General features: G+C 45.7%; 1 protein-coding gene and 1 long non-coding RNA gene across 5 annotated transcripts; one reads left to right on the plus strand and one right to left on the minus strand.

The window, feature by feature from the left end:
- Positions 1-69,110: 69,110 nt before the first annotated feature.
- Thnsl2 (threonine synthase like 2) lies at positions 69,111-88,628 on the minus strand. Of its 4 annotated transcripts, none has more exons than XM_041638056.1 (9): positions 88,595-88,628; positions 84,754-84,988; positions 82,500-82,694; positions 81,366-81,518; positions 77,047-77,277; positions 74,189-74,337; positions 73,964-74,089; positions 70,488-70,639; positions 69,111-70,152 (listed from the first exon to the last, which is right to left on the minus strand). In XM_041638056.1, exons 2-9 carry the CDS (start codon positions 84,974-84,976, stop codon positions 69,924-69,926), a joined length of 1,458 nt encoding a protein of 485 aa, XP_041493990.1. In that variant the 5' UTR covers positions 84,977-84,988; positions 88,595-88,628; the 3' UTR covers positions 69,111-69,923. The 4 variants fall into 4 exon arrangements, with proteins under 4 accessions (XP_041493990.1, XP_041493973.1, XP_041493982.1 ...); XM_041638039.1 differs by lacking the exon at positions 88,595-88,628 and adding an exon at positions 87,876-87,982; XM_041638048.1 differs by lacking the exon at positions 88,595-88,628 and adding an exon at positions 86,164-86,363.
- LOC121437935 lies at positions 87,682-108,012 on the plus strand. Its single transcript, XR_005973017.1, has 3 exons — positions 87,682-87,957; positions 103,696-103,746; positions 107,720-108,012. It is a non-coding gene; the product is annotated as an uncharacterized LOC121437935 (long non-coding RNA).
- Positions 108,013-144,179: the final 36,167 nt, after the last annotated feature.

The raw sequence follows: 144,179 nt of genomic DNA on the forward strand, positions 1-144,179 counted from the left end.
AGGCTGCGAGGAAAGAAGATGACCAGTTTTCCTCAATAATTGCCAGTGATGGGTACGTGTAAGCCAACCCCTCTTCCCTTCCCAGGTTGCTTTTGATCATGGTGTTTTATCACAGCAATAGAAAGAAAGCAAACTAAGACAGCTATAGTGGACTGGAGAGATGGCTCAGTGGTTAAGAGCACTGGCTGTTCCTCTAGAGGTCCTGAGTTCAATTCCCAACAACCACATGGTGGCTCACAACCATCTATAATGAGCTCTGGTGCCCTCTTCTGGTCTGCAGAAATACATACAGGCAGAATACTGTATATACAATAAATCTTAAAAAAAAAAAAAGGCTGCGTTGTGGGGGTACACACCTTTAGCCCCAGCACTAGGAAGGAAGAAGAAGATGGATCTCTGTGAGTGTGAGGCCAGCCTGGTCTATAGAATGAGTTCCAGGACAGTTAGGGCTATTACACAGAGAAATCTTTTTTTTTAATAAATTATTATTTCTTTTTTTCTTTAAATATTTATTTATTATGTATACAATATTCTGTCTGCATGTATGCCTGAAAGCCAGAAGAGGGCACCAGACCTCATTACAGATGGTTGTGAGCCACCATGTGGTTGCTGGGAATTGAACTCAGGACCTTTGGAAGAGCAGGCGATGCTCTTAACCTCTGAGCCATCTCTCCAGCCCTACACAGAGAAATCTTATCTCAGAAAAAAAAAAAAGACAGCAGCCGGGCGGTGGTGGTACATGCCTTTAATCCCAGCACTCGGGAGGCAGAGGCAGGCGGATCTCTGTGAGTTCGAGGCCAGCCTGGACTACAAGAGCTAGTTCCAGGACAGGAACCAAAAGCTACGGAGAAATCCTGTCTCGAAAATAAAAAAAAAAAAAAAGAGAGACAGCTATAGTTTGAGAGATGATTGGACATAGTCTGAGCAGGATCAGGAGATGAGGGGTCTGGGATCTGAGGCCCTTGCCTGAGTTCCCGAGAGAAGGGTGCCATAGGAAACCAGAAAGAAGTGATTCGGAGGGAGAGATGACTAGTATGAGCTTTTGAAGTCCCTGGTAGAAGGCTATAGGAGCTCGTTACACATTGACAGACCGGGCTGGAGAGATGGCTCAGAGGTTAAGAGCATTGCCTGTTCTTCCAAAGATCCTGAGTTCAATTCCCAGCAACCACATGGTGGCTCACAACCATCTGTAATGAGGTCTGGTGCCCTCTTCTGGCCTGCAGTCATACACACAGACAGAATATTGTATACATAATAAATAAATAAATATTAAAAAAATAAAAAAAAACCACATTGACAGACCTTAGACTAAATTGATCCAACATACATAGATTTCAGATTTATTTTATGCATGTGTTTTCATTAATATGTGCGTGCATCTGTGCATTGTGTGTGTGTGTGGGGGGTCTGGGAGGTTAAAAGATATCATGAGGTTCTCTGACTCTGGAGTTACAGGTACTGTGTGCTGCCCGATGTGGGTGTAGGGAACTGGACTCCAGTTCTCTGCAGGAGCAGCAGGCATGCTTAACTGCTGAACATCTCTCCAGTTCTGACACACTGATTTTAGCTAGCAGTCCACCAAGAGTGACAAGTTCAGTTTTCAGTTGCCCTGAAACATGAGTGATTACACACAGCACCAACTTGACTGCTAGCTCTTTTGTTGTGTTTCATTTTTTGAGAAAACGTTTCTCTGTGTAGCCCTGGCTGTCCTTGGAACTCATTCTGTAAACCAGACTGGCTTTGAACCCAGAGATCCACCTGCCTCTGCTTCCTGAGTGCTGGGATTAAAGGTGTGTACCACCACACCTGGCAGGCTGCTAGCTCTTTAATTCACAAATCCTCCACATAAACAGAAGGTGTGCACCACAATCTATAGACAATCTTGGCATCAAACGAGACCTGCCAAGTAGGCCAAGACCAAAACGGGAGTATTATCCCAAGTCTTGGAAACAACTGTCTCTGGCCCTCTGTTCCCAGCTTCACTTTCCTCACCTGGAAGAGCTTCTGAGAAGAAATAACACAAGCCAAACCCTCAGTCACCACTTCCAATGTGGGAAGTGAAAGCTTCACTGGGCCAGGTTGGCAAAGCTTTTCCCATTTTGTGCAAACAATGTGATTTCTCATACACTGTACCCATGAGCTGCTCCTGAGGCCAAGCCACTGAAGAAAACAGGACTAAAGACAGATACCATTGTTTCTCTCTCTGCACCTAGCGTGTGTGCGGTGGCTCTTCTTTGACTGAGGCAAAGGGAGAAGAGAAATAGTGGAGAGGGATGAATGGTTAGGAACAACCCTGGCCCGGGAGCCTCTGCTTCTTCATCTGAAAAATGGTGTTGTCAAGCCACTCCATTGCTTGTTGCAAAACTCAGAAGAGATAATGTGTATGAAGGGTTTTTTGACTGTGGAAGACTGCTTGAAGTTGGGTGACAATGACAGGAACTGGACAAAGGACAAGGTAAAGGATGGCAGAGGTGACTTCCCACTTGCCTTGGCAACAGTCACAACACACACACATACACACACACACACACACACACACACACACAATGCCTCCTCTGCACATAAAGCATTGTTCTGTAATTACCAGCTTCTATCTGTTTTGTGTTTGAACAGGGGAGTTGAGCTTTGTAGGGTTATCTTATTCAGTTCTTCAGAGATTAGTAGTGCAAAGCCATCAGCAATTAGCACATTTGTGGGAATGAATTTATCAGGTAGAGAGGCCTTAGGTTAGAGGGAATGGGCCAAGATCTGCAGCCTGTTCTACAGAGGCAAAGCATCTGCAAGGCTGGGTGTGGCAGGAAGAGGAGAACTTTGGGATCCACCACATTTGCCTAGGAAATCACCATCGCTGATACTGGGCAGGTAAAGACTGACCTCTGTGGACCTGAATACTTTGGAACAGCAGGATATTAACTGTACCATGTCAGGGTGATTCTCTAAGTCTTCAGTTTCATTGCATGCATGTGACTTTTCCAGTTGGAAGTGCCACTAGAGTGCAGAGTCTGGGGAACTGTCTCTGGCCAATGGAGGCTTTGTGAGGTAGCATCGAGAGCCTTCGGTCCCAGCTGGGGTGTGGCAGTGCATCCTTTTTAATCCCAGTGCGGGTGGATCTCTGTGAGTTCAAGACCAACCTGGTCTACAAAGCCAGATACAGGTTAGCCAGGACTGCCTAGTGAGACCTGAGACCTTGTGTGTGTGTGTGTATGTGTGTGTGTGTATGTATGTGTGTGTGTATGCATTGATCAACTACTATTAAAAATACTAGACATCTCTAGAACTAGAATGCAGAAATAAACAAAACAAAGCCCCCCACTCCGCCTTTAAAATAGGTTTAAGTTTTATCTGGGATGTAGAGCCAGGGAAGTGAAATCCTGCGGTATATAGCTTAACTATGTATGGTACTAATGCGCTAAGCAAGGTGTTGTTAGGCCCTTTGTTACTGTGGAGACATCACAAAGTGAACTTATATATAAGAAGGCACAGGCTGATGAGCAGACACAGCAGTCAGGTGTATGAGGCTGCTTCTGGATAGCGGGCATTCTGTTTTGCAGTAAACATCTTCAAAAGCAGTTGTGCACTCTAAAATAATAATACAGATGGTATTGTAAACACACAAACAACCACGTTTATTGTTTTCATGCTTTGTGCTCTGTGTATAATTGGATGTACTACATTTTTATAGGGCAGTATGGGCAGGAGGTTCGTTGACTTCAGCATCCCCTCTCCCCTTGAGTAATGGGACGCTCTGTGGCGTTGCTGGGTAGCAGGAATTCTTCATTACAATCTTTTGGAACCACCCTCATAATGGCGGTGAGGACTTGCGTCCTGAGAAGGTCTATGAGAAAACAATTGAGGGAGTGAATAGGGAGTGAAGGTAGGGGAAGGTGACCCTGGGTTTTCTGGGAAGGACTTGCGGTAAGGTGCTGTTTACAAAGACGCCTGTGGGGTGGATTTTGTTGATGCTAGCAGCAAGATGGTAGCTGGCGACAGCTAAACACACCCATCCACTGTCTGTAGACATGCTGTTATGTGCTGTGTATACAATGTGGGAGTGTTTGTCAGCTTCTGATGTCCTGATAGGAGTGCACCCTTGGTTGTTTACCAGACAACTCGTTGCCTGGCAACGCCTCCCACTCCCACTCCAGCTCCGGTTGGTCACCACTGGGGTCTTGTGTAGTCAATTTCCTCCTTTTTCTCCTGGCCTTTCACTGACCCTGTGCTGGACTGAGAAAACGAGGGTTGTCAGGAACTAGGCAGAAGGAGAGAAAGAGGGAGAGAGAGTATCTTTGAGGTCTTTTCTCCTGCATTCCCTCACGGTACTTCACTGTCAAAGGGTCTCGATGGGCACATCCACACCCTCTTCTCATACCTTACCTTTGGGGGAACCCACCCTTTCCTTGTCTCAGGCTCTCTTCCCAGCTCCTGTATGATAGCTCTTAGGCAATGCACACAGTCTGGTTTGCTTTCCTCATAGTCATCATAATGCCTGTGACCTTTCTTCAAACACTAGGAGGGAAGACAGGAAAGGGGGGGGGGAGGAGCAAAAAGAGACAAAAGGAGATAAGGAGGAAGAGAACACGGAAGAGCTAGGGTTCTTTCTTTGTGACCCTGGAAACTCTCAAAGGATCAAATCGACACCTTCAGAAACTCAAACTTCAACACACTTTAAAGTCCCCTGCTGTCTGCTGTATAGCTGCACAGAATGACAGACAGTTTATCAGGAGACAGGTGGTAGGAAAGAGAGGGCAGGCCTGGAGCTGCTTGTGGGGTTGGGGTAGAGAGAGCGGGAGAAAGGTAGCCAGGGAGGACACAGACCTCCGCCAGCAGAAACCCTGAATCCTTTTGGTTCCAGCCTTCCTTGACACCCCCAATGCCACTTTGTGGGGAGCCAGGCAGTGAGGTAGGTGGTAAAACCTCAGAGAGGTCCACTGTCTACTCACATGGGCTAGATTGGGCTCCCAGGCTCCTTTCATTGAAGGACCCGCTATGTATAGAGAGAGGAGCAAGGGGAACTGCCAAACCAACTTCTGCTCTGAAGTCAAAGGAAACCTAGTATAAACACAGTGGGCTCTTTGAATTATCCACATGAAATACTTAACGTGTTTAGCCCGGAGCGGACTTAGTTTAACAAGGGAGTGTATCCATGGTGATTTCATTAGAAACGTTCATATTCAGCTACCACTGTATTGTATTAGCCAGTGGGCTCCAGGCAGCTGCTGAGAACTCTCCCAAAACTCCCCAGCGGGACCCCCCACCCTGCAAGTGTGTTCCTATATGCATGTACACACACACACACACACACACACACACACACACACACACATTATAGTAAGGAAATTAAGGAAATGTCTTTAGTACCTGGCTCCTGTCATGCAGCCAGCACATATTTGAGTCACAGAACCCACACCCAGGGAGCTCACACACCTAGCCCCTCTCATTGAGCTGTCTGGCTTCTGAGTATACCTTACAGACTTCCAAGGCACAGGTAAGAGGATCTCTGTGAGTTCAAGGCCAACCTGATCTACATAGTGAGTTCCAGGACAGCTAGAGCTACATACTGAGCAATAAGTAAAATAATAAAAAGGAAAATATTTCAAAAGATTTATTTTACTTTTAACTGTGATGGGTGTGTGTGTGTGTAGTGTGTGTACACAGGCGCATGCGCATGCACAAGTGCAAGCCAACTGTGCACGGAAGGAGTGGTGCCTGAGCAGGCAGAAAGCCTCAGAGACCCTGGAGCTGAGGTTTTATAGGAGGAATGCTGGGAAGGAACTTGGGTCCTCTAGAAGAGCCTGGCACCTTTGTGCTCCTAACTACTAGGTCATCTCTCCAGCTCCCAAGCAATGCTTTAACAGCTTCAAAAAAAGTTACTCTGACATATTTGCCACCCCATTTAGTGGTAAGCGTTAATGCCATACAAGAACTTTAGGTAAAAAAAATCCTGAAACACTTTATGTTTTCTTTTAAAGTTATAATTTGACTGGGCATGGTGGCTCTCACTTTTAAGTCCAGCACTTTGGAGGTGGAGGAAGGAGGACTGGGAGTTCAAGACCAACCGAGGTTACATAAAAATGTGTCTCAAAAACATCAAAAGAATTTTAACTTATGTTGTAGGAATATAACAATACTACTATAAATCAAGTTATAAGGAAGAATTTCCCTTCAATTTCATCTTTTCAATTTGTTCCTTCAAAAACTCCCTTGAAGACATAGTTCACTAGAAGTAAAATTAAAGCAAATTATTTGAGAGTTTCTTTCTCTGTCATTTATTTATTTATTCATTTATTTATTGAGATTGGGTTTCTCTGTGTCCTAGCTGTCCTGGAACTTATTTTGTAGACCAGGCTGCTCTCGAACTCACAGAGATCTGCCTGCCTCTGCCTCTAAGTGTTGAGATTAAAGGTGTGTGCCCCACCACGCAGCTATTTGAGAGTTTCTTAAGAGAACTTTTAAAATGAGTAAAAAGTTGTATTTTGAATTATTTACTTGTTCTTGTGTGTGGGCACACAACCACAACATGCATGCAGAGGTCAGAGGACAACTTCTGGGAGTCCATTTTATCCCTCCTCTCCATGAGTCCCTGTGCTCTAGCTTGCTGGGTGCTACATAGACTTTCCAAAACAAAAGGGTTTGCAGATAGGTGTCTTTCTGACCACAAAAAAAAAAAAAAAAAAAAAAAAAACAGACATGAAATCACCATGACAAAGTTAGGTACACTTTCTTAAACAGTTCCAACTTCATTGCCTCAGTCCCCCATGCTCAAGCTCCTAGTGTTCCTCTCCTATCTTGACCCGTCTCCCACTGTGTCAAACCCAGACAAGCTGCCACCTATTCTAACGTCTCTGCACACCTAAACCATGCTTTCTTTTTGTGTGTGCTCTTCCTCTCCATCATTTTTTCCTGCTCCATGGAGGACAATCTCCTAAAAACATAAATTCCCCTGTTCTTATTAAAACAGATCTCCCCTGCCCCACATTCCATTTTTTTTTGTTTTTGTTTTTTGATACAGGGTTTCTCTGTATAACCTACCTAACTGTCCTGGAACTTGCTCTGTAGATCAGGTTGGCCTCGAACTCAGAGATCCACATGCCTCTGCCTCCCGAGTGCTGGGATTAAAGGTGTGCACCACTGCCCGGTTCCTCCCATTCCTTGGCCTTAGTTTAGGCTTATTTCCAACTAGCTCTTATAATTTAAATTAACCATTTCTATTTATCTATGTTTTATCATGTACCGCCCATCCTGCTTCCTCTGTCTCCTTTGTCTCTCTGGACCACCTAGATTCTTCCTCCTACTTCCTCTCTCTGCCAAAAGTCCCGCCTATACCTCCTGCCTCGCTGTTTGATGTTCAGCTTTTTATTACAGTAATCACAGCAATATGTCTTCACACAGTGCACAGATATCCCACAACACACTAATTTTAAAAGGAGAGAAGGGACAGGGCAAGACTGCCCGTAATCTATTTAAATTTTGATAGGTTAAACCATCTATTAGAGTTCAACTGACCTAAGCTACTCTGAAAATACTGGCATGACGTATACAGAAGTGTGTGTCAATGACCTCCGGAGTGTTTCTCTACATTCAGATAGACAAACTTTTCTTATTTGTTTGCTTGTTTTGTTTGTTTTATTGGTAAATAATTAATTTATCTTTTGTTCTGTTGGGAGAGGATGTCATGTATCCAAGTTAACTTTGAACTTATATATAACTAAGACTGGCTTTGATCCTCCTGCCTCCACCACTGAAGGGCTGGGATTATAGACATCTGTCCCCTTGTCCAGCTTATTTCTTTTCTTTTTTTCTCTTTTCTTCTCTTTCTTTCTTTCTTTCTTTCTTTTTTCTTCCTTCCTTCCTTTCTTCCTTTCTTTTGCTTTATGTTGCTTTTTTCTTTGAGTCATGTGAGTCAGACCAGGAATTTACTAGTAGTTCAAGTTAGCCTTAAATACACGGCAATCTTTCTGCCTCCGCCTTTTGGGTGTAGATTGCAGGTGTGAGCTCTGCACCTGGTTGGCACCTGTTCATCTATATAGAAGGGAGTCTTGGGTTTGATTCCCAGCACCCACATGTCACAACTGTCTACAACTTGCATGCTCTCCTCTTAGTTCCTACCTTGCTTGTCCCCTAACAAATGTTTGTACTAGTATTTAAGTGTTTGACCCTTAACCACATGCTCACCTTTCTGGATAGAATTAAGGAAGAACCAGAACATCTTATAAAATATGGCTTTTAAGAAATGTCGCTCTGTAATAGAGTCCCATAGGTTTGAGTATGTTGTCCCTTTATAGAGGCCCTATCATACAACAAAAGTATATGCTCAACTATGTTCATGGCAGCATTGTTTGTAATAGCCAGAACCTGGAAACAACCTAGATGCCCTTCAACGGAAGAATGGATGAAGAAAGTATGGAATATATACATATTAGAGTATTACTCAGCAGTAAAAAACAAGGACTTCTTGAATTTTGCATACAAATGGATGGAAATAGAAAACACTATCCTGAGTGAGGTAAGCCAGACCCAAAAAGAGGAACATGGGATGTACTCACTCATATTTGGTTTCTAGCCATAAATAAAGGACATTAAGCTTATAATTCATGTTCCTAGAGAAGCTAAATAAGAAGGTGAATCCAAAGACAAACACATAGGCATCCTCAGGAATATTAACCTTCATCAGGCGATGAAAGGAGACAGAGACAGAGACCCACACGGGAGCACCGGACAGAAATCTCAAGGTCCAAATCAGGAGCAGAAGGAGACGGAGCACGAGCAAGGAACTCAGGACCACGAGGGGTGCACCCACACACTAAGACAATGGGGATGTTCTATTGGGATCTCACCAAGGCCAGCTGGCCTAGGTCTGAAAAAGCATGGGATAAATCCGGACTAGCTGAACATAGCGGACAATGAGGAATACTGAGAATTCAAGAACAATTGCAGTGGGTTTTTGATCCTACTGCACGTACTGGCTTTGTGGGAGCCTAGGCAGTTTGGATGCTCACCTTACGAGACCTGGATAGAGGTGGGCAGTCCTTGGGCTTCCCACAGGTCAGGGAACCCTGATTGCTCTTCGAGCAGATGAGGGAGGGGGAATTGATCGGGGGAGGGGGAGGGAAATGGGAAGCGGTTGTGGGGACGAGGCAGAAATCCTTAATAAATAAATAAATTTAAAAAAAAAAAAAAGAAATGTCGCAAATGGATGTAGAAATATCTGTAAAGAAGAAAACATTTTTAAAATTTTTGTTACTATACTGTATTTTCATTTAGTAAACTTTACTGTAAAAAAAACTTGCAAATAAAAATATCACACACTGTGGGCGGTGGTGGCGCACGCCTTTAATCCCAGCACTCGGGAGGCAGAGGCAGGCGGATCTCTGTGAGTTTGAGGTCAGCTTGGTCTACAGAGGGAGTTCCAGGACAGCCAGAGTCGAACAATGAAAACCGGTCATGAAAAGCCAGGAAAAAAGATCACATACCATATATCACTTTAGATTGGAAAATTTAACCTCTATAATGTATGAGCCCAGGAAATTTTTCTTGTGGATTTGTGTGCACACACACACATACATATGACAAAGTACATGTATGTGTGATGGTCAGAGGATAAGTATGGGTGTCATTCCTCAGACATTCAAGCTGTTTTGAGATGGTCACTCACAGGTCTGATACTGACAATTACACTAAACTAGGCAATCAGGGATCCCTTCCTCCCTGGCAATCATGCTAAACTAGGCAATCAGGGATCCCTTCCTCCCTGGCAATCATGCTAAACTAGGTAATCAGGGATCCCTTCCTCCCTGGCACAGGAATTATAAGAATGTGCCACTATCTCTGGCTTTTTTACATTGTTTGCTTTGTTTTGTTTGCGACAAGCTCTCACTGTGCAGCCCTGGCTGGCCTGAACTCGCTGTGTACACCATATCAGGGTTTTTCATGTAAATTCTAAGGTTGAAACTCAGGTTGTCAAAATTGCAAGGTAAGCACCTGACCTAGTGAGTCATCTCCTCAACACATGATTTTTCTTCTATTGCCATATTGTAAAGTGAAAGTCATGTCTCATAACTACAGTGTGCCCAGAACCTGCAGGAATAAGGATCCCGAAGGCAGAGATGTGAGTTAGGACCAGGGATGAGAAATAAAGAAGACAAAAGCAATAGCTGGGTCCAGGAAGTCATGCATAAGCTATTACTTATGCCAAGCAAGTTTATTAAGAAGTACCATATCAAACATAGTGCTTACAGGAAGGAAAATGGCCATGGTCAGCAGAGAGCTAAGTCAATGTTGGTAAAGAGAACACATAACTCAGAAACAGTTACCCTAGTTCGGAATGACAACCATAGTCCTGGGGGAAGAATTGGCTCCCCAGAAACCATAACCTTGACTCCTTGGTGTCACTGGCTTTAGCCCTAGACTGGCCTTGCCAAGTCCACTCGTGGAAAAAGGACACGGAACTAAAGTTCCCTTTGTCCGTTCATCAGGGACTCAGAAAGTCTGGGGTGGGTTTGGGTCCCCACAATGCTTGCGTGTTCTCTTGCTACTCTGTTAATTTTTCTGTGTGTTCTCTATAAGGTCTAAATATTTTCAGCTGTCTAAACCTGGAGATAAGACAAAAAATTCAGTTCAAGAGGGTGTGGTAGAGGAAGGCCCTACTGTACGCAAGCCCTGTGCATAGATGCCCTTTGTAGAAATGTCATTCTAATGAACAGAAGGCACCGATGTTTAGAGTCAGCCAGACTGTAGGACAGTGGTTCTCAACCTTCCTACTGCTGTGACCCTTCAATACAGTTCCTCAGGCTGTGGTACCCCCTCCCCCCAAAAAACATAAAACTATATTCATTGCTACTTCGTAACTGTAATCTTGTCATTGTTATGGATTGTAATGTTAATGTTAATATCTGATGTGCAGGGTATCTGATATGTGACCCCTGAGGAGGCGTCATTTGACCCCCACAAAGGGTCTCTACCACGTTGAGCCCTGCTGCTGTAGTACATGCCGTCTTCACTTGCTGAATGGGAACAATAAGAAATTGTCCCCACATTGGTGAGTTAACGGATATGAGCACTAAGACTGTGCTAGCTCCTCCCCTCCCTTCCCTGGGTCCCTCCCATGTCAACTAGATCAATCTAAACTTATTTAGGAGTTGGGTGATGGCACATGAGACTGAGAATAAGGGACTGGAGAGATGCCTCAGCAGTTAAAACCTCCTGCTGCTCTTGGAGAGGACCCAGATTTTGTCCCCAGCATCCACGCTCATGGCTGCCTATAGTTCCAGTTCCAGCTCATCAGAAAGCCCTCTTTCAAAACAACAACAACAACAACAACAACAACAACCAGATATCCATGTGGTACCCATACATACATGCAGACAAAAATACTCATACAAATAAAATAAAACAAATCTTTAAAAAATTAAAACAAAGAGATTGAGATCCACTGTGGCAAAATAGTAAGATTCTGTCTCAGTCCTCCACCCAAAACCCACAAAAATCAGACTTACTTAGAGTACAATTGTTTGGCATCAACAATAAATTTTTCTTTTATTTATTAACCACTCCCCCATCCCCAGTAAGAGCAAAATCCTAAGGCAGAGCCAGTAACAAAAAGCCTTCAAAGTCAAACCTCCCAGACTGGAGATAATTTTTTCTTTTTAAGCTGTCTCAGACTGTTCAAGTTAGATTCAATCCCTTGAAGCAGCAATTAATCTCACATTAATACACGAAGCTGTCTTTCTGAAGAAATAGGGCTGGAGCCCAACATGAGCTCACGGCTGCTTTTGGCTCTTAAATCTTGGCCAAGGACGGGAAAGTGGAGCTTGCCAAGGAATGTTGGGGGAAATTATCATCAGCCATGTCTGTTTGCCAGAGTGGCTTGGGGGTGCAGGGCAGATGGGGGGATGCTGGAAGAAAGGCAGGAGCCTGGGAGGTGAGAGGCCTCAAGGGAGGAACTGAAGGACAGGGGCTTCATTATGGGCTGAGGCCATAACAGGGGCTAGGGTACCTCACGCAGGAATTACTTATGGGACAGACTCAGAATACCGGAGCCCCAAAAGGCGTCAAGCTCAGGTGACTCCAGAGGACAGAGGACAGTCATGTGCACATACAGAGGTCAGGCTGGGAGGGAAGAACCTCAGTATCTGTGGTCAGCTTCCTAGAGGTCACCTTCAGAGGAAGCAAGTTTGGGACAAAATAAAATATTGAGCCCATTTTGTCTAAGTGCTAAAGCAGCGGCTAACTACTTGGCGGAGCCAAGTGCCCCTCTAGAGTTGGTTTCCTTTGGGATCTGGAGTCTGTGAGAATCAAAACCAACTGTTTACAATAAAAAAAAACAATGCAAGCAAACAACTATGGCAAAAGATATTTACTATGTTTATTAAATGAAATAGTAATGCTTCTAAGAACTAGACATCAGTTTATGGAAATGACTCAGCTTCCCTGGTTCCCTTCCTGAGGAAGGGATGTGTAATTGAACACTTGGGACGAAGCAGGGTCCCCCTTGAAAATACACCTCCCGGTCATCTCACTAGCTGGTCTCCCAGAAAGAAGATCCCTCCCTTGCCTCACTTACTGGCCTCAGTTTGGGAGACACCAAACCTCCAAGAATAGCTCCCACCCTGGCATTTCTGCATGAGCTGGCATCCCCCAGGGTGAGCTTCCTCCGGAGTACTCTCTCCCGGGGAGAGGGCTGGCGGCAGGGAGATGGCTGGTGGGTTTTGCTGGAAGAGAGGTGCCAATTATAGCCTTTATTAGGCTTGCGCCTGCCACCTCTCTACCTTGAGACTACTGGAGACCACACACACACACACGCTCTACTTTCCTGTTCTGGGACAGGAGACCTGTGTGGTCCTGCCGACTCACTTATAATAAATCTGCGAGCTTAATAAAAGGCATCACTTCTATCTTTTGATCTCTCTTGAGTTACTCATTAGCTCTAGGTAACACACTGCTTGACTGACAGGTCCTTCCCAGGGAAAACCCAGGTTTGGGGATTCTTCAAACAAAAAAGTAATGTGGAGAGTGTGTGTGTGTGTGTGTGTGTGTGTGTGTGTGTGTGCTGTGTGTGTGTGCGCACACGTGCATATGATTGTGTGTCTGTGTTGCGGTAAACCTTGGTTTCTGGGTAAGAAGTGAGAGGAGGATCTTGGGAATTTCAGGAGGGGTCTACGGCATGGTCTCCAGAGCACCTGCTGTAGAAGGTTCTAGAATCATCAAGGCTTTTTCAGGATTTCTTTTCTCTGTGAAGTTTCCATTTCCTCTCTGCCTGCTCCAAGTCTTAGCTCCAATTCAATTTGTATTTGTTTTCAATACACTGAGGCCATGTTCTTGTGTGACCTCTTGTCTGCACATACATCCGCTGGAGCATTCTTTCCTACTTTATGACACATCCCAAATCAGCCACCATTTGTGGGTGGTCGCTGTGCCCACACTGGGTCAGCTCAAGGCTAGACACTGGTTTCTATGTGTCTTTATATCAGCTATGAGGTAGGGACAGCTGAGGTACTTGAGGCTCAGAGGATGTAGGCATCTTGTCTCAGGACACACAGCTAACAGACAAGAGCCAGGTATCCTCCGGCCCCGTGGTTGTCTGAATATCCAGGATCTTCTCAAACCTCTCATGGCCCCTCCTAGCCATGTTGGACTTATCAAAGGTTTGTAATTGTATAAGGTCTGCTGGGCCATGCCCTTGGCTTTCTCCAGGACCCAAGCCTGACATGGCAGTGAAGTTTCCAGTGTTCCCTGGGACTCACACCATGCCTGCTCCCTGCCAGTGACTTCACCCTGAGCCGTAGGCTGCTCTGGGAAACCACAGCCACGTAGGGAGCTAAGGAGAGGACGCCAGACTCAATATCAACTCACTGTGTGTTGGCGTTCCAGCTGAGAAAACAAAATTACCAGCCGTGTTTGCTTCTTCTTACCAGACAAACACAGCTCTCTTTATATGCCACCTTCATGGGAAACCACAAGTGCAAGGGCCATGGGACCGCAAGCAGCTGGGGTGGCATTGCCCAGTGGTTAGGGGTGTAGCCTCGAGCCACCTGAGGTAAGGTCAGGTGCTAGCTAAGCACCTGTTTGGCCTTGAGCAGGTCACAGAGCATCTTTTCTGTCTCCTCACCGTAAAGAGTGACAACCACAGGGGCCAACTATTTCATGTACACCTTGAGTGAGAAGGCCCACACTGTTCAGCATAGACTGAAGGAAAGTCTGTCCTCTGTGTGTGTGTCTTCCTCTCCCCCACTCTCCTAAAAGTTATGTATTTTTCCCTTTTATTTTGTTTATTGTTTTGTTTTGAGACAGGGTTTCTCTGTGAAAGGAGCTCTCCCTGTCCTGGAACTCACTTTATAGACCAGGCTGGACTTGAACTCACAGAGACCTGCCTGCCTCTGCCTCCCAAGTGCTAGGATTAAAGGCATGCGCCATCACTTATGTATTTTTCTTATGTGTTAGGATATATGCCCTCCACCCCCTGTTGAATTATTATTATTATTTTGGTTTTTCGAGACAGGATTTCTCTGTAGCTTTGGAGCATGTTCTAGAACTAGCTCTTATAAACCAGGCTAGCCTCAAACTCACACAGATCCGCCTGCCTCTGCCTCCCAAGTGCTGGGATTAAAGGTGTGCACCACCACTGCCTGGCTCCCCCTGTTGACTTTTTAATCTGCAGCCTCCTGTGACTATAGCATTATTTGCATAGGGTCTTTATAGATGTCATCAAGTTAAACCGAGGTAATGTGGGTGGGTCTAACCCAAAATGACCAATGCCCTTAGAGAAAGAGGCAGTCGAGGCTGGGAGCTGGCTCAGCAGAAGTGTCTGCTGTGCAAGTGTGAGGACCTAAGTTTAGATCCCAGCATTCACACAAAAAGTTAGACAGTAGCTCACATCTGTAACCCCAATGCTAGGAAGGTAGGGACTGGAGGATCCTGGGGCTCGCGTGCCAGCCAGTCTTCTGACCTGGTGACTTCCAGGTTTAATGAGAGACCCTGACTCACAAAATGGACAGAGGAAGGTACCTGACTTCAACCTCTGGCCTCTATGGAAATTCCCACAATACACATACGCGTGTGCACACACTCACATGTGCGAGGGATGGGGAGAAGATAAAGTCTGGACACAGAGTCATAGAAAGGAGATCCTGGTAGATGTTCGTCCTCTGGTGCCCAGGTGGTCATGTGACGATGGAGGGAGAGACTTGGAGTCGACACGCTGTGGAAACCTGAGAACTGCTGGCCCACCAGATGTTGGACAAAAGGGCTGATGAGATGGCTCAACTGGTTGAGGCACTTGTTGCCAGTCCTGACAGAAAATCAGAAAACACATCGGCACCCAGGTGAAGAGACTGAAGCCTACAGAGGGGAGTGCCTGCCCCCCAAACCCAGTGAACCTCAGTTACTTCATCTACAAACAAAAGATAATTATCCCTGCCCTGTCTGCTTCCCAGAGCTGCGCTCGGGGTGTCAATAAAATCACTGAGGTAGACAGTTATTACAGGCATGCCAACACACACCACTGTTAGCTTCTTTCCTGGGATTCTGGTTGATTCGGAGGAGGAAGCCAGGTCTACAATGAGCTTGTAGAAGCAGATGAGCCCAGAGATGGCCGATTGGTTTGGGCAAATGTGCAGGAGCTGCCATCTGAGACAGACTGGACAGCACATAGACATGTCTCTCAGAGAGATGGCAGTGCAACCACAGCTGAGTTCTGCCCCTGGAACTGCTGTCCGGCTCACTGTTGATTCTCACACAAGTCCCTTACCCTCTCCGAGCTCATTCTTGCTCATGTATAAAATAGATAAAGTGCGACTCCAGCTAGGTCTCGAGTCTTGTATCCTAGCTGCCATTTTACACTGCCCCAAATACATTTATTTTATTTTACTTGCTTGTGTATTTTGCCTGCATGTATGTGTGTGTACCATGCGCATGCCTGCACCCTCAGAGGCAAGAAGAGAGCACTGGATCCCTTGCAATTGGTATTACAGATGGCTGTGAGCCAACACATGGGTGCTAGGAATCAAACCTGGGTCGCCAGGAAGGGCAGCCAGTGCTCTTAACCACTAAGCCATCTCTCTAGCCCAAAAAATTCACACACAAAAAAAACCATTGACTTTGTTTTGTGTTGGCCAGCTACTCCTGGGGTTGGGCTTGGCCTGTAGTATCCGTGCGACTACAGTGAGACCCCGTATCTTTTGCCCATCGCTTTGTGACTAGGGCTGGGATCCAATGTCTACTTTCTCCTCAGTGCTGAACTCCATCTGCCTTGAACCTGGGGGTCTTTGCATACTGCCACAATCTCAGTGATTTCATATGTGTATTCATTCTGGGTTTTTGTTTGTTTGTTTTTGCTTTCTTGAGAAGGGTTTTTCCATGTAACCATCCTGACTGTCATGGAACTCACTTTGTAGACCGGGCTGGCCTCAAACTCACAGAGATCCATCTGCCTCTGCCTCCCAAGTGCTGAGATTAAAGGCACACACCACCACCACCCAGCGCATCTGTCCTGTTTTGTCTGGAAGTCACTGTTCCCTTGGATTCATCCATCATCTCTGGCTCTTACAATCTTTCTCTTGCCTCTTCTGTAGAGATCTCTGAGCTTTGAGGGGTTGAAGGGAGGAGTTTGGCAAAGACCCCATTTAGAGCTGAGTGTTCCAAAGTCTCCCACTCTCTGCACATTGTCTATTTGTGGGCCTCTGTTAATGCCCATCCACTTCAAGAAGCTTCTCCGGTGAGGCTGTCAGGCACTGATCTGTGGGCACAGCAGTATGTAAACAGGAATTCTTTATTCTATATTCCTTTATCAGAACAGTAGTAGTAGGTTTTTTTAAGGCCCATGATCTATCTAGTTTCATGTTCACCTCTTGGAGTGGGCCTAAAATAAGTGAAAAAAAAAAGTGGTTGGTTACTCCCATGGTATCTGTTTCATTATTGTACCAGTATGACGTTTGTCTATCACTATTGTAGGTCTCAGGGTTTGTAGCTAGGTGATATGATGATGGCTTTTCTCCTCAGGAAACAGAGTACCTTTTAGGACCATGAACAGTAGTCATGAGGACTGATGCTTCTAGGTAGACACCAGCTTGACTTTTCCATGTTCAATGATACAAATATCCTCACCAATCAGCCCTACCATCAGGCTGTGGGGAGCAACCAATAGCCTTGTCAATAACCTGTGATGTTTGGATAACTCAACAAGATGCTACCCTTTCCTGGCATTGGAGGTTTTATTTGGATGTCTAGTTGGGGCTTTGTCTTTTATTATATTTTATCATATTGGCTTTGTCATTATTATGGTCAAGCAACACATTTTTGTTAATACTGGAATTCACCATGTGTCTTCATAAACGTACCATTTGATACTTCAACAACTTGATAAATTACTGTTATTTTGATTACTCTCAGAGAACCAACGGGTTCACATTCTACAAAGGCAGGACTTTGAGGTTACACGATGCAAATATCAAGAATGCCCTCAGTGGCCTCAGCTATTCTGAACTGGCTTGCTATCCAAGCAGATCAGGCTATGCAGGAATGAGCAGGAACGTACGCAAGGGTTCTTTGGTGAGAGTACGATACACTCCTTTACGGCCGTGAGCAACTGACTTTTCAAATCTCCAGGGAAGATTCTTACATTCAAGTATGTGAGCATGTGTGTACGTGAAAACGGGAAGAGCAAAGAGGAAATATACATCCTTGAAAACCTCTAGGGCTCTCCTCCTGCCGAGTAAGCTTGGGATTCAGCCTACACCTGCAAGATTTAGATGTCTTTTGTCCCTGTGCATCTCACCATGCCTGGCTAATCCATCCAGAGCTTCCTGCTGCCTCCTCACAGGACGCAGTTCAGACCAGAATGTTAATGGAGATTCCAGCCAGAAGAGGATACGTGGGCAAGGAAACACACTGCCTGGTGAAGGAGCTGGGCACACTGATGGATGGCTTCCACAGAAGACCAAGGAGCTGGGCACACGGATGGATGGCTTTCGCGGAAGACCTTGAGTGTAAGAACAAAGAGAAGGGCAGTGGGCCCAGAGGTGTTAAGGACTAGCCTGTATCCTGAGCTGTCCCCAGTCCTGTGTGTGCACATATGTGCATTCATGTGTCCATGAGTGTGTGTGTGTGTGTGTGTGTGTGTGTGTGTGTGTGTGCATGTGTAGACGCCAGAGGACAACTGGCCGCTGGGCTTTGTAGCAGGCACTTATCCCCCAGATCTACCTTGGTGGCTCAACAACATTATTTTCCTCTGTAACTGCAGATATTTTATTCTCCCCTCTGCTTGCTGAAGTCTGCCTACCACAAGTAAGGCAACCACCCAGACTAGTCTGAACCAGACAGTCAGTTGGCTTTTGTGCTGACCGCCCATTCAATTTTCCATCTGTCACATCAAAAATGTCCCTATTTGAGGGGAAGGGAATGGCTCAGTCAGTAAAGTGATTGCTTTGCATGCTGAAGGGCCTGAGTTCAGTCCCCAGAACTCTTGTAAAAACCCAAAGCCAAGCACAGTGTGCTCACACTTGTAATCCCAGCATGGAGGAGATGGATACCTGGTGAATCCCTGAGGCTTACTAGTCAGCAAGCCTTGCCTAATTGGTGAGCTCCAGGCCAGTAAGAAACCCCATCTCAAAAAACAAAGCAAAAATTGTCGGGCAGTGATGGCCACGCCTTTAATCCAGCACTCAGGAGGAACAGGGCAGTCGGATCTCTGAGTTCGAGGTCAGCCTTGTCTACAGAGTGAGTTCCAGGACAGCCAGGACTGTTACATAGAGAAACCCTGTCTCGAAAAATCAAAAACCAAAACAAACAAAAAACAAAACAAAAAACTGGCAGTGGTGGCACACACCTTTAATTCCAGCATTAGGGAGGCAGAAGCAGGCAGATCTCTGTGAGTTCAAAGCCATCCTGGTCTACAGAGCAAGTTCTACCCAGAGAAACTTGGTCTCGAACTCCCTACTACCCAAGAACAAAACCAAAACCAAGACAAAATAAAATAAAAACCAGAGGATGGCGCTGAGGAATAACACCTAGGGTTGTCTCATGGCCTCAGCACACACATGCTCACACTTGAACACGCATCTGCTTACACACACCCCATATATGCATAAGCATGCACACAAAAAATGTCTCTCTCCTTGGGTATTGACTATAGAACATTCTTCCAGAAAAAATCATCAAGGAAGGCAAAGTGATGAGGTCAAGCAAATTAAGAATTTGCTACTTGACTCAACAGGAAAAAGAGTGGACTAGGAAGCTGAGGACTAGGAAGTCATCTCGGCTGGATGACTTCCTGCCTACCTTGGGCTCACTGATGTCATCTGAAAAATATGTTCAAAGGATGATCACTTGTGGGTCCCCTCAGAGAGCTGTAGAACCGAGGTGTGTCGGGGTGAGTCTAGCCCATTGCTCAGTGCAATGGTAGCTGGAGCAGCTCTTTGGGTGGATGACTTCGGCAGATCTGAAAGAGGACAAAATTCAGTCACTTGGTGGCAGTCTAAGAAACTGCAGCTAAAAACCGGAGAAAGTGGTAGCAGAAGGTGGATTAGCTAGAGCAAAGGGCTGAATTGTTGGAGGAAGGAAGGGATTGGAGTGAGCCCTCTCCCTGGAGAACTGGGGCCAGAGCGGTCTTTCCAGTCCAGTCACTTAGCACAGCGTCTTGGTCTCCTGAGCCCTCCTGATGCTCATCCACCCACCCAGGCCTGTTGGTCATGCATCTCTGCTTCTAACCTAGAGGTCTTACCTACCCAAGCCACAGTAGGTCCAAATACAGAGCCCACCTGCCCTTGCCCAGATTGTCACTTCCTCATGACAAGCTCTGGTTCTTCCTGCCCTGAAAATGCAGCTACCTTTTCAACACAAAAAACTGTTCACTTTTCTTTTCTTTTTCTTTTTTTACTTTTAAAATCTTTTAAAAAATTTTTTTGCATTTCTTTTTTTATTACTTTATAAATAATACCAACCAAAGTTTCCACTTCCTCCCTTCCTCACACTTCCCTCCTGCTCCCCCACATACCCTCCCCTCCCTTCTCCTCCAGTCCTGAGAGAGGGCACGGTACCCTGCCCTGTGGGAAGTCCAAGGCCCTCCCCCCCTACATCCAGGCTTAGAAAGGTGTGCATCCAAATAGAATAGGATCCCCCAAAGCCAGTATATTCAGTAGAGACAAATCCCAGTGCCATTATCATTGGCTTCTCAGTCTGCCCAATTGTCAGCCACATTCAGAGTCCAGTTTGATCGCATGCTTGTTCAGTCCTGGTCCAGCTGGATTTGGTGAGCTCCCATTAGCTCAGGCACACTGTCTCAGTGGGTGGACCAACCCCTCGCGGTATAGACTTCCTTGCTCATCTTCTCCCTCCTTCTGCTCTTCAACTGGACCTTGGGAGCTCAGTCCAGTGCTCCGATGCTGGTCTCTGTCTCTATCTCCATCCATTGCCGGATGAAGGTTCTATGGTGATAGTCAAGATAGTCAGTCTGACTATGGGACAAGGCCAGCTCAGGCACCCTCTCCTCCACTGCTCAGGGTCCTAGCTCCCCGTGGACTCCTGGGAGCCCCTTCCAGAGCCAAGCCTCTTTCAAACTTTTCCTCAGCTCCACCTATTCTAGGCAGTGTGAATTACTTCATCACCATTGTTTAATCTGAGTTTAACTTTCTTTGCAATGTAGCCAGCCATACTTCCTAAGAGATTGTTTCTAGATCTGCCTCCCTGTAGCTACTGAAAGCTCAGAGAAGAGGGCATGGTGGCCTTCCATCTTTGTATCCTCAGTGCCTCTGTCAGGACTGCCTCTCTAAGTCTCTATCTGTACAGAAGATGCTCCATCACGCTAGACACCACTTAAAGGTACCCAGCAAATATTCCCACCCGTCTATGCTCTGTAGTATGTTATAGAGACTCAGAAACCTGAGAACTACGTTTCTTGGACTTGTTGGCCAGAAAGGATATGGTGACTTTCTGACAACAAATAAACTTCCAAAAAAATTTCAAGAAACGATACTGTCAACCTCTTTCTAGTTCCAAGGTCATTCTTGGTTACACAGTGAACTCAAGGCCAGCTTGGGCTCCATAAATCTCTGCCATAAACACATAAGCAAACGAGAAAGGAAACTTTCTTTTAGTGAGAGCTCAGAATGAAATTCCAGAGGGACCCAATGCCATACTGTCACTGGGTTTGAACTGCTCCCCGCAGGCGGCAAGATAGGTTAGTTGGCAGCTGTTTCGGTGGCCACTGCACCTGCTTGCGCACTGTCCTGAACCACTCCGAGGGTTGTTGTGACTGCCATCTCCACAGGAGGTGTCCTCTTGCACAGCTTTTGCTGACTTTCTCCCTTAACAGGGCTCTTTATTTTGTGGTTGTATTTCTACCCCATCTATTTTTAATAAGAGTCTATAATTTTCAGTTTTTCCAAGAAAATATAACTATTTTGTCTTTTTCTTCTTTATTTTCTTTTATATCTGAGACAGAGTAGCCCAGGCTGGCCCTGATCTTTCTCCCAACACTCAGGCTTTCACATGGCACCATCTTGTGCTCCCGCATCACCTGTGCATTCCACAGAGTAGCCCAGGCTGGCCCTGATCTTCCTCCCAACACTCACACCTTCACATGGCGCCATCTTGTGCTCCCACATCATCTGTGCATTCCACAGAGTAGCCCAGGCTGGCCCTGATCTTCCTCCCAACACTCACACCTTCACATGGTGCCATCTTGTGCTCCCACATCATCTGTGCATTCCACAGAGTAGCCCAGGCTGGCCCTGATCTTCCTCCCAACACTCACACCTTCACATGGTGCCATCTTGTGCTCCCACATCACCTGTGCATTCCACTGCTCTGCACTCCCCTGAAGTGCTGATGGGAGAAGAGTCACACGTCTGTCTCCCACTGATGGGGACTGACACCCACTGAGTACACAGCGAGGTTCTGCCTATGAGAGCAAGAAACATGGCTTCCTTTCTTTTCACATTCATTCATTTAGATACTACACTGGTTTTGAGCACGTTACCCCTTGTCTTAGCTTGGATTTTCATTTCTGTGAAGAGACGCCATGACTATGGCAACTCTTATAAAGAAAATATTTAATTGGGGTGGCTAGGTTACAGTTTCAGAGGGTCAGTCCATTCTCATCACAGCAGGGAGCCTGGCAGCACACAGGCAGATGTGGTGCTGGAGCTGAGAGTGTTACATCTTACAGGCAACAGGAAGTCAACTGACAGTCACCCTGAGGGAAGCTTGAGCAGAAGACACCTTAAAGCCTGCCCCCACAGTGACACACTTCCTTCAACAAGGCTACACCTCCTAATAGTGCCACTCCCTTTGGGAGCCATTTTCCTTCAAACCACCTCATCCATCAAGCATTGTGTTTGGTACAAAGGATCGATCAGTGAATTGGGCAAGCAGCATTTCAACTTTCAACAAGCCTGTTTCAAGAAGTGAGAGAGAGCAAAACCTTTAAACACACCAAGAAATAAGCAAGGAGCTGAGGAGTTGGCTCGAAGATTAAAATGCTTGCTGTAAAAACATGAGGGCTGGCATTCATTCCCAGAACCCATGAAAATGCCAGAAGGGCATGGGGCCATCCTGTAATCCCCACCTCGGAAGCCAGAGCAATGGATTCCCCAGTGAAAGCTGGCTAGTAAGGCTAATCATAGGGACAAGCTCTGGGGTTGATTGAGAGACCTTGTTTAAAGAATAAGGTGGAAGAGTGATTGAGGGAGGGTAATTCTTAACATCAGCCTCACATTCACACATACACACGCACACACACATGCACACACACACGCACGCATGGGAGAGTCTATTGCTTCTAGGACCATGGCAAACAAAACCACACAATATTTAATCTGGCTCAGGAGAAACTGATGTAACCAGAGACAATAACCAGCTGTGTGAGGCTTCTGCCAGGAAAACCCCACTGCTCTACAGCAAACTGTTCTGTTAGCAGGACTGGCTCTAAAATAATGATATGGAGTCGAGCACTGTAGCTCCACGAGGTAGCTCCGCAGCTGTCTGTCATCACTATTGACTGCAGCACGCTCGGCATAATTGCATGTGTTGTTCTGGCAGCAAGATGCTGGTGTTCACAGCGGCACCAGCCCAGATGTGTGAGTAATGCCTCGCTCTGCAGTGCCGTGGAGGTGATGATGTCATTAGAGGGTAGGATTTGTTTCCAGTTCCATCATAATCTTACAGAACCACCCTCATATGTGCAGATGACACCAACTGCAGTGTTGGCGTGCACAATCGCATACACTGTGTGGATCTGGGATGGTGCTTGTGGCACTTGCCCTGTCGTTACCAACTTCTCTGATTTATCTGAAATAGTTGTGGAACCCCCCTCCCAACACACACACACACACACACACACACACACACACACACACACACAAATATTCTGGAGCAGGTACTCCAAATACTACTGCCATTAATAGCGAAAGTTCTAGAAGTGGCAAAAACATATTGCTGGCTAGTAAAGTATCATGAAGTTAGAGGTCAGAAGCCCTATAGGCAAACTTCTCCAACATCCTGATGTGGTATTTAATTATTCTTGTTTATAAAACAAAGCAATAAACAAAATAAAACAAACCAAAACAAAAGAAAAACAGAGACGAGCCTATTTCCTTCCAGGTAATCCCTGGTGAAAGGCAGATGAGCTGGTCTTTAAACCTAGGTCAAAGGCAATGTCTCCATGATGCTAAGTCAGTGAACAGTGCATGCTGGGGGATCTGGTACTGATGTGAATGGCTTCCTCCCACTTTTATCCACAGTGGCCCACAACCCATGTGCTGCTTCCCATAATTCAGGGCTTTACAAGTCAACAGGTTCCCCAAGAGGAAGACTTCCACAGGACACAAAACAAAGAAGATCCCACAGAATAGAAGTTGAGATTCACCTGGTCAAATTGGCGTTTCAGTTGAGCTAACCGATAGGGCAAAGAGGTCACAGTGCTGTGATGGAATCCTTCTCTCACAGAAAAACAGGGTCTGGATTAGACACTGGCGTCAAGAAGTGTGAGACTTCTCTGGGTCACCTTTTGAGATTCCTATACCCCGTGGAAAAATTCAATAAAAACCACAACAACCCAATTCAGGAGCAACTGCTATAGCCTGGGCCCCTCAAGGAGAAAGTCCCCCTCTCCAAAAATGGAATAGCCCATAGAGGAAGATAGTTTAAAACCTCAGCTACCATCACAAGACCAGGTGCAAAAACAAACATGATATTTGTATTACGCATGTTTGTTTATATATTAACTAATTTTCACCCGTCTTCTATTCCCTTGCCATCCAAAGTGAGATGTGTTAACAGTGGTTAGCCTTGTGTGTTGGTATTTATAGTATTTATGGTACAGGATACTGAGGAGCTCTGAATTGGCTAGAAGAAGAAAGACTGCCCTCCTGAGGAGGGAAAGAGACTGTATCCTCTGGGGGAGAGAACTCAGTATGCTAACAGCTCTGTATGAAATAGCTGTGTTGTGAATTCAGTCCTGTGCTCCAATGTGGGTCTCTGTCTCTGTCTCCTTTCATCGCTTGCTGAAGGTTAATATTCAGGAGGATGCCTATATGTTTTTCTTTGGGTTCTCCTTATTTAGCTTCTCTAGGATCACTAATTATAGGCTCAATGTCCTTGGTTTATGGCTAGAAACCAAATATGAGTGAGTACATCCCATGTTCCTCTTTTTGGGTCTGGCTTACCTCACTCAGGATAGTGTTTTCTATTTCCATCCATTTGTATGCAAAATTCAAGAAGTCCTTGTTTCTTACTGCTGAGTAATACTCTAATATGTATATATTCCATACTTTCTTCATCCATTCTTCCATTGAAGGGCATCTAGGTTGTTTCCAGGTTCTGGCTATGACAAACAATGCTGCAAATCAGGAGCAGAAGGAGAGAGAGCACGAGCAAGGAACTCAGGACCGCGAGGGGTACACCCACACACTGAGACAATGGGGATGTTCTACTGGGAACTCACCAAGACCAGCTGGCCTGGGTCTGGAAAAGCCTGGGATAAAACTGGACTCTCTGAACATAACGGACAATGAGGACTACTGAGAACTCAAGAACAATGGCAATGGGTTTTTGATCCTACTGCGCGTACTGGCTTTGTGGGAGCCTAGGCAGTTTGGATGCTCAACTTACTAGACCTGGATGGAGGTGGGGGGTTCCTTGGACTTCCCACAGGACAGGGAACCCTGATTGCTTTTCGGACTGAGGGGGGGGGACTTAATTAGGGGAGGGGGAGGGAAATGGGAGGCGGTGGCTGGGAAGAGACAGAAATCTTTAATAAATAAATAAATTTAAAAAAATAAAAATTAAAAAAAAGAAAGAAATAGCTGTGTTGTATATCAGGTTGTGTATCACAGTATCACAGTTGTGGGTCACGTTGTGTGTGGTTGTTGTGCATCAGACGAACATTTGACACTGTTACTGCCTCTGTTTGCTAGGTGTGTGGTGTGATGTTTTTCTCTTTTGGTTTTTTTGAAGGGCCCACCACCCAGCTCCCAAATAAATTGTTCACAGAGGCTTATTCTTGGTTATGAATACCCAACCTTAGCTTGGCTTGCTTCTTGCCAGCTTTTCTTAACTTAAATTATCCCGGCTACCTTTTGCCTCTGGGTTTTTATCTTTCTCTGTTTCTGAATACCTTTCTTACCTTCTTACTCCATGACCAGGTTGGTGACTAGCTCCTGATGTCCTCTTCTCCTTGTTCCCTAGCTCTTCTTTCTTCTCCCAGAGTTTCTCCTTCTATTTATACTCTCTGCCTGCTGCCCTCGCCTATGCTTGCTACTGCCTCGCTATTGGTCATTCAGCTTTTTATTAGGACGATCAGATATTTTAGACAGGCACAGTAACACAACTTCACAGAGTTAAACAACTGCAGTGCAAACAAAAGCCACACACCTGAAAATAAAATTCTCCAACAGAGTATCCCAAGGTTTCAAATTGACAAGGACACATCCCAGAGGCTTTGTAATGTGCCAGCAATTCCCTTTCCTGTAGGGTTTTGCTTAGAGTGACTCACAGGACAGAATTTTCACACCCTACGGGAAGCGGAGAGGAAGAACCAACTGTTGTGTGTGAGCTGTGGGGGCCCTGGGCACTGTCCCTCCCATGCTCTGTCACTCATCAGCCAGCAGACCTGGAGCTGCTCACACTCTCCCCCACTTCTCCATCTCCAGGGAAGAGCATGGTCAGTCTCACTGTGGAATGTTTGCTGCTTCTGTAGGACATCCTCACTGTGGCCACAGAAGGCAATGAGGCTGATGTTGGACTGAAAACTTGTACCACGGTCCCAATTTCCAATATAATGCACACAGGGATTTTGCTATGGTTTGAATCTGAAGTGCTCCCTGTTAAATTGGGAGTGTAGACCTCAGCCCCTGGCATCCATCCCAGCCCCCAGGCCTGAGAGTTGTATTGGTCTGGACTCCAAATCCCAGTATGCCAGGTCCTGACCCCTCCCACAGGGTATTAAGTGAGCTCCCAAAAGAGGAGCATGTGGTCCCCCCTCCCCCCCGTGGTGGTCTCATTGCCACCCGGTTCCCCCTCCAGGCCATCTGAGAGTGGATATTTCTTAATTTGGCTTGTGATTTGGCTTGATTGGGATTTTTGTGTTGGCAGAGAGCTCGCATTAGGAAAAATTCCTAACACTCCCTACCTTGAAAGAGGCAAAGATCAATGAGGTTTTAAGGCTAGGTCCTCATTGCCTAGGAGTGTGATGGAGGTGGGTCTTGTATTTATCTGTTGCTTTCATTGGTTAATTAATAAAGAAAACTGCTTGGCCCTGATAGGACAGAAAATTAGGTAGGCAGAGTAGACAGAACAGAATGCTGGGAGAAAGAAACCTAGTCAGTCAGTTGCCATGATTCTCCCACCGGACACAGACACAGGTTAAGATCTTTCCTGGTAAGCCAGCTCGTGGGCTACACAGAATATTAGAAATGGGTTAGATCAATATGTAAGAGCTAGCCAAATAAGAGGCTGGAACTAATGGGCCAAGCAGTGTTTAAAAGAATACAGTTTCCGTGTAATTGTTTTGCGTAAAGCTAGCCGGGTGGCTGGACGCAGCCCGCTGCTCCTCACAACAGGAGTGGTGTCTTGAAAAGGCCATGTGAAGACACAGTGGGAAGTCATTCAAAGGGAGAGACCTTAGAGAAAATCAGACTGGCCAACACATTGATCTTGGGCTTCTGGCTCCAAAACTATGAGAAGTCAAGTTGTGTTGTTAAAGTCTATGATGCTTTGTTATGGTGGCCAGAGAATCCTAACACAGGGCTTGACGTGAGTTCCAGCATGCAGAGCCCAGACTGTGTGAGCACCCTCTCTCTGGTTCTCCTCCACTCTGCCTCAAACTCCAGCGGTGAGAGGACAAACTTGTTAGAGCCCGTTGACCTGCTCTGTCCAGGACATCAGGTCAGATCTGGCAGCAGACCCCACGAATCTGCTTCCCTGATGGAGCTTGGTGGATGAGAATAGGCTTGATGACTTTGCGGATTAAAACTTTGAGCTGTGTCTATGTGTTGGCCATATTGCCAACGTATCCTGAATGCCCCTCTTCCATCCTAGGAAGGAGGAGGTCAGCCTGCCACTAAGACCTGTTTCAGCCCCTTCCAGGAGAGAGGGTATGCAGGTAGAATGGAGAGAGTGGATGGGACAGCCATGTGCCACCAAGCAGATTCTTACATGACCTCCCTCAGCAACACACTTAGCTGTATCTTATTTCTCTGAACCTCTCTCCTAATGCCTGTTCTTAAAACTATGCTAAAATCTCTTCTCAATAAATTCCAGCCATGCTTCATACTGTGTTGTCCTAAAATTCATCTGTTCCAAAATCATAAATCTTGGATTCACCCGAGTGGGGTCTATGAAAAGAATTCTTCAGGAAGGAGGCAGGGAGGAATTGAGTCTGCAAATGGTAGAGGGACCACCACAAATGAACCCATCAGTTGTAACATGCCAAGGATGTTAAAAGTGAGTTTCTTACCTAGCAAGTGCAAACATCTGGGTTAAATCTCCCAGAATCCTCTACCTCTCTCTACATGCCCGGTTTTGCTTCTGCAGCCCTTCTGAGAGGCTGTAGGAAGTACCCACTCCCTAATCACTTCCCAGGAAGCCAACCTCCTACCCAGAGGGTTCTAGCTTCAGCAAGAGGCAGACACACTGTTAGTGGATGTGTGTGGTCTCTACTTTCATGTTGTTTTTGACTAAATCTCAATTGTTTGATTTTACCAGTGAAGACTCAGGAGCCAGATGCTGGAGTAAAAACCTGCTCGCTCAGAGAGGCAGAGAAAGCACCCAGCTGACTTTCCTCTTTAGCCAATGTCCCAGAAGCCTCCTCTTTCTACACTGTCTCAAACAAGACTCCTCAAACTGGATGTCACTCCCTTCTACTTCCTGTGTGTCTCCGTTTGTCCTCCTGACTCCCTCTTACTTCCTATGTTTTTTCCTATGTTCACTTTCTGTCAACTGGTTGCTTGCTCTGCCTTTTGACCTAAGATTGACTTTAGTTAATCCTGTTTACAATATTCAAGCAGAAAGGTCTTGGATTAAAGGTGTGTGCTAGGGCTGACCCACACCACAACTAGAAACAGGGTTTTCCAGTAAATAATGCAGTCTTGGGGTTCACAGTGTAATCAAATATCCTGCAGTGCCTTTGTACGGGCTGTTCATACTCCATCACAAGATGAAACTCTTATTAAATAACTGCAAAGTGCATTTGGTCACATCTGTGTTTTCATTTGCTCCGTGGTGCTTCTCTGACAGCACCGTGTTAAGGTCCACATTTTCTTGAAGAAGACAGAATGCAGTGGATTTGGTATTCAAACTGCTGTCCCTTAATGATAGTAGCAGTGTCTAAGAGTCTCTAAAAGGGGGGGGGGGGTCTATGGCACTATTATTGTTGAATAAAGGCCATTACAGGATTCTCCCAAGGGATCTCTGCTGGGGAATGTAGGTCTTGATGACCTGGGTTTCAGTAGTGGGAAGCTAAGCACCTCCCCAGCCATGTGCCCAGTAAGTCAACTACCCTCCCAGTAAATTAACCACCCTCTGGAGTAAGGCTCACTCTTGGAGACTGTAAGCATAAATGAAGGTAGCAACCTTGGTTGCTTTATGTGGAGAGAAAGCTCTGGTGCTCTGATTTGGTAAATGCAATGAATATCATTTTATTACTTCATAATGAAAAGGGGTTTATGAGTTGAGGATGTGCTCAGTCCTGGAGCCTGTCCTTAGCACTGGACTAACTAATTAACTAAGGTTACTTCATAGGACTAGAGCTCATCAAGAGTGGGGCAAATAATAGCATGGCTGCAGGTGGTGAAAAGCTTGGGCATGACCCTTGCCCACAGGTGCCAGCCAGAGCCTCTAGCTCACCCTGGGCTGAGAATGGTTAACTCTCAGAGCAAACATGGGGTGATCTGAAGACTCCACGTGACAGGTATCTCTGAGGGAATTTCATCATTTTTTCAGAGGCTCCCTTCTGCCTAGCCATGTACTTCCAGGCACTGAAGTGCCTGTCTCTGGGTCAAGTCTCACAGGCTGGATGACACAAACTGCTAGAAATCCCTCTGCAGAAAAGTCAGGGTCAGCCTCCTGGACCTTGCACCTTTGGTCTTGCTCTAGTCACATGCTAAGCCCAGGCCAATAAATAACCCTTTAGGTATTTGCACGCAAGCACTGGAGTTCGGCCAGAGAAATCTCACGTTTGTTGTGAGCCCATGGCTCTGGCACCCATCACTGCCCTCCCCCAACTATGCTGGCAGGGTCTAAAAATTAAAGTTAATTAAATCATGGAGGGAATTTCATAATCACAACCATACTTAAATACCTAAGCTGCAATACCAACACCGATTCCTAACCTGAATAATATTTCACATTCTTCAACACGTTTTCCTGTTGTTTAGTCCATGTATTCTCCCGACACTCAGAGAGGCAGCCCATGAGGGACCATTATCCTCATGGTGCAGATGAGGAAACAGGCTGGCACAGACAAATTGTCCAGAGTCACCTGCGAGAGGCCGGCTGAGCTCATTAACTCGGGGACTCCTGAGTTCGCATTATCAGAACCAACACCATGCTTTTCCTTTAAAAGGAAAAATGTTTCTAGGCCAGGGACCGTAGCTCAGTTGTTAGAGTGTTTGCCTAGCATACACGAATCCCTGGGTTCTATTCCCAGCACTGCATAGTTCTTCAATCCCGTAACCCCAGCACTCAGCAAAGGCAGGGGGATCAGAAGTTCAAGGTTATCCTCAACGAAGTAAATTGGATGCCAGTTTGTGCTACACAAGGCACCATCTTACGCAAACCAATCCATTTGTAAGACTGTATGCTGTGGGAACATTTATAAAACAATGCGCAGGTTTGTGTATAGGGCAATTATCACACCATTGCTTGTGCCTAAATGCCTTGTCCATGGTTGCTTATATCTGACAGTCCATCAAAGGAGAACTGGTTAAAATGATGGCTCAACCATTAATAGGATTCTGCAGAGCTTTGAAAACAGGGTAGGTGTTTCCCTGTGAACTGACTGGAGAAATGTGCGTGCTGTCTGGCTTTTCCAGGCAGTGGTAGAAGGATCCACTCCCTGGCTCCTGTGGTGGCTGGCAGCATCCAGGTCCTGGCAGGCTGTCAGACAAAGGGTTTTCATTTTTGGCTGGCTGTCCTCTCAAGCTGCGTTCAGTCTCTTGCCACCTGGGCCTCTCCCTAGGCCAGCTTGCAACACAGTGGCTGGCTTTGTCAATGCTGCAATAAAGAAAATCAATTATCAAAATAGAAAGTGCAATCCTATATAAAATTATCACTAGAGTCTATGGGTTAGAAATCACAGTTTTCTCTACTCAAGGATGGGGATGAATATTAGGGATCATGGAGGCCATCTTGAATTTGTCCCTGTGGGACTCAGTTAGTTTTTCCCACAAAAGACTAGAACATAAACAATGGGGTCTTACAGATCTGGCGGCGTTTGTTGGGATTACTCAGTTCTGCTTTTGTGATGCAAAAGCAACTGTGAACAGCTTGTTAAAAAAAAAAAAGAGCAAGTAAGTAAGGTCCTGTGTGCACCATGACCGTGGTGTCCTCCTGGAGGACAGAGAACAGCTTTGGAGCTGGGTTCTCTTCTACCAGGTGGGCATGTGTCTTTATCCACTGAGCCATCTCACTGGCCCTTGATTGTTTTGTTTCTTTTTTAAGCTAACCATTTAAAGTTGTGGAATATTATTTTAAGATGTGTTACATTTGTTCATGCTGTGGAGCATTTGTTTTAGTGATGCAAAGATGTGTTGCACTCTTTTATGTTGCATTTGTTTAACTCTGTGAAGCTGTGCTACTTCGCCTGTCTAAAACACCTCATGGTCTAATAAAGAGCTGAAAGGCCAATAGTAAGGCAGGAGAAAGGATAGGCGGGGCTGCCAGGGAGAGAGACTAAATGGAAGAGGGAGAAGGAGCAAGGTAGACCTAGGCGTTGGACATCAGGGACTAGCCACCCAGCTGCACAGCAAGCCACAGAGGTAGAAGGAGAGAAAGGTATACAGGACAATGATAAAAGCCCAGAGGCAAAAGATAGATGGGATAATTTAAGAAAAGCTGGCTAGAATTAAGCCAAGCTAAGGCAAGGCATTTATTAGTAATAATAAGCCTCCGTGTGTCATTTATTTGGGTGTTGGGTGGTGGGCCCTCTAAGAGCTAAGGACTCCCCAAAAGCCAAAAGAGTAAAACAAACAACAACAATTTAAAACCGCAGAAACCATTTGTAGCTGGCAGTCATATAGAAACAGTGAGCCATATTTGCTTAACAGCCAGAGTTTGCCAACCCCCACTCAGTTTCAACTCTCTGCATAGTGAGCACTCTTAGTAGTAGTTATAGTGAAATCAGGGGACTTGCGGAGCTCCGCTCTCAGGGATTGTCTTCTACTGTGATTGCTCAGTTGGCCAACACCATGTTTACATTAAAGGTTTCCTTTGCGCTTGAGGAGCCTCGTTTCTCTCCTCATTTCAACATGGTATGTGGAACATGGAGAAAGATATGTTCTTAACTAACTCATCCTCGGAAAGAAAGTGCCTTCTGGGAGGCTGGGCAGATGGTTCAGTCAGTAAAGTGCCTACCATGCAAGCACAGGGACCTGAGTTCAATCCCAGAACTCACCTTGAAAAAGAAAAAGGCAGGTAGAGTGTACCATGCCTATAATTGTGACACTGGGATCAGAGACAGGAAGGCCAGCTGAATCAATGAGTCCCAGGTCACAAGAGATCCTGTCTCAAAAACAAGGTGAGGCCAGAAAGATGGTTTACTGACTAAAGGCACTTGCCTGCAAGCCTATAACCGGAGTTCTATCCCAGGGACCCACATGGAAGATGGAGAGAATCAATTCCCACAAGTTACCAACATGCCTGGCCATAAATATTGTTTAAAGTGCCCATAAATGATTATTTCTATTTTATAAAAATCTTTCTTTTCTTTTGTTTTAGATATGTGTGTGTATGCCTCTGGGTGTGGTGTTGTATGTGTGGTATATACACAGGTGTGTGTGTGTGTGTGTGTGTGTGTGCACATGAAGAGGTCAAAGGAAGATACCCAATGTTTCTCTGCTTTATTCCATTGAGACCGGGTCTCTCACCAAACCTGCAGCTTGCCATTTTTTGGCTAGGCTGGTGGCCAGTGAGCTCCATGAATCATCACAGCTCCCTGTATCTCAGAAATGGGTTATAGATACATGTGACCATACCCTGCTTTTTCCCTGGGTGTTGGAGATCCAAACTCAGGTCTGCAGGTGTTCACAGTGATACAGAGGCATTGTGTGTGGTGGTACATAGATTCTGGGCACTCACAGTCATCAAAAGCTGACCCCACACAGTGACCTTATCCATTGCCTCATGCTAAGGGGACTTAATGACACCAACTCTTCTGGGAGTTTTCAAAGCAGAACAGGCTCCATTAAAAATTCTAGAAGAGTGTGAAATTGTGGGAAAGAGTAACACGTAGGAAAGGTGAAACTCCCATGAATGGAGAGGCTTCCAAGAGAGTGGAAACACTGTTGAATTTCCCTTGTCTAGAGTTTTATAGGGCCAAGGCAGAAACAGGACGCAGGCTGAGGTTATCTCTGTTGAGATGGCTAATTCTCTGCTTATCATAGTCTAAGCTATTGGAGGGCCCACACACTCTGTCCTATTCCCTCCACCCAACCAGATGTGACTGTGTGCTTTTCACACAAGGTTTGCTGAGATAGGGGGTGGTAGAAGGCCCTCTGGGCTCATTTCTGATTCTGGTTTGTTAGTGGTTGATCTTGACTAGCTGTTGGTGATTAGTTACTAACTAGTGTTGTTACCTTCACCCTTGCAAGTGTCCCATGTGCTATTAATTACATTAAGCTCTTTTTGTTTGTACAGCTACCGAATATCCATGGGATGATGGTCTGGGGTCTCTTTCCCAAACTGAAGACAGGCTTGTTAGAAAGTATCCTTAGTCCATTATAGTTAGCTACATCAGAAACAGTTCATTAAAAGCAGGAATATGAACAATCAGTAGTGCCTCGCATGCCCTTCCCTAAGGGGAAAAGTTCTCATGGAAGCTGGCCAGTCAGCCTGCTCTCACTGGCCTTGCTTCTTAGATCCTGTTTGTCTCTTTTCAGGTCTGCTTGGCTGCCTCACACCCAGCTGGCTACCAGAGTCTTCGTTTGTCATCCTTAGTGCTCCTGGCTTCAGTGTTCTGATCTTACATTCTCCTTTTACCTTGCGACCTATTCCCATTGTAGTGCACACAGGAAACGTAGCTTTACCATGGGGGTCTTTCCCCTTACTGCCCACTCAGAGCTAACTTAACTCCTGCCTTAACTCACGCTCCTTTTTTTCTTTTCTATTCTTTTGAGCAAGGTCTCATGTAGTCCAGGCAGGTCTCAAATTCACTACACATCAGAGGATGACTGAACGTCTGATCCTCCTGCCTCTACCTCTTAAAGGCCAAGATTACAGGTGTGCGCTATTAGAGACTGAATCAGATCTTTGTGCATAGAGGAAACACTCTACCAGCCCTGAATGTTTTTTTATTCTAGAAAGAATAGTTGCAGCCCAAGTGTCCCACAATGAGTGAACGACTAGATCAACTGTGCTGCCTCCACTAGGTCAGTCCTCCTGAACGGTGAAAAGGTGCAGCACGCAGGGGCATGCCATCGCAAGGAAATGCAGACCAGTGGGAAAAACACCCAAACGCTTACACATTAGTCCATTTGTGTACCAGTCTTGTTGCCAAGGGCCGTGGATGGCGCTTTGCTCTAGACCTTGGCTGCAGCACAGCCACACGTGTGGTTAAATTGTGTGCCTCTATGTCCACAAATGAGTGCTTGTGACACATGAAAGCCTAATGCACCCTGTAGATGGTGTCTAAGTCCATGTCTGGCTTTGACAGCGTACTGCAGGGAAGCAAGATGGTAATCGTGGGGAGGCTGAGTGAAGGGAAACCGAAACTTCATTGTACATCTGCCCAATTTGCTGAAAGTTATACACATTTTTCCTAAATAAACAGTCTAAATATTCTGCACATCCCCCAACACAAATGTTTTGTTTTTGTTATTTATGTGTCTGCACATGCATGTTTATGTATGGTGTGTGATAAATGCACATGCGTGTGTGTGTGTACACATGCCTTTGAGCAACTGAAGTCCAGAGGAGAATCCCAGGTATCCTGTTCTATCAGTTTCTATTTTAGTCTAGTTTTTGGTGAATTTTTTTTTTTTTGATCTTCTCTGGTTTTGCATTGCTGGGAACCAAACCTAGAGCCTTGTTCATGCTAGGCAAGCACTTTACGAATTGAGAAATAGCCCCTCTTTGTATTCTTCTGGGACAAGATCTCTAACTGAACCTGGAACTGGGCTGGCAGCCAGTAAGGGATCCTCCCCAGTAAGGGATCCTCCCCAGTAAGGGATCCTCCTGTTCTGTCCTCACCCCCCCCCCCCCCCCATGGCTAGGGTTACAGACCTGTGTGTGGCCATACCAAGGTTTTCTACATTTGCACTAGGATCTGAGCTCATCTCCACGTTTGCACAAGCAAGCACTTTTACCCACTAAGTGCCTCCCCATTCTCTTTATTTTGTTTTTTGTTTCATTATTTTTCTGTAACAGGAGCCCAAATAGACTAAGATAATGGTTTTTAATTTTTGGGCCCCTTTCTTTTCTTTTTCTTTTTTAGTCTAAAGTCTGGGGCCTACAATAAAATGTTAAGTCAAAAGCCTAAGGTTAGACATCACTGCCTTATACCAACAACCAAAGTGCCAGAGTTTTGGACGTGAATTTTTTTCCAAAATTATTTCTAATATTTCAAGTATTTTTTTAAAGATTTATTTAGTTATTATGCAATCAACATTCTGTCTCCATGTATGCTCGCATGCCAGAAGAGAGTGCCAGATCTCATTACAGATGGTTGTGAGCCACCATGTGGTTGCTGGGAATTGAACTCAGGACCTCTGGGAGAGAAGCCAGTGCTCTTAACCTCTGAGCCATCTCTCCAGCCCCTATTTCAAGTATTTTTATAGGCAGTATTGTTATTACCACTGTGGGGTAAAGCATGTATGTTCATTTTAAAGTTTGTTTCAAAAACAGTTGGGCTAGGTATGAGAGCACATTCTTATAATCCCAGCTCTAGGAGGCTGGTCAAGGAGGGTTTTAAGATTGAGACCAAGGGGATGTGGTTCAGAGTTAAGAGTCCTTGCTGTTCTGGCAGAGGACCTGGGTTCAGTTCCCAGCACCCACATCAGACTGCTCACAAACACGTGCAACTCCAGGGCATTCAACACCTTCTACCTGCCTCCAAGGACATCTGCACTTGGTGCCTATGGTGCAATACACACATATATAAAACAAACAAATATTTTTAAAAACTGAAAGAGACCAGCCTAGGCTACATAGCAAAATTCAGCCTCAAAAAACCAGAACAATAAAAGCAAACAAACAAACAAAAATCCTTCAAGTAATACGGCTTGCTTCCAATATCAATGAGCCACTCCTTAGTCTTATTTTGGAACCGATCTTTCTTCCTGACTAGTTGTTGGCATGGACAGGGCTTTATAGATTCCGCAGGTCGCCACAGGCATCGTTTTACGGGAGACTGTTAGTACCGAGGCGGGGCTCCGCTTGACACGTGTTGAGCTTGGTAGAGCATGAATGGTTTCCTGCTTCCAAATTCCTCACCTTCTTCTTTGGCACCCGTGCCGCATGCTTGGAGTAGTTCTTCAGAAATCCTAAATTAAGTTAAATGTACTTCCACGTTCAGATCCGAGTCCCTTACACATTCTCCCGGTGCTGCGGGACTCAGCCAACCCTAAGACTAATTAGCACCGCTTTGAAAAAACTCAAGGTGGGCTAAAAGAGAAAAGAGGCTCTGTTGGTTGTTGCTCCTTTGCGGATGTTTTTCCTGCGAAACCACATCAAAGCAGGGAAGCCCACCATGGACTTGGCTGGAAACCAAAAGCTCCCTGGCCAATCTGGGCAGCAGCAAGCCCCATCAGGCAGGAAACTGTGTTATCTTCTGGGCCCAGATTTCCCGTGAAACACCGGTGGAGGTAAGCATCCTACCAGCCACACAGCTCTTCCTGAGTCTCCCACCCCCACCCCGGGCTGCTCAGTGGGGTCCACTCCAGGACTCACTTTCGGAAGAGGCCTTGCTCCCGAGAAAGAGGAGGCCCAGACTATAGTCCTCAGTAGGAGCAGGACATGGTCAAGGTGACTTCAGGAGATTAACCCACTATATCTGGTCCAGGAAATATTAAACTGTGTTGCCATCTTTGCCATCTTGCCAAAAGGTGTCTGTCCTGGTTTACCAAAACCAGCTTGAGAAGGAAAGGGTTTACTTCATCCTAAGATTCATCCTGAAGATAAGTCGGGGCAAGACCTGAAGGTGGGCTTTCTTACACCTCCCAAGACCACCCTGAAGAGGAGTGGTATCTCCCTCAGTAGGCAGCCCCTGCCCCAAACAATCATTATGGGATTGTTTATCATTCCAATCTGATGGAATCAATTTCTCAGTAGAGGTTCTCTCTTTTCCCAGATGACCCTGGCTTGTGTCCAGCTGACCAAAAGAAAGAAAGAAAAAGCTGTAACCACCACAATGCTGTCAAACCTGCTTTATTTATAAAGACACTAGTAGGGTCACCCCACCCACTCGAGCTCAGCAGGACAGCAGAGGAGATAAAGCGCTGAAGTCACCGTGGCCCTTTCTCCCCTCAGGTCTCAGCTTCTTAGGGGATTCCAGCACTGGGTACTCACAGAGGAATATCTGAGTTCTCTTGGTCCAGGATTCTAAATTAGGTTTAAAGGAAGCATAAGAGACAGGAAGAGAGTGGGGAAGGTGGGGTTGCAGTGCAATGGGGAGCCCTTCAACAAGAGGGACCAGGAACACCCAGCTACACCTGTTGACGCTAGATGGGATTGTGATCGTGGCCATCACACCCAGAGTCCCTTGGAGGTAAGGCTCATGGCCTGTTTTCTTTACGGCCTGATGTGCAGTAGGCAACGACTCACAGCGTGAGTGAACTGATGAATAGTTGGGTGATGGATGATGGCTTGTTCTGATGGTAGTGGAGCCTTCTCAGTGATTTCTGAACTATGGAGATGGCACAATTTTATATTTTGTAGAAACACTACCTTGGCTGCCTCAAGTAAGCCTCTGTAGCAAGACACATCTGGGTTTCTTCTGGGTCTTTTAACTCTCAAGGGTAAGGTGAGACCCAATCCTTCCCCAGACCCCATCAGACCCCAATCCTGTAAATACAGAACCCACTCATTACGGAGTAGGGGTCTTGTTTCTCACACCACCACCCCCAGTTTTATGTGGCGCTGAGGATCAAACCTCAGCCTTTGTGCTAGGCAATCACTGCACCAGTTGAGCTACGTACCCAGCCCCCTTTCTGGATGTAAACTTTAAAACTTACTTTTGTGTATTCATACTGCACGCTAGAGCTGGTGTGTGGAAGTCATAGGACAATTTCAGGAGTCCGTTCTCATCTTTCACTGGTTAGATCCCAATACCATGGGACAAACTGGACAAAGACTGAAGAAATTTCTGTAGAGACTGGTTAGTTCTCTGGGCTAGCATGGACCAAGTCATGGAGTCCCTACCACAACTCCATGCAGACCCCCTGATCCCACCATGGAGAGGGCCATGCACCGTTTGCAGGGACTCCAGCCAAGCGTGGCTGGGCAGGCCTTGCTCTTCTCCCCCAGTTCTTTTACCTTTTTATAAACCGTTAGATGACATTTCTAAAGCCAGCCCTCGAGGCCTATTCCCTTATTTGGCCACTTTTTCTTCTGACGCTGACTACCAAGGTCCAGCTATCAAAGTACTGAAATCAAAAAAAAAAAAAAGTGCTTAAGTCCAGCAATCAAAAGCCCCATTTGGCTCACCTAATTAACAAGTCCAATTAAAATTAAACACCTCATCCTTACACAGGGTTTCCCTTTACCTTTATAAATCTCCATTTCCCTATGGGCCATGTCTGTCTGCTCTCTATCCAGAGGCAGTCCTCTGTCCCACTCCTGGACAAATACTCCTGCCCCCTCTCCTTCATCCTTGGTCTCCTGTATTTGCCTCTTATTCCCTGCCCTCTGTCCCTCTGAGGCAAAGAAGTCTTCTTTGTGCTGAGAACTTGTCCTGGACCGAGACAGGCCTTTCACTGTTCATGTGCTGAGCACCCAGCTAGGGGTGGTGAAAGCCCCTCTCTGTCCATCTCTCACTCTGGCGCTGTTACAGGCTGGTGTCTGCAGCTGTCAATCATTCGGCTAGTGTTGCATCTGGTGACCTCTCAGGGGTCTCAAGTCCACAGAATTACACCAAGCTTTCTTCTTTCTCACACTTCCACTTTGGCTTGTAGCTTTACTAGGTGGCAGCATCTTAACTCTATCACAGCCACCAAGATGTAGCCACCCGTCTTTCTCGGTTACCTTGTATTCAGCTCCTCATCCCTCTGAAGGGTTGTCTGAGACCATCTCTTAAGCAGAAGCTTCCTGTTTGAAGTCATTGTTACTTACAATTTAATCTGTTACAATTAGCTGCATTCCAAGTAAGACTGGAAGAAAGGACAGTAATGCCTTTCACATGTCCTGCAGGAGCGCTCTCTCTCTCTCTCTCTCTCTCTCTCTCTCTCTCTCTCTCTCTGTGTGTGTGTGTGGTGCGCATGGTGGGAGGGGGCAGGGTTAGTGATTCAGCCACCACTGTAGAGCCCTGTCCCTCCTGTTCTTTGTCTAGCCTGCATATACAACACGAGCCCTCTTATTCATCTTCCTTAGTGTTCCAGACCTTGTTGTATTAACCGGAACCTCCTTTAAACCCCAGCCTGTTTTAACTGTGTGAGCAACTTGTAGCTTTTATGATGGGCTCTTTCCCCTTACTACTTAGAGTGAGCCCCCCCTCACCACAGCCATAGGTCACAGTAGCCATAGCTGTGCCCAATCAGGAGACAGGCCTTCTTAAAGGAGAAGCAGAGTTGAGGCACAGCCTTTGACTGACAAGCACAAGACTTGATTCAGATTTCTGGCTCTGGATGATGCCAGAGTGTAGTGGAGAGGCTACCCCCACCTTCGCTTTACCAGCTGTCCCTCATGATCTCATCGGCTCTTTGCGGCAGTTTTTTTTTAATTAATTAATTTATTTATTTAAGATTTCTGCCTCCTCCCCGCCACTGCCTCCCATTTCCCTCCCCCTCCCCCAGCCAACTCCCCCTCCCTCATCAGCCCAAAGAGCAATCAGGGTTCCCTGCCCTGTGGGAAGTCCAAGGACCAACCACCTCCTTCCAGGACTAGTTAGGTAAGCATCCAAACTGCCTAGTTTTATCTAAGATGAGAGGTTAAAAATCATAACTCAGAAACTAGAAACAGGAACCCCAGAATTGATGGAGGAAGGTCATGGGCTAATTAATAAAGAAACTGCTTGGCCCTGATAGGTTAGAACATAGATGGGTGGAGTAAACAGAACAGAATACTGGGAGAAAGAGGAAGTGAGGTAAGACGCCTCAGACAGATGCCATGCTCCCCTCTCCTGGGCAGATGCGATGAAGCTCTGAGCCAAGATGGACATAGGCTAGAATCTTCCCGGTAAGCGCACCTCGGTGCTACACACATTAATAGAAATGGGCCAGGCAGTGTTTAAATGAATATAGTTTGTGTGTTGTTATTTCGGGGCATAAGCTAGCCAGGTGGCCGGGAGCTGGGTGGAAGGAATGCAGCCTGCAGCTCCTACAACACAGAATCTGACATGTCAAGTTAGTTTTGGTTTTAAGGTCCACTAAGTTGTGCGACTTTGGCACTTGGCACACAGTAAAGTCTGTCCATGGAGGCTGCTAGTGCTGTCACTAGCTCTTGAGAAACAGGGACAGGAGAAAAGCCATGGGGACAGGTTCACTCCGGAACTGCCTCTGCCTGCTGAGCTGGCCAAATGCAGGGAAGGAATTAAATTTAACTCACAGGGCCCCTGGGGGCAGAAGAAGCAATGGAAGCTTGAAGGTGACATGTTTGGCCTCATCTGAGACTTTCTAATAATAATCTGAAGGCATGCCAGGGTTGCTCAGCAGAGAATAAATCACCCATAAAGGAGGTGTTTAAGCCAAGGCTGGAGAAATGTGTGGCGAGCTGTTAGAGGCGGGGTCAGACAGATTTAAATGCAAACAACAAAATCTCCACTTCACATGCAATACTCTGTCAACCCCCAGTCAGTGTTGAGATGCCTCAAAGGCATGCTATGCGCAAGCTCAGAACACCAGCAAAATGGGGAAAGTGAAAGAGTACACCGTAATAATTGCCTGGAGGGGGAAGAGAGTACACCATGAACAAATGCCTGCAACAGTTTTCAGTCCTAAACCTGAAAAGTCATTTAAGAGAATATAAGTGGTCAAGGACTCAAGCACAAAGTCAAGAATCACAGTCGGAAGACAAAAATGATGACGAGTTTTATCACACGCTGATATGAGGGCACAGTGCTCTCCCCAAGCGAAGAAGGGGTGGGGACTTTATTAGGGAGGCCTATACATATTTATACGTGGGAGGCACTTTAAAGTGGCTATGCTCCTGCTCATGTTCAATTTAAGAAACATCCTTTTAGGCCAGGCAGTGGTGGCGCACGCCTTTAATCCCAACACTCGGGGGGAGGCAGAGGCAGGCGGATCTCTGTGAGTTTGAGGCCAGCCTGGTCTACAAGAGCTAGTTCCAGGACAGGAACCAAAATAAATAAATAAAGAAAGAAACTATGGAGAAACCCTGTCTCGAAAAACCAAAAATAAAGAAACATCCTTTTGAACAGTTTCACTTAGGGTCGTGTTGTGGTTTGAGCTAGAATGACTCTAGCAGGCTCATGTGTTTGAATGTTTGATTCGCAGAATCAAACTGATTAGAAAGAATTAGGAGGATGTGGCTTGTGATGGCTAAAGTGTAGTGGCATTTCATTTGTAGTTTAATAAATACAACTTTCCTGAGGATTGAAAAGTAAAATAGCCACACTGGCCAGCCTTACAGACTAGGCAGCAATAACACACACCTTTAATCCCAGCAGCCACACTAGCTTGCCAGAGAAACTAGGCGGTAGTAGTGCACACCGTTAATCCCAGAACTAGAGAGGAATATAAAACGGGAGGAGACAGCTCTCAGGCTCAGTCTCATCCCAAGGTTTCCTGGAGCGAGGATCACCATTTTCAGACTGAGGTCGAGGTAAGAGCCAGTGCCTGGCTGCTTTGCTTTACTGGTCTTCAGATCGAATCCCAGTATCTGTCTCTGAGTTTTTATTAATCGTGCTTCACTAAAGAAACACCATTTTATGCTAGACATCCATCTTGGTACCCAGTAGCTGTTTGTCTCTGATCCCAGTCCATGGAAGATGAGTTCCCAGGAACCTGACTTAGTGACCCCCACCCAGAAATGTACACCAGTGACTATCTACTTGTTATGAAACGACTAACAGCTTTTTTTGGCTTCTGTAACTTGCTTATGCAGATACCCAAAGACTGTTTTGAGTTGCCTTAACCACTTAGTGTGGCGGAAGAGACCAATTTTTTCTTGATTGCATAGAAGATCTTCTTGTGCTTTTTGCCTTGAAAAGACCTTCCCCATACCCCCACCCCTTTCCCAAAATGCCTGTGATTTGGCTTTAAGACTGTCATGCTGCTAGCAGCCAATCAATAAACCTTTTAAAACTCTCTCCTATTCATTGGGGCTATCCTGTAGAGAGAGGGAGGAGATAGACGTCCAGTGGGAATGGGAACTGGCTGGCTACTTTCAGCTTCCTCCATCAGTTCTCAATAATCCCCAGCCACAGTGGGCTAGGTCAGAGAAAGCAAAGTCAGACTCTTGAAAACGACAAAACAAAAGCTGCAGCTGACGCTCCCTTCGCCTTAGGCCCTTCCCCAGCACTCTCAACCTGTGCTCCCCACAGTGGAAACAGTCCTCCACCTTATTTATGAACTTATGAAAAGAGTGTCTTTTAGGAAGAGTTAACATAGATTGCCCGGACTCCCCACACTTCCATGGCTAACAGCATGCAAAGGAGCTCTGTGCAGGAAGCAGACCATAGGCAAGCCTCAGGATGTAGGCTTTGGAGGCCCTTCATTTGGCTTGACTCAAGAAAGATTTTTACTTTTTTGAGAAAGCAGAAATGAGACCCAGGAGTCCTTCCCTACCCTCATTGACTTCAAAGCCCCAGGAAGCCACAGAGCTCTACCTGAAGAGCTCCAGAGCTGATTCCATGAGGGTGAGATATTTTCCACCTTTACGCATTGGTACAAATCACGTCCAAGTTTTGATGTTATTTCAGTTTAATTTGCTTAGCAATTTTAGTGTTTTGATTTTTCTTCCATATCTGTTGTATGCTTTACTCTCATGATGCCCTGGGAGTTGGGAGGGGCTTGGTGTGTGAGGTCCTTCTGTCTATGTGTTGCTTTTATTGGTTAATGAATAAATCTGTTTCAGCCAGTGGCTTAGCAGAATTGGGCAAAGTGGGAGTTCCAAACAGATAGAGGAGGAGAGAGTAGGCAGAGTCAGAGAGAAGCCATGTGACCACTGCCAGGACAGACACCTCCACTGGAGCCTGCTGAAACTTTGCCAGTAGGCCACAGCCTTGTGGTAATGCACAGATTAATGGAGATGAGTTAGTTTAGGATATAAGAGCTATCTAGAAATATGCTTAAGCTATTGGCCAAATAGTACTGCTAATAATATAGTTTCTGAGTGGTTATTTTAGATCTGGGCAGCTGGAAACAAACAAGCAGCCTCTCCCAACAAATTGGCGTGCCAATGTGTGCCAGCTAAATCCACATAAAACTCGAGAACGTTTGGAAAGGAATTCTAGACACAAAAGAACAGAGTTAAGCATAGATTGATGCTGTGGCTCCTTTAAGAGAGGTTTTCCTGATTCAGTGGTAGTGGAAAAAAACACACAGTTTCAAAACCTGGGCTGTGCTGCCAGCACAAACAACTCTGACTATTTCAGGAGGTCTGGCTACAGAGCATTTAAATGGGGTTTGTGAGCAGCGTGTTACAACTTGCTTAATGATATGACATAGACCTGCTGTAGATCTTGAGCTGAGGTGGTGAGCATGGCTCACAGAGGCAGTGAACAGACCTCTGCCCTGTTGGACTGGGCAGAACCAAAAGGGAAAGCAACCTTAACCCTCGCCGTGTCTGCTTAGCATCAAAAAAAAAAAAAAAAAAAGCATTTCTGGTCATAAAATAATCACAGATACACAATAAAGAAAGATTCAGATTTTAAAAAAGGCCTCTAAATGGGTTACAGTGTTGGATAAATGTATGTAGGCTTGGGAGAGAGCAGAAAAAGAGTATAGAGTTATATAAAAAAAAGTAAATCACTAAAAAAAAAAAACAAAGTCTTTAAAGAGACAGAGTACAGACAGTCATCGATTAAAGGAGTAAAGAAAAAAGTGACTGACAAACTGCCAATATAAGTGAAACTGTCTTTGAAATTTCCTGCTTCATGGAAAAGTCTGCTGGATACTATGGGCCAGTAGGCTGAAGATGGATGCTTCAACAGTACAGAACTTTGGGTGACTGTCCAGGCAGCAGGATGTCTCTGTCAATTCTAGAGTTTTGAAAGTTGCCTACAATGCACTTCCTGTTAACTTAGCTAATATTATATCATTCTGCAGTCTCTGATGGAGTTGAAGAATAGATAGTTATAATTATAGTTTTCCTTAGTTATAATAAAAGATAAAGTAGATATAAATATTGTAAGTGTAATTTTTGCTTGATACCTGTTTTGTTGTATGTAATTTTTACTATGTTAAAGTCAAAACCTTCCTTTTTCTTTTTAAACAGAAAAGAGGAAATGGTGTGGGAAGTCCTCCTGTCTATGTGTTGCTTTTATTGGCTAATGAATAAATCTATTTCGGCCAGTGGCTTGGCAGAATAGGACAAGGAGGGAGTTCCAAGCATCATATAGAGGAGGAGAGAGTAGGCAGAGTCAGAGAGAAGCCATGTAGCCACTGCCTACTGCCAGGACAGATGCCTCTGCTGGAGCCTGCTGAAACTTTGCCGGCAGGCCACAACCTTGTGGTAATGCACAGATTAATGGAGATGGGTTAGTTTAGGATATATGAGCTATCTAGAAATATGCTTAAGCTATTGGCCAAACAGTATTGCAAATAATATAGCTTCTGAGTGATTATTTTAGGTCTGAGCATATGGGAATGAACAAGCAGCCTCCTACTACAGGGGCTGTTGAAGAATGAACCCTTTATTCCTAAGTGATAGACAAGGAAATATTATATATACAATTTATAAAAATTTCTATGAAGATCAAAGTTTACTTATTTTATAGTTTGCATATTCAGTTCCCAAATCAGGTGTCCCATTGTTTTGGACTTCAGTGAGGGTAGGAGGTGGCCATGTCCATAACACATTAGGAAAAGAGATCAAAGGATCACACCATGATCCAGAAAGCAAAGTGGAGAGGGTAGAGGGTCACACAAGCTTTTTTTCCCTTTTCTTTTTTTTTTAAAATATGACAAGTGCACAAAGCAATATGACAGGCCTAGTGAGATGGCTTCTCAGGTAATGGTACCCCCTGCCAGGCCTGAACACCTGAACTCTATTCTGGGGACCCACATGGTGGAAGAAGAAAACCAAATCCTACAAGTTATCTTCTGACCATGCATGTGCCCCCACAAGTAAATAAATGTATAAGTAAGTAAGTAAATAAATAAATATAAATTTATATTAAAAAAAACTCATGATCCCAGTGAGGGTAACATGCCACCAAGAAACCAGCAAAGCCACCCTATACAAACCATTAGTTTACATTTACTCTTCTATTGGATCAGTTTTTCTCTAGCAAGATTAATTAGATATAGGAGATATAGTGGGAAAATGTGTCACACAGGCTTCACCTGTGTGGCAGGTCACCAAAATGTGTTCAGATGTTACTTTCCCAACACACTAGCCAAGCAATTTTCTTACAGATACACTAGCTGTCTTATGATTCAGTTCAGTCCAATTCTGACAGTATCTACTTAGAGGTCAAATCAGATCAACTGCCCAGTCTCATGACTACTCCCACCTTGGGGTGCTAATCACAAGACCTGGATTCTTTTATTCATGTTTCTGACAGGAAGTGTTGGGGCTCCACACCTTTTTCCTCCTCACATTCAATTAATTTGCTAGAAGGTGACTCACATATTTCAGAGAAACACTTTCTTCAGTAGCTTGCTGTTTGGTTTTGTTTTATAAAAGATACATGCTGCTTTAGTCAGGGTTCTATTGCTATGAACAGACACCATGACTATGGCTTGGGGCTGGCTTACACTTTCAGAGGTTTAGTCCATTACCCTCATGGCAGGGAGCATGGAGGCAGGTAGACAGACATGGTGCTGGAGAGGTTTCTGAGAGTTCTGTATCTGGATCCAAAGGCAGCAGGAAGAGAGAACCATTAAATTTGGTTTGCCTGGCTTGGGTTTTTGCAAACCAAAGCCTATCTCCAGTGACACATTTCCTCCAACAAGGCCACACCTATTCCAACAAGACCACACCTACTCCAAGAGGGCTGCACATCCTAATTCTTTCAAATAGTGCCACTTCCTATGAGACAATGGGGCCATTTTCATACAACCACTACACATGTAAACAGCCAAATGCAAGAGGTATGTAATACAAGGTATCACGGGAGAGAAATTTCCATGTCCTTCCTGGCATGCCACCATCTAAGCACACCCATATCTTCAGCTAGCAAGAGTTCTCTAAGTCCTGATCTTTTGAGTTTTCATGTAAGTACGTGCATCTTGGATGGCCCTTGAAGGCCCATGTGTTGAAGGTTTGCTCTGTAATACTTTGGCAGAAGCAATAAGCCTTCTGAATGTGGTTCTTAATATAGAAAGGCACCTTTCTAAAGAAGCCTATGGGGACACACACTTGAAGGATTTATTGGGACTTTGGCCCCTATTCTTCTTCCACTATTGTTTCCTGGTCACCATGAGATAAGCAGCTTGTTCATGACATGTTCCCTCCATGATATACTGCCCCACCCAAGGCCCAAGAAAAATGGAGCCAAGTGCCTGTGGATTGAAACTATCAGTCAAAAATGAACCAATCTTCCCTGTTAGTTGATGTGTTCATGTAGTCACTAAAGAAACAGTTGAGTAAATACATATATGAGATTGATGTGTACTATGCAATGAGGCACCTCAGTAATGTGGGATGCCCTTCTGTATATGTGTTACTTTTATTGGTAAATGAATAAAGCTGCTTTGGCCTATGGCAGGGCAGAATATATCCAGACTGGAAGGGATATAGAGAGAGTAGGCAGAGTCAGGGAGATGCCATGTAGCTGCTGAAGGAGGCAGGTACTATGTAGCTGTCCAAGAAGTAAATGGTAACAAACCACAAACCTTGTGGAAACTATAAAATAATAGAAATGGGTTAACTTAATATGTAAGAAATACACCTAAGCTTATTGACCAAATGGTGTTGTAATTAATATAGTTTCTATGTGATTAATTCAGGTCTGGGTGGCTGAGAAATGTACAAGCAGTCTTCAGTTACAGATGGCACCAATGTGGGCCAACTTCATCCACACAAAACCTGAGAGAGTTTGGAAAGGAATTCTAGACACAAAAGAATAGAGTGAAGGACAGCTTCTTGGTAGCAGCGTTGTTTTTTTTTTTTTTTTTCAGATAAGTTATTTTTTGCTGGCAGTGAGCAGAGGTGTAACTCCTCAAAGAGAAGACTTCCTGACTCAGCATTAGCAGCAAAAAACATGCAACTTCTTTTTTTTTTTTTTCTTTTTTGGTTTTTCGAGACAGGGTTTCTCTGTGGTTTTGGAGCCTGTCCTGGAACTAGCTCTTGTAGACCAGGCTGGTCTCGAACTCACAGAGATCCGCCTGCCTCTGCCTCCCGAGTGCTGGGATTAAAGGCGTGCGCCACCACTGCCCGGCATGCAACTTCTTTAAAAAAAAAAAAAAAAACACCAGCAGCTTCCTGGTCTTTCAGGTGGTCCTGCACTTAAATGGTGTTTGTGAGCAAAGTACTACAAATTCGTTAATGACAACATAGACCCACTGTATCCCTGGAGCTGGGGCAGTGAGCGTGGCTGGCAGAAGCAGTGAACAGACCTCCACCATATTAAAAGGCCAAGAGAGGCAGCTCCAGCATCCAGGGCTGCTAGGACCAAGTGCTTACTATTTTAAAAGCACTCCTGGTCATAAAATGATTACAAATGCACAATAAGACAGATTCAGACAAAAAAGACCTCTGAATTGGTCACAGTGTTGGAAATGGGCTTATGGGCTTTTGAGAGAGAAGGAAGAGTACAGAAAGTCATAAATTAAAGGAGTAAATCTAATTAAATATTAAAAATAAAATAGAGTAAAAATAAATAAGCCATGTAAAGATAGAATATACACAGAGAATCTAGATTATATATATTATTATGTTTTCTTTGAATTTTTTGACTGTGGATGAACTAAGTACTCAGAGACATTTCATTGTATGGACTGCTAAACTAAATCAACATATATACTGTAAAGGTATCTTGACTTCAAAATTTGAGTCCAAGGATGTTACTTTGGAAAGGTTCTGATTTTGTTTCCACAGAAGATGAGAACCTGTGAATTCCTTCCAGTCTAATGCAGTTTGATGGAGTAAGACCCCCAAAAGGTCTCTGAAATCCTAAAAATACTTTGCCCAACAAACAGCAGGAAGCGGTTTGGAGAGAACAAAGCACAAATTCCCAAAATGAATTTATAAATGTTTATTTTCATTTAAAGGGGGTTGATTATAAGTGATTAATGGTCACAGACAACTTATAAAAAAATAAGGGGGCTATGATACATAGAGATGAATATTTTACATTGATATGGACTTTGGTCTATTGATAAAAATTTAAGGTCAGTTTGCTACACTATGTATATGTATTTCTGCTCTTTTTTAAGGTATTGTGTTTGTGTAGCTCATTTAAAAATGTAATGTATAATTAAGAAATAAAGATTAATAGTCATCTATAATAATCAAAATTTTAATCATGTTAGTTAGGTTTTCTAGATATATAGAGACATATTTCCATTAGATAGATAATCTTCAACACTTCAAAGAACTACTGAATATGGCATTTAAAAGGTTTTAAGAACTTAGACTTTTCTCAATAATGAGAGGAGACATGCCTGTTTCTAGTAGCACCAATTACTTCAGAGAGGATGATGGGCATTGAAGAAACTTATTATGGAATTTGCCTTTAATATGACAAGACTAGCCATTTGGGCAAGAAACTGCTCTTGTCTAGACTGCTTTATGGTACACTGTATGAACTGAACATGCAGGACCCATAGAAAACTGCTGAACATTCCAAAAGACAGGATGATCCTTCAGAGTTCCTGCTTCACAGAAGAAACTGCCAGACATTCTGCAGGACACAATAGAAGCAACTGATGGACTTTGCCAGTACCAGGTAGAACAGCCTTTCAAATTTCCTGCTTCATGGAAAAGTCTGCCAGATATGATGAGCCTATCAGCTGAAGATGGATGCCCCAATATTACAGAAGCACTTTGGGTGACTGTCCAGGCAGCAATTCTAGAACTTTGGAAGTTGCTTACAATGTACTTCTTGTTTACTTAGGTGATATTATATCCTTCTCAAGTCTTTGAAGAGTTGAAGACAGATATTCATAGTTTTCCTTATTTATGATAAATGATTTAAAACTTTAGACTCACAAAGATAGGATGATAGAGTATTTTCCTTAATTTACCAAATATAAATGGATAAATATTGAAACTTTAATTCTTGCTTTCTGACTGTTTTGTATCTGTAATTTTAATTAATTATATTTAATTAAACAGAAAAGGGGAGATGATGTGGGATATCCTTCTGTATATGTGTTGTTTTTATTGGTTAATAAATAAAGCTGATTTGGCCTATGGCAGGGCAGAATATAGCCAGGCTGGAAGGAGTATATAGAGAGAGTAGACAGAGTCAAGGGGATACCGTGAAGCTGCCGAAGGAGGTAGATGCCATGTAGTGTCTAAGAAGTAAGAGGTAACAAACCACAAGCCTCATGGTAAGATATAAAAGAATAGAAATGGGTAAATTAATATGCAAGAGCTAGCTAGAAATACACCTAAGCTTATTGGCCAAACAGTGTTGTAATTAATATAGTTTCTATGTGATTATTTGGGTCTGGGTGTCCTGGAAATGAACAAGCAGTCTCCAGTTACACCTCAGTATTATCAATTATATCATAAGCCATTGGTGGTCAACCCAACATTCAGCCCCCCTCATTCTCTCAGACTCGAGAGGAAGGGAGGACTGAAAAATCATCTCGGGAATGATGAGTCCTCATTCTGAAGCCACAGGGCAGCCCTGGAGCTCGGGGATGATGGCTCAGTCAATAAAGCGTGTGTCACACAAGCATGAGGACCTGAGTGTGATCACCAGAGCACATGAAAATCACTGGGCATTGTGGCACATGCTTGCAATCCCAGTGCTGGACAGCTGAGCCTACCTGGTAAGTCTCCAGGAAGTGAGAGCCGTTATGGAAAACTAAGATGAATGCTACTTGAGAGGAATACCTGAGCGGTTCTCTGGCCTGCACATGCACATATGTGTGCACCACTCCCCACACAAACTTGCCAAAGGGAATGGTATAGGAAAGAAGCAGAAATAACTTAGGAGCCAGGGGCTGGGGAGGAGAACCTTGACTCGCTGCCGTCCAGGTCTGAGGGGGCCGCTGCAGTGACGAACACACAGCAGCTATGAACACCTGCCAAGACTGAGCCCGCCAACATTCATTTCTCCATGAGTAGAAGAGACGCTCATGAGGCCTCTTCCTTCCTGGGCTGCTGTTTTAACTGCTAAGGGGGCGGTGCCAGTTTTTAAAAAATGATGTAGTTGCTGGTGGACAAGTTAGAAAGGACAAAGGGTTGAGAAGGAAAGGAAGGGGGAAACAGAGAGCAATGAGGTAAATACAATCACAGTTTTAAACATGTGTATGAAACTATCTGAGGTAAATAAAATCACAATATTATATATGTATATCTCAAAATATACATATATGTATATATCAAAGTGTCAAAAATTTAAAAAGACATCTTCTTACTCCAGATCTGGAAGGTTTAGGAGTTTGTATGCTGGATATCAAGGACAGAGACCCACCATATCCCCATGTGGCATAGGTGTCCTCTGGGAGACACCCTCACTGCTGCCTTCCAAGGCCAACCTCAGAGGCCGTAGGGCAGCCGCAGCCCATGTTAGTCTCACAGTCGACAGATCCGTACTGGAAGGTCAGATTCTTTTGTCTCTGCAGCCCCAGATCACACACAGCACTTTCCTCCTCATAAAGAGACCCTCGTGTGACCTGGGAAAGCTTCTGAAAGAGTGGTCAGCCTGCCTTCTGCTACCCCAACCCCCAAACCCCAGTCTCTAATTTTTGACAGAGGCCTGTCCCCCTCCTCACACTTGTGACTACACAGATCTGACAGGACCTACAGAGTCTCCAAGATCTTAGTGACACATCCGAGTCAAGCTTCAGACCAACAGGTGTACAATTCTTTTGTAGTACATCTCTCCAGAGATGGATTTGATGCCATGTGATCGATGCTATTGGCTGAACCTGATGTAGGGCCTGGTTTTGTTCTGGGCCTTGCTTACCGCCAGCAGCCTTCCCTATCATCGGGTGGATGACCTATAACCCCATTCCAAAGCTTAAAAATAACCAAGAGCAACATTTCCTAATCCTTACGAGGTTTTGGGTTTTTGTCTGTTCTCTTGGAAACAGATTCTTTCCTAGCCAAACTGGTTTCAAACTCCTTATGTAGCTGAACATGATCATGAACTCCTGATCCTCCTGCTGACACCTCCCAAGCACTGGGATTACAGGTGTGAGCTGCCATGCCTGGTTTATGCTGTGCTGGGGGTCAAACCCCAGGCTTCCTGCACACTAGGTAAGCACTTCTACCAACTGAGCTACGTCTCCATTCGCAAGGTATGAGTTTTAAGGTAAAGTTATTAGATATTGTGTCCCCAAACCAGTAGACCAGTGGTTGTCAACCTTCCTAATGCTGTGGCCCTTTAACAGAGTTCCTCACGTTGTGGTGATTCCAACCATAAAATTATTTCATTGCTACTTCATAGCTACAATTTTGCTACCGTTATGAATCGTAATGTAAATGTCTGATATGTGACCCCCGTGACCCCCAGGTTGAGAACCACTGCAGTCTACCCTTAAAATTTTCATCAGTGTGTCAGGTTCTTGGTTCTTTTATGTTTTTCCTCCTGGTCTCTAGATGATATGTTTTTTTTATTTTTAGATTCATTTAATTTTGTTTTAAAGTATGCATATAAGAGTATGTGCATGTGAATGTATGTGCCCGAAGAGGCAAGAGGCATCAGATTCCCCCTGGAGCTAGAGTTACAGGCAGTTGGGAGCCACTTGACAGCTATTGGGTCCTCTGCAAGAGAAGTAGGTGTTCTTAGCTGCTGAGCCACCACTCGAGCCTGTTTTGATTTTTAACCAAGGTATCCAAAATGTTTTCTACATTTCTGCATATCAGGTCAAATCATAATTACTTTACCAATTTATCATGAGGACTAAGTGTAAGTCCCTAGAGGTATAGGAGTAGCCAGATCCTACCCCTGAGGACCTCCAATCACCAGCCTCTGCACACAAAACACTCTAAGGGCCCAAGCTCTGCCCTACAGAGTGAAATGCCCAAGTTCAGTTCTGGGGCTTGAAATCCCATCAATCCCTGAGCTCTCCCCAAGCTCAGGACTTGAAATCCCACCAATCTAAACCCTGGAAAGTTCCACCCCAAAGAAACCCCATATAAAGCCTAGCGCTGTCTCAATTCCTTGCTGTTTCTCTCCTGGGCAGAGGCAGGCACCCTCTTGTGTCTTTCCCAATACATCTCTTATGTGAAGTTTGTTGTGTGGTGTGACTTTGTGATATTACTTGGCTCCTGACAGCCAGGATACTTTCCCCCTCCGAGTTGTAAAGTTTACACTAAGATGGTTCTATAGTGTGATAATAAATAATCCCCCCCAGTCTCTCATAGATATATTAGACAAATTTCTGATCTTAAATTATCTTACTAGAAATTTTGGTGGGTATAGATCAAGAGTCAACTTGTTGGAGCTGAGTTGTTTCCTTCCATCCTTCATGTATTCCTGGGGACTGAACTCACACACAGAGAGCTTGCCTAGTGCCTATGAAGCCCTGGGCTCAGGCCACAGAACCACAGGAACAAGGAATGGTGGTGAACGCCTGTTAAGCCCAGACTCGGTAAGTGCAGGCAGAAGGATCAGAAGTTTAGGGTTATCTTCAGCTGCATATTGAGCTTGATGCTGGCCTGAGTGTTGTGTGACAAAGCTTTCCCTGGGGAGATGCAACCCGTATCTACTCACTCCAGATAGGAGCCCCACAACATACCAAAGAATGAATGCCACCCAAGTTCAAGGTGGTGAACCAACAGGAGTATGGGTGAGGAGTAGAAATGACCCAAAGATAGCTGCATTCAAAAGGCCCACCCCAGCATGGGTGACAAAGCTGAGAACAAGGAGCACACTGCCCAGCAGGCAGGAAGCTCAACAGGTTGGAGTGTCCTTTCTGACTCTGGTCTAAGCCTCTTGTAGGCAGCGGGGCTGGTTTCTGTTCTCCCAGGCTTCTCATCTGGTCTCAGACTCATCTTTCCAGCTCAGCTGGTCTGAGAGTCTTCTTGGCAGCTTTGCTTCATCTGAGAGGGACTCTCAGCTTTGATTGCTTTCTCTGGTAGAAAGGGGCCTAGTGAATCTAGTCAGTTTCAGGGCTTCCTAAAGATATTTTGAGCTCTTTGCCTTCCTACTTAAGCACCTTTCCTACAGAGTAAATGCTTCAATATTTGAGGAAACTGTTACACAACATTGGGATACATAAAATTCTGTCTCAAAAGAAAATAAAAAGTGGGAAGAAGGGGATAGCAATGTAGGTTGTGGTAGAAGGCTTACCTAGAAAGCTCAAAGTCTTTGTCTCTGTCTCTTTTCGGTACCAATAAATATATTCAAGAGAGAGAGAGGGAGAGAGAGAGAGAGAGAGAGAGAGAGAGAGAGAGAGAGAGAGAGAGGTGGGAAGAACTGCCTGCGATGAAACAAGTGGCTATGGCCACACTAAAGCTCTCCCAAGTGCTGTGGACCAGCTGTTGCTCTTCCTCTGTTTCAGCGTATTGGAGACTTAAATAAAACACAAAAACAGTCTTGATGTTGAACCTGACAACAAAGATTAAACCTTCCTCCTATTAGGCAAAGAGATAGATTTAAAATAATGTTGAAATAATTACTTCAAAGAACTGGGGGGGATGGCTTAGTCAAAAAAGTTCTCACCCCACGAAGATGAGGGCTGGAGTTCAAGCTCCAGCACCCACGTCAAGAAGCCAGGTGCTGGCAGAGGTGCCTGTGATACCAGAGCAGAGAAAGTGGAGAAAGGGGGCTTTCTGGAACCGACGGCCAGCCGAGCTTGCAGAACTGGTGGATGCTAGGTCAAAGTCTATCTCAGAAAACAGTGTGGGCAGGGTTTCAACCCTAGACAATGAACTACTGGCAACGGGGTAATGCTGAGAACAGAAGAAACTGTCTTTCCCAGGGAAGAGCTCCCTAACACATAAACAGTTGGCTGGCCATGACATCATATACATACAGGTGACATTATAAACTGAGCAGATTGTATTTCTATTTATAGATACATAGATATGTGACAACAATTGAGGAAAAAGAGGCCATGAATTTGAAGGAGAGCAAGAAGGGCGCATGGGAGGGCTTAGAACAGGAAAGGGAAGAGGAAATATGATATGATCATCATTTCAAAGAATAAAATTATTATGAAAAATACATTATCAGTATGTATGGAATTCTCAAATGATTAAAAATGTTCATAACATGAAAAAAATAAGGTGGAGGGGTTGGGGAGATGACTCAGGGGTTAAGAGTTCTGACTTCTCATACAGAGGAGCCAAGTTTAATTCCCAGAACCTACATGGCTGCTTAGAACCATCTGTAACTCTAGTTCTAAGTGGTCCAACACCTTTTTTGGCCTCCTCGGGCACCAGGCACATGTGTTCATAGATATACACACAGGGAAATTGCTCATACACATAAAGTTAAAATTAAAAACTGTAGTATAGAGAATTACTGAAGAAGAGACCCAATGTTGACCTCCACATGCAGGAACACACACATATGTATACATATACAAAAAATAAATAAAACTTTAATTAAAACGATTATTAAATTATTTATTAGTATTTAATTAAAATGATTATTATTGCAGGAAGTATATGTAGAAGTCAGAAGACTAAGTTAATCTTTTGTCAAAATTACTTCAAGATGGGCCCATGGCCATAATCCCAACACTAGGAGGCGAAAGCTCTTGGGTCTGAGGCCAGTTTGGGGTACACAGCAAGAATAGATGACTTTTGTTACGATTTGAACGTAGAGTGGCTCTCACAGGCTAGTGCTTGGAACACGGATCCCCAAGTACTGGGCTTGTTTTAAGAGGTTCTGGACATTTTAGGAGGCAGAGCCTAGTTAGGGTAAGTGGGTCACTGGGGATGGTCCTTGGCCATATCATTCTCTGGTCCCTTCTAGTCTTGGTTTCCCACATTCTTGGTGAACACTATAAATTGCTCTTGTACGTGCCCCTGCCCCCATATGGATTGCCATTTCTGAAACTGCAAGACAAAATAAATAGTAAGATAAAATCCATCCTTCTTTCTGATGTTATTTTATGTATTGGACCACAGCACCAAAGCAGGTCATTGATACAGTTTCCCTCACACCAGCAGGCAGGACAGGCCCTTTATCTCATTTTCTTTTCTTTTCTTTTCTTTTTTTCTTTTTTTTAAAGATTTATTTGTTTATTATGTATACAGCATTCTGTCTGTCTGTATGCCTGTTGGCCAGAAGAGGGCACCAGATCTCATTACAGATGGCTGTGAGCCACCATGTGGTTGCTGTGAACCAAACTCAGGACCTCAGGAAGAGCAGTCAGTGATCTGAGCCATCTCTCCAGCCCTTTATGTCATTTTCTTAGCAGGTGGAGGTGGGTTCAAGGGAGTGGAAAACATGTGAGTTCAAAAGCAGCCTGGGGAACTCAAATCAAAAAGTAAAAAGAGGGCTGGGGGTTTAAGGAAAGTGCTATAGTATGTGGTGGCTTGAAAATGGTCCCCAGAGGCCCATAGGCTGTGATACTATTAGCAGGTGTGGCCTTGTTGAAGTAGGTGTGGAGGAAGTGTGTCACTGGGGGGTGTAGAGGCTTTGATGTTTCAGAAGCTCAAGCCAGGCCTCACTGTCCCTTCCTGCTGCCTATGGATCCAGATGTAGAACTCTCAGCTCCCTCTCCTGCACCATGTCTGCCTGCATGCCATCATGCTTCCCATCATGACGATAACCCTCTGAACTGGAAGCCAGCCCCAATTAAATGCTTTCCTTTGTTAGAGTTGCCATGGTCATAGTGTATATTTACAGCAATAAAACCCCAACTAAGACACGGCATTTACCTCGCTTGAAGCCCTAGGGTCAATTCCCAGTACTACACAAAGCCCCTCAGACTGAGGCCACCGTAGGCCTTCCACTGTTGGGAATTCTGCCATAGACTTCTCCCTCATCCCTGTTTGAACTCACCGAGCAAAGTCAGCTCACCAGGGTCCCTTGCCTGGGGCCAGCAAAGGTCCCTGGCCAGGTCATCTTCTTCCCACTCCTTTCCATGGTGCTGATTACATTCAGTTGCCTTTTCCCATGCTCACTCCACACACACGCAGGAGTCTTCCTCAGAGCACCTCCCCCAGGCCGCTCTTCACCAACACTGAACCTCTACTCAGACCTCTGTGTCATTTCCCTCCATGTGGTGAAAGAAGAGGCTCCCAGAAGAGAGAAGGAAAAGTCGAGAGGGCTGAGAATAATAAAACTGTGAATGCATGCACGAGTGCGTGCGTGCGTGTGTGTGTGCACGCATGCATATGTGCGCGTGTGTGTGTGCGCATGTCTGTTTATGCATGTGTGTATGTGTATGCGTGAGTGTGTGTATGTCTGTGTGTGTGTCTATGTGTGTCTGTGTGTGTATGTCTGGGAGTGTTTGTGTGTCTGTGTGTGCATGTGCATGTATGTGTGTGCGTGTGTGTGTCTGTGTGTGTGTAAGTACATGTACTTGATAGCACACCCACTGTAGTGGCATTTCATTTGTATTTTAATAAATAAAGCTTGCCTGAAGATCAGAAAAGTACAACAGCCACACTGGCCAGCCTTACAGACCAGGCAGCAAAGACACACACCTTTAATCCCAGTAGTCACAATGACACACACCTTAATCTCAGTGGCCACATTAGCTTGCCATAGAAACCAGGTGGTAGCAGTGCACCTTAATGCCAGAACTAGAGAAGATTATAAAATGGGAGGCATCAGCTCTCAGCCACAGTCTCATTCTGGGGACTCCTGAAGGCAGGATCACTGCTTTCAGACTGAGGTCGAGATAAGAGCCAGTGGCTGACTGCTTTGATTTTCTGGTCTTCAGGTTGAGCCCCAATATCTGTCTCTGATATTTTATGAATCGTGCTTTACACACGGAGGTCAGAGGCCAAATAGGATTTCCTGTCACCACGTGGGTTCTGAGACTAGAACTCAAGTCTTCGGGTTTGGTAGCAAGCACCTTGCCCACTGAGCCAGCTCACTGCCCCATGCATCTGTTGGGCTGTTATCTTTTTTTAAAAAAAAATTTACATTTCTTTATTTATTCTACGTGTATGTATTTCCAGCACTTTCAAACTTAAAAAATTCATTGCAAAAGACAAGTAATAGGCAGGGGAGATAAAGCTATTTTTCAAAAGGAAGTGGGTTTCCAGGGCCAGAGAGCTCAACTATGTTCCTAACCTGCATGCTCTCCCACCCCTTCAATCAAGAGTGCCACCCCACCCCCACCCCAGCAGCCAGATCCCAGGGTAGCTGCAGGCAGAGGAAGTGAGGCCAGGGAGCTCTAAGGGAGCTCAAAGCCGGATTTCTGGCCAAACAGATCCTTCCATTCTTTTCTTCCAGCCCCAAATCCCACGCTTACTCACTTCACAGCCCCTACTTTTAACCTGCCAAATGCCGCTAAATCTGCAAATTAAACCTCTGATTGCAGAATTCCTTTTGATGTTTTGAAAAAAAGTGGGGATTTTTAAAACGTAATTATTCATACACTAAGATTTTAATTGTACTGCTTTCTCTCTCTCTTGCCTAGTTTTTTTCAGGCAGGGTGATTCCCCTCTGCTGGGCTTGCCCGGGCAGTGCTGGCCCTGGCTACAGGAAGGAGCCTGCTGGAGTCTGCTGCTACAGATCTAGGTGCTCCATCCTGGGAGGAGCAAGGGTCTGGGCAGCAGCTGGTGGCCTGCAGCTCTCCCAGCAACAAGTGACTGAGAACAAGGTCATGGAGGGAGCCTGTTAGCAGTGGTCTTTGATCTGAAACTCTGGGCCAGCCAGATGTGACAGAACAGCTGGAAATACAGATCAGCTGCCCACTCTGTCCCCCTGCCCTCTCCAAGGCACACTAGGACTGGGCCTTTTGGCATCAAGGCTGTGGTAAAATAAACATAATATAAAATCTGGGGCCAGGGATATGACTTGGTTGATGGAGTACGTCTTAGACAGTGTTCTATTGCTGTGAAGAGACACCATGATCACAGCAACTCTTAGGAAGGAAAGTATTTAATTGGGGACTTAGTCCATTATCATGGAGGAGAGCCTGGCTACAGACATGGTGCTGGAGAAGTAGTTCAGAGCTACATCCTGATCTGCAGGCAGAGGCGGGGGAGAGGGAGAGAGAGAGGGAGGGAGGGAGGGAGGGAGGGAAGGAGGGAAGGAGGGAGAGACTGGGCCTAGCATGGACTTTTGAACCCAAAGCCCACCCCAGTGGCACTCTTCCTCCAATAAGGCCTCAACTCCCAATCCTTCTAATCCTATCCTAGAGTTCCATTCCCTGGTGACTGAGCATTCCAACATTAACTAAGCCATTCTTTCTCAAATCACCATAGAGTACTTGCCTAGATATTGGAGGCCCTGGGTTCCATCCCAGACCTGAATGAAACAGGGCAAGATGGAAGATGTCTGTAACCCTTGTAGAACTGATTGTTATAAATGAATAAATAAATAAGTGGTACTTTCTATGTCATTGTTTGAGACAGGGTCTTTCACTGTATAGTTCTGTTGGCCTGGCTCTCTACATGTAACCCAGACTGGCCTCAAACTCATCCTCCTCCAGACTCTATTACTCATGTGCCACCACACCCAGATAAAATATATTTTCCTATTGACGTGGTTATGTAGTTCAGGGTCTAGTCAACTCCCTACATAGCTGAGAATGACCTTGAACTCTCTTTCTTTCTCTTTTTTTTTTTCTTTTTGCTTTTCGAGACAGAGTTTCTCTGTATAGCTCTAGTTGTCCTGAAACTTCTCTGTAGACCAGGCTGGCCTTGAACTCACAGAGCTCTACCTGCCTCTGCCTTCTGAGTGTTGGGATTAAAGGCATGCATCACCATCACCTGGCCTACCTTGAACTTTTGGTCCTCCTGCCTCACATCCAGAGTGTAGGGACATAGCCCATGCCACTGTGCCTGACTTCTGTGGTGCTGTAGTTTGAACCAGGCAGGGAAACAGAGAGAATGGGGCCTCCCCACCACTTCACAGACAAGTGCACTGCAATGCCGAGAAGGGATGGGCTGTGCCCAGGGAGACAGAGATAGATCAGGAGCAGGAAGGGGGCTCCCTGACCTTCAGAACATGGCCGCCATAGGTCCCATCTCTATCCTCAGAACAGGCCTCCAATTCTAGAGCTTTTTGCTAGTCCCAGACTGATGACAGCCCAGACCCATGAGCCACAGAACAGCAAGCTTTGTTCTTTATTTCTTCCTAAAAAGATCTGTTTACTTATTTTTGTATTGATTTTTATTGAGCTCTACATTTTCCTCTGCTCCCCTCCCTGCTTCAACCCTCCCCCAAGGTCCCCATGCTCCCACTTTACTCAGGAGATCTTGTCTTTTTATACTTTGTACTCCCATGTAGGTTAGATCTATGTGAGTCTCTCTTAGTGTCCTCATTGTTGTCTAAATTCTCTGGGATTGTGGTTTGTAGGCTGGTTTTTGTTGCTTTATATTTAAAAACCACCTATGAGTGAGTACATGTAATAATTGTCTTTCTGTGTCTGGATTACCTCATTCAAAATAATGTTTTCTAGCTCCATCCATTTTCCTGTAAAATTCAAGATGTTATTTTTTTATGCTGTGTAGTACTCCATTGTGTAAATGTACCACATTTTCCTTATCTATCCTTCGGTCAAGGGGCATTTAGGTTGTTTCCAGGTTCTGGCTATGACATCTGTTTATTTATTTTATGCATGCCTGAGTGTATACATGTGCACCATGTGTGCAGGTACCCAAGGAGGCCAGACGAGGGCACTGGGTCCTCTGGAACTGGAATTACAGGTGGTTGTGAGCCACCTAATGTAGGTGCTGGGAACTGATTCTGGGTCCTCTGTAAGAATATAACTTACTCTTAACTTATTACTTTAACTGCTGCCATCTCTCCAGCCCAGAAAACTTTATTTATTTTGGAAAAAAAATCCAGGGTTTTGTTTTAACTTTTATTATTATTATTACATCTATTTGCACCGTGGAGGGATGTGGGTGTATATGTGTGTAGTTACAGGTGATCATACGGGAGCAATAACACCCATGAGGAAGTCAGAGGACAACTTTGTAGAACTGAATTCCTCCTTCTCCTTCTACCTTGTGGATCTTGGGGTGCGAACTCAGGTCATTAGTCTCGGCACTGAGCAACTTCACCTCCTAAACCATCTTCCTGACCTCTAAAAATAGGGCTTTAGAGAAACAAGTTCGAGAGATCTACCGTGCGGCACGAGGACCATGACTGAGAACTTGAAAGCTGCCGAGCAACCACTTAAACCCGGAAGGGTTTCCAATGGGGAAAAGCAGCAGGGACAGAGAGCAGATTCCTGGCACTAGGATGGCTCCCAGAAGGCCGCAGTTCTTCCTAGAGATGAAGGACCTGAGCAGCGTTCGCTTGTTTCCTGGGAAACCTGTGAAGTCGGATCTGCTCCAAGGGGGCCCCTGGAAGTCAAATTCTACAGTAAGTGTGCAAGTTTTCATTCCTCCCCACTAGCCGAGGCCCACATAAGGCTCCGTCCCAATATGTTCACTCACCACGTGTCCTCAATTGCTTCCTATTGCTATAACCAACACCATGACCAAAAGCAACCCGGGGAGGAAAGGGTTCATTTCATTTTACAGTTCATCACGAAGGGAAGCTGAAGCAGGACCAGAAGCAGAGGCCAGGGAGGAACATCAATTACTAGCTTGCTTATAGCAATCAGGACCCGCTGCCAAGGGGTGACCCCTCCCACATCAATGATTAATCAAGAAAATGCCCCACAGACCTTCCCAGAGGCCAATCTGATAGGGGCAATTCCTCAGTTGTGGTTCTGTCTTCCAAGCTGACTCTTCCTTGTGTCATCCCGTGTCTTTCCCATTTTGCACTATCCAACCTCCAAGTTACTTGGGAGAATCTTTCTAGAGTTCAGAGCATGCTTTCCAGTCTCTTCAGCCATCACTTAATCCCTTGCTCCACCCACCTAGGCTCACAGGGCTAACCCTAAGCTTAGAATGATGTCAGGGTGTTTTCTGATATGACCCTGCCCCCCTCTTTTAGACCTCTATCTGTTCGTCTGTCTCTCTGTCTCTTTCGCGTGCGCGTGTGTACATGTGTGCGTGTGCGTGCATGTGTGTGTGTGTGCAGTACTCACAGAGCACGTGTGGGGTCAGAGGACCCCTTGCAGGAGTTGGTTCTTTCCCCGCATCATGTGGGTTCTGGGGATTGAACTCAGGTTGTCTGGGTCGGCAGCGGCAAGCATCTTTGCGCACTTAACTCTCTCATCAACACTCCCTCCTGACCTCCCTCTCCAAATGCAACTAAATGGGGCTTAAATACAACAAGACTTGTCATCTGCTTGGACAAGAATTCTAGTGATGGGCCCCGCAGGAGTGCTGGGCTCAGGGGACAAGGTATTTACATCTGTTCCATGTCTCTCCATCTCTTGCCCCTATGTTATGAGACAGAGCCAATCAGGGTGAGCTTCCTCTGGCCAGAGCCAGGTGACAGAGCTCTCTGGAACTGCCATAGAAATGGAAGGCCATGCAGTTCCGACAGCTGCACTTAAGGAATGTGGGGTTTAGGCTCTTGAGCTTTCTCCACCCGGGGCAGGGGCTGGGCACCTCGGCATTCCCTCATCTCCCCAGACTGGAAGATGGTGAGCAGACACCTCCTGGGAAGTCCCCACACCGACGTGACTGTCCCCTCAAACAACCCATGCCAGGCTCCTTCGCCAGGGCCAAGTCTGTTCTGACTGACCCAGGGTGTTGCCAGGAGAGATGGCTGTGCAAAGTTGGACTTCTCAGTTGCCCTGCCCTGATCATCTATGTACCATGGCCAAGGCAGAGGGACTGGCCAAGCCTCAGTTTGCTAACCTATAAGAACAGGGATTGAGAGAGAGATTTCTCAAAAGGTAATCCAGGACTTGATGACCTACCCAGTTTAGAAAGCTCCAGGCCAACAAAAGGCTGTACACACACACATATGAACCAGAGATTGTCCTCTGGCCTACCCACACACACACAATTCTCCAGCATCAGGGTGTTTTATGTGTGATTCTAACTTAACACTATTTTTTCAAATAATCTGAATGACTTAAAATTCAGTTATTGTATAATTTCAGCCCCTGCATTTGTATCCGAATCCACAATCCCCAGTCATAAACAACATCACAGTAAGGGGAGGCAGCTGGGATTAGCTGGCTCTGAGGAAAGGGTATATGACTTCCCAGCTGCGGTGACCAGGGTGTCTGTGCACTTCAAACGGGAAAAGCTTGGAAGAGCAAAGTTACCGCAGCAGCACAAATGGGAGAGAAACAAGTCAGCAAGCAGCAGCAGCGATCATGTCCAGGAAGACGGGACTGGAGTCGGCTTTCACCCGAGTCTTGGTGCCAGCGCGTGCGCATGCGTACCACACAGAAACAAGGTTAGTTTGATCTCCTTGAGTCTGTGTGTACATTTGCTCACCGTTAATCTGCATGTTTGCCTCTGTTTTTCCTAGTTGAAGCAGTATATGTGTTTGCCAGTATAAGGAGTTCCTAGGAAGCTTTACATTCATACATATTTAAAAAACAAAGCTAAAAACCATTTAAGGCGATATTGAGGGGCCGAGGAGGTGGCTCCGTGGGAAGAGCTCTTACTACTCAGGTACAAGGAATCCCCAGCATCCACATGAGAAGTTCCACGTGGCTGTGCTGGAACATCTGAAAACCCAAATCTATGGAGGGGGAGGGGATGAGGATGACTGTGGCTGCTGCCTGCCTGCCTAGTCCCAGGCTCACTGAGAGACGCTGCCTCAAGGGAATAAAGCGGGATGTGACAGGGCAGGACACTGACTCCTCCTCTGGCCTTTGCCCATCAAACACACACACACACACACACACACACACACACACACACACAAAGGTATATATGAACTTTTTAAAAGCAGGAAGGCATCAATAGTAATTTAAGATGTAATAAATTTAAAATTTCTTTTAAAAATCCTCATTGGAATCCAGGACGTGTTGACCAACCAATTTAGCTACTCAAAGAGCTCCAGGGCAATGAACGACGCTAAAAGGAAAAGCAGGAAAAGGGCAGCACCCCAGGAACAACACCTGAGGTCGTGCTCTGGGCCAAGCCTGAGGTGCGGCTCAGTAGTAGAGCACCTGCCTAGCGTGTGCAAAGTTCTAAGTTTAGTCCCCCAACCTTCAGGGCTCCGACTTCTCAGAAAACCAAGTCAGACAGGAAGGAGGCTTGCCTGTGTTAGGAGGAGCACGGTTTGAAACGGCCAGGCTCACCTTCAGAGGGAGAACTTGGGGTGTATTGTGCTGCCCTCTGCTGGCTGTGGGAATTATTGTATGACTTTGAAGCGCCTGTTTTCTCTGAGGGAGGCAGTAACAGATCACCTTAGCTTGCAGGACCATTATATGGAGCTGGTTGGGCCTCACCCCATCTAAACACTCATTTCTAAACCGAGTCAGTTTTACAAGTAAACACGATCCCTGATTAGGGGAGAGCCTTGGATCAGAGACAGTAGCAAGACAGGAGATGAGGCTGACCCCAATAGGAGATGAGGGGAGAGGTGACCCCAAGATAGGAGGGGAGAGGTGACCCCAAGACAGGAGATGAGGGGACAGGTGACCCTCCATAGGTGTCCCTAGCAGCCAGGCCAAGAAGGGACTCCTGCAGTTTCACCTTGATCCGAAGGACCCAAGTCCCGCCTTAAATCTCAACTCTGTACCTGTCACAGGGCCCTGTCCTTGCCTAACTAGCGTCCAGCATCCATTCAGGAGGAAGGTGACGTACTTCTTCACTGCAAACGGGCTTCTCCTGTCTGTAACAGTTTCTGCAGGTGCCTGCTGGAGTTTGCACTTGTAACAAAGTCACTGCAATGACCAAGTCATTGGGGAGGAGAAGAAAACAGACTTGTATGAGGACGGTCTCCTTGGTACGGTATCCTGTAAGATTCAGCTTGGTCTTCAGCACACATGCCTAGTCTCCGGCACAGCTGTCTCTCTTTGCCCTGCAACTCCTCCTACCAGAATGGCTCCAGTCACACATTCTCAGAGAAGGCCATGCTTGGAGCCAGGTCCTTGTCTTATGGTATATTCTATGGCAGCCTTTGAAAATGCATAGGGAGTGGAGAGCAGGCCCATGAACCAATTGCTGCTGCATCTGGCAGTGGTTGAGTACGGAGAACCAAGGGTGGCTGCCTGGGCATCTTCACTGGAGAACCATTACTGACAGCCTAAGGCAGCTCCTGGACCTTGGCTGATACAGCTTTTATGCTGCTACATAAGTTGGGGATAGAATGTAGTTCTGTTGGCAGAGTCAGCAGAATGCTTTCCTAGTGTGCACAGAGCCCATTTGAACCCCAGCACCGCACAAACCAGACTGCAATCCTTAAAAGATAGTGGCAAAAAAATTAGGAGCTCAAGATCATCCTTGGCCACATTATCAAGTTCAAGGTCATCCTGAGCTACGTGAGATCCTCTCTCTCTCCCTCCCTCCCCTCCTTGCCCCCCCCCCCTCTCTCTCTCTCTCTCACACACACACACACACACACACACACACACACACACACCTCCAGTTAAATCTTTTCCTGCTTCCCCTGGGTACTCAGTGCTGCCTGGTATATGATTAAAAAGTCATCTTCCTGTCCCTGAGCATCGGCTGAGCCCTGGAAGAACACAGGCTGCAGAAGGACTGATGGGTCAGTCCAAAAGACAGGTCTGGGAGGAAGGAAGATGCTTCTTGGGGTAGGAGCAGCAAGCTCTAGGCACAGGATCTGGCTCTGTCGTCTTTCCAGCAGGCAAGTGACCCACCCCATCCTCCCTGGGTTGCTCACCCCATTTATTTTCGGTGGGAAAATTCAACAAAGGTTCCCAAGGCCTCACTTATCTCTTCCTTAAACCAATAGCTAGCCTTTCAGGTGGGACCCACCAGGTGGACCTCCCTCCCTGCCCCTGAAAAATCTCACAGAACCGCTGTCACCCCCTTCTCATGGCAACACCCATTTCATCGAGCACACACTCACTCCCAGCCATCTCCGCCATGGGGAGACCGACCAGCTCCGCATGGAGCCCAAGTCATGAGAAAGACTCCTGCACTATGGCTCCTTCCCAGGGCAGATCCACTGACAGCAAGGAGAGAAAGAGCCACTGGGCCTGACTTGGGCCCTTAAAACCTCAAAGCCCACCCCCCAGTGACATGCTTCCTCCAACATGGCCACACCTCCTAATACTTTTAAATAGTGTCACTACCTGGTGACCAAGTATTCAAATTGATGAGCCTATGGGGCCATTCTCATTCAACCACCATACATTCCCTGGACCCATGGGGTGGAAGGTGAAAACCAATCCCCACAAGTTGTCCTTCGAGCTCCCCATGTGGCTTGCACTCCCTCACGTGCACAGATACACACACAATAAATAAATAAACACAATGTCACAAAATGAGGTCCCTAATATCCCTGCAATGACCAGAGAAATCATGCCTGGAAGGTACTTTTGTAAAGGACACAGCTCATCATTACAAACTAGCAGGGTTTGGTGTGCTAGCAATCCCACTACTGACTAATCTGTGTGAGTCAGCCCAAACTACCTGAGCAGGGTTGGCGAATAGGCACATCAGCTGGGTCAGGTCACCTTCTAACCTTGGCTCTAGGTGTACTAGTATTGGGCTAGAGCAGAGCCTCGGGAGACTTTATCTTCAGGGACAACCTCTCAGCAAGACTAATTGACAAAGCAAGAAGTCAAATGAGAAGGTAATTTAAAAGTACCGGGCTGAGTTGGGCTATGGTGGCACATACCTTTAATCCCAGCACTCAGGAGGCAGTGGCAGGCAGATCTCTGTGAGTTTGAGGCCAGCCTGGTCTACAAGAACTAGTGTCTGCAAATATTCTGATCAGCAAGCAGAAGGGGAAACTGAGGCCCGCACAGATGAAATGGTTGCTTCAGACTCACAGCTGAGGAAGTTTTCAGCCTGCTCCTAACTTCACTTGAAACAGGCTCCCTGGTGCGGGAGAATTGTCTGTATTCTGTCAATCATGTTTTAAATAAATGCTGACTGGCCATGCAGGAAGTATAGGTGGGACAACAAGACAGGAAGTAAAGGTGGGGCAATGAGAACAGGAGAATGCTGGGAAGGAGGAAGCCCATTCCTCCCCAGTCCTGCCCAGACCACCAAAGAAGCAGGATGTGACCTACCCTGCTGAATAAGGTACTGAGCCATGTGGCTAATATAGATAAGAATAATGGGTTAATATAAGTTACAAGAGCTAATAAGAAGCCTGAGCTTATGGACCAATCAGTTTATAATTAATATAGACCTCTGCATAATTTTTCTTTGGGGACTTACTGGCTGTGGGAACTGGGCAGGACATAAACCCCAACAAGCGGCCCTCATGCTACAGGCATCCACACAAGAGCTTTGCTTGCTGAGCCATCTTACTGGCACCCCCCCCCCCCCCATGGTGCTCTTACTCTGCAAAAGTATTTGAAAACTATTGAACAATCATTCAGTAGCCCAAGCTGGACTGTGTTGAGAACTGGACTGGTCCAAAGCTTTTTCAGAGGCTTTAATGAAAGAACAGAAGCAACCTAGTTTCGTGTCCTTGCTTGGGAGTGAACTTGGCAAGGCCAGTCGGGGGCTGAGACCTGGGTCTCAAGGAGTTCATTTCAGTTCCTGGAAACTTGGCTTTCCCCCTGGAAAGACTTGGAGTTATCAGTTCTGAGACTGCTGTGTGTCAATGCTCATGAGATACAGTGTATTCTTCTTGTTCAACATTGCTAGATTAGTCTCTGGCTGATTTTGCCCATTGCTGACTCTGTCTCATTCTTCCCTGGAAATAGTATGTAAGTATTCAAGCTTGCTTGGCTTAAGACAAGGCTTGTGCAAGACGTCCTGATCACAAACTTTATTATCTTCTTTATCTTCTGTCTTTACCTTCTGATGAGGGCAGAGCAACTGCAAGGGTAGGGCACAGCATCCTCTGGTGCCAAGAAGTTTCCTCTACTCACCACCATCCCTGTCTTTCTAGAGGGAAGTCCACCCTCCAAGGCGTGAGTACTGCCACTGCCACGGTGGACTTGGGTATGTCTGAAGTTTCTCCTCCTGCCCATGAGATCTGAATCCAGTAACATAAGTAACCAAAAAGCTGGACCACTTGGTTGGTACACTGATTCCACGTGGCTTTCTGTCCCACACAGCCTTCAATTCTGTGACAGCTCCTATCCTCACCACCAACCCAGTTTTCCCTGCCCCCGCCTGCTCTGCTGAGCCAATCTGGTGCAGCAGGTGGAGACGGCACGTGCCTCAGTATCCCCTCTCAGGCCAGTGAGACTGCCCCAACCCTTCAGCTCTGCTCTGTCCGACAACCACTCACAGCCCCATCCAACTAACAGAGCTTCTGTTCCAGGGATCTCCCAATGTTTCAGCAGGTTGAAAGCAAGTGGTGAGGAGGGCCAAGGCTCTGAATTTGGTTTGGTGGCTGAATAAAAGGAGAGCCAGAGACCATAAGAGCCAGGTTAATATATAGGTGAGTAGCCTTGCATCAGAGGTCTGGATCCTGACCTCTTTGAGCTGAAGCTGACTGCTGCAAGCTGCAATATTATACAGTAATTGCTCAGCCATCTTTTCACAAGTGACTTATCAGAACCAAGGGATCTGGTAAAGGCTAAACCCAAAAGCAAGGCTGTTTTTGCATTATTGCTTTGTGAACGAGTGGTTGTCCTTTGCTGTGGATTCTTCGCTGTAGCAAACTCCCTTTCTGTTACATATTTGGGGATTAATTCCCACAGTTCAGAACTGTGTTTCCCACTGCCAGGCCTTGTTCCTCTCTCCTAGGTAAGCACAGAGATCTGCCTTCCTGCAATTATCTTTATCAGTAGGCCCGGTTTTAGGGTCCAGGCAAAGAGCATCCCATCTAAGATATCCACAGACCTCCAAGGACATAGAATTACTCCCTGCCCAAGCTGCTGCTCTGGTTTTACCCCACAACACCCACGATCAGAACGGCTGATGACAGCACAGCCCAGAACGGATCATTTAGAGGACTGGGTCTCTTCGTCGCTTAGAGCAGTAAGTCTAACTCAGACCTAGGTCCATAGAAATTACAGTGTCCAGTGCACGTACTCTCTGATCAAGAGCCATCAGCTTCCCCTAGGTTGCCTAGTTACCTCACAACCTCTGTGCACGCTGGGAGAAAAGAAGTGGCATGCTGAGTTAAACAATCCATGCCCTATTCATAATTCTACAGAAAATAAACTCCTTAGCTCTTTACTAACCACCTAAAGATGAAGGGTAGCACACTAACCTTCCCCTCTAGAATTCCCTGATGACTCAATTCCTTTCTTAACTAACTTCTAACTTCCTCCATTAAGGAGTTCACTGGACATGGACTAGCTACTCATACTGCTCTCTCTCCGTGTGTGTGTGTGTGTGTGTGTGTGTGTGTGTGTGTGTGAAAATTCTTATCTGATTTTCTATGGGGCAAAAGAATACTGGCCCTGGAACCTGCTAGGGCTGGGGAATTGCTGGTTTTAAGGGTATATATGACTGGGAGCACTAGTAACGGGTAGAACTAAGGACAAGGAGGAACGATGTAGAATTAAGGAACAATGAGGAACTAAGAACAATGTAGAACAAGGAGAACAAGTAGCGGGTGGAACCGTGAGAAACGGATTGAAGAGAGAAGAATAAAGAAACATGGACAGACGGTTGAATCCTGTTGTGAGTAGATTTCTTTCCCCTCAAATCTTTACCCTTAGATTTTTAGCCCCCTTTTAGCTATTCATGGTATCTTTAATTGAACCCTGAAAGGGAGTCTTAAAGGCAAAGACTTTTTTTTTTGTAATTATGATCAATAGGGTGGTATTTATTTAAAGGGGAAAAAACTTATAGATCACTGTCCCAGACAACAGCCCTCTGCGCAATCAGGAAGGAGTCTAGTCGCCGGAAGCAGAGCAGGAAGCAAAGAGAGACTTTTTTTTAAATATTTATTTATTTATTATGCATACAATATTCTGTCTGTGTGTATGTCTGCAGGCCAGAAGAGGGCACCAGACCTCATTACAGATGGTTGTGAGCCACCATGTGGTTGCCGGGAATTGAACTCAGGACCTTTGGAAGAGCAGGCAATGCTCTTAACTACTGAGCCATCTCTCCAGCCCAAGGCAAAGACCTTTTAAGGCTCCCTAAAGCTGACCCTAATCCAAGGCCCATCAGGTGCAGTTCCAGAAACTTGCATATGAAGAATGATCCTGCTGAGCCTTTCCAGATCTGCCACCCTCCACTCCAGCCGCCACTCTTTCCAGATCCGCCACCCTCCATCCCAGCTGCCACTCTTCCCTCACAGAATAAAGCCAAGGGAGCAGATTCCCAGGAAACACCTGCTGCAGCTTTCCCCAGAAGCCAGGACATGAGCTGTTCAAGGGCAAAGCTCCCTGGGACAGGAACATATTCTTAAAAGCACAAACTTGCCATATAGATCTGGCTGCCCTAGAACTTTCCATGTAGACCAGGCTGATTTAGAACTCACAGAGACCTGTCTGTCTCTTCCTAAATGCTGGAATTAAAGGCATGTGCTGCCACATTCAGCTGGGACAAGGAACTTTTTAAAAATATTTATTTTCATTATTCTATATTATAGGTAGGCATGTGTGTCTGTATGTGTATACTGCCCACAGAGGCTAGAGGTGTCAGAACCCCTACAGCTAGAGTCATACATGGTTGTGAGCCACCTGACTTGGGTACTTGGAACTAATCTTGGGTCCTCTGGAAGACCCAAGAGCAAGAGTTCTTAATTACTGTGCCATCTTGTCCCAGCCGGTCCCAGGACGAGAGTCTTCAAGCCAGCCGCAGCCTGGCTATTGTGAGGGGTTCACAGCACAACCTTCCCACCGCTGGGACAGGCCCTCAATTGTGTTCCGCAGCATCTGCATCCAGTCATCCCCTCTCCGCATCGGGATGCAGCGCGTCTCCTTGTGCTCCAAGGCTAGGATCTCTGCAGGAGTCTGCGGAGTCAGTCCAGCAGCCTTGACTGCTTCTGGGAATTTAGCTGCAGAGGCAGAGGCCAGGCAGCACCGGGAGATGGTACTGAAGATGGGACAGGACAGGAGAGAACAGGTAGAATGATGGGGAAGGAGAAGATGGAGGAAGGAGGACCAGGGGAATGGTTAGGGGCGGGGGACAAGACAGAGACATGATTAGTACCTTGAACTTACCTGGATAAGCCTGCAAAGTTTCCTGATGAAGACCCAGCTCAGGCATCACCTCCCCTCATGACCTTGGATATAGTTCACACCTCTTCTAAGTGCAGTTGTAGTTTGGGGCACAGAACCCAATGCTCACCAATATCACTATCCTTAGTTTTGCCAAGCCCTGCTTAGAGAAGAGCTATGTCCCAGTGCCCCAGATCTCACTGCTGGTACCTGGACTGCCTATTGTTAGTCTGCTGGTAATGGTAGTTCACCGCTGTGGCTGAGTGGGGGCACAGCAGGTACTGGTTCTCCTTCCAGCAGCGGCCCATGGTCTGGGTGATGGCTTCATCAGACACCGACCCAGATGTCACTGCCTGGGAAAGCTGAAAGGTCAGAAGACAGGGGTGAATGTCAGGACTGGTGAATCACAGAAGGACTAAAAACCTCACTGTATCCACAGCCAGCACCAGGACTCAGACCAAACCCTGCTGTATCCACAGCCAGCACCAGGACTCAGACCAAACCCTGCTGTATCCACAGCCACACCGGCACCAGGACTCAGATGAATGCTACAGACTCAATACTGACCCGCCTCAGAGTAGAATCAGTTTCCGAGTTTTGAGCCAATTACAATTCGTTTGGTTTTTTTTTTTTTGAGACTGGGTTTCTCTGTAGCTTTGGAGACTGTCCTGGAACTAACTCTTGTAGACCATGCTGGCCCTGAACTGACAGATTTGCCTGCCTCTGCCTCCCAAATGCTGGGATTAAAGGACTGAGCAACCATCACCAGGCTCAATTATAGTTTTGAGCTTCTTAGCAGAAGGATTTGTAGAAGTTCTGGGTACACTTCAATGTTTTTAGATCATAAATCAAACTAGCACATAGTCTTGTTCTACAGCCGAATACAACGCAAGTCACGGGTGTTCAAATTGCCCATGGTGTGAGAGCTACCCGGTCAGTTCCCACCCTGCTTAGGAGCCCTTCCCTAGAAATCCTCCTAGTACTTACAGGCAGAGGAAAGGTTCCTTCTCAGCCTCCCTGAGCATTCAGAATGCCAGATAATTTCCTGAAGATGCTCTGTATTCTTACAACATAGCAAACACTATATGCGTACTCAGTGTCATCAGAGACCAAGTGGTCCATAGATTGTTTATATAGATATTTCCTGATTAGGGTCAGAAATGGCAACCAATATTTTTTTCCTCCTCATCCTCCTCCTCATCTTCTTCCTTTTTCTACTTCTGAGGATTGAATGCAGGACCTAATGCATACTAAGTATGTGCTCTACCACTTACATACATCACTTAGTGTGACAGCTGCATTTTCTCTTCATATTCCCAGCACCTAACCTAGTTCTTGAACCATAGCAGACAGATTGGATGGATGGATGGATGGGTGGGTGGGTGGATGGGTGGATGGATGGGTGGATGGATGGATGGATGGATGGGTGGGTGGATGTATGGGTGGATGGATGGATGGATGGATGGATGGGTGGGTGGATGGATGGATGGATAAATGCCCTTCCAGCAAATACAGTGTCCTCTGAGTACAGCCAGGGAGAAAATGAAGAAACAGAGGATATGATGATCAGTGTTAATGGAGGATCTCACTTACATAAGGAGAAGGAATATTGATTCCATGGCACAAACCATGGGCCAAACAAACTAATGTTTGGCTAAGCCAAAAGCAGCATAGGGCTGGAGAGATGGCTTAGTTATCTCTTGCAGAGAACCCAAATTTGGTTCTCAGCACCCACATGGTGGCTCACAACCATCCTGTTCCAGGGGATCTGATGCCCTCTTCTGGCCTCCACAGGCACTACATGCATAAGGTACACATACAATACACACAGGTAAACATTCATAAACATTAAATAAAAATAATGGAAAGTTTTTAAAGCAGTATAGATTCTAAAAGAGGGAAGTCCCACTTTAGTCTTCAAGGGCACAACTCAGGCCAGAAAACTATACCCAGTTTTGAGAAGAACCCTTCAGGAGGGACACTAACAAGAACAACTATGTCATGTAAAGGACTAAGTTAAAGGGAACTGGGAAGATCAAGTTGGCGAATGAGGATTCTCTTAAAGTAGAGGGCACTGAAGTAAAATCAGACTGTGCAATCTAGATGGAGCACATCCTAGAGCTTTGTGATGATGAGAGCTGCAGCGAGGTAGCTGTCCCAGTCACCTGGGGTGGGGGGTGCAGAGCCAGCAGGGCCACCCAGTGGGAATGAGGTACAGAAGTTTAAGGCATCACAGGCTGCATTCAAATAAAAGCAATGCTTTCTAACTAGTTCCCTAAAATAAATAAAACGTATTTATTAACTAAACAGAGTCTCTCCTCCTGCAGCAGAGAGACAGAGACAAAGTGATGAAGGAGAATCATCTGTCTATGTGTTACTTTCATTGGTTAATAAAGAAACTGCCTTGGCCCTTTGATAGGATAGAAAATTAGGTAGGCGGGGAAGACAGAACAGAATGCTGGGAGGAAGAAGGCAGTGAGGCAGACGCAATGAACCTCCGGCCCAAGATGGATGTAGGTTAGAATCTTCTCAGTAAGCCACCACCTCGTGGTGCCACACACATTAATAGAAATGGGTTAATCAAGATGTGAGAGTTAGCCAGTAAGAGGCTAGAGCTAATGGGCCAGGCAGTGTTTAAATGAATACAATTTGTGGGTTGTTATTATGGGTGTAAAGCTAGCCATGCAGGAGCCAGGCGGGACAAAAAGCAGGCCTGCCCGAAGCGCCTCACTACAACAAAGGAGAGAGACAAGGGCCAGAAAGAGCTATAGTCTCTGTCCATACCTGAAGGGCAGAATGACTTTGTCCTTGTTGTACAGGTATTGCTATTATTGCAAATTAACAACACTAATAAATAAAAATGGAACTAGTAACTGCATGGAGTTATGTATTCCCAGCAGTCTGGAAAGTGCCTCCCTTGTATCTAATCACCCAAGCTCACAGCAATCTTAGGAGACAGGCTTTCTTATTATCCCTGCTCTCCAGATGAGGAAACTGAGGGGCCACATTTATAAAGCTGGCTTAGTGTTCACAACTCTCCTCATCCAATCAGTGCCAGCTGTGAAGTTCCTGGATCCCCCTCCCTTGTGCAGACTTCCAACCCCAAATCTACCCAGTGGCTGCATCCTTCCCTTTCTCCGTGGGATGTCATAGGAGGAACAGCGTCTCCGTGCTTACAGATAAGCACTCGGGGAACCTAGGAGGTTTAGCACACAGGGTTTCTCTTTTGAGGGAAGAAATGTAATAACCACTATCTGTCCACCTAGAAGGCTGGATGTGGATGTGTTTACTAGCCTGGTGACCTTTGCTCTGTGCACCGGATTATCCCCCAGGCCCTTATCAGTAAATCTATAGAATCAATCTTTACAGACCTTACAAAGAGTTGCGATGTAGTAGTGCCTGATCTGTATTTAGCTTATTTGGTTCTCCAAGGAGATCTATGTATACTTTATTGTGTACACAGGACTGAATTAATCATCAAAAGAAAAGAATAATGTTCACCACATTGTGCTGTGCTTACGCATGCCTGAAATAAACCACTAGAGGCCAGACACCAGACATTTGAATCAACACTGTCTACCGAGTCTTGTTGAACTCAGCTGCCATCTTGCTTTGGTCAGATTGTTACTCTGCTGGCTATGGAAGTTGCAGAGACCCACCCCCACCGCATATGGCCAGTGACCAACCTTGCTATGTAGCTCCTTGGGTAGGTGCACACTTTGGGTTCTTTCAAACTGCACCATGAGGGCTCTTGTTGCCTGGCTGTCAAAGCCAGAGAGCAGCCAGAAGATTCTCTCCATGTTGTACGGCACCTGAGTGGAGAGACAGCGTCCCAGCACCCTCGTTTCAACCCTATCCAAGTCCCGCCCACCCCCACCCCCCAGCAGCTGCTCTTCTCCCCACAGGCCCACCTGAATGTCCATGGCGGATGCCAGGGTTGGCTTGACAACCTCACCCAGAGAGAAGTCTCCCTTCTGGACAGTCCTGTGGATGATGTCATTGCTGTTTACTGCCACAACCAGGCGGATAGGCAGGCCCATCTTCTGAGCAATGCACCCAGCTTGGGACAAGACAGGAAGACAAAAGGATTTTAGGACAAAAGTAAAGAATTTTTACTTTAAACCAAGCTTAATAAAAGCAGACAAACTCTTGTGCTGTTTGAAGATGAGAACAGAGAGAGACGGGAAGAGCCACAGGAGCAGAGAGAGAGATAAGGAGGAGGGCAACTGTGCCCTGCCCACTGCGGAAGAGGAGACAAATCCTACCAAACTGCAGAGCCCAGGTCTTTGCCTTCCACCTTGCTTTAGGGAGGGTAGCTAACTGTTCACTGCTGACACGCCAGGCTAGTGACACAGCTTCTGGGGCTTCTGTCTCTGTCATCTTGCTGTGGGAGCACAGAGATTACAGATATGTGCTACCACGTCCAGTTTTATGTCTAAAGATCCAAACTCAGACTTGTGTGGCAAACACTTCACCTACTGATTCCTGATGTGGGAGTGATTTCTTTCTAATCTGTTGCTTTCATTGGTTAATTAATAAAGAAACTGCCTAGGCCCATTTGATAGGCCAACCCTTAGATAGGTGGAGTAAACAGAACAGAATGCTGGGAGAAAGAAGCTGAATCAGGTGGTCGCCATGATTCTCCCATTCCAGACAGACGCAGGTTAAGATCTTCCCTGGTAAGCCACCTCGTGGGCTACACAGATTATTAGAAATGGGTTAGATCAATATGTAAGAGCTAGCCAATAAGAGGCTGGAACTAATGGGCCAGGCAGTGTTTAAAAGAATACAGTTTAGCAGGGCGGTGGTGGCGCACGCCTTTAATCCCAGCACTCGGGAGGCAGAGGCAGGTGGATCTCTGTGAGTTTGAGACCAGCCTGGTCTATAAGAGCTAGTTCCAGGACAGGCTCCAAAACCACAGAGAAACCCTGTCTCGAAAAAACCAAAAAAAAAAAAAAAAAAAAGAATACAGTTTCTGTGTAATTATTTCGGGTAAAGCTAGCCAGGTGGCGGGACACAGCCTGCCGCTCCTATTTCAACAAATTCCATCTCCAGGCCCTTACTTTTTGGAGGGCAGTGGGAATATTCATCACTATCACCCTAAATTGTGTAAAGCCCATTCATACTCTTGTGTCACTTGATCCTCACGGAAACTTTACAGTGCCCTTCAATGATGAGGGAAAAAGGATGCTCAGGAGCGCCCAAAGACTTGATCAAATGGGTCCTTAGGAAAAATGCCATATGGGAATGTCCTCTCTGGGTATTGCCCATGCTTTAGTTTGTGCCAAGTGCTATGAAGGGCACAGCTATAGGTGGCATCACTAGCTTGAAGCGAAGCACGCTGGGTAGTGGGGAAGCCAGCCGTCCTTGCCAGCTGCCGGCCCACTATCATCTCTGTCTTCCTTTAAGAAGCCAAGGAGTCTCCTAACCACCATGATGCTTTTGTTATTTCACCTAATTTACCCTGATGCCTAGAGAAGCAATGCAATAGACAGAGCTAACACCACCGACTTCTCAAGAGAAGGCAAGGATGTGGACTCCAGTCTACCTGGGCTGTCAGCCTAGCTCCACTACCAACCAGCTGTGTAAATGGGAAGCTAACGTCTGTGTCCAGTTCCTCATTCTAAAACGGTAAGAATAATGCAGATGGAAGTTGAGTGCAGACTCAACTGACCAGGAATCAAAACTATCCAAAGTAGGCTGTGGTGATACATCCTATAATCCCAACATTTGGGAAGCTGAGGCAGGAGGATGGAGACTTCCCAGGCCAGCCCGGGCTATACTGAGTTCAAAGGCAGCCTGAGTTACATAGTGAGAACCTATCTCAAGAAAAAATAATTGCACCTGTATTAAACATGTTCAGACTCTGTCTTGCAAATACTCCTTACAGCGCAATGGCCATTTAGGGTAAATTAGATGAAATAACAAAAGCATCATGGTGGTTAGATAGCGCCTGCATACTGTATGCCATTTTACATCATCCAGAGGTGGTTTAAAGTACTCAGCTGCACATATGTGCATGTAGGTCATATGCAAACACCATGCCATTTTACAGAAGGGATTTTGGTACCCGCAGGGTCCTAGAACCTACTGTCCACGCACATCAGGAGACAGCCATGGTTTCTAGTCCCATGAAAAGCAGTTAGTACAGCAGCACCTGTTGCACAGTTAATGCTTGAGAATGTTCCTTAGTGTTCGGTGCCAGGCAGCTGGACAGCACTGTCTCTGGACAAAGTTCACACGCGCCCAACAGCCATGCTCGCTCCTCACAGGTGGCTCTGAGCACGTGATCAGCCAGCCTTTCACAGCTGAGTAACTCTCTAATGCTCAGCTAGTAAAGGGCAGAGCCAAGGCCAGACCTCCTGATGCCATGGCCCCAGGGTAATGAGAACACACTGTGCTATGGCCCAAAGCAGGTGTGCCTCAACATGCAGTGGGCAGAGTAAGAAGTGAAGTGCAAATTTGGGGAAAGGACACCGAGCTGTTTGTGGCTGAGCCGTGACTTGTCTACTATCTACTGTGTAAGTAAGCACAGGTTAGGCTGCTGAAATTCCCCAGGTTGAATCCTCAATCTCCTCCCACTGCAGTACCCTAGACTGTTCTGTTCCCATCCTCTGGAGCTGGAAGAAACCTAGGGCATCCCATGTGGTTTTCTGTCCTCTTTAGAATAAAAACACAACCTTCTTTTGCTCCACATTTGTAGGCAAAAGACAGCTTGAAAGGCTAGGTGCTTTCTAGAAAGTCTGTTTGCATCCCTGGGTCTCCTTACCTGCAAGGTTACCCCCAGCTCCTGTTGGCACAACCACCTCCACAGGGGGTAGGGGGTGCGTGTCCAAGGAGGGCGCACACTGGAAATAAGCAAAGAAGTGGTGTGCCATCTGCACCAGGACCCGAGACCAGTTGATGGAGTTCAAGCTCATCAGGTTGTGCCTCTGGACAAAAGGCACATCAGCAAACACGGCCTTGATGGGTTCATCGAGTTCATCACTGTTTCCTTCCACTGCCAGGGAGAGAGAAGAAGGCAGCTCTCAGGAGCAGCAGGAGGCCTGGGCAGTCACACTGGGCTCCACCAAGGCCTTCCCGGGCTGGGCCCATCCTCTCCCTTCTGACCCAGACTTTGCTTCCTTCACTTTCACTTGGCTTGGCCTGGCTTCCCAGGCTCTGTATAAGCTCCTCGGGGATAGAATCCAGGCCACTTTTTCTAGTGACTCTGAGCATTTGTCCTCACTTGAGAGAAGAGAAAATGTGGCCAGAACTATTTCCAATGGTCTTGCATTCTATAAAATAAGATATTCTAAAATCAGCCTTCTGGGATATTGGGAAAAGAATTCCCCTTGTATTCCAAGCCTTTACTATTCCATGAAGAGTATGTCCTTCACTCTTCTGGAAAGGAGGAGGGGGTTTACTCAACAGAAAGATGTGAACCCTACTGGGGCTGGGGGGAAATGGTTACGTCTCTCCTGTGGGTGAAGTGTGGGTGGCCTGATCCCTGCTGCTATGTGCTAGGTAAGCTTGCTTGGGCAGAACTTCCCTGAAGCTGTGCACATTGGTTTAATTTATGGGGTGAATTATTGGGCAAATTTTCCACCAGTCTAACATATCAATACCCCAATCAAGCTGCCTCAGTAATTGCACCAGGGTCAACCCTTACCTGATATCTGTATCTAATTCTCCACTTGGATCCATATCTCAAGGTGGGGTGTATATATGTGTACATGTAAGGGTTACTGGGGACAGTACCAGGACAGCCACTTGGGCTGTAAACCCTTCTCTCAACATCACTGTAGAGCAGCAATGAAGATGGGGACTTCTGTAAGTCCACACGTACACACCAAGCAGCCCAGTCCAGTAGTGGTGGCCCATTGCTTTGCTAAAGCCGAGCCAATTTGATCCCATGGGGTCAGGAGTCGGATCCAAGATGGACATGTGAGATGTTCAGGTCACTGAGACTCAGAAGGACATTTACTGGGGAGCTAGAGAAACCACCCCTGCTTTTAAGGAAGATCCAGAGGAAAAGGGAGACTTGGTTACCTCAAGTCTCCATTCTGTGACCTCAAGAGGAAGGAACCTAGGATTGGGGAGGGCAGAGCAGAGACTGGGAAGTACTGGGTTCCTGATGGTAATGCTGAGTCTGAGAATCAACCAAGTGAGAGCCTACTTCACCCCTGGGCATTGCAGTTACAGAAGCTGGGAACTGTTCTTCCAGACAGACTGAGTTGGATTTTCTGTTACTTCCAGTTTAAAAAAATATATACTATAATCCATGAACATCTACTGTCTACTAAGTACTTGGTGCTTAGGAATCACACAATGCACATGGAAATTATCACCTTTGTAAACCCAGGGTTGGGTAACAGACTTGCTGTGTGTCTTTGTTACTCTTCTATTGCTGTTACAAGATACTATGACCAATGCAACTTGTAGAAGAAAGACATTTGGGGTCTTACAGTTTTAGAGGGCTAGAGTCCATTACCACTATGGCTATAGCACTGGGGGCAGGCATGGCACTGGAGCGGTAGCTGAGAGCTTACATCCTTGTCCATAAGCACGAGGCAGAGAGAGAGAGAGAGAGAGAGAGAGAGAGAGAGAGAGAGAGAGAGACTGCTAATTGGGAATGGCTGTGGGCTTTGCCCACTCCAGTGACAACTCTATCAAGGTCACACCTAATCCTCCCAAGCAATTTTACCAACCAAGGACCAAGCGCTCAAATATACAGGGGCCATTCTCATTCAAACCACCACATTCCACTCCCTGGCCCCCATGGGCTTGTGGCCATATCATAAAGCAAAAGGCATTTAGTGAAACTTCAAAAGTCCCCACAATCTATCAGTCTCAAGACTGTTGAAAAATCCAAAGCCCAACTCTCTTCTGAGACTCAGGCACTCTCTTCATTGTAAGACTCTGTAAACTAAAAAAAAAAAAAAAAAAAAAAAAATATGTATTTCCAAAATACTATATACCACATAAGCATGACAGACTGAGTTTGATCTCAGGTGTGCATTCAAAGGCAGAAGAAAAGAAATGACTCCACAAAGCTGTCTTCTGACCTTCATGTGGCCCCTGTGTTGTGTACATCCAGTCATGATGACAATGAATTAGTAAAGTTTAAACTGGGTGTCCATGAATCCATCCCCACTCCTTGAGTTCACAAAGGGAAAACACGTCTTTCTCGTTACCCCTGAATCTACACACATCCTCTTAACAGCCAAGCCAGACGCCTCAAAGAAGGAGAGAACATGGGCAGCATTGCTTATGAACGAGCTTGATGTCTTTAAAGCCTGCAGAACTATCTCCTCGACACACAGAACAGAAATACCTGAGCTCTGATAATCATGGCATGCTCCGCTTATTATCAACCACACAGCTGCCACTATTTCACAGGTGGGCAATGCTCTCCACTTCCCACGTGAAGATTTCATCTGTGGCAGTTCTCTGCTTTCATGCTAGGAAAAGGCAGTCCTAGACCTATGACTAGCAAACTTGGCATGTGGAAAACAACAGGGGCCCTCAGGAGCCCAAACATTCTTCATCAAAGTCTCACAATGACCATAGGAAAAATTCAGCCAGGTATGGGCAATCACCAAGGCCAGTGTGCAGGAGTTTGCCAACAATGGATTAGCCAAACCATGGACTTTACACTGGAACGCACATGTGCTTGCCAAAGAAAAGAGCAGAGGGCCTTTTCCTCTGCGCTGCTGCAGCTAGACAGAGCACTCGTGCTTCTCTCATGGGAGGACTTCTTCCCAGGGTCTGGGCTCCTTGTCAACATTGCTATATTAACGTCAGATCATCCTCTATGGGGTTTGTCTTAGTTACTACTCTATTGCTGTGAAGAGACACCATGGCCAAGGCAATTACAAAAGGAAGTCTTTAATTGGGGACTTGTTTATATTTCAGAGGATTAGTTCTAGATCATCATGGCAGGAAACAGCAGCAAGCAAGCAGGCATGGGGTTGGAGCAATGACTGAGTTTACATTTGATTCACTGGCAGAAGTGAGAGAGAGAGAGAGAGAGAGAGAGAGAGAGAGAGAGAGAGAGAGATTGGGCACCCACCTGACCTAAACTTTTGAAACCTCAAAACCTATCCCCAGTGACGCACCTCCAACAAAGGGAACCCTCCTCCAACAGAACTACAGCTCCTAATCCTTCCCAAACAGCTCTACTAACTGGGGACCAAGCATTCAAACATATGAGCTTATGGGGGCCATTTTCACTGAGAACACCACAGGACTATACCAGGACCCAGGCAAGCTGTAGAAGGAATTCTATTTTTATTTATTTTTTTTAAATTTATTTTATCTTATGTGCTTGGGTGTTTTGCCTGCATGTATGTCTGTGTACCATATGCATACAGTGCCCACGCAGGTTCTAGGGGGCATCAGATCCCACTGGAACTGCTGTTATAGATAGTGGTGAGCTGCATGTGGGTGCTGGGACTTGAACCCTGTCCTCTAGAAGAGTAGCCAGTGCTCTTAACCCCTCAGCCATCTCTGTCATTAATGTCATTATTGATTGATTGATTATTACAACATTTCCTGTGTATCAAGTGTATCAAGTTCCAGGCTGCATGCATGGTCAGAGTGTGTAAAACCCCAACCAAGACCTCTAAAGCTACCATTCCCATGAAAGTTAAGCTCTTCATCATATGACCAACTATAGCAGAACTGGTAGCAGGTAGCACCGAGCAGCTTCATATTTTAATATTTGGCTCTGTTTACATGCATGACCTAGGAGTCTGTCCCCTAAGGAAGGGTATGAACTGCCAAAATGCACTGACATGGTCTCTCAACTATGAAATATGTTTGTGCCCACAACACTTTAGTGCCCAAAACTAAGCAAGTGCTTGGCTTAAGTTATGGTTCTACATGGCTGCCTACATGTAGACCTGCACAGAGGCAGCCCTGACAGATACCTGAACCAGCAGCAACCGTTCAACACAGTGCAAGTTTAAAGCCATGTGCCAGCTAGTGTGGAAAACTGTGAAGCCCAGAACCTTCCCAAAGCTAAGCCAAGGCACCTCCATACACAGCTAATCCCACCTATGAAAACAGCCAGTAAAGCCAGGACCGCTCAACCCCTGCACCTACCTCCAAACACATGGACATTCTCCATCAGCACTGTTGTCATCTGGAGCTCCTGAATCTTTGTGCAAAGGCCTTTGGGCAATAGAACAATGATGTCCATATTCTTGCATCCCTGAACACTCTCAATGGAAGCACTTCCCGTGTCCCCAGAAGTTCCTAGAAAGGAGACCGACCCCTCCCTTTAGAACAAGGGGAATGGATAAAGAATGAAATTGACCTTTAAATATTGGTGCCCAATGCAGCAACAAATGGTTTTCAAATACTTGAAAGACAGGTGCTTAGTACTTAGCCCAGGGTCCTTAAATATGCTAATAAAATTCAGGACATTAACAAGTATTCTGTATACCTAAAATTATTATGAGAAGTATCCACATCCTTTAGCAGACTGACAAAGGGAACTATGATACCTAATCTTGTCGACTTGATGGTGTTTAGAATCACCATGGAAACATACATGTGGTCGTGTCTATAAGGGCATTTCCAGAAAGGTTAGACTGAAAAGGGAAGGCCAACCCTGAACGTAGGCAGAACCACTCTATGAGCTATGGTCCTGGACAAAATAAAGCCAAGAAAGAAAGATGAGCACCAGCATCCATACTACTTGCTGCTAGACTGCTGAGACAATGTAACAGATGCCTCAAGCCCCTGCCACCACGCCTTCCCTGCCATGTGAACCACACTCTCAAACCCAACTGTGAGCAGCAAACCTTCCTCCCTTAAGTGGCTTCTGTCAGGTATGTTGTCACAGCAATGAGAAAATTAACCAATGCAGAATCTGTGGCATAAAAATAGGCTAGAAACCCTCTAAAAGCTGGCTCTCAACCTTCCGAAGGTTGAGACCCTTTAATACAGTTCCTCATATTGTGGTGACCCTCAACCATAAAATTATTTTCATTGCTACTTTATAACTATAATTTTGCTACTGTTATGAATCACAATGTAAATATCTGTGTTTTCTGAGGGTCCTAGGGAACCCCTGTGAAAGGGTCGTCATCCAACCCCAAAAGGAACATGGCCACACAGGCTGAGAACTGCTGATCCACAAGAACTGATAGCATAAGCCTTAAGAGGCTCAATCCTGTGCATGGGCATACTTCAGCTGGGGTGCTAAAGGACCCTGCCCCTCCCCACACCCACCTACAACAATGGTGACATGCTTCTTCCTCTTCTGCAGGAAGTACTGCAGGAACTGAGCTGTGCAGGATAGGGACAGGTCCTTAAAGGCATATGTGGCCCCATGCCACAGCTCCAATATGTTCAGCCCATTCTTCAGCCTGCACAGATGGACCACATCTTTGTGGCGGAATCGGTTGAAAGCTTGGTCAATCAGATCTGTGAGAGTAGAGATTGGACAGCAGGTGAAGGCATTATCTCTTCAAGTTATCTTTCTGCCTCTATAAATTTTTTAACTCTCATTGCCAGCTAAAAAGTCCAGAAAATCTGATCTTAAATGACATTTTTAGGAACAATTGTAAAGGTCTAGAAAAATCTGGGGGACATGTATTAAGCTGCCCATATATTCCTCAAATACCCCAGAGACTAGAACTGGCTCTAGAAAACATCTAGTTTTCATTTTGCATACTTTTTAATTTAATCTTTGCTGTGGAAGCACATTCTGCTCCTTCAGCCAATAGCCTTTAAGATACCAGCCCACTTAGGCGTGGTCTCATACTGTAAAAGCAGCAGTAACTGTGTGCCTGCTCCCTTGCTTCCAGCTCCCTCTTCCGGCTGATAGACTCTGTTCCTGTTCGTGCTGTTCATGCAGAGGACTGTTGTCTAGGACAGTGATCTGTAAGTTTAACCCTTTTATTATTCATAATTCTGAACTGGTGTGGGATTGTTTTGTGAGTTACACCATCAAATCTTTTTATTGTATTTTTATTTATCTTATATGAATGGGTAAAAACCTGCATGTATGTACCATGTGTGTGCAGTGCCTGAAGAGGCCAGAAGAGGGAGTCAGATTCCCTGGAGCTAGAGTCACAGATGGTTATGAGCCAGCATGTGGATCATGGGAACTGAATCCAGGTTCTCTGGAAGAGCAGCCAGTGCCTTTAACTATTGAGCCGTCTTCCCAGCTTATTTGAGTCTTTATAAGCATGTACTTTAATAGAAGATCAAATCGTAGATCAAATAAGCAGTTTCAGCCTCCTAATTTTCTTCCCTAAAGATAGAAGTGTTGTTAGCTTGTTCTCTGCACTAAATCTCATGTCTGTGGTGCCAGGACTTGGGCATAGCTGATATACAAACTTAGTCACAGTCTAGAACATCTGTTGTGGACCACACCTGAGATCTTATTAAAATGTGGACTCTAGGTGAACGTGTCTGAGCTGACTTTGAAATGTCTAACCCTGCCCAGGGGACATCATCACTGTTGGTTATGTGCAGTCCTTCCTCCTCCCAAACTACAAGACCTACCATGACTTTTGTCAACTTGACACAAGCCTAGACACATCTGGGAAAAGAGAATATCAACTGTGGTATTGCCTCTGTCAGACCGGCTGGTAGGAAAGTCTGAGGGGATTTTCTTGTTTCATGACTGATGTGGGAGGTGCTCAGCTCTCTGGAGGTGGTGTCACCCCTGCGCAGGTGGTTCAGGCGTGTATAAGAAGGAAGGATAAACAAGCCATGGAGAACAAGCAGTATTTTTCCACGTCTTCTACTTCAGTTCCTGCCCTTGACTTCCCTCAGTAATAGGGCATGACCAGAGAGTTGTATGTTGAAAGAAACCTTTTCCTCCCCAAATTGCTTTGGTCATGATGTTTTACCACATCAACAGAAATGCTGACTAAAATATTACCCCATGGATTTTCATCTTGTCAAGTGTCACCTGAGAACCAACAGCTGTAGTCAGACATAGGCACTTAATAGAAAGGCAGGATCCTTACACCCAACCCTGTGATTTCTGAATGGCTTCTGTGGACTCATTTGTTTGAATGCTTGGTCCACACAAGGTGGAACTGTTTGGGAAGGATTAGTTCACTGGGGTGAACTGGGTGGACTTTGAGGTTCCAAAAGCCCATATCATCCTCAGTTAGCTCTCTCTGCCTCATGCTTGTAGATCAAGATGAGCTACTGAGCTACTGCTTCGGCACCATGCCTGCAGCCATGCTCCCTACCATGATGATCATGAACTCTAACCATCCCAAGCTGTAAGTCCCAAATAAACTCTTTTTTCTCTAAGTTGCCTTGATGGTGACTCATCACAGCATAGCAAAATAACTAAGACATATCCAAATCTACTGAATTAGAGTCTGCTTTTAAAATAGAGCTCCTTGAGGGAAATTAATTGCACATTCCAGCTTGAGACAACCTGTTCCAGGTCACTCAACAAGACAAAATAGTCATCTAGGCGTCTGGATGAACGAGAGAGACATTCATCAACACTCACCGTTTAGGTCATCTCTTGGAATGAGCTCTAGGCCAATGAAGAGGGCACACAGCTCCTTCACCAGGCTGCGATAGGAAAGCGTGCTCCAGCGACGCAGGGTCTCTCTGTCCAGCTGTGGGAGCTCCTCTGGCACATAGAGGCCCCCATCTGGTGCATAGCCAGAGAAGAGGGCTCCCTCAAAGTTGACCCGTGGGGCCATTCCCCGGGTGCTGGTGTACCACATGATCCTGGAAGCCTGCAGAGGAAGAGTCCCAGAGGTGGCTGGTATTCAAGCTCCTGGCACCCCACAGGATGAACCTGAGTATACACAGCCCTCTGGCCTAATGTATGAGCCATCACTCACTGGGATATGCATCGCAGACATAGCTTTGGCAGCCTTAATCTGAATCTCATCTCAGTTTTGTCAAGTCTTGTGTAAATTATGATCCTTCTGATCAAAACAGGCAACTCCACTGAGCCCACTACCTCCAGGTGTAAGTACTGAAGCATGCTGGGAAAAAGAGAACCACAACCCTTACCAGTGACCAAGGAAACCTTGGAATGGAGAAAGATCATAGCAATAGCAGGTAGCTGCCATTTTCGACAGGCTTCTTAGTAGGGAAAAGACCAGAATATCTGATTGGCAAAGCTGGTGTGGATGTGGGGAAAGGGTGACAGTTATTCACTGCTGGTGGAAGTGCAAGCCTTTGCCACCACTATAGAAGCTGGTATGGCAATTCCTCAAAAAGCTAGAAATGAATCTACCATATGAGTGTCCCAAAGGAGGCTCGATCCATTACAAAGATACTGGCTCATCCGTGATCATTGCTACTCTATTTACAACCTACATGAATGGGTAATTGGGAGTCAGTTTTCGTCAGGGATGCAGGTTCTGAGAGGCTACCCATGCTCCAGTAGATGCTCCCAGACCTACGTACTAAATGGACCTGTGGGGCTTTTGTTTGTTTTTGTTTTTTAAAGGAGGGAGAGCACGTGAAATTGGAAGGGAAAAGTGGTGGGGAGGAACCAGAGGGGGAAGGAATGGGACAGATATTTGATCAAAACATGTTATAAGCATGTATGAATACTAAACAAAATACATGTTTTTTTTTAAAATTGCAAGTCCCATGTCCCAGGAGACCCTCAATCCTAGGCAAATTAGGAAAGTTAGGCATTATTACCAATAACCTGTGGCCTACCTCAGAGCCTAATTCTAGAAGGCTGCAGCATAGCTTGAATACTGCCTTTGAAACTCTCTAGCCATGGCTAATTGGCTCTGGCTCCTGGCATGGATTCAGGGCCTTCTGTTCCTTAGAATGGGACAGAGATCACAACAGAATTTAGGGGTTCCCATGTTAAAGCCCCACAGTAACTAGGGTGATCAGTTTGACTACACATAACTCCCAATACCACTTCAGCATGTCCACCCACCTGTCACGAGAAGGGGAGATCTGGTATTGACCTGGAAGAATTCCGTTTTTCTCTTCCTGACCCTGGAGATGGACCCCCTGGTTTTCTGCCATTTCTCTGCCACTGAGCTCCACCTCTAGCCCCGAAGTTGTGGTTTTCTGCTTCAGGTCTCTGACACCTGTGGGTCCACCGTGAGTTCTACATCAGCTGCCATGTGCCACTCTCGCTGCCTACGAATGCATGTGCATTCAGGTGTGCTAATTATCTACTAGGCAAGTCCGACCTTCAGACATTGCAACACGACTTGGCTATCTACAAAGTTCAAGCCTCAGAATGGTGCCATCAGATTAGAAGGGTAAGGGAATAAATAAAATCATGTAAGATTTTAAAATAACCGCACAATTCCGTTTTGGGGCTTATTCATCACTATCTGCCATCCTGTGCATTAGGCATGCCTGAAATATTACTACCTAGAACTGGGATGGATACTGTCATGCTGGGTCAATGTGTGTAAACAGAAATGACTTTAGGAATCTGGGGTATACAATCACCCCACACAGGAGCCCATGACAAAGAACAAAAGCAGCAGGGCAGGCACAGCATCTCAGAAGGCAGAAGCAGGGTCAGGAGGTTAGAGGCTCAGCAGTGCCTGCAGTTATCACAGGGAATTCCAAAACGCTGTGGACAGTGTTTGCGCTTATGCAAAATGGCCTGAAATCCTCGCTGCATAACTTTACCGGACCAGACTAAAGGAAACGCCACGAGTGAGCTACTGAATCCCCAGCCAAAATGATGCAGGTGCTGGGACAGGGCAGAAGCAGGTTGGGGTACAAGGAACTGCTAAAAGGACCATTTCCCCAAAGCCCCGTTCTCAGTGGAATGGACCATATGGTACCTGGCGCAGAGGGGGGCTCGGGATTCTGCAACCCAAGAAAGACTGAACAAGGAACAGAGGAAGGAAAGAGCCTGGCTTGAACTCAGCTCGTGCCAGAGAGTTCTGTGTGAGCAATAAGAAGCTGGCCTGGTTAAGCATAGGGGCCCAAGCTCCTTACAGTTCTGACCTATGACTTCAAGGGACAGAGTTCCCAGTCTATAACTACAGGAAACACACCTGAAGGTTTTTGTTGTTGTTTTGTTTTTTTTAGCAAAGCTCAAAAAGGAATCAGTTACACTTTCATTCGACTGTTATGTGAGGACTCTGGATTCAAACGTCTGCAGTACATTATCGTGATAATTACTTTCTGGGACTTCTCTGGATTTTAATTCCAGAATGGAGACGGCAATAAACACGATAAGTAATAATAACAGGGATATCTGCCTTTGCGCCGGGATTCTGGATTCTGCGTCTGGAAAGTCTTGGAGACTCGGCCCCAGCAGCAGTCGGGTTGGAGTATAAGGCAGGCTCGATGGGGTGGGGGATGGGAGGCGGCGCTAGACCCGCTGGCGAGCTCGCAGAGGCCTAAGGCTCCATCCTCCCCCCCGCCTCCCCCCCCGCCTCTGAACACAGCGCACTGCCCAGAGTTTCAGGGTTCTCCCCGCACAGCAGAACCCCAACTGCAGGTGTAAAACGCGAATTCTCCACCCGCACTGATTGCTGCCATCCCAATGCCCCAACTGGCGTTAAGACGCTGGCCGGGAAACCAAAATGAGCCGCTGGGGCGGGACAGCAGCCAGGACTCGGACAAGTCACCGCGGAGAAAGCGGGGGACGCAGCGGGGCCGCGACGACGTTACCGTGGGGAAGCGGAGCTGCCTGGCTACTCGAGTTCAGTAAGCGACAAGCACGGATTTGCAGTCCCGTAGCCCGAAGTCCTGAGTGAGTTTAATTCCAAAGGTGGGGAGGAGCTCCACCCAAGGGGGCGTGGAGGGTGGTGGAGGAGGGGCGTGGGGGGCGTGGCAGCGTCGAAGAGGCACGTGAGGGGGCGTAGAGGAGGGGCGTGGCGGAAGGATGGAGAAGGGGGCTGGAAGAGAGGGGAGAGCTTTCCTGCTCATTGAGCCTCTCAGGCCTTGGATTTTCTTTTATTCACGATCCTCGCTGCCACTCAATAGAATAAAAGCTGGTAAAGTTATGTTTTGTTTTATTTTTATTAAATATCTATCTGTTTTTGAGACAGGGTCTCTCTATATAGCTCTGACCCCCTAGAACTTTCTACGCCCCCCCCCCCCACTACCCACCGAATGCTGGGATTAAAAACTTAGTTTTGTTTTTAAATGAGAAAACAGAGGACAATATGGGAAGAAGGAAGGCCCTTCTGTCCTTTGACTTTCATGGATCTGGCCTGTGCTAAAATCCACCAGATGGGTGCATCGACTTAGCTCAAAAAAAAAATCTTACTAGGATAATACTTTTTCTATCAAACATAAATCTACTCTAGGGCAAAATCCGACTCAGTTTCTCCCTCTCCTCTCCTTGTCTCTACCTCCCCGGCCTCTTCTTCATGGAACTCAATTACCTTGAAGTTCTGATCTTTGATGTTGTTCCTCCTCCTGAGGCCTCTGTTTCCTCGGGTTATCTGCTGCCTAAGCTTTCAGAACACAAACCATCCCCTTGTCACCCACCCAGCTGCCGCTGACTAGACTGGGTCAGTCTCCTCAATAGGAGACTTGTCTGTGCTCACGGTATGGGATAGGTCTTCCAAACACAAGATGGCGCCAGAGGCTTGCCATGGAGTTGACACAGGCGTCCAAGGGGCCAGCACACCGTGGGGTAAAAGTCAGTTAGGGACCGTCTCCAAAGTGTTTCTGTGCATCCCATGAGATGCACCTAACCATTCAGAGGCCAAAGAAACTGGTGCTCACGAAATGCCACGACAGTCAGCAGTGTTTGTCACAGTGTTCCCAAAGACGTCTTCATGAGCATCCAAGGACAGCAGCACCGTCCACGGGGCTGGCTCTTCCACAGTGCCTGGCTCTATCAGACCTATAGGACAGCACCATCCTGGGGCCAGAGGGCAGCCAGAATATTGTGTGAAGCTTACTTTGATCCCTCACCAGGGAGAGGACCTAAGGCTGGAGGATCAGCTGAATTGCTCTTTAGGAGCTGCTTCCTGGGGTGTTCAGCACAGGAACTACCATATAAGAGCTTCTTCCATCTTCTTAACAGGATTTTATTTTAAAATATATGTAGATTTTAAAACTATACGGCAATTAGTTCTATAAATAATCAGACCAGAGCTACAGATGTGAGTTACCTGTTCAAAGCATGGACTGTTCTTCCGGAGCTCAGTTTCCAGCACGCACATGGCAGCTCATAACCATCTGGAATTCTAGATGAGGAGGGGTGAGGGAAGACCTGACTCCCTCTTTTGACCTCCGCTGATACCAGGCATGCAAGTGGTACACAGGCGTACATGCAGACAAAACACTCATACACAAAAAATAATACAAAATAAAAATAAACAGACCAAGGCAATTTTATAGGCAATCTTGCCCCAAACAGATTGGGTAAAATTCACTTCTCACGCTGTCAAAGTTGATTTCAGTTCGGAGGCCATGCATGTAATTAAAACATACGCTAATTGCATTAAGATGACAAAAGAGAGCTGAAAGAAACCACAGGATTAAGATAATTAATTAATCAGTGTATTTTGCATGCATCCACAGTGTTCATGGCAAATCTGTGCAGAATGCAGGGTACAAGGAGGCTGGACATCCAAGTGGATGCAGTGGGGACAAGAAGCAGCTGTGATCAGCCAGAGCTTTGACTAGGGCTTCTCTGCCTCTCCTTCCTTGGACTCTCGTTTCAGTTTGTAATCAACCATGGTGGCCTTGACTGTCCTCCTTGAGGACATCTTGAGGACAGATCCTTGGGGGCATCTGTGAATTTGAAAGTCAAGGCTAACTCCTCCACACAAAGAGTGGCTGGAAGCCACTGCAGGAATGCAGCCTAAAGCTTTAAGCACATGTGGCCTCAACCTTATCCTGCTAGTCCACTCGAATCTGTAACTTAATAACATCATGAGGTGCCCCATCCACCAGTCAAGTTCCAACCCCAAGTTTCTGTGATTCTCATAAGGATCCATACCTTCTTCTGATAGAGCCAGGCTAGAACTGACTGCTCCTGGGAGGGCAGCACAGACTCCACCAGCCTCAGAAGGTCTCCTCCAAGCTGGCGGCCAACTCACTATGTCCTCCTCAGGGAGGATGACCCTGAATTTTTGGTTCTTCTCCCCCACCTCCCACGTGTTAATGAGTTTCTTTTTGGGGGAAAACCTTCTGGAGTTAGATAGTGATAATGGTTGCACAGAGTTGTAAATTTATGAAAGACTATGAAGTTATGCGTGCTAAGGAAGTGAAGCTTATGCTATATAAATTGTAATTAAAGTTGAGCTATACAACAGTTGTATTGCTGGGGCAGTCTGTGGGGCCACTGGCACTGGGACTGTGATTTATCCCTACTGCTTTAATTGGCTTGTTGGAGCCCATTCTCTCTAGAGGGAGACCTTGCTTAGCCTAGATATAGCAGGGAGGGCCCTGGTCCCGCCTCAAGTGATGTGACAGACTTTGTAGACTCCCCATGAGAAGCCTTACCCTCTCTGAGGAGTAGATGGGGGGGTTGGAGTGGGGAGAAGGGTGGAGCAGGAGGAAGGAGGGGGAGGGAACTGGGATTAGTATATAAAATGAAAAATACTGTTTTTTAAAGAAAATAAAATTTAAAAAGTTGTAATATACATACACACACACACACATTTGTTTCTCAGATAGGAAAAGTGTCCAGGGCCCCAAGTGATAGACTGAGTCCCAGGGAGAATGTTGTTACTGTAACCAGAATCCAGGATTTACTGTTATCTACTATTTTCAGATGATTCTCAAAACTACCCTTTATTCAGAGAGCTGGCGGTCTGAGAAGACAGTGGGTTAATTAAACTGGATGATTATTTAGTGTTAACATCTTCAGAATCTGCCTTTGACTTCATTTCTAGTTGACAGACTACATGGGGCCGTGGTTCTCAACCTGTGGGCCTCCACCCTCACAGGGTTTGCATATTAGATATTTACATTACGATTCATAACAGTAGCAAATTTACAGTCGTCATGGAGTAGCAATTAAATAATTTTATGATTGGGGGTCACTGATGATTCCTTACGATAGAGGACTGTAGTATAGGGTCAGCCTTAGGAAGGTTGGGAACCACTGACATAGAAAGGGTAGGGAGACAAAGGCAGTGGATCTTTCCTTCAGGTTGGGGGTCAGCTGAGACTAGTGATGTCTGAATCTTTCTCCCTATCGTCCCTTCACTCCTGGCTCCTTCTGTGGATGTGTGGGCCGAGACACTTCTCAAAGTGCAGAGCCAATTAATTCTGCTGGTATCAACCCTGTACCCTTCCGGGCATGTGGGCTGGCAGGAGAAAACAAACCATCAACAGTGTGCACAGTACTACGCCAGTGTGATAACAAGCACATGCCGATTCCTTTTAAAAGAGAAGTGTGTCTCTTTAATGCAGCATATGGTAATGGCCCCAGTCCTTCCCTTTGTCCCTTAACACTGTCACTGAGAGAACAAAATGTCGAAGAAGGATTTTGACTGCATCATGGTCTAATTCACCAACAGCCATTTCTAAATCCCTGGAGATAAACAAAACCTCTTCCCCTGCTATTTTTTAACCTCTTCATTTAAAAAATATTTTATTTTAGATTATATGTCTGTGTGTGTCTTTGTGGAGGTATGTTCACATGAGTGCAGGTGCCCATGGAAGCCAGAAGAAGGTGTTAGATTCCCCTGTAGCTGCAAGTACAGATGGTTGTGAGCCAGTGAGTGTAGGTGTTAGGAAGTGAAGTCTCCTGGGAGAGCAGCCAGTGCTCTTAACCACTGAGTCATCTCTCAGCCCCAGAACATTTTCTTTCTTTCTTTTTTTGGTTTTTTGAGAAAGGGTTTCTTTGTAATTTTGGAGCCTGTCCTGGAACTAGCTCTTGTAGACCAGGCTGGCCTCGAAACCACAGAGATCCGCCTGCCTCTGCCTCCCGAGTGCTGGGATTAAAGGCGTGCGCCACCACTGCCCGACTCCCAGAACATTTCGTATACATATTAAGTCTGTGCTCTTCCCTACTACCCCAAATAATTTCCATCAATGTTGAATTTAATTAGGATAGCATTTTTACAAGTCAGGAGATGCCTTTAATATTTTGATACCTGGTTTTACTCAATAACTTTGAGATGGCAACAGAGTATATTTGAGAATGACACAACTAGTTTTGTTCTTATTTCTGTCTCCTTGTTTTTCCATTACCATCTGAAGAGGCTGTGTGTCTGTGTGTGTGTGTGCGCGCGCGCACGCATCAGTGTTTGCTTGCCTGTGTGTCTGTGCACCATGTGCATGCGCGGTGTCCATGGAGGCCATAGAGGATTTCAGATCCTGCTGGTGACCACAAGCATTGTACAGTGAGAGACGAGCTGGCAAAATCACTAGGCTACACCCAATTTGCAAAGCTTTGGAAACCTGCATTTTGAATAGCCTCTGTCATTCTGTAAACCTTGTGAAACCATAGTGTCCCTCTCTTTTCATAGTGGGATTCATCCCATAATATCGCAGCAGTGTATTAATTGTTGGGTATAGCTGTCAGATGCACTGTTATACTGGATGACTTTTCCTTTGGCCATATAATCTTGATATGTAGAATATATATACAGGGTGCCTTGAATTCTGGAAAAGGCCCTGGAGAAGGAAAATGCTTCTCACTTAGGCATCAGTGGGAACAAAGCCGCCACTTGGGAAGCTGGAAAAAGCCAGGCTCCTGATCCTACACTACCTGCACTACTGGAGTTTCCTTTTGGTCCAGCCACCTTAGATGTTATCTCTAGGGCTAGGAGATTCCATTCCCTTTCTTTTAGCTAGCAAGACTCCTGACTTGGTCTAACTGACCACACAAATGTAGTCAGCACCCAACCCCTCTTTTTCTTATTCTTAGAATTCTGCACTGATACAAAGCCCCATACTAAACCTCCAAGTATCTACAGGGGAGTTTCACAGCCACGCCCCCTCTGAGGCAGTAATAAGACAACCAGCGCCTACTTTACCCATCCTGTTAGCCCTAAGAGATGCACACGTGATATTACTGTTATTTACCAGAGAGTTGTTAACTATGTCTGTGTGGGTCTATAAACTGGAAACCTTGTGGGATGGGAAGAACAGTGAGGAACATCAAAAAGGGCACATCAAGAGCACGTTAGAGAGAGCATTATAAGAAGACTTATGTCAGATATCTTTAGCCAGTTTTCGCCTGCTATAGTGGCCCTTCCAAATCCTGAGAGGCTTATGGGGGTTAACTCCCCAACATAAACCTCAATAAGATCCCCTGGAACTGGAGTTATGGATATTTATGAGCCAACACGTGCATGCTCGGAAACAGACCTGGGTTCTCTGCAAGCACAACCAAGGTCTTAACTGCTAAGGTGGTACTCTTTAACCCAATGTGTGTTGTGTGTTTAGAGACGTTTGCTCGGTCACATCTCTTTTTCCTGGTCCACTTTGTATGCATGAGAGTGAGTCAGATTCAAAGAGATTCAAAGGTGTGTTTGTTCATACGAACAGGAAAACTGTTCTTGCCCGGTCTTCCCCACTGATGCAGAATTAAGTCACTACTCAAATTAGGTGCTTTATGTGCTGCCTTTTTTTTCTTGTATCCTGAGATCATTCATGAAGCAAATCCTTCGGGGAGGGGGCAGGCCAGGCTAATTTCCCTGGAGTGTTAGAAACGTCTTGGCCTTGAAGGAGAGGCTCTCTCCAGTTTCTAAGGACTTGCAAGTCAGACCTTCCCTCTGTTCAGAAACCTTGAATTGTATAGAACCTTGGGATCTGCTGGGGAAATGGCGCTTACCATGTGAGCATGAGGATGTGAGTTCCAGTCCACCCCGAGAGCCCAAGATGGATGCCTGAGGTATTGGGGCTTCCTTGAACTAGACCTATTCTCACCTGCTTAAACAAATGTGTGCAACCATAGCACTTTCTACCTCTAGAAGGAAACACTAAACTCATCAACACATAGAAAGGGGGGGGGCAGGAGGGCCAGAAATTCAGGGTCATCTTCTCTGCGGATATGGTGAGTTGGTGGTCAGCTTGGGTGAGACCTGAGGCTGGTGGGGGCTCTTTGGAGTCTGTGCCTCCCTCCTAGAGCTGTTCTCTCTTCCAAAATTTCAAACAAAATCCTAACTACCTCATTTTTTTGTGTTGTCATTGCTGTGGTTGTTATTCTTATTTGTGTATGTGTGTGCACGTGTACAGCTTGTACAGGTCAGGAGACCACACTTGGAAGTCCACTCTTCTTCTCCTATGTGACCACAGCGACCCAACATCAGGCAAGTGCGCTTACTGTCAGAATCGTATTGCTGGCCCCAACCACTCAATTTCTGTTCCTAGGAAACTGACAGACACCTCCTCACTGCCTCTTCATCCTGTCCATCCCAAATCCCCGTATCCTCTCTATTGGACCGGCTCCAGCACTCGGTGATCAAAGGCTTAGCGATAACACCCACTGCTGTTAGAGTTTGTTTCTGAGCCCACGTGGCCCCGAGTCCTTTCTCCAGTCTCAGTTTGAAACACTACATCCTCACCTGCTGTGGTGAAGGAGCAGCCCCAACCTTTTTCCTTTTCAGAATAAGCCATGCTTTTTCTTTTTGGGACAAGGTTCCACGAACTGAGGCTGGCCTTCACCCAGTACACAGTCAAGGGCTTGGACTCCGATTCTCCTCCTTGCACCTCCCAAGTTCTGGAATTAAAAGTGTTTGCCATTACACCTGGCTTATGCAGTGCCATGAAGCGTACCTAGGCTGCTTGTCTTTCCTAGGAGACAATAGGTGTTCCGTTGCTACACACCCTAGAAGTCCTTACTTTGTCACCCTATGTTATGTGACACTAAGACTAGAAGACATGAGCAAACTTTGTTTTAGTTTTTATTGCATTTATTTATTTGCGTGGTTGTGTACACGTGTGCCCACATGTGTGCCTAGCACACAGGTGCAGCTCAGAGGACAACGCTTAGAAGTTGTCTTCCTTCTACCAAATGGGTTCTGGGGATCAAACATCAGATCAACACCCCAGGCATCTTCTACCTTCTCTTCCTCCATCACTTTATGCTGGTCACAGTGGCCTCCCTTACTTGACCACTTTCTTCCTGTTGGCGGCCGCTCTACCTTCAGGTATTGGGAAGGGCTGAGGGGGTAGGGGCAGCTCTGCAACAAGATTGCATCACGGAGCAATCCCGCCAGCCCCTAACTACCCTGTGCACTGGAAACTGATAAATAGAATGAGAGGCCAGAGGAAGCGAGAAACGCGAGAAACGCGTGAGTAGGACAAACAGTCATACCTGACTGCTGCTCCTGCATATTGGTATTGACTGTGCCCACATGGATGAAGGCAGTTACATTAACTCCCACTAGGTGGCAGTATTTGGTCAGGTGTTTATGTTATACATGGGACAGGTGTTTACGGTCAGCTCATTTTGGTTTCTATGTGTGTTGGGGAATGGGGTGCGATCCTTAGACGATGGAGATAGATTTTTTTTTACATTAAAAGGAAAATCTAATTAATCTTCCAAAAGGGCTTAAGAATCGAGGAAATCCTAGTTTTCCAAGAAGCGGAAAGAGAATTGGCAACAGTGGAATTTTCCCATGAGCGCTCTCTTCTTCCTGGCCTCTCTCCTAGTCAGGTCCCAGGTGTACACTCATGTCGGTCACAAGGCACCTCGCGTTTTTCTTGCTCTCCAAGTGCAGCGTCCTTTATCGCTTTTTCTCACGGCTCTACTGTTTGCTGTTAAGCAGCTATTGTAAAGGAGCAACAGTCTGAAGCGTTTGGACTTTCCACATTGGACTGACGTAACAAGCCGAGCTTGGGGTCTCCTCCCCAGGGCTAGGGCACCCACTCCGTGCATCTCCTTCTGATGAGACTAACACAACCATTTCCCATGGAGCAGAAATTTCCCTCACTTCATCCTCGGGAAAACCCTGTTATAGGAGACCAGCGGAGCTGCCTGGGATGCGCAGCAGGAGACTGTAATATTCCTATAGTAGTGGGGGGAAGAGTATGCAACTAAAATACATTACATACGTGCATAAAATGATTCAAGAATTTAAACTACTTTAAAAGGAAATGAAACAGATATGCGCCAAAGCAAAGACCGCGAGTGAAGAAGATGTGATGGAAAGGGGGTTAAAGCCGCGGGTGGCAGTGGACTTAGGGCTGATGTCTGCGCTGCCCACTTGTCACCAACCAGATAAGTGACACGAAGAGCTCTGTCCACAGGCTTGCAAGACTTCTGGACTTGACTAATCCAAACCCAGGCGTTTGTCTAGAATGGATGTGACCCAGGGGTGGGGGTGTTAAAACAGAGTCCTTGCCAGGGCTGTTAGTGTCCTGTGCCCCTCTGCTTTGGAGGTCAGTGAGGGTGCTGGTTTCACAAAAGAAGCCCTAGAGACTAAAATAGCCGGAGGAAATGGGGTGCATTTGAGGAAGAAGTAATCTGGTTCAGAAGATGAGGGGCTATGGAATTCATGTAAACTTATGAAGCTGACCCCCAAACATACCTGAGATTCATTCCTTAAAGAAGACACCAAAAAGAAAATGGTTTCCAGAGCATATTAGGAATCCCACTGGCGGTGGCATCCCAAATACCCAGGTTATTTAAAATAGGAAAGGACAGTAAGATGAAGAAAGGACCAACTGTCTCCGCTCCAAAATAGCACAGTTGTTTATGCCAAGTGACCAGACGGGCAACCTACAAAACTGCAAGCATTCATTTATTTGCTTATTTATTTATTCAGGATCTAGCTTGGTGGCTTAGGCTGGCCAGATTTACTCGGTGGGTCCCTCTGGCCTCAGACCCGATGCATCCATCCTGCCTCCGTCTCCCAAATGCCGAGATTACAGTTATGTGCTACCATGCCCTGTGAGCATTTGCTGGCTGTGCAGCCCTTCACAGAGGGCTCTTTCTTTTGTAATTCAGTAAGTGAAGTTGTCCACTGAAGATTGGTCCATTGCTGCCCAACGAGGTTGAAACAGAAAAAAAAAGAAGAAACTGTTTAAGAAGCTGAATTATGAAATGATTTTCAGTGAATCAAAAAGCCACGGGAAAAATTATAAATCTGCATAATCTCAAAAAAATCAGTGGCAATTTTGTAAGGTAAAGTTTTTTTCACCAGAAATGGAGAAATCATTTGCTGCCTAGGGTGAGGCGTTGGAGCTGGACATGGTGGTGTCTGCCTTGCAGATGCCTGCCCTATGTCCCTTAGCACCTTTTTAAGTGAACACAAATGAGGAAGTATGGGCAATTTAAGCAACATCAAGAGATGGAAAAACCATAGAATGAAAAAAGAATGAGCAGGGTTGAGAATAGATGCTGGGGTATGGGAAAGGAGCTGGGGTAGCAGATGACCAGACTGGTAGAGAGGAAACAAGCACCTCCCACACCCACAAGTGAGGTTGCAAAGGCTTCCAGAAGATCCTAGGTATCCCGTGGGCTCAGAGCAGAGGGTCCTGGTACCCGTGGACTCAGAGCAGAGGGCCCTAGGTATCCCATGGACTCAGAGCGGCTGTTGGCGGCACACAGAACTGGAACCATGAGCCGGCTCTCTAATGCTGCCCTCTTACTGCCCTGATGTGACGGATCCGGTGAGACATATCGAGTCCATCTAAGGTGCGTCCTTGACAACGGGGGTGACAGGTGCACTCAGGACATCACCTGAAAAACCTCAAATACATCTCAGGACCCCGATTTCCATGATAACAAATAAGCTGCTAATGACTTCTCGTCAGGCATGGCAGAGTGTGGGAGTTTGAATGTAACTGGCCCCCATAATCTCATAGGGAGTCACAGTATTAGGAGGTGTGGCTTTGTTAGAGTGTGTATGGCCTTGTTGGAGGAAGTGTGTCACTGTGGGGGTGGGCTTAGAGGTTTCCTATACTCAGAATACCACCTAGTGTCTCAGTTGACTTCCTGTTGCCTGCAAGATGTAAGACTCTCGCTATTTCTCCAGTACCACATCTGCCTGCCTGCCACCATGCTCCCCACCACAGTGACAATGGACTGAATCACTGAAACTGTAAGTGAGCCACCCCAATTAAATGCTGTGTTCATGGTGTCTTTTCACAGCAATAGAAACCCTAGCTAAAACATGGAGCATGTACGCCATCCCAGAACTCAGGAGGTTGAGGGAGGAGAATCCCAAATCTGGAAAGAACTCTGGCTGTTCAGTGAGTACCAGACAAGGCAGGACTGCAGGGCAAGATTCTGTCTCAAAAATGAAATTAATTCACACATACCACACACACACACACCTACACACATATGGTGTGGGATATTTGTTCGCACCGACACTCCAGGACTTTACAACTTGAATCAGAGGGTGTAACCAGTAACTGGCTGACTGGAATTAGCCATAGATATGTTGGAGAACCAAGAAAGTCAGATAGAGAGGTACAGGAAGAGATGAGAAGGGACTTGGAGAGATTGTGTGGGCTTTTTCATCTGGGAAACGAGGAGAGTAGGGCAAATGATCATTCCTCTGCTCTTCTTTGGATTTATCAGGTTTTTGTCTCAACTTCTGACTCCCAAGTTTTTATTAATACTAGAACAATTAAGGTAAACGAATCACAGGCACACACACGCGCTCACGCACACACACCTATACTCATACACACCTATAGCTGCCTGGGGACCAGCCTTCAGCAGTGCAGAACTCAGGAATCTACAGTGTTGGTGTGTACTAGACTTTTCTATCAGAGGGGGTTAAGGAAAAAGACAACCATACTCTTGATGGTTTCCTTTATTCTCTATTCTTCTGTATTCTTTCCATGTTCTTTCATTGTCGGTTGAAGAAAAAAGGCACTCCAAGGTGAAATTTTAAGGCCCATGTCTAGTTTCTTCTGATGAACTGAACTGGACCCCAAACAGCCATACAAAGGTGTATTCACTGATTGCTACATAAAGTATTTCTGCATACCAACGTTCCTAATCTTAACTTACATGTCTTACTGGAGTATCACATGCCTCCATGACTCTAGACCTTTATTATGCATTGTGTGTAATACACAATACTACAAGAGCCTCAGGTGTGCCTTGTAGGGCCCATATTATACAGGCCCATATTTCCATAATGTATGGTGGCCAGAATTTCAGGGTACAATTTGCGCCTGCCACTCAGAAGGTGGTCACCTAGCCTTTCCAGACAAACTGCCACCATCCTAAACAAAGGGTCAGGACATACTAATGTCACTCCGCTGCTTCTTTGTAATTTGGGAGATCGCCTGGGAAAGAGGTGTCAATTCAGTCTATGTGTCCGAGTAGCCATAGTTGCAGGCATGACCTAAGACCTGTGACCCAGGAAACAGAATGCTAATGAACTTCCCCCTCAGTTTACCTTTTGATATAAAAGCTGTTTGGACAATAAACGCTTCAGATATTGCTGTGTGAATTGTGCCTCAATTATTCCCACACCTCCACACTGGTCTGAGATATAATTTATGTTGGGGCTGGACCTCAACAGTGCCTGAGGTGTCTTGTGACCAAGGCCATAGAATGGCTGCAATGCTCCTTCAGCAAAACAATCATCGTTTTCTACAAGGAGTCTTCAAAGTCAAGACACTGCCAAAAAACAGCTGTTCATTTTAATATGTACCCCATACAGTGATGCTGCTGAATTCCTACAGAGCACACATAAAATAAACATATTGTTCATCTCCCTTACATACTCAAACACGAAGTCACTCCAATAATCCGTATACATTTATATCTAAGTAACTTGTTGCAGATGAACAGAACATGAGCAAGTAGATAGTATTTTTTCATAACCAACTCTTTTGTTGGCAGGCTGCATGTTATGGTTACAAAGAAAGAATCGGTCTTTTACTATTTATCTTGAAAGTTAATCTTATAAGAAATCTTAAAGGAATCACAAACTCAACTTTTATACATAAAAACAATCAGCTATACTTAGATCTTTAGGATGTATACCCATTCATTAATATTTTTTTTATCTCAGGAGATTGAGAGCAGGGATAGGAACAATTAATCATCACCTTTGATCATCAATCAACCCTGGCAAGAAAATATGTCAGTTAGTAACACTTGGTCTGCTTTTTTTTTTTAAATTTTTACCTCAGCTATGTGTTGTAGGAGGCTGCTTGTTTGTTCCTGGCTGCCCAGACCCAAAATAACCACACAGAAACTGTATTAATTAAATCACTGTTTGGCCTATTAGCTCTGGCTTCTTATTGGCTAACTCTTACATCCTAAACTAGCTCATCTCCATTAATCTGTGTATCACCACATGGCTGTGGCTCACCGGGTAAAGTTCCATCTCCAGTGTCTGTCTCCAGTGGGGCTACATGGCTTCTCTCTGACTCTGCCTTCTTTCTCTCTATATATCTCTTTCAGCCTGGCTATATTATGTTAAGCCATTGGTCAGAAGCAGCTTCTTTATTCATTACCCAATAAAAGCAACACATGTATAGAAGGACGTTCCATACCAGCTATAAGTCCTTGTGAACTTTAAATTGCTTTTTGGGGTTTTTCATGTTAAAGCTGTGATCAAAACATCTGATCTAACCTGAAGTTATTTTAAAGTTTTGTTTCAGCTAATCGTACACACTGAAACCTGTGACTACATCTTTCAGCATTAAGATTAAAGGAATTTGAGCCAGCCTGGCTCCTGGGACTCAACTGTTTTTCTTAATAATTAACTTGAGCTATAGTCTATGCAGCTCCATAGATGAAACTCATAATCCCTGGCTATGTAGCATTTCCTTGTGTTTATTTTTATTCATCAAAGATATTCAAAAATATTAAAAAATATTTAAACTAACATTATTATCAATTAGACAGTACAGCTTAGGAAGTAATCATCTTCATAATAATCCACAGATAAAAATGCCCAGTAGAGTGGGATATTTCCATAAGATAAACACTCTGCATTACAGGCAGTGGGATCTCCACACATCCATTCACACCATGCCAGATACCAGAGAAAGGTAGCAGCAACAAATATGCAAAGGCAAAGCAGAAGCAAGACATTCCTGGGTCTGTGGTCTCGGGGTCTTGCCTAACCAGTTTCCTCCTGGTGGGCTAAAACCTTGAACTTCAATTGCCACCTGCTGCTCCTCTAATATGAGTACCAGCACACAAACCTACACACATGCACACACACACACACACACACACACACACACACACACACACACACGTGATGTAGGAAGGTGATCTGTCTATGTGTTACTTTCATTGGTCAATAAAGAAACTGCCTTGGCCTTTTGATAGGTGGGTGGAGTAGACAGAACAGAATTCTGGGAGGAAGAAAGCAGAGTCAGGCAGATGCCATGAAGCTCCGGCCCGAGATGGACGTGGGTTAGAATCTTCCTGGTTAAGCCACGACCCTGTGGTGATACACAGATTACTAGATATGGGTTAATCAAGATGTGAGAGTTAGCCAGTAAGAAGCTAGAGCTAATGGACCAGGCAGTGTTTAAATGAATACAATTTGTGTGTTGTTATTTCAGGTGTAAAGCTAGCCAGCTGGGGCGAAAAGTAGGCCTGCTTGTTCCTATCACTACACACATGCCTCTCCATTCCCTAGGCTTTCTCTTCATTAGGGCAATGGCTTTCCTTTGCTTGCTAAGGCTTTTCAATTCCATGAAGTGTCATTTGCTCTTCTACCCTGAGCGACAGAGGGATGCTCAGAATGTTATAGCCTCTGCCTATAAGTGAAGCTTTTTTTACACAATGTTTTCCTCTAGCAGCTTCCCAGTTTGGAGTCTTACAGGAAGATCTTTGATCCTTTCTGAGATGAAAGTAAGTTTGGGTCGCTCGATCTGTTTGGTTGATCTTACACTTCGACATTAAGGCTGTACATTCTGAGGCCTACTTTTCCTCCATCTTCACCTTCTGCATGGCAACAACCCTGCAGGCAAAGGAGCTGCTTGTAGCCTTTAGAAGCCATGTGATTGGTCTTCATGAACCCCCTCGGAACTATAGAGAGCACACAGGATTGACTCAGCATTGTAGCTCTGTAAATTTCCCCAGGATGACAGCTTACTAAAAACCCTGGATAGTAAAAAGGGTGAGCAAAGCGCTGGCTGGAATCAATTTAATGCTTAATAAATATTTGTAGTATGGGTAGAAAAACAAATATATTCTTATGTAACTGGGAAGATTATGGTGAAGGAGACTGAGCCATGCACCCCAGGACTACATATGGAGAAACCCATGATATATACATGTAACTGCAAACCTTGACTTGGCCGATTATCACCGTGCCTGTTTCTTAAGTGTATTAAGGAAAGTGCAGACGAGGGTAAAGAATGGAGGCTGTGCTGGCTAGTGGCATGTCAGCTTGACACAAGCTAGGGTCATTTTAGAACAGGGTACCTTAATTGAGAAAATGTCAAGCTAGGTGCATTTTCTTGATTGATGATTGGCGTGGGAGAGCCTATCTCACTGTGGGTGATGCCTCCCCTGGGATGGTGCTGCTGGGTTCTATAAGAAATAAGGCAGACAGGAGCAGAAGGAGAGAGAGCACGAGCAAGGAACTCAGGACCATGAGGGGTGCACCCACACACTGAGACAATGGGGATGTTCTACTGGGAACTCACCAAGACCAGCTGGCCTGGGTCTGGAAAAGCCTGGGATAAAACCGGACTCTCTGAACATAACGGACAATGAGGACTACTGAGAACTCAAGAACAATGGCACTGGGTTTCTGATCCTACTGCACGTACTGGCTTTGTGGGAGCCTAGGCAGTTTGGATGCTCAACTTACTAGACCTGGATGGAGGTGGGGGGTTCCTTGGACTTCCCACAGGACAGGGAACCCTGATTGCTTTTCGGGCTGAGGGGGGGGGACTTAATTAGGGGAGGGGGAGGGAAATGGGAGGCAGTGGCTGGGAAGAGACAGAAATCTTTAATAAGTAAATAAATTTAAAAAAAAAAGAAAAGAAATAAGGCAGAACAAGCCATTGGGAGCAAGCCAGTAAGCAGCACTCGTCCATGGCCTCTGCTTTAGTTCCTGCCTCCAGGTTCCTGCCCTGCATGAGTACCTGCCCTGACTTCCTTCGATTATGAACTGGGATATAGACGTGTAAACCAAAATAAATCCTTTCCTCCCCAGGTTGCGTTTGGCAATGGTGTTTCAACACAGTATCAGAGAATCCAACTAAGGAAAGTGGACTGAAGTCCTTAAGGGCCTCCTTAAGAGTCACTGAAGACATCAGATCACAAAGTGATATTCCGTATGTGGCAGCTTGAGTCTGGGAATAGAAGACATAATGAGAGGCAGTCTTGATATGCTCACTTGAGTGGCAGAGGAGTCTCCTAAGCCAGGATGCTGAGGACTGATGGAAACCTGCCTGGAGAAGACAGTGGTCAACTAGCCAGACAAGTGGGTGCTTTCCAAGAGGGCTGAAGGAGGGGAAGGAAGTTCTCTGGAGAGATTGCAGGTGTTCATGACATTTCTCCATCAGCCATTCCCAATCTCTTTAGCAGACTGATCCGGGAATGGCTTGGGCCATGCTGTCTGATGAAGTACAGAAGCTTGCTGATGGTTCCCTGTTTGTTTTCATTTTCCCTTCTAAGGTGGATTCAGATCCTCTTCTATGACTGTGTGACACCGCTCAGTAGATCCTGGTAAGTATCCATTGGGGTCAGAGGAAAGGGGTGTGTGCGCTGCAAATAGCAGGGAGATGTGCCTCACTTCCACATGGAGGCTGAGCTGGTGTCAAAACGCACTTACTTGCTACCTTACAGTCTCAATTCTGGGGGCCCTGGATTTAGAGCCCCGGGAATAAAGGAGCCTGGCCCTCCTCTGGGGCTTCCTGGACTTAGTCTGGGCCAAAGGTAGTTGATTAGAAAGGTCAGGGGCACCTCTGCTGCCCAAGGTGATAGGGAACCTCATCCATCCATCCATCCATCCATCCATCCATCCTTCAGCAAATACTCATGTCAATCTAACCAATGAGCAGGGAGGAATGGAGAAAGGAAGGGAGAGAAAGAAAGGGGAGGGGGGAGAGGGAGAGACTGGGATTCTCTAATGCACAATTCACTAAAAGTGAATGTATGTGCAGACAGGAAGAAAGGGCAAGACTTTACAGGCAGAACAGGAGAGATTTAAGCAAGCTGTTCAGATGCAGGGTTCAATGGTCTTGAAGCTCTGTAGAGGCTGCCATCAGCACTCCAGAGCAGCTGCAACTGCACGCGGGCTCTGTGCAGACTTGCTGTCTGCATTGCTGCGTTCTTCAAGAATGTCAGTGATTAGCATCTCACAGCACCGCGGTCACAATGTGTGTGAAGCCTGAGAGCACTCTCTTTTGGACCTTCAGAAATTTTGTGAGAGGGTGCTATCAGATAGGCAGGTGTGAGCTCCATCCCTCCTAGCTTTGTTGAGTCTAACAAGAAAGACTGTGTTGGACTAACTGGCCTTCATATTGATAACCATTTGTTTAACTTGCTTTCCCTGGGTAGATATGAACAAAAGTCTATTTGATCCACTGACACCAACAACAGACCAAAGCAAGGCTTTCACTGAAGTACCACTTTTGAGCCAATGGTTGGCAGGTTCCTTACAGATGCCTGGATGAACCCCACAGAGTTGCATCGCCACAAACTCTCACCCCATCCTGGATAGTGACCTCATGGAAGATACATCATGGAGTTCTTTTTTAAATTCACCTTCTACTTCCTGTACACTCTAGCATGTCGCTTAGGGGTGGCTGGCAGAAGGAAATAATGGCTACCTCCCCAGCATGCTTCTGGGAGAACGGCCTCAGCTCCATTGCATTCGTTAGAAACAGAAGCTCGTCTTTGGTCATTTTCTGCTTGGACGTACAAAGATTCACAGATACCAAGCCCCCTCCTCCTTTAGAGACACTCTCGTGTAGTCTGGGCTATCCTTTAACTCACTATGAGGCAAAGAATGACCTTAGCCTTCGGATCCTCCTAACTCCACCTGTTGTGTTACAGGCCTGGGCTACCACACCCTTTTATGACTAATAGGGAAAGAATTTTGGGATCTGTGCGTGCTAGGCAAGCACTCAACCAACTGACCCATGCCCTTTGTTCCCACAGCTACGTCTTCCCAAGACTGTTGACCCTGTTAGCAAAGGGCAGAGCAGGGAAGGCACAGAGTGGCCGTCTGTGCTGGGGTCAGGTCCCTCATTCCCACACGTGCTGCTAATTCTGTTACCATTGCTCTGAAGGATGCCCTCTCCCACAGCGAGTGCACTGAAAGAGAAGAGCCCTGAGTGGGCACAGGTGTGCACAGGTGTGCAGAAAAGGACTTCTAAACTATTTTTCTATAAACTCCAGAGACCACAGTCTGTGTTGGGGTCTTAGGGCACACCCTGCCGTAGACTGCTGTAGCTGTTAGTCTGAAGCTTCTCACGCTATCTTCTGGAACATCAATGCCCACCCTCGACACAAGCCCTCATATGCGTGTGTCTAACCAGAACCTTCCAGATTAGTGGTTCTTGACCTGGGGCCAAACGCTGTAGTCCTTTCTTGACCTCTCCCACTGGCCTCAGAGCCCAGCTGCATTTGTAGAGACACTTGCGACTAGCGGCCTGCCAGGCTTCTAGCTGCCTGGCCCTGATGGTTCACTGGTCACAGGGTATTTGCGCTGACTTAACTCTCCACGTCATTTATTGCCCCCTAGCCGGGAAAGCCCTGACTGCCTTATCTTTTTCTTTGCTGGAGGTTTTAGTTCCACTTCTGTTGTTGTAATCAAATACTGAAACTGAAAGCAATGTGGGTGGGAAGGGGCTTATTTCAGCTCAGAGTACCAGGTTCAAGTCCTCCACGGTGGGGAAGTCACATCGGCACGACCTTGAAGTAGCTATTCAGCTCTATAGTCAAGAGCAGAGAGAAATGAATGCGTCTCCACTCGCACAATTCAGAATCTAAGGAATGGTGGTGCTCACTTTTAGGTTGGGACTTCCCACCTCAGTTAACATCCCTCATTGACACGCCCATAGGCCATCCTAACTTAGAAGAGCCCTCACTGAGACTCTCACACCGGGTCAAACTGTTCCAGGGTAGAGACCCAAAGACCATACTCTCAACCACAGAATGAATTCGGAGTCTGTATTAAGCTGCAAGCAACTGCCTGGAAAGAAACATTTCTCACAGAGCAGTCCTGAATGCATTTTATGGGGAGTTTTTAAAGGCAAAGAACAGAAAAGCTACATCCTGGTTGGCAGCTTTAGGAGGAAATAAAGCAAGCAAGCAGTTGAAACTACACACTTAGATGGGGCATTTGAACCCTGAATTTCTAGAATGGGGTTAGCAAACAGTGGCTTAAGAACAATGCCTAAAATATCAACCAGGGAGACAGACTGTGATGAACCACAACTATAAGAGCACGGTCTAGAGATGGAAGTGTCCCCTAACATGGACGATTTTATACCAGACACTGCTTACTTTGACGCCTCTTTTAATCACCAGGATAACACTCTGATTTGATCACTGTTATTTTCCCATTTTATAATAGAGGTAACAGAAGCCAAAAAAAGGGGAAATAGCTGTGACCAAGGTCACAAGGTAGGGAGTGTTTGCATTTGGGGTGGAAGCAGACGCTGGATCCCAGGGACCCCATTTTAACTTCTTACACCTCCCCAGGTAGAGAAGGCTGTGGAAGAATCAGTGGCTATGAAGGCTGAGCCCGGGACCCAAGCAGTCCCAAGTAGTAGGTGGTGATGTGTTCAAGAAAGAGGGACCCCTATGAGCAGAGGGTGCAATGTGACTGGGAGGGTGACAGGAGGGAAAAGAATTGGAAGAGCAACCACAGGGAAAGGAGGATCTCTGGGGCCATCCCAGGACTCAGCCTCTTCTGCAGGCTAACCACTTACTGCTTTCAGCATCTCGGCTATGAAAAGACTCTGGATCCTGCTATCAACCTGGTGCTTTCCATGAATCCTCATTCATGTAAAAGCACAGATGTGTTCTGAAGTCTGCAATGCCCTATGGGGAAGGGAGAAGATTCAGTAGTATCTTTCTGAGAGCCTTGCCCCAGAGGACACAGGATGCCTGGGTGAACTCAGGCCCTGTTTCATACATGCTGTCCTGGCCCAACTACTAATACCTCCGTCGTTACTTCAGGGATAATTTGATTCTGAAGATAAGCTTTCTGGCCCTCTGCTATGGAGGCCATAATCTTCTTATTCCAAGATCCAAGCCACTGAAGTAGGAGGGGATGGGGAGGAGAGCGAGTGAGAAGCAGAGAGTTGTGGAGGCGGGGGTGGTCTGGCCAGAGGATGGTCCTTACATAAAGTGGCTTGGTGGCTGGGGATGCAGCTCAGTTATAGAGTATAAACTCTAGCACCACATAAACCGGGCAGAGTGACACCGGCCGGAACTCCCAGCACTGGGAGGTACAGATGGGAGGATTAGAATTTTAAGGTCAATGTCAGCTATCTAGTGAGCTTGGGGCCTGCATGAGAACCTGTGTTTTTAAAAAATTACTTGGGAAGATATCGACAGGCCTTGCCGCTGACCTTCTCTGTCAGAAGCCAACGGCCTTGCTTACCCATAGATTTGCAATGAGTGTGTGAGGCCCCTGGGTTGCCTGCTTTTCCAACTGTTTCTTTTATGTGCTGTGACCTTGCAGAGACAGAAATTTTGCAGGGGCCATCCACTAAGAATAAACCAGCCATCCTCTAAGCATCTGCCAGCTATCCAAAACCCGTCCTCTAAGCATGAACCAGCAACCAAAAGCCTGTCAGTGGGACGAAGGTATGTGGCATCTCTTGCAGGTACTCACTGCTTCCAGAACAGTTGCTAGAGCCAGGTGCCACGGCTCACTGTCTCAGCGCTGTACTTCACAGTTCTCTAACAATCCCCACCATGTCTCAGCTCTGGAAGAAGATGCTCTCACTGTCTCACAGCTGATCAGCCACCATCTAAGCCTGACCTCTACTGAGTGGAGGATGTGGGGGAAATGGGACACAAGGCAAGATCTTCAGTCACAGCGTCTCCCAGGCACTGTGCTCCTTGCTCTCAGAGTCCTCCAAGGAGAGCCTGGAACTGGGGCAAATCGGTACCAGGGAAAACCTTTAGCTAAGTCAGAGTAACTTCACCTCCTCAGGGCAGTGAGGTGTGTGGCCCTAGCCAGCAGTGTCAGCTAGCTGTGGGCTGTGGGAGCAGTGGACAGATGATAGCAGAGATCCGGGGCTGTGGGTCCTCTCACCTGCTCCTCCCTCTGAAGCCTGCGCAGCCCAGGGTAGCCAGTGGACGGTGCGTCTGCTCTGTCTGTTCCTGCCGTTCCTGGCAGCCTTGTGCCTCAGGCTCAGCAGGAGTCTCTGCCTCTTCTGACTGCTGCTTATTTCCACCTCTCCATATACAGCATTCCTCATGAAAATGAGGAATGGAACAGGCATCTCGTGATCTGCCCATGAGAGAGGTGAGTTGTCATGTGTTTTTTCTATATAGGGCTTTCCCAATGGCCCATTGTGGAAGCAGATGTTTACCTTGGCCAATGTCTCTGCCATTGCTTGGGTGACTTCTTTAATTATTCTTTCGCTCATTCGCTTACCCATTCATTCGTTTTGAGCCTGCATCTTGCCAGGTATCCCCCAAGTGGCCTTAAACTCAGCATCTTTCTGCTTCTGCCTCCTAAGGGCTGAGATTACAGGTCTGTATCACTGTGCCCAGGCCAGAGAGCTGGGATTTTCCTGGATCTTAGCATTGTTTGGGGGCCACTTAAGTATTCTCTGCGCATTTCTAGATCACATCCCACGAGTTTGAATGCTAGCAAAAGAAGCCCTGACATTTTCTTCCATCCATAATTTCACCCCACGTCCACTGAATGCCAGAACATTGTGGGTTAGGAGATTATTGGTTCAGAATATGGAGACAAGACATGTTGTTATCCGATGTCATGTATGGCAATCAAATTCATAGCAGGGCCTTCCTTCCCACCTGGACCCCTCTTTACAGGACAGTAAAGATTTACACTCAGTACATCTGCAGCCATCTTCTTCTGACCGAACCAGGGCCGAATGTCAGGGTGATTTTCTGACAGAAGAGCAGTGTCTTGAGGAAGGGTCACCCTTTTCTAATTCACCTGCTGTCTCCCTTCCGTTCAGAGTCAACCTCTTCTCCTTGCCCACTCCCTGCCACTTTCCCCATCCCAACAGCAGCCAAACAAGATGGGCTGAGAAATATTCGGTGTGCTGAGGTACGGGTCAGGATGCACAGAACACAGCTTGTCTTTTCCTGTCTCCGCTGCGATAGGGCCACAAACCTCCCTAAAGGACAGAAGCCCATTCAATTCAGCGATGTCCCCAGACTTCACTCTGCAGATCTGCTGTCCAGGAGACCTCAGTGGCTTCTGCAGCAGTGCCTGCCATCAGTGCCAAACCTATACAAAAGCGACGCTCTTCGGTTGTTGTTCCTATTTGATGATGTCAGAGCGACTAATAGCCACAGCCTTTTCTTCCACCTCAGCACTAAGCAAGTGACAGAGGCGGCCACCTTCTACAGCTAAGGTGCCTACAAATGCCTCTCTACCCACCTAACATTGATGTGGAGTCCCACGACTGTCAAGTTCATTGCAGCTACCAATCTCTGGGGATCCAATATTAAACAGTCAGGCTCCATGCCAGCTGTCAGCCGTATCCTGCCCCCAGTTTGCAGGATTATGCAGTCTTCCTCCCATAGCTGTATCTCCCAGCTCTTCTTTGGCCCAGAATGTGCCTTAGGGAGTCACAGAAGGCAGAACCCTGTCTGTGGAGGCTGTCATGACTTGCCCAAATGGACCCCCCTCACTTGGGAGAGGAGGACGTCAACTATGGAACAATTATTCAGTCCCAACTCTCATCCCTCACTTACACAGCAGTGCAGGGCAGCAGAGAGGAGTCATCTTGCATTAGGTCTTAGCCTATTACCTGATCCAACACATCACCCAAATCCTTCCGGAAGAGAGGTAGACAATGAATTTCATAATCAGGTCATCCAAAATCATCCAGCTGATACAGGGTAGAACCAGAGGGCTGGAGAGATGGCTCCGCGGTTAAGAGCACATGAGCTATTAGTGATGAAGATAATGATTCATGACTGCCAGGGCAGCCCTCTACATGAGAAAGGGAGATGACAAAGATCTAGTATGGTATTTTAGAAAGAAAATCAAAGAAATTGAGGATTTGGGGGAGGGTTGTTTTGTGTGCTAACACATTTGGGGCCACTTAGGGAAACAACTTTATTTGTTCTTTATTCAACATCAGGTAACCATTTCATGATTTCTTTTCTCACTTTCAGGACATGTCTTCAAAAGAATCAGCAGAAGACTTTAAATAAATAACTCTTCACTCCGTATTTAACTGTTCAAAATTAATAAAGAGAGCTTTATGTTGAAACATTTCTTCTTGATGTCTTCCCATCAATGATGCTGGTTTTAAGCGTGTGTGTGTGTGTGTGTGTGTGTGTGTGTGTGTGTGTGTGTGTAGGTTCCCTAGAGGTCAGATGTTAGCAGATCCCCTGACTGGAATTTCAGACAGCTGTGAGCTGCCCAATCTGGGTGCTCAGGGTTCAGACTCTGGTACTCTGGAAAAGCAGCAGCGTCTGTAACCACTGAACCATCTATCAAGCTTATGAGAAGGCTTAGTGGTGGATGCCAGATAAAAGAGAAGTGAATCAGATGGGAGTTCCCTCCATGTTACAGGCAGAGCAGAAATCAGAAAAGGGAAGGAGTTGTCTGAATGCTAATTTGTTCCAGGAAGCGAGGGGCTTATAAGGGTTGATTTGAATTGCATCTCTCTGAAAGTCTCCCCTGAAGTCCTGACTCCTCACTCACACCCCACTAACTTAGAAACAAGATTACTACAGATACAAATGCCTAAAATGAGGTCACAATGAAGTGGGGTGCTGTTGGATAGTGCTCTTGTACACTGTAAAGATTTGTCACTCACATTGGTTACTAAGACACTGAATGGCCAGTAGCCATGAAGGAAGAGTAGGCAGGGTGATCAGACTAGGAGAATTCTGGTAAGAGGAAAGGCAGAGACACAGTCACAAGCAAGATGCAGAGGAAGCAAAATGAGAATGCCACACTGAGAAAAATTACCAAGCCACATGCCTAAACATAGATAAGAATTATGGGTTAAATTGTAAGAGCTAGTTACAATAAGCCTGAACAACGGGTCAAAGAGTTTATAATTAATATAAACCTCTACATGTTTACTTGAGACTGAACAGCTGCTGGATCAGGTGGGACAGAAACTTCTGTGTACAGTGGAGAGGGTGTGCCTTAAGCGAGATAATAAAAACTCAGAGACAAAAATTGGGGTTCATCCTGAAGACCAGAAAAGCAAAGCAGTCAGCCACTGACTCTTACCTTGACCTCAGTCTGAAATGATGTTTCTGCCTCTAGGAATCTCAGAATGAGACTGAACCTGAGAGCTGTTTCCTCCCATTTTATAATTCTCTCTATGGCTGAGATTAAAGGCATGCACCACTGTGATTAAAGGTGTGTGTTCCCACTGCCTGGTCTGTAAGGCTGTTTTACTCTCTGATCTTCAGGCAAGTTTTATTTATTAAAATAAAAATGAAATGCCACTACAGGTGTCTTAATTCAGAATGACTGTTGTCATTCTCTAATGGGGAAATTTGGAAACAGAGACATACCCAGCTAGTATGCAAGTGATGACTGAAGTCACCCAACTCAGTTGCTGGAGGCCAGGAGAGCAACCTGGAACAGGTACCTCCCTCAGAGGGCCCTGGGCCCTGCTCACACTGCATTGCATGCTTCTAGCCTCCAGAACTGTGGGTGCATTGAGGTCTATTGCTTAAGGATGTAGTGTGGAACAATGGCAGCTACAACAAACGAACCCAGCTCTCAGACACCATAGCTGCCAAAATGTGCCATTTCTGCCTGCACAGTGTCTTTCAGTACTGAAAGTGGAGCGGGCCCAGAGTAATGCGATAAAGGACTGCCCTCTTCACATTAGAAGAGACAATGTCACTGGTGCCTTGCATTATTTCACACACACTGTGTAGCACATGTTTGCCCCAACTCTCAACAAAATTTCATCCTTCATGGAGTGGTCTTCTCCCCACCCCCAGTATTCGATTCTCCTTTCACAGTGCAAAAACAACCACAGACATGTCAAAATGGATGACTGAGTTTTAAGAAAGTTTATTTATGGACACTGAAATTTGAATTTATGTATTTCACATGCCATAACATATTGTTTATTTTGATATTTCCTTTTAAAACAGAGGCTCAACTACATAACCAAGACTAACCCTGAACTTCTTGTTGATGTGGGATTCTCCTCTGTATGCTGTGATTACCATTGGTTAATAAAGGAACTGCTTTGGGCCTATTGCAGAGCTATAGGGGAACAGAGCTAGGCAGGGAAAACTTAATTGAATGCTGGGAAAAAGAGGAAAAAGAAGGGAAGAGTCAGAGAGAAGCCATGTAGCCCTGCTGGAGCCAGGCAGAACTTAAGCAGGTAAGCCACAGTCACGTAGCAATACACAGATTAATAGAAATGGGTTAAATTAATATGTAAGAGTCAGTCAATAAGTTAGAGCTAATGAGTCAAGTAGCGATTTAATTAATACAGTTTCTGTGGTGTTGTTTCAGTTCTGGGTGACTGGGATGAACAAACAGCCTCCTTCAACATCTTGTCTGTCTGATACTACACTCTGAGTCTGCTGAACATTACACAGGTTCTACTACTGCAGAAACAAGGGGCAAGGTGATTCAGACCTTACAAGGGCAGTCTCAGCTTTGGCAGCCTCTCCACGTTTATTTAGTTTGTGCTAACCATTCTAATCAGTACGCTCAGCGTCTGCTTCCCCCGACAGTTTTACACACCCCTTCCTCCCTGTTTGATAGCTGCAAGTATCCTCTCCATCTGCCTCCGTAAGTATCCTCTCCATCTGCCTCCGTAAGTATCCTCTCCATCTGCCTCCGTAAGTATCCTCTCCATCTGCCTCCGTACGTATCCTCTCCATCTGCCTCCATTTGACCTGCACCAGTCCTTGGAGATGATTTCTCTCCTGCCTTAGAAATGGGTTTCTTCTTGGGTTTACTCTCATTCCTGGAGCTGGAATGGAGTTTTGGGGGACAGAGAGATCCATTATTTGTGGGTCTTCAGAAGACAGGTAGAAATAGTGTCTGTATTTTTGTAAGAACTTGAAGCTTACAGAAAATAAAGATAGTATACCAGTCACAAATTCCAGACTACTGAAGAGCTAAATAACAAAATAAGAAATATTAGAAATAGATCTGACGTCCAGGCATGATCCTGTCTGCTTTCAGAGGCTCAGTTCAAGGTCATCCTCAGCTACACAGGAAGTTAAAGGCTAGCCTAAGTTACACGAGACCCTGTCACAAAAGAAAACAATGAAACGAAGAAAGAAAAAAAAAATAGACGGATCTCTGTGAGTTCGAGACCAGCCTGGTCTACAGAGCTAGTTCCAGGACAGGCTCCAAAGCCACAGAGAAACCCTGTCTCGAAAAACCAAAAGAAAAAAAAAGAAATATGTAAAATAGTTAATCATTTCAAATATAGAAAACTTTTTATATAAAACACAAAGATCATAAGAACACATTTAGTGGATTGGACTTTGTAAAAATTTTAAATTTGTAGATGAAAAAAGAAAGTAAATATAATTTCCGCACAAAAGAACACTGCAGGAGAACCAATATGGCTTGTGTAATGAAAGCTACAAGAATATAAAACTCACCCAATATCAATAATGAAAAAAAAAATCCAAGTCGGAGCTGGAGAGATGGCTCAGAGGTTAAGATGGCTGTTCATCCAGAGGTTGTGAATTCAATTCCCAGCAACCGCAAGGTGGCTCACAACCATCTGTAATGAGATCAGGTGCCCTCTTCTGGCCTGCAGGCAGAACACTGTAAATCTATTTAAGCTAAAAAAAAAAAAAAAAAATCCAACTCATTGAAAAGATAGATCAAGAACCTAAACAAACAACTCACAATATGTGCATATTTTCACTGAAAGCTTAAGGAGAAGAAGTGTTCAAATACAAAGGAGCTCACCAGAGTAACAGTGACTATGCCCAAGGCTGTAAAGATGTGACAAAAGGCTCCAGCTTTGGTGGTGGACGTACATAAACTAGTGAAGTCCACGAAGGACACCACTAGACAACATCCCTTAACATGTGTGAAGTCCCTAGCACCTAGCAACACCACTGGGTATCTCCTGAAGGAGCACTATTTATGTGTACAGAAAGCTTAAAGGGTGTGGCCAGCATAGCCTGGGCATGGTACCTCTGTAATGCCAGCTCTTGGCAGGCAGAGGCAGGAGGATGGCCTACCCTGTCTTAATAAGCAAACAGGGCTTGGCGATGCAGCTCAGAGGCAGTATCTCTGGTTAGCGGACTCTAGGGTTGGGTGTATCCAGGTTCCCGGTCCTCTCATCCACCTAGTTAAAGTAAGTCTCACAGACTTTATTCAGAGCTAAGGGATAATATAGGCTATAGAGAGGTACATCATCAAGATTAATTGTGGTCCACGTGAGTATTCGAGGGTCCCAGGCTACAGCCTATCTCACTGTACTGGGTTTAAAAGATGGAGGATTGGCTACTAAGGGCCATAGTTTGAGTCCTTCTCTATTTTGATTGATAGATTAAGTCATACATTCCTTTTTTTAATGCCCGTGACCCTTCCCACAATGTATTTAATTTTTCTCATATATATGACCAATTATATATACATAAGTACAAGATAGTTATCACAGAATTTCCCCCAAAATTCAATTTGCCTTTCTGTGCCTATACCTGAAACCAGTTCAGGCTGGGTCCACCCTTTCACCATTCCTATGAAGATATACTGAGAATGTACTTGAATAAAAGATATCTAAATTTAACCCTTAGGATTAGAGAAATTTACATTATTGTTAATGTGAGGTATAGTCTGATGCAGATGTCCTGAGGGAGTCCTGAGGTTGTGAGGTACATTTTTCATGGGGCACAAAAGTAAAGGAAGTAGGCTTCCATGGGCATCCTTCCAAAAACAGGGTTTGTGCATACCCCCAGCTATGTGGAGTCCTGGTTGCTAGGTTACTCCCTGTGCTTGTCAGCCTCAGGAGAGAACTTGCCTGACATGCACAGAGAAAGAAAATAATAACATAAAAGTGGAGACATATTTTTTCAGTTAAAAGAGGAAGAACCAGGCGATGATGGAATATGCTTTTAATCCCAGGACTTGGGAGGCAGAGGCAGGCAGAACTCTGTGAGTTCAAGAGCAGCCTTGTCTGCAAAGTGAGTTTCAGGACAGCTAGGGCTGCACAGAGAAACCTGTAAACAGAGACTATGAATTAGTTTCCCTACCGCCCAGACCCAAATAATCATACAGAATCTATATTAATTACAACACTGTTTGTCCAATGGCTCAAGCATATTCCTAGCTAGCTCTTATATCTTAAATTAACCCATTTCTCTTAATCTATGTATCACCACACAAAGTTGAGGCCTACCGGTAAGGTTCCAGCATCTTTCTCCTTTGGCAGCTACATGGTGTCTCCCTGACTCTGCTTTCTTTCTCCCCCACATTCAGTTTTATTTTCCCTGCCTAGCTCTGTTCTACCCTTCCATAGGCCAAAGCAGCTTGTGTGTTCATGTATGTGAGTATGGGCACATGAACACACACTTATACATACGCAACAATAATTTTGACTTGGGAGGCAGAGGCAAGTGGATCTTTGTCAGTTTGAAGATAGCCTGGTCTACATCTAGAGTGCTAAGCTAGTTAGAGATACATAGAGAGACCCTGTCTCCTAATCGTCTTCATTGTTTTAAAGATTGGATAAGCTATAGTGCAGACATACTCTTTGAAATAGCAGTCTATAGATTAATGAGGTAAAACTAAATGTACTGGCATGGAAATGTTTCTAAGATAATATACATTATTGGAAAAGCAAGTGTCAAAACTACATACATCTATGCACACACAAGTGTATATTTTCTGGGTTTTGTGTCCTATTGCTGTGATTAAACACCCAACAGTGGCCAGGACTGACCAGCTCAGCTACTATCTAGGCCCACAACCGGGCCTTGGAGTGGCCGACTCTAGCATCTACCCCATCCAGTGTGGGAATCCACAGAAGTGGTCAGTTCCACCTTGACCAAAGGTCGGAGTATTCAAGCCTATTCCTGCTCCTTCAAGGATATGACAGGGGGTTTGACCCAGGGAATAGCTGCCCACAGGATACTTGGTCTAAGGTGTGGTTGTTGCCTAAATAACAGAATACTTAACTGGGGATATAGCTGCTTGATGCTTCAGGTATTGAAGCATGTAATCGCTCTGTTTGTCCTTTGTATCATGTTAAAGCAGTCTTTTGTCCCCCTCCCCCCCACCCGCCTCCTTTTGGATTGAGGTATATAAGCATATGGTGAATAAACACTGTCGAATTCAGGATTCACTGGATTGCCCTCCCCTTTCTATTCTGCATCTCTGTTCTTTTCTTTTTGTATCTCTGTTCCTCCTGCCTATTATTACTAATCCTCACACTCCTACCCTGAAACGTGCAAAGCCCATTGAGGCTGGATCCCAACAGATGTCACCCCAACGTGGGACCCTAACAATCTAGGACCTGCAAGAGCTCCTTAAGGGACTTGTCTTGCGGAAAGATACCTGGACGATCTCCATGACTCAGGCAGCCTCAGGATATCCCAGAGGAGTTTCGGTGAGGATCCAGTGAGGATGGTGGACCAGAAACCAGAGGCCTTGAACCAGACCAGTGACTCATTGCAACGAACATTTGCTAGAAACGACGATTGGACCAAAGGGTGTACTATGTGACACACTGCTCCCAATGCCACTAGGACAAATGAAGGGGTGCTGGAGACGCAGGAAAGATGGAGGAACAAAGAGGTTTTTGTTTTGCTTTGTTTTTGTTTGTTTGCTTGTTTTGCTTTTTAAAATTTTTTACTTTGGAGAAGGTGCTGCGGGGCTGAGGAGAAGATATGCGGGGACCGGTAAGTGAGCAGAATTAGGATGCATGATGTCAAATTTCCAAAGAACCAATCAAGAAATCATGTCAAATTAAAAGTGAATAAAAGAAGAATTGGCAAAGATGGAGTTCTCTGCACTGTGTCCTCCGATCCCTCTTAACCTGATTCCAAGTGCACAGTCATCAAGCTGTACTTAAAATTTTCTTAATTTTTAAAATCATTTTTTGCCCGTTCTCCTGGTTTGCATTGTTAAATAGACTTTAAGCAGTGACTGCCCAAAGTGTTTATAAAATGTTGGAATATGTTAGAATCACTTGATAGGTTGGACTCTCCCCAACACACACAATCTACTGATATAAAAATATAATTGGGGTCTCATTTCCAAGTGTGCTCAGCTCCTTTCCGTCCTTCTTGAGGGAGTAATGTGCTCATTTTTGATTATCAGGCCATTTCTTCATTCCTTCCCCAGGGAAACCTACAGCAAGGTACCAGTGTGACCGTCTGGAATGGCCCTCATGGCTATGGCTGGGAGATGCCTTGGTAGAGGTTAGCAAAGAAACCAAAAGAGATGGACAAGCAAGGACTTCAGGTGAAAACAACAGATGAGATGTGGAAGGCAGACTGCAGGCTGGTGTCTTGCCGACCAGTTACAGCCAAGGCAGGCTTGGGAGGTGAGGAAGACTGTGGCTTAGGAAGTCTCAATTCTGAATGTGGCTAACCCAAAGCAAGGTGTTAATCTTGCTCTGGTTCTGGATACAGCATTGGGGAAGATAAAAGAAAAAGTGGAGTCGTTTGCCAGAGCCGTTAGTGCGCCCCTTGCTTCAGAAATCAGTAAAGTTGCTGGACTGACAGTGCATCAGAGACTAAAACAGCAGAAGAGTTGTCGCTCAGAAGGTAGAGTTCTTGTCTAGCAAACACAAATGGTGTGCACTGGGGCACACCTATGATGCACACCCTAGGGAGTCAGAAGTTCAAGATCACCCTTGGCTACACAGAAGAGTTCGAAGCAGCTTGGGACACACGAAACCCTGACTTAGCTCCTAGTATAAACATAAAAAAATATGATGTCGCATATGCTCTTTTCTATAGCTTGGTACAGGAGAATTTACCTTCTTGTTCTGTATTCTGAAATAAATAAATAAAGGTGGTTATATGTCATACCACTAGATGGCAGCACTTGGCCAGCAATGCTTTGCAACAGGTGTTTTACAGACAGCCTGGGAATTGCTTTTGATAATTTGGACTGGAGAAGATAGAATTCATATAGAATTGTGTAGCTGTTCCAAAAATAGTTCCTGAGATGAAACAAAAAGTATTTCAAAGCCTACTAGAAATTTTGTTAGTTGTGATATCCCCAAACACCTGCAGACCTGAGTTTAGATCCCCAGCATCCCATAAAAGCTGAACATAGCAGCCTATTCCTGTAACCTTAGTGATGGAGGGGCAGACTGAGGATGGTCCCGGGAGCTCACAGCCAGACCGTCTATCCAAAACTGGGAGTTTCAGATTCAATGAGAGAGACGCTGTCTCAAAAGAAGTAAGGTGGAGAGCAATGGAGGAAGACACTTGTCTCCAGCCTCTGGCCTACACACATACACACACACACGCACGCACACACACACTTACTCACACACACGTACACACACATGCACACAACACAGACCCACACACACACATATGCGCACGCACACACACACATAGACACACACACAGACACATACGTGCACACACACACAGACATAGGCATGCACATATCTGTGCACAGACATGCATAAACACAAATTAAAGATAAATAAATATTGAACTGTAAAAGTATTTTCAGTGGAATGGGAAGCACTAGAGAAATCATGAAAGTGCATGATTCTGAGGAGGGAAGCCCCGCCAGTGGTTGTTTTGTAAAGCGAGTCTCTCAGCAGCAGCACAAGAAGTATTTGCTGCATGCCGCACAGAAGGGCAAGGAGGAGACGCTAAATATGGCAGTCTCTACCTGCAGATGCTTGCATGCAAGGAAGCAGAGGAGAAAACAGAGCTGAGTCTCTGGATCTCTCTCTCTCTCTCTCTCTCTCTCTCTCTCTTCTAAGCTGGAAAGATGATACAGGATGAAGAAAGGATGCACAGGGGATGGAAGCAAATGCCTGGGCAAAGGAGAATGGCACAGAGACATGCCCGGCTGACCTCACGGCGGAGAGAATGTACAGAGCCTTCCCCCATTCTCAGCATCCTATAGCAATGTTTCTAGTTTCCTAGGTTCATGTGTGTAGTAATGAGCTTCGGGCAGGCCTGCTTTTCATACCGCCTGGCTCCCTGCACAGCTAGCTTTACACCCGAAATAAGAACACACAAATTTTATTCATTTAAACACTGCCTGGCCCATTAGTTTCAGCCTCTTATTGGCTAATTCTCACATCTTGCTTTAACCCATATTTAGTAATCTGTGTAGCACCATGAGGTGGTGGCTTACCAGGAAAGATTCAGCATGTCTGACCTGGCAGCTGGTTTCATTGGGTCTGATTCACTTCCCTTCTTCCCAGCATTCTGTTCTGTTTACTCCACCCACCTATGTTCTGACCTATCAGGCCAAGCAGTTTCTTTATTAACCAATGAAATCAACACAAAACAGAAGACCCTCCCACATCACATGTGCACTTAGAGGAGCCCTGGAAGGGACAGGACCAGAGACCATGAGCCATCTCTAATGCCAGCCCTTCCAGCCCCCAATCCTGTGATCAGAGGCTTCTACACGTGGCAGGTGAGGTGAGACACATCAGGTCCACCTCTGGAGCACCGCTGGCAAATATGCCAGGTGTGCCTAGGCCAGATATGTCTTGGGATCCTAATTTCCATGCTAATAAATTAGCTGATGATAGCAACTAGACAGACATTATGGTTCATTAGGGAGGCTGAGGCAGGAGGACCACCCGTTTGAGGATACTCAAGGCTTATTGGATTCAGGTGGAAGAAAAGGTTGAGAACGTGATGGAAGACTTAGAGAAGTCCAGTCTGAAAGTTTTCGTACAATTCAGTTGTTCCTGGAACCTTCAGAGTCTTGCGGACTCAGTGATGGTCTCTTACAGAAAGTACTTTCAAGGGATGTGTCCTTACCAGAACATGTCCTGAATCTAGGCAGCAGTTTTAGGATCCCAAGTGGGGTGCTAGGTTCTGGGAAGGTGGTAGAGGTTTTGAAGGAGCTCTGAGTTTAATTGGGAAGGCAGGAAACAGAGAGAACTCATCCAAGTGAAATTCCAGTCCCACTGAGCAGGAGACGACCTGGGGTGATGTGGGCACAGAGAGGAGGGGGCCAAGGGGGACATTCACATGGGAGTAAAGAGTCTATTAGAAAAATGACCACTGCCACGGACAGACAGAGAGAGGCAGCAGCATGACAGAGGTGTTCAGGCCCCAGCCCCAGGGCAGACACAGGGCAGAAGTGGGGTTTCTTTGTACACCTTCCTGGGGATGGGGTGGTTTCACAGGGTAAGGGAAAGGAACGAGGAATGGGATGTATGGCCACCAATGCCCCCTTGGATAGAACTCACTTTTCAGAGGAGATTTCCTGGCACCAGGAAGTCTGTTTGCTAGGGACTCACGGTGACCCAGAAGGTGCCTGTGGTTGGAAAAGTATCAGGGCTGAGCAGCAGCTGGATGGTGACACTGTTGTCTTCAACATGTGACCTGTTCAATGTAAAGGCAGGCGAGACATCATGAAGGCCTGCAGAGGCAGTGGTCCCCAGGCCTAATCTGGAAGGATAAATTAGGGTTCACCATGTGGCCAAAGGGAAATTCAGTAGGGTTTGCAAAAGGAATGCAAAACAGAGAGATATGGAGGCCACGGAGATGTGATGTGGAGGTTCAGGGCATGGTGGAGGGAGGCTGGAAAAGCAAACGTGGGTGAGGATGTGGCAGAGCTGAGGACCACTCTGTTTCGTGCAGAAGGCCTCCTGCTCTGAGTCAAGTGGAGCAGATCCGCAGGTACCGCCATCCTGGCCTCCGCCTGTTGCCTATGCCCTTAGCTTACTGGTCTCTGTGGTCTCCAGGGAAGTGATGGCAAAGATCTAGAGGAATAAGGAGAGCTGGGCAGGCTGGGGAGAGGACCACTTTAGCAGCCTGATGTACCCTCCCTTGCAGGTTTTCAATTTCATGAATCATTATCTTCCAAAGGATTCAAGTAGTAAAATAAACATAACAGCCAGGAGTGTAGATGATCATGGTACCCTATAAACAGCACCAGAACAGACAGAGCCTCAGAGCAGGAGGGAAGCCAGTTATGATGTGCTGTGTAGCCCAGCTCCTGGGTAAGGTTTTTTTCAGCCTGGGAACCACACACACACACAGCCGTTTCCTCCACGCTGGAGCAGTGATGAACTGTGGCCAGGAGCTCTGGGCTGGGTTGTGTGTCTGCCCTGTGTCTGCCCAGTGGCTCTGTGACCATTGGCCATCTGGCTAGGAGCCTCAGATCATTAATTAATCTCCCCGCGATTAGAGGAGCAGAGGAGCAATGATTAGGTCTGGACTAGCCTGAAATCAGCACTTAACCAGAAGCCTCTAGTGACCCTAGGGCCGAGCCGCCACTTCCGTCGGTCCGCTCAGGTTTGACAAAGACCTTCAGACCTGCAGGCTGTCCTGCCCCTTCCCAGAAAACCTGTGCCCTCCCATAAGACTTAGGTTATCTTGGAGAAGGCCATGGATATTTACAGCACAGATGTACATGGCGTGCAAACAGATCTCTACAAAGGTGAGGAAAGTTGAAATTAAGAATAAAACAAAGGACCGCATCGCTAACTGTTGCTTCTCCTGTGGCTCTGCGGATTATAATGCAAGAAAGAAAATGACAGCTAGGAAGACAGGGAAGGAAGTGATAAAACTGTCAGAGATGATTTAAAGATAATATGAAGAGGGGCAAAAGGATAGGAAACACTGTCGCTACCATACCAAAGTCACTGCCGCCACCATCACCACTGTGCCTTGACCACCATCACCACTGTGCCTTGACCACCATCACCACTGTGCCTTGACCACCACCACCATCACCACTGTGCCTTGACCACCATCACCACTGTGCCTTGACCACCACCACCATCACCACTGTGCCTTGACCACCACCACCATCACCACTGTGCCGTGACCACCGCCATCACCACTGTGCCTTGACCACCACCACCATCACCACTGTGCCGTGACCACTGCCATCACCACTGTGCCTTGACCACCACCACCATCACCACTGTGCCTTGACCACCATCACCACTGTGCCTTGACCACCACCACCACTGTGCCTTGACCACCACCACCATCACCACTGTGTCGTCACCGCCACCACCATCACCACTGTGCCGTGACCACCACCATCACCACTGTGCCGTGACCACCGCCATCACCACTGTGCCGTGACCACCACCGCCATCACCACTGTGCCGTGACCACCGCCATCACCACTGTGCCGTGACCACCGCCATCACCACTGTGCCGTGACCACCACCACCATCACCACTGTGTCGTCACCGCCACCACCATCACCACTGTGCCATGACCGCCACCATCACCACTGTGTTATTGCTGTTATCCATTATTGCAACCACTGCTACTATTACTACTGTTCTAGACAAGATAGCCTCCTGCCCCCCGAATAAGACCAAAGAGCTAACAAAATATTTGAGTCAGCAATTTCCAAGCCACTAGACATCATATCACACAGGACACTGGCCTCTGAGAGCTTCAGAACGAGTGATGTGAGCTTTAGACTTAGCTCAGCTCGTTGTCTCAAGGGAGCTCCTAGGCCATGGCACAGCTGAAGGAGTCGTGTCCAGACTATGATGAATTCAAAGTTGAAACAAAATGAAGAGTCCAGGAAGACTTGAGTCAGAGTGTGTGGGCATGTCCTGGGAAACTGAATGGTAGAAGCCTCCAGAAGGTGCCCTTCGAATACTCAGAAGACCAGCCAAAGAAACCAGAGAGTAATAGTTCATGGTGAGCACACAAGATCAGGGACAGTGTCTCTCTAACAGGACGGAGCACAGCATGGGTGGGAAGAGCAGTAGCCATGGCCAGTACCCTGAGAAGTGCTGTCTCCGGTACACTGTCATCACTGGTGAGTAGTTAGTACCCATGGCCAGTACCCTGAGAAGTGCTGTCTCGGGTACACTGTCATCACTGGTGAGTAGTTAGTACCCATGGCTAGTACCCTGAGAAGTGCTGTCTGCAGTACACTGTCATCACTGGTGAATAGTTAGCCCTAGTCAAACCACTTCCCCAGTCTGCCTGTCAAGTTAAAAGCAAGATACAAAGAAGTCCGAGTGTTTCATAGTAACTGCACTGTATCCACAATAAAAGCCAAGAATATTTATGGGAATAAAAAATACACCCACTGCTCAATATTGCTACTTATATGCATCCAGTCAGAGATTACCAGAAAAATGCACATAATAAGGATAATAATAAGGAAATGCAACTGATTCTACCTTCCCACAACTGCCATAGAAAAGACAAAGATATTGACACATTGCTCATATCCCGTGCCCACCATGTTACACAGAGGTAACAAAATTCTGAGAGACAAGTGAAATTGTATTGAACTTCCAGAGATGAAAACTACAATACCTCGATGCCTGAGCCCAACCCCGCCCCCCCCCCAAAAAAAAAATGGAAGGGAGCTGCAGAGATGCCTTGGGAGTTAAGAGCACACATGGCTCTTCCAGAGGGCCCAACTTCAGCTCCTAGAACCCACATGGGGTGTTTCACGACTGCCTGTGACTCCAGTTTCACAGCCACTGACGCCCCCACTTGGCCTCTGTGGGCACACGTACACATATGCATACACACAAAAATATTTTATTGATCTGTATGGGACTAAAAGACTGGATATTGCAAAAACAAAAACAAGCAACCAAAGGAAAAACAGTGAACCCAAAGAGGCAAATAAATACAAACCCAGACACAGAGAAGATTCTAATTAGAAAATACAGCATGGGGGAGCTGAACTTTGAGCTGGGCAAGGCAGGAGTAGAACAGTTTGGAAAACAATAGGCTAGCGATTTTGCATGTACTTATTTATGTCTCGCTTATTTGTGTACTTACATATTCATGCATGCGCACATGAATGGCAGTTAAAGGAGAACCGCAGGAGTCACCTTTCCCCTTCTGTTATGTGGGTTCCAGGTATTGAACTCAGGGCATCAGGCTCGGCAGCAAGCACTTTCACTCAATGAGCCATCTCAACAGGCTCTCCAAATTTTGTTAAAACTGTTGACAGGCAGAGGCTCAACCAATCCCAAACACAAGTAAGAGGAAGAAAATTGTACCACAGTCCACCATCAACCAAATGGTCCAAAGCGAATGATAAAGAGAAAAAGATGTAAAGATGTTGAAGCCCGTGTGGGTCCAACACAGGTTCCCTAACTAATCAGACGCAGCTTACATGGTCAACGTGGAAGGGCAAGATCCCTCGCTTATTTTTTAAGTAGTTTATATATCCTCACATAAATTGAGCGGGAAAACACATTAGGCTGTCTCCTAGGCAACCAGGTGAGTGGGCTCTAGTCATGTCCACATCTACCTGTATGCTAGCAGTCATGTAGGCCATGGATTAGCATCTCTATAAGACATCCTCCAAATTACAAAGGAAGGAAGCACCAAACCTCCTAACTCTTAAGTCATCAGCTTTAGCCAACATCTCTTTTTAGATGATCTACATTTATAACAAAAAAATTAAAAACAGCACATCCTGGCTATTGTTAAACAGAGACAGCTTGTCTACAGAGTTTGTGACACCTCAGACCAGGCTTATGGCTCTTGTGCCCTACAAAAATATGGGCCTACATAAAGAAACCAGGAAAATTCCCGTTGCATGGAAAGAACAGCAGTAGAGACACCATCAGACTTCCCGTGGGAAACAGCACAAGCGTAAGGAGCGTTGTGCTTTAAAGAGATGAGAGATAAACAGACCTGACAACCTAGAATTCGACAGTCGCAAAAAGATCTCCCAAGAATGAAGGGAAAGACAAATTGTATCAGGCAAACAAAAGATGAATAAACTCATATATTGCAGTTCCAAGCTACAAGAAGTAAAAAGTTTGTTAGTGTATTTTTATCCTGAGTATGTTCCTTTAACAAAAAAAGGGTGTGTATTTGTGTGCCTGCTATCCCTATGTGTATCATGTGCCTGCAGCTACTCTGAGAGGCCAGAAGAGGGCGTTGAATGCCTTCCAACAACAGTTACAGGTTGTGAGCTGCCGGACATGGGTGCTGGGAACTGAACTAAGTCCTCTGCAAGAGCTACGCTTGCTCTTAACTATTGAGCCACCTTTCCAGCTCCATATATATTTAAACATACATGAAAGAGAGAGAGCGTGAAAGAGAGAGAGAGAGCGTGCTTTGCTCATGTTCATCTCCCAGCCCCTCTCTTGGGTTCCCATCTTGCCTCTTTCTTTTTCTCAAAAAGCTCTCTTTGTACTCTCCCTTAAAAATATCTGTGTTCCGTCTATGAGAGAAGACAGGGGCCTTGGTCTTCTTCAGTCTAGCTTACTTTACTTAACGTGATGATCTTCGTCCATCTACTTTTCTGCAGATTCCAGTCCCATTGTTTTTTACAGCTAGCACAGCTCCACTGTGTATATGTATCTTCTTTACTTTCCTTTTTAAGGGGGCCAGGAAGCTGAATTCACTATGTAGCCCTGCATGGTACTGAACTTTCGATCCTCCTGCCTCCACCTCCCAGGTTCCTGCCTATTTTCTTTATCCATTCATCTGTTGCTGGACATTTAGGTTCAGTTCATATCTTTTGAAACAATACTTTGTTTATTTATTTATTTATTGTGTGTGTGTGTGTGTTTGTGTGTGTGTGTGTGTGCATATGAGAGCAGTGCTTGTAGAGGCCAGAAGAGGGTGTCACTGACGATTGTAAGCCACCACACATGGGTGCAGGGAACTAAATTCAGGTCCCCTGAAATACCAGGAAATGCTCTTAGTGGCTGAGCCATCTCCCCAGCACCAAGCATATACCCAGGAATAGATACCTGAGTGATAATGGTGGCTCTATTTTTCTGAGGAGTCTCCATACTAATTTCCATAGTGGCTGCAAAATTTCTATTCCCATTAGCAGCGCAGGTTCCTTTTCTCCTGACCCCGACTAGCATGTGCCTAGCTTTCTTTGCCCTGTTCTTACTAAGGTAAGATCTCAATAAAGTTTGAGTTTGCATTTTCCAGAGAGTGATCATTTTTCCATAAATTGTCACTATTGGTGTTTTGAAAAACTCCTTTATCAGTCATTTGTGTTTTTACTTTTTTAAAAAATAACCTTTAAGTAAGTTGCCCGCTTATTGACTGAGCTGTTTGTTCTTTGGGTTTTGTGTTGTCGTCGTTGTTGTTGTTGTTGTCATTGTCGTTGTTGTTGTGCTAGCTCTTTGTTTCAGCTAACAGCTCCTGTCAGTCTTCCCCGTTCTGGGGACTGTCTTCACTGGGCAGTGCTTTCTTTTGCTGTCTTGGAGCTTTTAGATTTTCTGTCGTCCCATTTGCCAATTCTCACTATTGCTGTCTGGGCCACTGAGTGTTAGGCTTGAAAAGTTCTTGAGTGTTTCCTCTCATTTTCCTGCAATTTCAATGTTTCGGGCCATACATTCAGATCTCTGACCCATTTTGAAAGGCGTGTTGAACAAGGAGAGAGGCTGGCTTCTTCTATGTGAGGATGTCTGGATTTCCCAACACCACTTGTTGACGAGGCCAATGTGTCCAGCTTTCACGTAGGCACTAGAGATTTACCTCAGGTCCTCAGGCTTGGGCGGCACAAGCTGTACCTTCCGAGCCAACGCTCCAGTTCCCTTGTTTCTTTCTCTAGACTTGCCGCTCTGGCTAAGAACCCCAGCACTGAATCGGATAGGAATGCAGACAGCGAACACCCTTGTCTCACTCTTTTTGTGTTTTGTAAAACATCAAATCTATATTCACACCCACATATAACATAACTTAAAGCTAAAATATGTCAGAAATAAGGCAGTCAACAATTAAAATAAATCAAACTAGAATGAAATAAACACATTAACAAAAATCCAACGATTTGTTATTCTGTCACATGTACTGTTGCCTCAAAGGGAAAGATACAGGAAGGCACTAGTGTTTGGTCAAGACATCACCTCAGCTCCCTAACACCCCTTTATACAAAAAAGTCGGGATTGTTTGCCTGAGGGCTTCATCCCAGCTCCTGGCATAAGCTTCCTCCCCTGGGAGTTGCCTCCACCTCCAAGCAAGCCCACCAGCCCCTCCCCAGGGAAGGTCAAGACCACTTCCACAGGCTACTTAAACTGCCCCCCAGAGAATGAACACGTGGTCTCTGGGTTTCAAGTGATCTTCCCCTCTCCATGATTTCCCAGGACCACCTGGGAGTAAGGCCATCTATTAAACATGGGCATTTTTAATTTGGTTTGATTTGATCTGATTGGGATTATTAGCACCGGCAGAGAGGCTCATCTAAGAGAAAATACCTAACAAGTAGTATCCAGAATTAATACCGCTGACAAAAACTCCCTGTGAAATACAAATACCGTTTAAACACAAACAAACAAAACCTGGCATTATCATGCATTTGGAAAATGTAGGTAGAGAAATCTGAACGCTCCCCAAATTTCAGTCTTACACATGTTAACTGGTTTTCTAATAGATTTGGTGATATTTTTCTTAAATGCAGGTTTAATTCTTTTGCCCCCTGTTATACCCCCCATACACACCTCAATATTTACATCATTGTCTCCTCAAGCTTCCTGTGCACTCCCTGGATTTAGGCCAAGATGGAGTTGGTCCTCTTGCAAATTTATCACTCTTCAAAATAGTCTATAAAAGTGCAGAATCTGAGGGGGGTGGTGGCGGCGCAGGCCTTTAATCCCAGCACTCAGGAGGCTGAGACAGGCAGATCTCTGAGTTCAAGGTCAGCCTGTTCTACAGAATGAGTCCCAAAACAGCCAAAGATACACAGAGAAACACTGTCTTGAAAAGAAACCAAAAAGAAAAAAAGTAGAGGATCTAATAAAACAGTCTGGATTACATACATATGGCTCAGTTGTGGGTGGGAACAGGGCCTAGTGTACATGCTCCTGATACAAAGCACTTCCTTCAAGAGCAGACACATCTCACTGTTCAGCCCAGGAGGTAAGACATCTCCCAAGGTCCTTGTCTCATTCTCAAGAGGACATTCTTTCAGTTTTCCCTTTACTCTGTTATGTTGATGATTCAGAGTTGGGGTCTATAGCCTTTGATATGCAGTCTTATATCCCTGTATCTTTCAGGGTGGGATCCTAGGGGCTGCTGTGCTTCATTGAAGACCTTTTAAGAATCTCTTGAGATTATCATGCAATCTTCTTCCCTGATTCTTACATACTACTTAAGAGGATGTAAGTAAGTCATGAAATTACATTGACTGAATTGCCTGTGTTTAAGCACCATGGTATTGCTGGGATGAAATTAATTTTATCAGTGTGTGTTAGCTTTTCAAAAAGTTGTTGAATCCAGTTTGCAAATATTTTACTAGGGACTTTTTCATCTATATCCATCAAAGAAGGTATCTATAGATTTCTGTTTTGCTATGTCCTTGAAAGTTTTCATATCAGGGTAATATCAGCTTTATGGGATGAGCTTAGAAGCAGTCCTTCCATTTCTAATGTGTGGAATGGTTTGAGGGGCAAAGGGTAGTCAGTCAGTCCTTTAATAAGAAAAATGACAGCAGGTGGAAGGCCAGGGAGGGCCAGCAGAGGAAATGGCTATTATGTGATAAGATTTTAATTATTATTTAAATCTCTTTAAAAGATAATTAGCCATTTAAACATTAATCACAGTGCAGCGTGTACCTAAGGGTAAAATGTGACCACCAGTCCATCAAGGTCTACACGTAGGAAATAGAAGTATACAGCTTCAAAGCTTTCCTGCTGCATCTCAGGTCCACTATGATTCAAAGGGAGTGTTGATAAGTTAAGGTATGTACTCTAAACTCAACGCAATCACAAGAACAATAAAGACTCATAATTGATACACAAGCAAAGCAGATAAAAAGGAAATAAAGTATATCATCAATCCAAGAGGAAAAGGGACACATGAGGGGAGAAAGGGGGGAAGGATGGAAAATAAAGGAGGAAATAACAAATAACTAGAAAGACAGAACATAGAAAAACAATGTGTCAATGAACCCTTTAAAATAAATGATCTAGAACTGGCAAAATGGCTCAGTGAGCAGAGCTGTTTGCCACCAACATTGATGGCCTGAGTTTGACCTCAGAGCCACATAGTGGAAGGAAAGAACCAGTTCCTACAAGTTGTCCTCTGACTTCCATGAATAAGCCATGGAATAATTTTACACACACACACTAAACATGCTATGGACTCTTGATGGTCCAGATTGAGCCAAGGAAGGGAGTGATGGAATCTGCTCTCCCTGAGGTCCCTTCCTTGGCTCAATCTGGACCATCAAGAGTTCAGAGACAATCAGGGAAGGGGTGCTTGTGCAGGACAGGGGTTTCCAAGGCAACACAGAAACGATCTCATGCACCCTTCCATTCATTCATCCATTCTTCAATAAAAACTTATGCCAATTGAAATAATAATCACAGAGAGGCTCTAAAAACCAATGAGACTTACTTGGGAACAGCGGAGTACCGCAATGGACCACTCTGTCGTAGTGAATGATGTGCATATGAGAGAGAGAGAGGCAAGGCAAGATTTTACTTTACATCTTAAGTCTGTTCTTACTATTAGTGTGTAGATGTGATGTGTGTGGGAGTGTGGGCACACATGTGCCACGCACCTGTGTGAAGGGCAGAAGACAATGTACAGAGGCTGGTTCTCCTTCACTGTGTTCTTGAGGTAGAGTCTCTCTTGTTCCTTCTCTCGTTACATTGCATACTCCGGGCTAGCTGGCCCAGAAGCTTCCAGACACTTTTTCTGTCCTGTTTCCCATCTCAGAACAGGAGTTCTGGGACTGCAGACATGCACCACTATGTGCAGCTTCACTTTACACACAAGTTCTAGGGATTGAACTCAGGTCTCTGGGCTTGCATAGTCAGTGCTTTTGCCTACCAGTCTGGAAAGGAGGAGTTTTAAGGGGGGAAAGGAGAGATTTGTGCAAGATATTTGGATATAGAGGCTTATGAAAGATGTTTAGATATAGGGTTTACTGTTCTTGAAGATCCAACAGAAAATGGTATCAGTTCATTTATGGGCAAGTGTTCTCACCAGAGAATATTATCTGAATTGTTGCAGTCTTAAAAAAAAAAAATCAGAAAGGGGTTGACCAGATGGCTCAGAAGGTAAAGGGCTTGTTGCACAAACCTCACAACCTGAGTTAAATTCCTAAAATCTGCATAAACGGGGAAGGAAGAACCAACTCTACAGAGTCATCCTCTGACCTTTACATACAGGCTGTGACACTTCTGCGCTCCCATGTCATACTGCAATAGTAAACATACTAAAAAAAAAGTAATGTCAAAAATGAACATTGTTAGAGCCAAGCAGTGGTGGTGCACGCCTTTAATCACAGCACTCAGGAGGCAGAGGCAGGTGGATCTCTGTGAGTTTGAGGACAACCTAGTCTAGAGAGAGTACCAGGACATACTCCAAAGCTACACAGAGAAATCCTGTTTCAATAAACCATAAATAAATAAATAAGCTTTGTTTCAAGCTTTGAGTGCAAACATGGAAGATGGTCACAGCCTTCAATGTGCAGAGTGCGAAGATTCTCTTCTGAACCTTTAGAAGTTTTGAGAGAAAGCTCTGTCTGAGAGAGTCAGACATGAGCCCTGCCCCCACATGACTTCATTGGGTTGAACAAGAAAGACCTCAAAGTCACCAGGCTTAATGTTTATAACTCAACAGTGTGCTAACTGAATTTACTTTTCCTTGGGAGATGGGAATAAATTTCTCTTTGCCCCAGATAGGGCAACAATAACAGACCAAAGTAAAAATCCTGGTGAAATCCAGCATGGTGAACCAGTGAGTTTATTGGGATCACTTACAGAGCATGGGTGATCCAAACAATTGCTTCACCACGAAGTCCCACCCCCTCACTGCTAATGACTTCATGGAGCCTGCACCAGGGAGCTTCACTTTTGGTCACCTTCTACTTCCGGTTATTTTAGGGTCTCCCAGTGTACTTGTGCCCGGTGAGAAGCGGAAGAGGGTAATGACTGCAGTTCCTGGAAAGGGTTCAGTCCTCTCACACAGTGTTGTGATCCTGTCACCATTACCACAGACCTAACAATCTCTGTATAGTTCTATTTCCTTGGCCTGACCAGCAGGCCTCAGCAGTCTCTACTCTACAATGGGTCATGTTATGCCTAGAGGGAAAAACCGTAGTACAATAACGCAGATACCCAAACTCTCCAGTGATGTCACAAGGGTGTGCTGGCTGGTTTTATGTCAACGTGACACAAGCTAAAGTCATCAGAGAGGAGGGAGTCTCAATTGAGAAAATGCCTCCACAACATCAGACTGTAGTCCACAGGGAATTTTTTAAATTAGTTATTGATGGGGGAATGGCTCAGCCCATTGTGGGTGGTGTTGTCCCTAGGCTGGTGGTCTCGGGTTCTATGAGAAAGCAGGCTGGGGAAGCCTTGAAGAACAAGCCAGTGAGCAGCACCTCTCCATGGCCGCTGTGTCGGTCCCTGCCTCCAGGTTCCTGCCTCCAGGTCCCTGCCCTGTGTGAGCTCCTGTGCTGACTTCCTTCAGTGATGAACTACAGTGTGGAAGTATAAGGCAAGGGTCCTTTTCCTCCTCCAAGTCACTTATGGTCGAGGTGTTTCATCAAAGCAAAAGAAACCCTGACTAAGATAAGGGAAAATCTCCAAAGCCCAGGAAGTGTTCTAGTTCTACATTCAAATACAGACGATGCCCTACTCTTCAGATGAAGCCTTGAGATGAAGGTATGAGGGAGTAGAGGTCTCTTAGAAGGGTTGTCTTTCCTGCTGTCCCATGAGGGTGTGACCTCAGGCAACATTTCCTCAAAGCAGGGTTCTCTCTGATAAGATGAGGTCATTGTCAGCGCCTTCTCTGCCAAGCAGGTGCTTAGAAATGAGCTCAGGGGTGAGTGAGTTTAGGTAAGCCTGGCTGTATAGACAAAGGTAACCATCACACTTTGGCAGTTCCGGTGGTTGTGAGTGAGAATTGGTGAGCTATGCCATGTAGGATAAAGTTCACCATTGCATTCTGGCTGTCCCTGCCAGGGCTATACGTCTCTGTAAATAAAGGCTTGCAGCCCTCTCAGATTAGCGTTGCTGTTCTTGCTCAAGACACAGAGGTTTCCCTTTGCCCTGGTTTTGAAAGCTAACTCCGTCTATGCTATTATCAGCAAAGCCAGAGAGGGCTGGCAGTCCCAGGACTCTCAGTTATCAGGGAATAGTTCAGTCAAATAAAATGTAGTTGAAATTTAACCGAATTGTCAAAAGCTTTAGTGAAATGAGGAGTTCGGGCCAGAGCTGTCCACATGATTAAAAACGATCCCCTGTATACCCGCCTCTCGGCAGGTGGGGTGATCTGTCTGGCCACTCAGTGGGCAATGTACATTTACAAGTTCTGTGTAAGCTATGGAGACCTGTCCTGTCCCAGCTATTTCTTGAAGACATTTCACAACAAATGCAGGAGATTAAGAGTCTCTGTGAAATGCTGTTTGCTTATTTGTTCGTTGGCAGGGTCTCTATCCTAGCCTTGAACCCACTACTTAGTGGAGAATGACACCTTAAACGTCTGCCTCCAGGGTGCCGAGACTATAGACATGTGCCATGCTATCTCGTTTCATGCTGTGCTGGAGTTGCAACCTAGGTCTTCGTGCAGGGTAGGCAGGTGCTCTGCCAAATGAACTGTTGTCTCAGCCCTTTCATAAATGTGTATAAAGATGCCACTGAAGAGACTCCAGGCTTTTCCTCATAGATCTCTTATTATCATCTCTTTTCCCCATAGATCTCTCTCATCTCCACTCTTTGCAAGACCTCTGTTCTCATAGGTAATCAAGGATTCTGCCAGGAAGCTCCTGAAAGTGAAATCTGTGGTATTTCCTATTCAATCAGCCGTCCAACATACATGATCCGAATGCCTTTCTCAACCACGTTCTTTTTTTTTTTTTTTTTTTTTTTTTGGTTTTTCGAGACAGGGTTTCTCTGTGGTTTTGGAGCCTGTCCTGGAACTAGCTCTTGTAGACCAGGCTGGTCTCGAACTCACAGAGATCCGCCTGCCTCTGCCTCCCGAGTGCTGGGATTAAAGGCGTGTGCCACCACTGCCCGGCTCAACCACGTTCTTAAGTCCTAGAGATATAGACAAAGATGCATAAAAATCCCAGAGACTTACATATAATAAGCAAAAGGAAATGAATAAAAACACCATTACAAACACCCAAACTGCCATGTTTAGATTCACACTGGACCCTTGACTAATTCTTATGTTTATTTCCCAAAAGTTAAAATCTTCCTAATCAAAGATTGATACATAGGAATCATAGAATGGCAATTGTATCTTTTTTGTTTTTAAGAACTTCTTTTTCAAATCCCAGAGTTATTTAAACATTTAGGAACCCACAGAATCTCATCAGCTGAGGGATGCTGTGCTGTCTGGTTTTATGTCACCTTAACACAAATTAAAGTCATCTGAGAGAAGGAAACCTCAATTGAGAAAACACCCCCATAAGATCGGGCTGTGAGCAAGCCTGTAGAGCATTTTCTTATTTAGTGATTTGCTGTGGGAGGGTCCATCCCATTGTGGGTGGTGCCCCCTCTGGGTTGGTGGTCCTGGGTTCTATAAGAAAGCAGGCTGAGCAAACCAGGGGAAGCAAGTCAGTAAGCAGCTCCCCTCCATGGCCTCTGCATCAGCCCCTGTCTCCAGGTCTCTGCCCTGTTTGAGATCCTGACCTGACTTCCTTCAAGGATGAACAGTGATGTGGAAGTGGAAGCCAAATAAACTCTTTCCTCCCCAAGCTGTTTTTGGTCATGGTGTTTTATTGCAGCAATAGAAACCTTACCTAAAACAGAAGCAAAGAAGCTAAGGGAAGTCAGAACAGACTTATTAAAAACTTTCACCTGTCTTTAGCTGTTTTTGTTGGGCCATTGGTGTAGATGCCCTCAGGGTTTTTTATTTTAAGAGATTTGCTTTATTTTTTTAATGTGTGTGTTCATGTACATGTATATGTGCATGTGCATAACACACGTGAGGGTGCTCTTAGAGATCAGAAAAGTGTGTCAATTCCCCTGGAGCTGGAGTTGTGTGTGAGCAGTTGTGTGTGAGCCACCAAACATGGGTGCTGGGAACCGAATCTGGGTCCTCTTCAAGAGCAGTAAGTGCTCCCAACTACCGAACCATCTCTTTGGCCCCTACCCTCAGGGTTTGGAGGGTACATAGGGCATCTGACAATGGACAAACCATCTGCATGAAGTTACAGGAGGGTGAGGGATGGCTGATGTTATATCATGACAGTCACAGTTTCTTCAGATGTTCACTGAGCCTGTCTGTACAAATGAACCATAGAAGTCTTTGGTTGGAGACAGAAGTGAATTTTTTACCCTTCTTCCTCCAAGAACTTTGCCAGCCAGAAGGAAAAGATGTGAACCTGGGTATTGCTGAGGAAGAGAGCAATCCAAACAATGGGTCTACAGTAAGAGATTCGGAGTGAGAGGAGACTGCTCCCTGGAGATGGGGAAAGAAAAGGCTGGCTGCTTCTCTTTCCATTGTGCCCCTCAGCAGATGGCACAGGCATCACCGTGGTGACCACATGAGGAGTTCGCAGTTGCACCCAACTCCTGCCATCTCCTCATGCTTGCCTATCCTAGATCTCTAAGGGATCTGTTTAGACTGCAGAAGCTCTCCAGTCCACATCTCCTGCCCATTCCCAAGTTCTAATCCATTGCTAGAATCTCTTATATCTTCATATTCCTATGCTAGCTATTGCCTTGCTTCTCAGTCCTTGTCTTTACTTCCATTTTTGTGACTCAAATCCTAATCAGTGTGGCACCATTTGATTGCATCCACACCTACAGGTAACAGCCACTTTCAAGCCTACAGAAGCAGGGGCAGACCCCAGCAACTATTATCTATTATCCCAGGCAATAAAAGAACCAAAAATCCCTCCCTCTTCTTGATCTTTCAATACTTTAGTGAACCATCTCATCAGTGAAATCTGCTCTTTTGCAATTTCTAATATTCATGTGTTTTCTACACTAGACTCAACTATTACATTCCTAGCCGATGTCATGAACCTATGAAGAAACTTTCTAGTAGAGGGAAGAAGGAAATTCAAGATTTCTCTAAGATCATTAAACTTGGGTTAAGGGAGTAGCTTAGAGATAGAAATTTGGCCTAGCATGTACAAGGCTATGGGTTCAAGTCCCAGTACCACAAAAAGGGGAGTGAGGGATATAGCTCAATGGTATATTTGCTTGCCTAGCAAGTATGGGGGCTCAAGTTCAATCTATACTACCCCCAAACAAATGAAAGACACTTGACTTTAAACAATAATATCTATAAGACAGCGAGCTGCTATCTATTTTCTAGCATAGGTTAGAGCAAATTCATAATCAGTACCAACCTCTATGCATCTAAAATGTCTGTCCAGGGTAGTCCAGGCTCTTCCCCCACCTGTGGAGGCCCCGTCTCCAGCTCCCACTCCATTCCCCTCGTGGCTCCTCAAGTCTCCTGCTACTTGCACACGCTTTCCGCAGCAGCAAGCATTTTCATGCTTCCGAACGGCTTGTTATCTCTTCATGAAGATATCCTGCCTCCCTCCCCAACCAGAAAATCCGCCTTTCTCTTACTCCAAACAGTCCCTTCCTACATTTTGAGATTTTATTCCATTGTTTCATCTAAAAGGTGGCTTTAACTTCCTCCATGGGCCTTACTACACAGTGAGTTCCTTTTTTCCATTCACAATGGAATCCCAGCACAATGCTGACATAGGAGGTCAGAGTTTTCCTGCTGAGTGAGTAACTGGGTACAAAGTTTATTCATCTGAGAAAAAAGTTATAGTATTGTTTTGAGAATTCAGTGAGGAAAAAGCACTGGGTGCTTTTGCAATCAACTCTTCATCGTTTTATCTCTATTAGTATGACGGAATAGAAATTGGGATATAAACAGAGGGGTTATTGTGCACTCTTGATTGACATAACAACAACAAAATCACAAGTACACGAGACACTTGTCTTGAGCTGCCTTCCTTACAACTACGAAACCTGAACAATGAAACGCTCCTCAGAACAGCAACTGAATGTGTTTGAGATGGCATGTCTCAGGAAGATTCTAGGCGTTGCATGAAGAGATAGCCTGCACAATGGTGACATTAGAAACATCTCCATCTACAGAAGGAAGTAAACTACAGCTTGAGATACTTCAGCCATGTTATGAGAATGAATGACAGCAGATACCTGAAGATAGCACTGCTTGGAGGAGTGCACGGGATACGAGAAGAAGAAGGCCCAAAAAACTCTGGATAGACAGCATAAAGGAAGACTGTGGAACCTTGGGTATGACAGTAACATGAGCATCTAGAACTGCCCATGATAGGAACAACTGGAGAACCACCATAAACGGATGCCCATGGATGCTTAAGCATTGCTGGGGCATAAGTGATAATGATGATTATGATGGTGATGATATTGTGCACAGAGACCCCAGGGGGCCTTTCTGAATAGGGATGCCTGATGGATGCCCTAGTGTGGCCAACAAGGCTCGGAAAGGCTGCACACCTATCTGCCTAGAGCTCAGCAGCCAGGATTCAGGGTGTAGGGTAGGTGTGGCAAGTTGAAGGGGCATGCAAACTTTGAACCAAACTAGGCTAGCACTCAACCCTCAGAGGGCAAGGGACAGAGAGACACCAGAGGGCAAACAGTATTTGCTTTTGCAGGCAGAATGGGGCCTTGTCTGCTGGGCTAGTGAGATATTTTGTGTTCTTTAATCAGAACAGGCTGTACATGCTCTGAACCACTTCCCACACCATCCGGGGATTTTCCAGTCCATGGCGTCAAAAAGCCATTGAAAACAATAAAACAAACATTAGGAGCTCTCATTTTAGACAAGACAGTTCTAAGTTACTATGTAGAGAAAAGGTTGTCTGTTGAATCCACTTATCTTTTTTTTTTCATAGAGAAATTTACAGGCCAACAAGATGGTTTAGTGAGCAAAGGTGCTTGCAAGTCTGGTAACATGAGCTCGATCCCCAGAACCCACATAAAGGTGAAATAGAAAACAGACCCCACAAAGTTGTCTTCTGATCTCCACATGATCACAGTGGTGCGTGCACCACCCCATCTTCATATCGTGTATACACACATACACATATACACACACACACACAGTTTTTTTAAGACAGGGTTTCTCTGTGTAGCCCTGGTTGTACTGGAATTTGCTCTGTAGACCAGGCTGGTCTCAAATTCAGAGGTTCGCCTGCCTCTGCCTCCTGAGTGCTGGTATTAAATGTGCATGCCATCAATTTTGGCTGATAAGTTTTTGAGAGAGAGAGAGAGAGAGAGAGAGAGAGAGAGAGTTGAAATGGCTGAACAATTTAGAGCACTGGCTACTGTCCCAGAGGACCAGAGTTCAATTCCCAGACCTTGTGAAGGGCCACAACTGTCTGTAACTCCAGTTTTATGAATTTGTTGCCATCTTCCGGTCTCCGTGGGCATCAGGCTTGCAAAGACATACAGACAATATATCCATACACATAAAGTAAAATGATGATTAAAGCATTTTTAAAAAGAAAGACATTTACTTTGGGGCAGTTGGGTAGAGGCACACTTACCATACAAGCCTGACCACCTGAGTATATAATCCTTAGAACTCCCAGTAAAAGACAGCATCAGCTCCCTAAAGTTGCCCTCTGATGTCTACCTACTTGCTGTGTCATATGTGAACATTCATTCATCATATGTACACTCACCACACACACACATACAAATAATAAATGAAATTTAAAATTTTTTTAAAAAGAAATTTGCTTTAAAATAATGCTTTGATATACATATAATTTTACCATTTATTAAAGATAAAAGCAAATTTGCATGCCAACAAGATGGATGCACCTGTTTATTTTTAGATCAACAACCTTGACTGAATGTTTGACACTGTAGGGCATAAGACACTCTAACATATTTCAGAGTTAGTCAGTGTTCTGGTTCTAGCATGGTCAACGCTGAAAATACCACTTCACAAAAATACATCATACAAAATGGCAGAAGTATTTTTAGGACCATTTGATAAGTAGGCAATACTGCCATAATACCATCCCAAAAGTCACTGAATTATATTTTTAAAAATTAAACTCAAGTCAACAGAAACAGAAGTTAAAATAAAAACAAGCATCCTTGAACAATATAACCAAAAGATAACATATCCTGCTACCTATGTGCTAAAGAATGGCAATAGGACCCTGTCTCAAAAACCAAAAAAAGGAAAAAATTGTATTTCTTATGAAGAGACACCATGACCAAGGCAACTCCTTCAAAAGAAAGATTTAATTGGGGCTTCCTTGCAGTTTCAGTGGTTGAGACCACTATTGTCATGGTGGGGAGTATGGCAGCCTGGGGCAGACATGGAGGGTGGAATATTCCTTTACACTGTGTAAATATATGTTACGGTGATTGGTTTAATTAAGAAGCTGACCGGCCTGTGGCTAAGCAGGATAAGAGTATGTGGAGAACCAGACTAAGAGATTTCTGGGAAGAAGGGAGGAGTCTCAGAATTGCGAGGAGACACAGAGAGAAGGAAATGAACTTGCGGTACTGAGAAAAGGTACCAAGCCCTGAGGCAGAGCATAGATAAGAAATATGACTTAATTTAAGATGTAAAGAGTTACTAGTAACAAGCTGAAGCTATTGACCAAAAAGTTGTAATTAAGTAAGTCTCAGTGTGGTTATTTGGGGGCAGCTGCTGGGACACAGAGAAACTCTGCCTACAAGGGTGCTGGAGAAGTAGCTGACGGTCCTACATCAGGATCCACAGGCAGCAGGAAAAGAGTGATGCCAGGACACACTCCCTCCCAACAAGGCCATACTACTCCAATAAAGCCACACTCCCCAGTCCTTCCCAAGAAGTGCCTTTTCCCATGACTAGGCATTCAGATATATGAGCTTATGGGGACCATTCTTGTCCAAACCACCACACTAACATATAGCAGTCTGGACCCTGAGCCGAGGTCAGGCAGCTGTGCTGGCTGGTTTTGTGTGTTAGTTTGACACAAACTAGAGTCATCGGAGAGGAAGGAGCCTCAGTTGAGGGAATGCCGCCGTGAGATCCAGCTGTAAGGCGTTTTCTCAATCGATGGTGGAGGACCAGCCCATGGTGAGGGGTGCCATCCCTGGGCGTGCGGTGCTGGACTGTATAAGAAAACAGGCTGAGAGAGCCAAGGGAAGCAAGCCAGTAAGTAGCATCCTCCACGGCCTCTGCATCAGCTCCCGCCTCCAGGATCCTATTTGATTCGCTGTCCTGGCTTCCTTTCATGATGAACAATGCTGTCGAAGTGTAAGTCAAATAGACCCCCCACCTCCTCCAACTGAACTTGTGTTTGGGCCGTGATATTTAATTGCAGCAATAGAAACCCTAACTAAGAGAGTAGCCACTCTCTGGCGTTTAATGGCTGGCAGCATGTCAGTGGAACTATGACTGTCGCGTATTCAGAAACAAGGCTGGGCTTGTAGCCCAGTGGTAGAGCGCTGGCCTACGTGAGTGAAGCCCTGGGTTTAGTCTTGAATAGGAGGTTTTTTTAAAAAAAAATTCCCCATAAGAACAATTGGCCTATGCCCAAAATACCTGGGACTCAGCACACATTTGATTTTGAATTAATTTTTGATTGGTGTGGGTTCAAAAACAGCTTTTTTTTTTACCAGTTCCACGCTGATTGCACTTTCTCTGAAGTTCACGTGGCATGATTTCCTTTTACTTGCACGCCACTAGCTGTGATCTTTAAATATTTGTCTCTTTGTTTGCTTTCTTGTTTGTTTACTTTTCTGTGTGTGCAAGTACTAATGCACCAGCACCACGGCATGCATATACAGCATGCACAGCGTTCAGGATCGGCCCTCTCCTTCTACCTTTTCAGGGGAGGGTCTGTCTTGTTCCTGCTTCTGTGCTATGCCCTCCCAGAAGCTGGCCCAGAAGCTTCCAGATAAACCTCCCGTCTCCACCTTCCATTTCTCCAAAGGAATTCTGGGATCACAGGTGTGTGTGCTGCGCCCGTGTGTGTTTTGTTTTAACAGGGTTCTGAGGATTAAACTCAGGTTGTCATGGTTACACAGCTAACATCTTTACTCTTGAGCCATCTTCCCAGCCCCTTGCAATGGTTGTTTGGCATCTGCCTTGACTTTTGTCTACACAGTGAGCTCTTCTGAGGAGATAGATTTCTAAAACAGCGATAACCCCCCACCGCGGTCTGCTTACATGGGTCTCATTCTACAGCAGAGCACTGTTGCCAACGGGAAATTCCACGCAGTTGCCACAGGGCAACTCAGAAGTACACTCAGGGCTTTGTGCAGGCTAGGCAAACGCTCAGTCACAGAGCAATATCCCCAGCGGCAGAGAAGTTCTTTAAGGAACTTACCCGTGTTCCCATAGCCTGGCTGAGAGTGGGGGTTGAGCCATCACAGTTTTCAGATGAACCTGTCACACACCCCAGGTTCTAGGAAACCGGAGGGAACTAACAGCTTCGGTGAAAAGCAATGAGATTGGGTCACATAGGCTGGTAGCCAGACCTGACCCAAACTCAAGTGGTCAGCAGCTTGGGTCCACGTGGCCTGTAAGCAAAAGACTAGGACTCAGGCCTACAAAAGATCCAGCTGAACTCTCAGCTAACCTGGGATTGGAGTTATCACCAGTAGCCCAGGGTGATAGTAAGCAAGGCCTCTCAAGTCAGGAGATGAACTACAGCTGGGTCCCAGACCTGCTAGGGTCCCACCGAGAAACTAGCAGGTGCAAAAGACAACTGTGGTGACCCCTTGTGATTGGAGCTTTGCATTCCCAAAGCACAGGACAGTTTCCACCAGGCAAAGAATATTATGATCATTTAAGAGGTAGGGAAAGTAGAGGCCCGATGAGGCTCAAGGGTAGTGCTGTGGGCATAAAGAAGGGCAGTGTAACCCACACTCTTTCCTTCTACAGTCCAGGTCTGGGGGCAGCATGGATTCCTCAACCACCACTTGTGTCCCGAGTACAGGAAATGGGCACACGGGCACTGCGGGCACTCTGGGTCACATACAAGTGCAGAAGAGCCTGCCGCACCGCCACAAGAATGTCTGATGTATTCTGACTGCCAGGAGTGTGCGCTTCCTTCCTCTCCACAGGCTCATGTTCTCCATCTGATGAGGGAATGCGAGGAGAGAGGTGGCTAGAGGGACCAGAAGAGGAGACAGTCTGTGAGTCGAACAAAACCCGAAACTCTGCCCATGATAGCACAGCTGTTATGTTAATTTTTTTATTTGAATTTTTTTCTTGACTGTCACTTGAACTTTGTCATCGCCATTGAGCTTTGTCTCCTCTCGTGTTTGTTCAGGGAGTAGGTGGAAGATGTCACAGCACTCACCTAATTTTTATGTGAAGTACGCCCAACCATTCCTTTACATTGTTTCCTGCTGCTGTTCGTTTTTATTATGTATGTGTCTGCTTGCAAGTTAATACTACATGAGTGCAGATGGCTACAGAGGCAGTTTTGGTGTTTTTTGTTTGTTTATTTGGTTGTTTTTGTTTTGGTTTGTTTTTTGTTGTTGTTGATGATGTCTGTTTGGTTTTTGAGACAAGGTTTTTACACTGTAGTCCAGGTTGGCTTCATACAAAAGTAAATCCTCCTGCCTCTGCCTCCCAAGTGCTGAGGTTATAGGTGTGAGCCACCATGCCCACACAGTACAGTTTTTTGACATAGTTACTAACCTCTGTGGTCTCAAGATTCACACATCCCCTCACTCCAAATCTGGACCTAAGATTGTTGGGGTTATCTTCAAATGGTCAAGCCTGACGTCCTTGGGGAGGGCATCCTTAAATCTCCTAGCCTGCTTTACTTGCTTTTCTTCCTGTTAGGCTGTCTGTCTGTCTGTCAGAGAGTCTGTTGCATCTTCACCTGCCATGCCAGGCCCTGAACCAGCCTCATGGCCCAGCATTGGTCACCATTTGCAGGCATTGCCTAGATGGATAGACAGGAAGTGAAAGGCCAAGCAGAGGTTCCGATAGGAATTTGCTCACGTGTCCTGCTCTTCCTCAGATTTTAGAAAGCTACCCAAGACTCAAACCTTCCCAGAGGCCTCTGGGATTAGTGTTGACTTGCCCTATAGAAGAAATCTCATGGTTTTCTTCCCATGCCCACCTTAGGTCCCAGAAAGTTGCAGTTTGATATCTACGGTCAAGAGAAGAAGACCAAGATGTGAGACTTTTATATGTCAGATACTGCTTTTAAATGAGTGTGACATCCCACGGGCAGTAGGGTACATGGTTCTACCCACAGATCCTCTCAAAGGAAGAACTTGGTGAGTGGGCTGGGTGGGGGTGGCTCTATTATTGTACTTTGGTGATTATTTCGTTGGTGTTACCCTGCAAAGCTCCTAGGCTCCCCTGCCTCCTTTCTTCCCTCTCCCCTTCCTTACCTCTTCTAGTTCCATCTCTTTGGCTTGTATGACAGGGATCACGTGTATACCAGGCTAGTACTCCATCATGTCGGACTAGCTCTTTGGCCCGGTGTAGATGAAGAGGGCTGAGTGAGGGGCAGGAGCTCCTATTGGGCAGGTTAGTGACAGCAGATGTGCCTGTCCTGGAAGAACGTTGTCTGACACCTGGCTGCTGAGGACAGCCCGTACACAAGGTAGGAGGGTTTATGCATCAAAGTGTGGAGGTCTTCAGAGCCTGAACCGATGGCAGCTGCTGATCTTCAAAACTGGTCATCCTCTGATGATACAGAACTTCTCCTAGGCTGAGCTGCTGCCGCCAATTCAAACTGTACTCAATTCTTAAGCTAGGGGAACAGACAGGTCTGTGGAAGGCCAAGGCTTCTGGCTCCAGCCTTCAGTTGCTAAAGAGCCACCACCCAAACTCCCAACTTCATGCTGGCATGCTGCCTCTGCATTCTGCAGTGAGCCCACAAATCCTGCCTTTTCGGGTTTATGCGGCTATCATGGCAGACCAAAACACCAAATCCCAGACTTCATTGGCCCCACATTCCTGTGATTGTAACTCTCTAGGATAGATATAATGAAGGGAGGTCGGGTGTGTTCATAGCTGGATCACAGGACTCCACCCCTGCATGGTCATCAGGCAGGCATAGGCTGCCTGAATTAAATGAGCCTGAACCTCCTAAGGTCCTTTCTTAGAATTTTGAGGTCCTCTCGCAGAGGATATCCCCATGGGTGTTCTGATACTGCTTCCTCACTCCATGGTGTATCAATCCAGAAACAAAACTAAGTCCCTGATCATTTTCTCCATGAGCACTAAATGAGTCTCATATAGCCCAGTCTGGCTTTAGTGTAGCCAAGGGTGACCTTGAACGGCTAACCCTTCTGCCTCCATTTCCTTATGAGCATCCACTTTATACTGTGTGTGGATGGAATCCAGGGTGGACCCAATGCAGGCATTCCACCATTCCACCAACTGAGTCATCTTCCCAGGCCAACAATTATGTCTACAGAAGCTTATGGGGAAGGAGGAGATGGCTTTAAACAAAGGAAATAATTTACTTTAGAATAAACAGCAAGGCTCAAAGTCAACACTGGCCTTGGAACCCCTGCTTTGCTCACTGTCTTAATGGCCTGCTCTCTAAACTCTCACTGGTTCCTCTTATTCTTGTTTACTCATTGTTTGGTGAGGCAGCCTTTTGAGCAAGAGGGCAGCAGGCATGGCAGGCACCAGAGACTGCACGAGCCTCACTGGCCCCTCTCTTTTCCCTCCAGACCCTTTCTAGTCTTTTATAGAGGGAAATAACTGCTTTCTCCATCTTGACTCTTGCTGCCTCAGGTTGGAGTTTCAAACAAACTTTCTCCAAGTATTTCATCCAGTCATTTACACACACACACACACACACACACACACACACACACACACAGAGAGAGAGAGAGAGAGAGAGAGAGAGAGAGAGAGAGATCCCTCAAGACTTTGTATTCATTATATATGTAAATCCAGAAATTCAGTGCCCACTGGGAGATCAGTGCCTAGACTGCCCCTTTCATGGCATAAGTCAC

Source organism: Microtus oregoni, unplaced genomic scaffold (genome assembly GCF_018167655.1).
Source record: "Microtus oregoni isolate MIOR12 unplaced genomic scaffold, Mior012 000002F_ref0000024, whole genome shotgun sequence".
In the NCBI taxonomy this organism is placed as follows: Eukaryota; Metazoa; Chordata; class Mammalia; order Rodentia; family Cricetidae; genus Microtus; species Microtus oregoni.

Excerpts from the sequence above, each read along its gene's own strand:
- Thnsl2 (XM_041638056.1), bottom strand. The coding sequence starts at position 84,976 with ATGTGGTACACCAGCACCCGGGGAATGGCCCCACGGGTCAACTTTGAG. Across the intron at positions 70,640-73,963 it reads CCAAGGAGCTACATAGCAAG|CTTTCCCAGGCAGTGACATC; the intron begins GTTGGTCACTGG and ends CTGACCTTTCAG. Across the intron at positions 70,153-70,487 it reads ACTAACAATAGGCAGTCCAG|TACCATCTCCCGGTGCTGCC; the intron begins GTACCAGCAGTG and ends TCCCATCTTCAG.